General features: G+C 38.4%; 2 protein-coding genes across 2 annotated transcripts; both read right to left on the reverse strand.

Annotated features, from left to right (window-relative positions):
* Positions 1-26,951: 26,951 nt before the first annotated feature.
* LOC102415996 (C-type lectin domain family 7 member A) lies at positions 26,952-81,903 on the reverse strand. Its single transcript, XM_044941139.2, has 9 exons — positions 81,786-81,903; positions 77,876-77,968; positions 49,937-50,029; positions 44,749-44,862; positions 36,688-36,783; positions 34,865-35,014; positions 33,131-33,282; positions 32,181-32,287; positions 26,952-28,070 (listed from the first exon to the last, which is right to left on the reverse strand). The coding sequence occupies exons 2-9, from the start codon at positions 77,964-77,966 to the stop codon at positions 27,926-27,928; spliced, it is 948 nt and encodes a 315-aa protein (XP_044797074.2). The 5' UTR covers positions 77,967-77,968; positions 81,786-81,903; the 3' UTR covers positions 26,952-27,925.
* An 8,882-nt stretch (positions 81,904-90,785) lies between these two features.
* On the reverse strand, positions 90,786-105,896 carry LOC102416320 (killer cell lectin-like receptor 2). Its single transcript, XM_006076414.4, has 8 exons — positions 105,769-105,896; positions 104,217-104,333; positions 101,976-102,065; positions 100,316-100,549; positions 97,472-97,614; positions 95,162-95,268; positions 91,411-91,558; positions 90,786-91,325 (listed from the first exon to the last, which is right to left on the reverse strand). The coding sequence occupies exons 2-7, from the start codon at positions 104,329-104,331 to the stop codon at positions 91,420-91,422; spliced, it is 828 nt and encodes a 275-aa protein (XP_006076476.3). The 5' UTR covers positions 104,332-104,333; positions 105,769-105,896; the 3' UTR covers positions 90,786-91,325; positions 91,411-91,419.
* Between the last annotated feature and the right edge of the window lie 5,886 nt (positions 105,897-111,782).

Consider the following 111,782-nt stretch of genomic DNA (forward strand, 5'->3'; position numbering starts at 1 on the left):
TTCCAAGTCTTTGTTACACCTGTGTCCCCTGCCCTGCAGGTAAGTCTGCACCTATATGGACCAGTGCTTCAAATAAAACTGATGAAATAACAAATAACATTGGAGGAAAAGCCTATACAATTATCCTAACTTAAGACATATGAACTTCTAAAGCACTTATTCAGATGTAGTAAACATACCTGCTCCTCTTGGTCATCAATCTTAATGAGACTAGCGCCCAATTCTTGGCATGACTTCTTACTCTCCATCCAATTTTTCTCTGTTTTTGAAAAATAGTAACAGTCTTTTCCACAGCAGGACCAGCTTCCTTGACATGTACCATAGTCTTTAACTTGAAAATAAAAACCACCATCATCCACAACCTCAAGACCATTTAGAGACCTGCACTTTTCTGTATTTCACTGCTTCAAACTGAATGAACTTTCCTGCATCCCCACAGTTATGTTAGCAATAGTTCTCCTGCCAAAGTCTGTAGGTAAGAATACTGTTGAGCCAGAGACTGTCTCTGACAGACCCAAGGGCATTGTTAAGATTGATAAATCTTGACTTCTTGAATACAAATAGACTACAGAAAAATGGAGCAGTTCTCCCTGAAGGAAGAAATCCATCGGTGTAAGTATATAGAAATAGTATTAATTCCAGGCTTCTCTGTGGTTCAGATGATAAAGAATTTGCCCACAATGCAGGAAACCCAGGTTCAGTCCCTGGGTCAGGAAGACCCCTGGACAAAGGAATGTCTACCCAACCCAGTATTCTTGCTGGGAGAAACCCATGGACAGAGGAGTCTGGTGGAGTCCAGGAGTCACATAGACTCTGACAATGACTGAGACTGAGCATGACATAACCATTAATTCCAAGGAATCTATATAGGTAAAAATTCATCCACAAGCACAAAATAATCAAAACAATATAAAGGGCTAATAGGAGCTTCTTTGGAAAGTCTGTGTTCAATTAACTATAATTGATAAAATTGATTTGATAAGAAAGAATGAACATAATTAAAGGTCCTAACAAAGTTGAGTGTAAAGTTTTACAATACTGAAAAGGCCTTTGAATTATGGTGCTGGAGAAGACTCTTGAGAGTCCCTTGGGCAGCAAGGAGATCAAACCAGTCAATCCTAAAGGAAATCAACCCTGAATAATCATTGAAAGGACTGATGCTGAAGCTGAAGCTCCAATACTTTGGCCTCCTGATGCAAAGAGATGACTCATTGGAAAAGACCCTGATGCTGGGAAAGATTGATGGCAAAATGAGAGGAGGGTGGCAAAGGATGAGATGGTTAGATAGCAACACCAACTCAATGGACATGAATTTGAGCATGCTCCGGAAATGGTGAAAGACAGGGAAGCCTGGTGTGCTGCAGTACATAGGGTCACAAAGAGTAGGACAGGACTTAGCAAGTGAACAACATCACTGAAATGGTACAGTTCAGTTCAGTCGCTCATTCGTGTCCGACTCTTTGCGACCCCATGTATCGCAGCACGCCAGGCCTCCCTATCCATCACCAACACCCAGAGCTCGCTCAAACTCATGTCTATCGAATCGGTGATGCCATCTAGCCATCTCATCCTCTGTTGTCCCCTTTTCCTCATGCCCCCAATCCCTCCCAGCATCAGAGTCTTTTCCAATGAGTCAACTCTTCTCATGAGTTGGCCAAAGTACTAGAGTTTTAGCTTCAGCATCATTCCTTCCAAGAACACCCAGGGCTGATCTCCTTTAGAATGGACTGGTTGGATCTCCTTGCAGTCCAAAGGACTCTCAAGAGTCTTCTCCAACACCACAGGTCAAAAGCATCAATTCTTCCGTGCTTAGCTTTCTTCACAGTCCAACTCTCACATCCATACGTGACCATTGGAAAAACCATAGCCTTGACTAGACGGACCTTTGTTGGCAAAATAATGTCTCTGCTTTTCAATATGCTATCTAGGTTGGTCATAACTTTTCTTCCAAGGAGTAGGGGATAATTCCATGAAAAAAATCTGTCAGCTATCAGCCTCAATATTTAGTACTTACCTGTGCCAAGTGGTAAAACTGAGTAATCCTCAGCTCCTGGTACAGAAACATTCCTTTCTCTTGTGTCTTTCATATCTTGTGTATTGCACTTAGAATTTGTCTGAAAATCTTCAATCCATAGTGTAAAATTAAGATAATGAATGGTTTTAATAGATCATTTTATTACAATCATTTAATTCTGAATTACAAAATAAACAATGTTGACTAAATGAAAGTATGCTCAGAGAAAATGTAACATTAAAATATTTTAAAGTGTCAGAACATAAAATTTATTTTTATATGTAGCTATAAATTATAATACTTATTTTAAGTATGTAAAACAGTAATCAACATTTATAAAACAGAGAATATAAACTGGAAATAAAGGGCTTTTATGTCATCTACTCTTCAAATAAAGATTTTGAAATTTGTGAAATTTAGTATTCACTATTTGATTTAGCATTTAATATTTTCATTTAAGGGTAACCTAAGGGATTTGGCTCTTTTTAGCACAAGTTTATAATGGATTCATTGAATACCTATGAGAAAAGAACTCAGAGGGCGACTTATAATGTGAAAAAAGAGAGTTAAAAAACTCTGAGATAAACAGCCATCTTTTCCAAAAATTCGTGCATAAAAAATGTAAAAGCAAGTGTAGGAACATTTTTCAAAACCCTGGAGAATTTGTTACAAAATTGAGCATCTTTGTTTCAAACTGTGCTAACACTCATCACCATTCAGCCAAATGCAATGTCTACTTGTAAAAAAGCTCTAGAAACATTAATTGCACAGTCTCTTAATGTTCTTGGTTACAATAAATATCACTGTTGCTCTGATTCATTAATCCATTCCAATGTTTATATTTTGGACCTTAATTTAAAAGGCACACCAATACTTCTAGTTTCTAAATACTGACATTTCTTGTGATTAGTAGACACCCACCTCCCTTTCCTTTTTGTCTGTCTAAGGCCACACAGGAAGCAACAGTTAGAACTGGACATGGAACAACAGACTGGTTCCAAATAGGAAAAGGAGTATGTCAAGGCTGTATATTGTCACCCTGCTTATTTAACTTATATGCAGAGTACATCATGAGAAACGCTGGGCTGGAGGAAGCAAAGCTGGAATCAAGATTGCCGGGAGAAATATCAATAACCTCAGATATGCAGATGACACCACCCTTATGGCAGAAAGTGAAGAAGAACTAAAGAGCCTCTTGATGAAAGTGAAAGAGGAGAGTGAAAAAGTTGGCTTAAAGCTCAACATTCAGAAAACTAAGATCATGGCATCCAGTCCCATCACTTCATGGCAGGTAAATGGGGAAACAGTGGAAACATTGTCAGACTTTATTTTTCTGGGTTCCAAAATCACTGCAGATGGTGATTGCAGCCATGAAATTAAAAGACACTTACTCCTTGGAAGGAAAGTCATGACCAACCTAGACAGCATATTAAAAAGCAGAGACACTACTTTGTCAACAAAGGTCCATCTAGTCAGGCAATGGTTTTTCCAATGGTCATGTATGGATGTGAGAGTTGGACTATAAAGAAGGCTGAGCACCGAAGAATTGATGCTTTTGAACTGTGGTGTTGGAGAAGACTGTTGAGAGTCCCTTGCACTGCAAGGAGAACCAACTAGTCCATCCTAAAGGAGATCAGTCCTGGGTGTTCATTGGAAGGACTGATGTTGAAGCTCAAACTTCAATACTTTGGCCACCTGATGCGAAGAGCTGACTCATTGGAAAAGACCCTGATGCTGGGAAAGATTGAGGGCAGGAGAAGGGGATGATGGAGGATAAGATGGTTGGCATCGCCAACTCAATGGACATGGGTTTGGGTGGACTCCTGGAGTTGGTGATGGACAGGGAGGCCTGGTGCGCTGCAGTTCATGGGGTGGCAAAGAGTCGGACACGACTGAGCGATTGAACTGAATTGAAGGCCACACAGTAGAGAACTGATTTGGGCAAGACTTCCAACAATTTGAAGAATAGTCTTTAGGCACATCTTAAAATAGCCAACTCTGATAGACATGTATCACTCATCTCATCACATTGCCTGCCCACAAACTTCTGAAAGTCCAATGACAAAAGGTCACAGAACTGTTCAGATACAGATTAGTGCTGATCGACATTTACAATTCTCGTCATCATTATGCTCGTCAATACTACACAATGTGTTTATTGAGTCACATTCTTTTCCTAATTCAATAGCTATTCAGTCTTTTCCTAAATTATCTATGACCCCTCCTGACTCTCTCTCAAAAGATGGCTTCATCTGCTATCAATACTTCACATAGAAACAATCGCCATCAAGCCTAAGTTCCCCTCACCTTCTTGCTTCCCTTTTTATAAACACACAGGTATCCATCAATCTATTGCAGAAAAAATTTGTGCTTCCCACTGAAAAAGTCTGAAATTCTTACCCCTAGTCTGTGTCAACTAAAAATATATATATATTCACAACTTAAAAGTTGAGAGTTATGTTTTATTCAGTGGGAATTTTTCAGACTTCAAACCCTGGGAAGGAAGCACTTCAAGTAACTCTGAAAGAACAACTCTGAAGAGGTGAGGGTGGAAGGGAGAGATAGATTATATAGGAGTTTGGCAATAAAAGGCAGGTAGTCTAAATTTCAAAAGATTATTGTTATCTAAACAATAAAGGAAACTAGATATTTCAAGTTAAGAAATTCAGCATTTTTCTTTGTACAGGAATATACAAGAGTCTGGGCTCACAGAAATCACTCCTTTGATATGCATCTTAGCTATCTGGGGCCAGTATGCTGTGTTTTCATATACTGAGTGTCCTTGGGGCTCATAGTATGGAGTGGCTACAGTCTGATGGCTGCTAAATCACAGGTATTCTTTTGCTCCCTGAGTTCCCTCTGAGCTCACTAGCTTACCACCCCTGATGCCTACAATCACTGATGATTATGACATCCTTTGTTTACTGACATGGCAGGCAACATTTCATTTCTCATCTGGATATAATCCCCTATCTGATCTTTCCAGTCTACCTTAACTGGACTTTCCAGAATCCAGATCTGCTCATGTAATATGAGTTATGTTTTTCCTTAATGTAAAATACTTCCATTGTTTCCTTTGTTTTTAAGGCAAATTTAAAGTTTCTTAACATGGTACAAGGGCTTCCCAGGTGGTTCAGTGGGTTAAGAATCCGCCTGCAATGCAGGAGATATAAGAGAGGTGGGTTCGATTTCTGGGTCAGAAAGATCCCCTGGAGGATGGTATGGCAACCCACTCCAGTATTCTTGCCTGGAGAATCCCATGGACAGAGGATCCTGGCAGGTTACAGTCAATAGGGTCACAGAGTCTGACATGACTGAAGCGACTTAGCATGCATGCACACAACATGGTACAAAAGATTTCCATGAAGTTACGTACCTAGCCAAACTTCCTTCTAGCCACTTTTTTTTTTTGGTCCAAAACCTGAATGTTTCCAGCATGTACATCTGTCCATTTTTCATGTTATTCTTTACCTGAATGAGCCTTCTCTACCCTGAGCCTCCTAATTATTTCTTACCTTCCCTTTTTATCAATTATTAAATCCTACAGGAGAGCTTTCTTGACCTCAGCATGCTATACACCATTCATCTGATATCTTTATGCCATCGTCCTTATACTAACAATATTTTATTTTAAACACTGGTTCATTTTTTAAAAATATTTTCCTTTAAACTGAGCTCATTGAAAAATGACTTTTCCTTTAATTTTTGTATCTTTGATGCCATACATAGTTCCTGATCCTCAGAGATCCTCAAAATTGTTTGTTGAATGAGTGAAACAAAGAATTAATAATCATGAGGAAAAGATGATGGAAACAAGCATTGTATAAGAATTTTTGAAAATTTATATGAACTATGTAAAATTGATAACATTTAATCATATAGAAAATAAATCATTTATTTTCCTTTGTAATTTAAACATTATTATCTTTAAGTATATAACAGTATGTTTAATGCATATAATAATGAATGTAATATTCAAATAAATATTTTCCCAACTCTGGTCATATGGAAAACCTCATCCTACTTGAAAAATAATTTCCACTGCATATGTAAACAGCATCATTTGTGCTATACACTTATCACACTATTCTGCGTGGCATAAACACTCAGTGACAGCAAAATAATAAAATCATCATCATCAATATTATTATCAACACCATCCATGATTAATGATTTCTATACAACTTTATATCAACAGAAGTTCATTAGTTATAGTATCTCATTTTTCATCCTCTTTTCACTCATAAGAAATGTATATATATGGTACTCACACATATATCCTAAGACTGTGATTGCCAGTAGGAGAAACAAGCATACAATTCCCAGGATTATTGCAATGATATGCCATGGAGATTCTGTACAAAATCAAAAAGCAAAATATATATATAAATATATTAAGCATCAAGAATTTAAAAAAAAACACAGAATTAGAACAAAATGGAAATTTGTTCTGGAGTTTAAAATTAATATCTATAATTACTGTGACCACAAATCTCATTACTATTATGTTTTTATATCCCTCAGTATATAAGCACTGGAAAAAACTGTTGAGAGTCCCTTGGAATGCAAGGAGATCAAATCTACCAATCCTAAAGGAAATCAACCCTGAATATTCATTGGAAGGAATGATTCTGAAGCTGAAACTCCAATACTTTGGACACCTGATGAGAAGAGCTGACTCATTAGGAAAGACCCTGATGCTGGGAAAGATTGAAGGTGGGAGAAGGGGACACCAGAGGATGAGATGGTCGCATGGCATCACCAACTCACTGGACATGAGAAAACTCAAGGAGATAGTGAAGGACAGGGAAGCCTGGCGTACTGCAGCCCATGGAGTCACAAAGAATCAGACATGACTGAGTGACTGAAAAGCAACATAAAAGGGTTTCCCTGGTGGCTCAGTGGTAAAGAATCTACCTGCAATGCAGGAGCTGCAGGAGATGCAGTTTCAATCCCTGGGTGGGAAAGATCCCCTGGAGGAGGGCATGGCAACCCACTTCAGAATTCTTGCTTGGAGAATCCCATGGACAGAGAAGCCCGGCAGGCAACAGTTCATAGTATCTCAAAAAGTCAGACATGACTGAAGCAACTTAGCACGTATGCACACCTCAGTATATAAAGAACTAGGCATGTAATATCAAATATGTGTGGACACAATTATGATTTCATTTTTTCTTCCTTAACATCATAATATTTTCAGAAAACAAGAAAACAAATGAAAAAGAAACTTTACCTTTCCTTTTATGACTCTGATATCTTTTGTCCTTCTTTTTCTTTGAATACAGGATTTTTGGCTCCATGTATATCACTTTCTCCTGGCTCATTTCTGAGGTCTGAAGGCAAAGAACACAGCAAGAATCCTTTGCAGCATTGAATAAGACATTTTAATAGCATTGAAAAATGGCAACATTTATCATGAAATAAGAGAAAGAGCTAAATGAATGATCAGCATGCTAATCTGAAATAAGTGATGTCAAGTAACTATTGATCTCAAAATATCAGAAAAAAAATACTTTTAAAATTTCTCTTTGTGATTACTTACAACAGTCTCTACATGATTAATTAACAGGCCATTACAGTTCATGGGTATGTTATGTTAAGCTTTTACTGTTTTTAAAATAAATGAATTCATTGCAACAATTTAGGAAATGGTATATTTCATTCTCACATAAATATCTAGAATTATAGCTTCTCTTGCAAATTTTATTTGGTCACTTAGTGCCTGTATCATGCCCAAATGGCAACCATAGTCTGAAATTGAATAGAGTAATCCCCCTTTAGGACAGACACACACACTCAAATTTGACAATCTTCTCAGTTTGAGAAAAAGGCAGAAATTGTGGGATTCAAGAAAAGGCATTTTAGGAAGTAACATCAAATAACTGAGGCATAATTTGTAACTCTAACACCACAGTTCAAAAGCATCAATTCTTCAGCACTCAGCTTTCTTTATGGTCCAACTCTCACATCCATACACGACTACTGGAAAAACTGTAGCTTTGACTAGAAGGACCTTTTTCAGCAATGTCTCTGCTTTTTAATATGCTGTCTAGGAGCAAGCATCTTTTAATTTCAGGGCTGCAGTGATTTTGGAAAAGAAAGTATGTCACTATTTCCATGGTTTCCCCATCTACTTGCCATGAAGTGATGGGACCAGAGGCCATGACCTTCATTTTTTGAATGTTGAGTTTTAAACCAGCTTTTTCACTCTCCTTTTTCACCTTCATCAAGACGCTCTTTAGTTCCTCTTTTCTTTCTGCCATAAGGATGCTGTCATCTGCATATCTGAGGTTATTGAGATTTCTCCCCAAAGTCTTGATTCCACTTGTGCTTCACCCAGCCCGGCATTTCACATGGTGTATTCTGCACAGAAGTTAAATAGGTAGGGTGACAATATACAGCCTTGACCTTTCCCAATTTGGAATCAGTCAATTGTTCCATATCCGGTTCTAACTGTTGATTCTTGACCTGTATACAGGTTTCTCAGGAGGCAGGTAAGGTGATCTGGTACTCCCATCTCTTTAATATTCTTCCACAGTTTGTTGTAAACAAAAGTATTTAGTTCAAATGAAAAAATATATATAAGTACAAATTAAAGTATATATTTTATATGTAATATATATTTAGTTCAAATATGTGTGTTATATCAATTGCTTCTAAAATTACAAAAATATGATCCTTTGCCTATACTTAGTTTATATAAACACTTCCACAAAAAAATACATAATGATGTCTCTTCCCTAGAAATATAAATAAATAATGACTAAAGAGGAAAAACATTTTTCAAAAAATAATGTTTTTGGTAACTCGATAGAAAGAACCAGATAACTGGCCTTCCTAAATAGATTTTATTCTTGTTTCTTAAAATATTAATATCATAGTATTTCACCTTTTAATTTCTTTATAATTTGAGGAAACTTGATTTGAACAATCATCAAATGATGATAAGATGTATGAATATACTACCAACCATTTTTCAATAAATATTCTTTCTACCACAGTGGCAAATTACAAAGTAAATACTTTTTCAAGGACATATTTTCCTAGCTCACTGATTTTTATTTAGTTACTTTATAATTCAATAACTGTCTACCCAAATAACAAGAAAATACATTTGTTATATAAACCTGCGTATATTTTAATGGAAAAATAATCATATTATCCAAACACTTGAACTTTTTCTATTACATTTAACTTTAAGACAAGGGAGTTCAAGCTTTGCATAATTTGTTGCTAACCAGTTGGCTGCCACCCCTAGAGGTGAGAGGAAAAAAAAAACCCATAAATGTATATTACCTTAAAAAGAGTTAAATATTCCCCAAAACATTTGAGTATATTTAAAACTCATATTTGGCATATTAAATATTTTGACCCATAGGGTCAAACAGGGTTAACATTAGATATTAATTAACATGGACCCCAAAGTGAATTCTTTCTTGCAATGATAACAAAATCCTTGTAACTTTCTACATGGTCTCCCACTAGCAAATTCTCCTTTACCTGCTTAATTCTTCTTTGTTCAACAGTGTGACCCACAGTGCCTGATAGTACCTGTGTTTATGCCTTGAGATTTCACCAACAGGAGGACAAGCTTGGTCAGGAACACAGCTAGGATGAGCTCACTCTGCTGGCCTTTCACTTCTGCTTTGAGACTAGGAGGTCCTTGCTGAAATGTATGACTGGCCTTAGAGAGACAATGTCAGAGAAAAAGATAGCCAATGATCAAACGGCCTTCAATATTCCCACACAGAAAGTTTCCACTGGTGTCAGTATCTCATTTACTCCACACTCTGTCAGACAAGAGTCACAAAGAACTAAAGCCCAAAATTGTGAGGACATCTGTAGATCAGTTCAAATCTGAACTTTAGCAGTTACCATAAATCTGAAATAAAATGGTCATCTCAGGATCTCATGAGATTAGAAAATGGTTAACAACAAAATAAAAGATTATATTAATAAAAACAAAAAGGGAAATAATATCCATGTTCTACCTGACATGATTCATACATTTTTTTTAAAGAATGAAGGTAAATCCCTAAAATATATATATATATATATGAGGTAAAAACTGTAAAAATAAGTAAAATTTTTGTCAAAATGTGCTTATGTCACATTTTGCTTATTTTATGTCACAAAATGCTTATGTCAAAATGTGCATAAGCAACTTATATCTTTAACAAACATTTTGATAACCACATTGCTTGACAGATTGCAGTAATAAAAATACATACATAACTGGGCTGGCTAATTTGAATAATAATAGATTTCTAGTTATTTCTTGTCTTCTCTTTAAATTACCTAAAGGAGCAGATTTTCTGTTTAAATAATAAATAGAATCAAGAAAAAAACAAAGCAACAGGCTCAAAATGTTGAGTGGGGTTGAATGTAGTCCTTTTAAGGCATCAAAGTAAAAAATCATCTGTTCTAGTTATAGCCAAAATTGTCAGGGCATGTATTTATAAATTATGATTTGTTTAATTCAATGAATAGTTCAATGCCCCATTTAACCCTAGAAGTGTGTGTTAGACAGGAACAAAAGTTTTGTTTTGTTTTTTTTATCAACCACATTGATCTGTGCATCAAAGGACCCTTATGTCCGATGCTTTAAAATTCTTCTTAGAAATGTATAGTAATAACCAAAACCCACTTCTATGTCAGCCATATGGTTTGAAGTCTTTTCAAAAGCACTTTTCCATGGTTTATGTTTCCTTCCCCCATTGCCTCCAAAGCAAAACTGTCTTATCTCCTTTAAATAATGGTAGCACATTTGAAAATTTCTACCTTTTGTCCTTATAGGTTTGTCTCTGACTTATTTTTCTTTGCTAGGATCTAATGGGTTGCTTTCTGGGAGGAGGTTTCTGACATAAAGACAAGGAAAGTGTTCTAGAAATTCTCCATGCATGAGGACTTTCTCATAAAGGCAAAGCTTAGTTTTTAGGCATATTTGTGTGCCATGAACTTCGAGGCTCATAGATGTAATTACTGTACTTGGCTGCAGCAATCTCAATTTGTACCTTCTATGTCAAATTCTCCAATCCTAAAATGTGTCATTGAACAGAAATGCATTTGATAACTATTTGTTTTGCGACTAAACAGCATTCTTATTGGTAAAGTATAATTAAGACAGAAAATTGACTTTGAACATGTATTCTAGGGGTGAATACATATGATTTCTATGCTCTCAGTGCAGTGATATCATCCAGTGGTGTGGGTGGTAAGAGCTGACTGCAGTTCATACTTACGACTTTCTCTGTAGCAACAGTGAGTGAGGCAGCTAACTTTGGAACCCTCATCCTCTTCAGCAGCATCGGGAATACCTTCCACACAAGTGTAGTCTGTTGGGAGGTTTAAGGAATCTACTAGGTGGTATTTAATAACATTTTTATTGCAATATAATTCTTTACAATATTGTGTTAGTTTCTTCTGTACAACGAATCAAATCAGCTATATGTATACATATGTTCCCTCTTTCCTGGGCCTTCCTCCCACCCCACCCCACCCCCACCCAATCTTGATTATCACAGAGCACCGAGCTGAGCAACCTGTGCTTTATAGCAGGTTCCCACTAGCTGTCTTACATGATAGTGTATATATGTCGATTCTGATCTACCAATTCTCCTCACCCTCTCTTTCTCCCACTGTGTCAACACGCCCATTCTCTTCGTCTGTGTCTCTATTCCTGCCCTGGAAATAGGTTCATCTTTACACTTATATGTGAAATCTTAAAAAAAAAAATGGTACAAATGAACTTACTTACAAAGCAGAAACAGACTCACAGACTTAGAGAAAGAATTTATGGTTACCAGGGGGAGAACAAAAGAAGGTGATAGAGTGGGAGTTTAACATGTACTCACTGTATTGTGTATAGCATAAAGGGGTAAATTAAAAGGTACAATCTGCTTGTAGGACAAATATTCAGTTAGCCTTAAAAATGCATTCCAATATACTATGAAAATGAAAGTGAAAATCGCTCAGTCATGTCTGACTCTTTGCAACGCCATGGACTGTAACCTGCCAGGCTCCTCTATCCATGGAACTTTCCAAGCCAGGATACTAGATTGTGTTGCCTTTCCCTCCTACAGGGGATCTTCCCAACCCAGGGATTGAACCCAGGTCTCCTGCATTGTAGGCAGATGCTTTAATGACTGAGCAACCAGGGAAGCCAATTTACATTAGTTCTAAGTTCTAAGTTCAGTCAGTCGTGTCCGACTCTTTGCGACCCCATGAATTACAGCACACCAGGCCTCCCTGTCCATCACCAACTCCCGGAGTTCACTCAAACTCACGTCCATCATGTCGGTGATGCCATCTAGCCATCTCATCCTCTGTCGTCCCCTTCTACTCCCGCCCCCAATCCCTCCCAGCATCAGACTCTTTTCCAATGAGTCAACTCTTTGCATCAGGTGGCCAAAGTACTGGAGTTTCAGCTTCAGCATCATTCCTTCCAAAGAAATCCCAGGGCTGATCTCCTTCAGAATGGACTGGTTGGATCTCCTTGCAGTCCAAGGGACTCTCGAGAGTCTTCTCCAACACCACAGTTCAAAAGCATCACTTCTTCGGCGCTCAGCTTTCTTCACAGTCCAACTCTCACATCCATATATGACCACTGGAAAAACCAGAGCCTTGACTAGATGGACCTTTGTTGGCAAAGTAATGTCTCTGCTTTTGAATATGCTATCTAGGTTGGTCATAACTTTTCTTCCAAGGAGTAAGCATCTTTTAATTTCATGGCTGCAATCACCATCTGCAGTGATTTTGGAGCCCCAAAAAATAAAGTCAGCCACTGTTTCCACTGTTTCCCCATCTATTTCCCTTGAAGTGGTGGGACCAGATGCCATGATCTTCGTTTTCTGAATGTTGAGCTTTAAGCCAACTTTTTCACTCTCTTCTTTCACTTTCATCAAGAGGCTTTTTAGTTCCTCTTCACTTTCTGCCACAAGGGTGGTGTCATCTGCATATCTGAGGTTATTGATATTTCTCCCAGCAATCTTGATTCCAGCTTGTGCTTCTTCCAGCCCAGCCTTTCTCATGATGTACTCTGCATAGAAGTTAAATTAGTAGGGTGACAATATATATAGCCTTGACATCCTCCTTTTCCTATTTGGAACCAGTCTGTTGTTCCATGTCCAGTTCTAACTCTTGCTTCCTGACCTGCATATAGGTTTCTCAAGAGGCAGGTCAGGTGGTCTGGTATTCCCATCTCTTGAAGAATTTTCCACAGTTTCTTGTGATCCACACAGTCAAAGGATTTGACATAGTCAATAAAGCAGAAATAGATGTTTTTCTGGAACTCTCTTCTTTTTTCAATGATCCAGCTGATGTTGGCAATTTGATCTCTGGTTCCTCTGCCTTTTCAAAAACCAGCTTGAACACTGGAAGTTCACAGCTCACGTATTGCTGAAGCCTGGCTTGGAGAATTTACATTAAGTACAGACAAATATTGTTTGATTCCACTTACACAAGGTATCTAGAATAGACAAATTCATACAGTCAGAAAGTACTGATACACTAGTAGATGCCAGGGCTGGAGGATAAGAGATGGAGAGGGGGAATGGAAAGTTAGTATTTAATGGGGACAGTTTCACTTTAGGAAGGTGAAAATCTGGGAGATGAATGATGGAGAGTTGCATGACAATGTAAATATATTTAGTGCCACTGAACTGTACACTTAAATATGGTTAAAATAGTATGTTTTACACTATCTGACTTCAATCACAATAAGAAAAAAAAATTTAATGAGCACACTGCTCATTTGAAATACGTATATTTCAAATATATAAAGGACCAACTGTATAACACAACTTCATTTCAGTTCAGTTCAGTTCAGTCACTCAGTCAAGTCCAACTTTTTGCGACCCCATGAAGTGCAGCATGCCAGGCCTCCCTGTCCATCACCAACTCCCGGAGTTTATCCAAACTCATGTCCATTGAGTCAGTGCTCCAACCATCTCATCCTCTGTCATCCCCTCCTCCTCCTGCCTTCAATCTTTCCCAGCATCAGGGTCTTTTCCAATGAGTCAGCTCTTCGCATCAGGTGGCCAAAGTATTGAAGTTTGAGCTTTGACATCAGTCCTCCCAATGAACACCCAGGACTGATCTCCTTTAGGATGGACTGGTTGGATCTCCTTGCAGTCCAAGGGACTCTCAAGAGTCTTTTCCAACACCACAGTTCAAAAATATCAGTTCTTCTGTGCTCAGCTTTCTTTATAGTCCAACTCTCACATCCATACATGACTACTGGAAAAACTATAGTCTTGACTAGACAGACCTTTGTTGGCAAAGTAATGGTAAAAAAAAAAAAAAGCATATTAAATGCTTTTTGTTATGCTGTCTATGTTGGTCATAACTTTCCTTCCAAGGAGTAAGCATCTTTTAATTTCATGTCTGCAATCACCACCTGCAGTGATTTTGGAGCCAAAAAAATAAATAAATAAAATAAAATAAAGTTACCCACTCTTTCCACTGTTTCCCCATCTATTTGCCATGAAGTGATGGGACCGGATGCCATGATCTTAGTTTTCTGAACGTTGAACTTTAAACCAACTTTTTCCCTCTCCTCTTTCACTTTCACACTGCTCAATAGTCTGCAGAAACATAAATGGGAAAAGAATTTGTAAGAGAATAGATATATGTATATGTATAGCTAAATCATTCGACTGCACGCCTGAAACACAACATTGTAAATCAACTGTACTCCAATAAAAAATAAATTTTTTAAAAAACAGCCAGTTGTAAAATTGAGGGAAAAAATGAGCATATATTTACAGTAATGTGTTGTCTCCACTGATTTTAAAAGTTGTACAGACTTTATGGTTATTATTGTCTAATAATAAGCCCCATGGACTGTAGCCCACCAGGTTCCTCTGTCCATGGAATTTACCAAGCAAGAATACTGGAGTGGGTTGCCATTTCCTTCTCCAGGGGATCTGCCCAACCCAGGGATCAAATCCATGTCTCCCACATTGCAGGTGTGCTGGGGTCTAGCCCCAGTTGGGTCCAGGGATTCTCTCGGGAGGACAGCATTGGTGATTAAAAGGTAAATAATAGATAAAAGGAGAAAGAGACAGGGAAAGAATTTTGCAGTTAAGAAAATATAGGAGAGAAAAGAGGCTGATATTCCTTGGTTTACACAGAAAGCCAATAAAGCCCCAGCACAGGACTTGCTCTGTTCACGTAGACCGCAGGTACCCTCTTGAATCACGGAAGGTGCCCCACCTTAGGCACCTTCTCGAGTGGGTCTTAGAAGCCCAGGCAGGAAAGTGAATGCGGAGGGCCCCTGCACTCCAGGGGATCAGCCTAAAAAGGAAAAGGAAAGAGAAAGAATGACACGGGGAGACCAAGCCTGATAAGCAAGGCCCACACTTTATTTTCCAAAGTAGTTTTTATACCTTAAGTTGTGCATAGAGGATAATGGGGTGGGGGGGTAGAGTCATGCAAGGTCAGCAGTCCTTGATCCTTATCGAAGCCAGGCTTTCTTTCTGCAAACTTATCATATGCAAAAGCTTTAGGTGATTTACATCATCTTCTGGCCAGGAGGCCTGTTAACATTTTATGACCCTTTCTTCAGAAAACTTATTTTTCTCTAAAGGTGATTATTCTAAAGTCAGGTACTACCCTCCGAAAGCATTGGATAAAGTTGCATTCCTATAGGGCAAAAGTGTGGAGGGCTATAACAAGAAAAGAATTAACTCAAGGGTCCAAGGTTACAAGCATTAAAGCTACTACTTACATTTCTATACACCAACTATATTAATCAATACACTCCCAGGGACACAGTAGGTAAGGGATATGGAAACTTGGCAGCAAGCATTAGCTCAACAAAGAAATCCTCTACTAGTTCTAGTCTAACAATTTTAACTCTCTGAGAAGCTCTGCACTGTTAGAATATCTAAAGCTTCCCATGCCTCTCGTGGTTGGCAGGCTGTGAATCTGAACAAACCTGTCAGGCAAGCTAGAAAGTCATCAGAGGGGTTTGAAGAGAAACACTCCTATTATGCCCAGGAGCATTATTAACTAGAGCTCTAAGTTAATTTTCTTCAGAGAAAGGTGATCGGGGATAGCCCCCGTTAATGTCAGGGGAGTTGGTAAAAGTCATAAAATAGTAAAACAGACAGATTCTGGTTTTGGGGTAGACCCTCAGGCAGATCCGGGGCGGGGTGGGGGGGGCCGCGCCCTTGAGCCCTGATTCACCTTGCCCATCAGGGCTCTCCCGCATGACTTTGTCATGGGTGGGAACTCCCATGCTGGCTCCCGGCATCTCCCCCTTTTTTATTTCTTAAGACAGCCAGATGCAATTCAGTCGCGAGCTTCTGAGTGCTCTGTCGAAGAATTCTGACAATACAAGGAAGAATAATTATGAAAAGCAGAATTACAGCAGCTACAGCAGCATAGCTAAAAATAGTAGAAAGCATGTTCTTTCCTGAAATAAAGTTAGAGAATGTATGGAAGAAGTCATCTGCTACTCCTGAGGCATTAAAATCTAATCGGGAGTGTTCCATGGTCATTATTTGATTATAAATTCTCCCTAAATCTAAACCAATGTCGGAGCTGTTCCAGACACCTGAAATATGGTTTTTAAGCTGGCTACCGGCACAGGTGGATTCTTTATCATCTGAGCCACAAGGGAAGCCTCAACCAATACATCTGTATTTCTAAAAAATTGGGGTAAGTCATCAATGACAAGGAGGTCAAACCAGTCAATCCTAAAGGAAATCAACCCTGAATAATCATTGGAAGACTAATGCTGAAGCTGAAGCACCAATACTTTGGTCACCTGATGCAAAGAGTCAACTCATTAGAAAAGATCCTGATGATGGGAAGGAGGAGAAGGGGGTGACAAAGGATGAGATGGATGAATGGCATCCCTGACTCAATGGACATGAGTTCAAGCAAAATCCAGGAGATAATAAAGGATAGCAAACCTGGCATACTGCAGCCCATGGGGTCACAGAGAGTCCGACATAACCTAGTGACTGAACAACAACCAAGGAAAAGCCATTATTGGCAGTATTCGATCCTGAGCCTTTTAAAATCAGCTTCTGGATTTATGGCAATTAAAACATATGTGATAGGTTTTAGAAAATCTTTCTAACTGTATAGATTTGAATATTTTTCAACAGGATCTACAGCAAGTAAAAATATAAAATATTATCAGACTATGAGTATATCACATCTTTGAGGATTTTTTGCTATCTTTTCAACTATTTTGAGTAAAGAATGAAGCCCTTATTAGTTGTTTGATTGTAAACACATTTCCCCCCACTTTCCTGTCCCTAAAACACCCACATACCTTCACACCCAAAATACCAATGCATTTTTAGTGCTTTTTGTAATATTTTCTGTACTTCTTTTTTTTGTCCAGTTTTATTTAGCCTTTCTTGTCCCACTAAACTATAAATCGTGTTTCACTATTTTTACATCCACCAAGTCTAACCAGTATCAAAGAAAAAGGATAAACTATTGCCTTGATTGAAAGGACAATAAATTCACAGAAACCAAGGTGCAACCTCAAGATGAAACAAATTAATAAGTAAATAATATGAGACATAAAGAGAGAAATATTCCTGATAAGGGAGGAAACAGGCAGAGTGCATACAATTTTGAAATAAATTTCCAAAATAAGTTTGTAGTTTTTATTTTTGTATTATGTATTTCTAATAAGCAGTTTTCATCTATTTGTTTGTTTGTTTGTTTTTCATTTTAAAGCTGGTAAAAATTAGGTGAGTATGAAGAAATTGGGTCCAAAATTCTTGGTTATATTAGAATGTAAGGAAAAGAGAAAAATGAGTTAACTAGCAAATAAACAGGAATGTATGTGACAAAAAATAAAAGAGATGAAGGGAGATAATTTGCTTTATTTCAGATCTTTAAAATGTTGCCATATGTCATTTTTGTTTAATAACATGTTTTTGGTCATTATTGTTCGGTCATGTCCAGCTTTTTGCAATCCCGTGAACCACAGCAGGCCAGACTTCTCCATCCTTCACCATCTCCTAAAGTTTACTCAAACTCATGTCCATTGAGTTGATGATGCCATCCAACCATCTCATCCTTTGTCGCCCCCTTCCCCTTTTGCCCTCAATCTTTCCCAGCATCAGGGTCTTTCCCAATCAGCCGGCTCTTTGCATCAGGTGGCCAAAGACACCCCCATGAACAGTATGAAAGGGCAAAGAGATAACTAATATATTGATACATCAAAATTTAAATTATTTGGGAGCATTTCTGCTTACAGTTCTGTCTTTAATAACAAAAGATTGAGGTCTTTATTTGTCTTCTCCAGTTAATGCTTCTGCTGGCAATTTTTCTGCTTTATCTGTTTAAAAAACAAAATATTAATAGTAAGCATTGACAAGGATGTGGAAAAATTGGAATCCTTGTCCACTGTTGGAGGGAATGTAAAATAGTGCTGTCACTTAAGCATCACGTCAATAACCTGAATGCTTCTATGTGAGCCCTGAAGGAGACCCATATCTCCTGCAGAGCTGAGATCACTAAAAACTAAATTTAGAATTTCAACCTGCTTCTAGCTGAATTGCAATACAAATTGAACTGTCAACCTCAAAGGGTGCCTACCTTTAAAGTGAGGGCATGAACAGGGCAAGAATGAAATCTTCTAAGTTGGAACAGAGGCATTAGGAAGACCCTAGTGAAGCTGGAGACACCTTTTTTTTCTTCTTGAAGAACCTCTTTTTTTTTTTTTTTTTTTTTTTTGAAGAACCTCCTTTAGGATTTCTCTTAATGCAAGTCAAGAAATGAAGAATTCCTTCAGATTTTCTTTGTTCAGGAAAGTCTTTATCTCTCCCTCATTTCTGGAGGGCAGTTTTGCCAGGTACAGTATCCTTGACAGTTTTTATTTCAACAGTTTGAATGTCATCCCAATCTCTCATGTTATGCAAAATTTCTTTTGAGAAATCCACCTGTTGTCTTTTGGGGGTTTTCCTTCATGTGACGAGTTGCTTTTCTTTTGATTTCCTTCAAAATTCTTTCTTCGTCTTCAACTTTTGACAATTTATTTATAATGTGTCTTCTTGTTTTTGTTGTTGTTATTCAGTTGCTAAGTACTCTCTGACACTTTTGAGACTCCACGGACTGTAGCCTGCCAGGGTCCTCTGTCCATGGGATTTCCCAGGCAAGAATATTGGAGTGGGTTGCCATTTCCTTCTCCAGGGGATCTTCCTGACCCTGGGGTCAAACTTGTGTCTCCTGCATTGCAAGCGATTCTTTACCACTGAGCCATCTAGGAATCAAAAGTCCCATAGGCTTTCTTTATTCCTTATATTTTATTTTTGCTTCTCTGACTGGATAATTTCAAATGACCTATCTTTCAGTTTACTGATTATTTTCTATTGGTTGTTTTTTCAAGTGAAATTGAAGTTCTTTATTGATTTCTTCAGATTAGTCATTGTGTTATTAAATTCTAGAACTTTTGTTTGGGAATTCTTTTTAATGAGTTCAATTTATCTTTTGAAGTTCTTGGGTTTTTTTGTTTGTTTGTTTGTTTGTTTTTTAATGCATTTTTCCTAATTTTGTTAGTTGTCCATCCATGTGTTATTATAGGCCACAAAATTTCTTCAAGTGGATTATTTTTTAATTCTTTGTCAGATGGTTCATAGATCTTCATTTCTTTGGGGTCAGTTATTGGAGCTATACTAGTTTCCCTTATTGATGTCATGTTTACCTGATTCTTTATCATCCATTATCCTTGGTATCTACACACTTGAGTAAGCCATCTTCTCATCCAGACTTTACATGTTTCATTTGGAAGAGATCATTCTACATCAGTCAGCTCAGCTTGGGGTTCTGGATGGGTCAGCTGAGAGCATTCTTAGTCAGGCAAGGCTTGCCACTGGGGTTTCTATTTGGGCAAGGGCATTCCCTGAGCTCTGAGGTTGCATGATTCCAGTGGCTGAGAGCGGTTGAATAGGACTACTACCTTAATTTTTTGGCCAGGCAATTGTTAAGATGGGCTCTGTGAATGCTCAGACACTGTTCAGACTTCCTAGTTGAGTGGGATTATGTGTTCTACTCAGCTGCTGGACAGGTCTGTAAACTTGCTTGCCTGCCTGGGCAGGGCCCGACTTGAAGACCATAGCATTGCACCTCAATAACTGGGTACCTACATCTGGTAGAGCTTCCCACCAAACTCCTGAGCCAGATGGGGTCACTGACTCAGCTTTGCAGATGGGCAGAAGCACTGCCTAGGCTTTCTGCTTAAGTGTTATCATAAGGTGGGCTATGAGATAAGCTATACTGGTTGCCAGATGTTCTGATTAGGGTTCCGGGTTGGCTGGAGCTAGAGGCTATCTTCAGCCATAGACCATCTTTGAATCTGTTTCCAATCCAGTCAGAGGCATAGAACAACAGTTTCTATGCTGGTACAGCTTCTTGGCTGGGGACCCAAATTGAGAAGGACTGTTGACTGGGCTCCCCTGACAGATGAAGCAAATGGGCAGAGCTGCTCAGCTCAGATGGGCTGTGCTCTATGCTCAGGCGTTTACTTCAAACCAGGCTGTAGGGTGGGCTATGCGGACTCCTGGATGCTTTGGTCAGGCATTGTTGAGTGGAGCTCAAAGCTACTCTTTGAAATACATAGAGCCACAAACCCACTTTCCTGTTCAAGCAGGGTGACAAATCAGGCTCAAAGAAATGGTCAGCTGGTCAGCTGGAGATCCAAACAAACAAGGCAGAATTTTGCACTAATCATCCTGGTCAGACAGGGCCATTTGCTCAGCTCTACTGGCTGGATTGGCTCCTCAATTCCCACTGTAGGCAGAGTAGTGCTTGAACTACACAACTTCCCAGATGCTATGGTTACATTTACTGGTTGGGTGGGCCTGGGGACTGTATTCAACAGTAGGGGGGCTATGCAATCTGAGAGAGACAGCAGATCAGGCCTGCACATCTTGTTTGTTGTTGTTCACTCACTCAGTCATGTCCGACTCTTTGCAATCCCATGGACTGCAGCACGCCAGGCTTCCCTGTCCATCACCAACTCCTGGAGTTCACTCAAACTCATGTCCATTGAGTCAGTGATGCTATCCAACCATCTGATCCTCTGTCATCCCCTTCTCCTCCTGCCCACAATCTTTCCCAGCATCAGGGTCTTTTCCAATGAGTCAGCTCTTTGCATCAGGTGGCCAAAGTATTGGAGATTCAGCTTCAGCATCAGTCCTTCCAATATTTTTGTTGTTTAGACACCCAAATTAGGCAGAACTAAAAAGGGAGTTGATAAGAAAGCCTTCCTCAGTGATCAATGCAAAGAAATAGAGGAAAACAACAGGATGGGAAAGACTAGAGATCTCGTCAAGAAAATCAGAGATACCAAAGGGACATTTCATGCAAAGATGGGTTCGATAAAGGACAGAAATGGTATGGACCTAACAGAAGCAGAAGATATTAAGAAGAGGTGGCAAGAATACACAGAAGAACTGTACAAAAAGATCTTCACGACCCAGATAATCACGATGGTGTGATCACTGACCTAGAGCCAGACATCCTGGAATGTGAAGTCAAATGGGCCTTAGAAATCATCACTACGAACAAAGCTAGTGGAAGTGACGGAATTCCAGTTGAGCTCTTTCAAATCCTAAAAGATAATGCTGTGAAAGTGCTGCACTCAATATGCCAGCAAATTTAGAAAACCCAGCAGTGGCCACAGGACTAGAAAAGGTCAGTTTTCACTCCAATCCCAAAGAAAGGCAATGCCAAAGAATGCTCAAACTACCACACAATTGCACTCATCTCACATGCTAGTAAAGTAATGCTCAAAATTCTCCAAGCCAGGCTTCAGCAATACGTGAACCGTGAACTTCCAGATGTTCAAGCTGGTTTTAGAAAAGGCAGAGGAACCAGAGATCAAATTGCCAACATCCACTGGATTATGGAAAAAGCAAGAGAGTTCCAGAAAAACATCAATTTCTGCTTTATTGACTATGTTAAAGCCTTTGACTGTGTGGATCACAATAAACTGTGGAAAATTCTGAAAGAGATGGGAATACCAGAGCACCTGACCTGCCTCTTGAGAAATCTGTATGCAGGTCAGGAAGCAACAGTTAGAACTGGACATGGAACAACAGACTGGTGTTGTTCAGACTCCAAATAGGAAAAGGAGTACGTCAAGGCTGTATATTGTCACCCTGTTTATTTAACTTATATGCAGAGTACATCATAAGAAACACTGGACTAGAAGAAACACAAGCTGGAATCAAGATTGGCGGGAGAAATATCAATAACCTCAGATATGTAGATGACACCACCCTTATGGCAGAAAGTGAAGAGGAGCTAGAAAGCCTCTTGATGAAAGTGAAAGTGGAGAGTGAAAAAGTTGGCTTAAAGCTCAACATTCAGAAAATGAAGATCATGGCATCTGGCCCCATCACTTCCTGGCAAATAGATGGGGAAACAGTGTCAGACTTTTTTTTTTTGGCGGGGGGGGGCCTCCAAAATCAGTACAGATGGTGACTGCAGCCATGAAATTAAAAGATGCTTACTCCTTGGAAGGAAAGTTATGACCAACCTAGATAGCATATTCAAAAGCAGAGGCATTATTTTGCCAACAAAGGTCCATCTGGTCAAGGCTATGGTTTTTCCTGTGGTCGTGTATGGATGTGAGAGTTGGACAGTGAAGAAGGCTGAGCACCGAAGAATTGATGCTTTTGAACTGTGGTGTTGGAGAAGACTCTTGAGAGTCCCTTGGACTGCAAGGAGATCCAAGCAGTCCATTCTGAAGGAGATCAACCCTGGGATTTCTTTGGAGGGAATGATGCTAAAGCTGAAACTCCAGTACTTTGGCCACCTCATGTGAAGAGTTGACTCATTGGAAAAGACTGTGATGCTGGGAGGGATTGGGGGCAGGAGGAGAAGGGGACGACAGAGGATGAGATGGCAGGATGGCATCGCTGACTCGATAGACATGAGTCTGAGTGAACTCCGGGAGTTGGTGATGGACAGGGAAGCCTGGCGTGCTGAGATTCATGGGGTCGCAAAGAGTCGGACACGACTGAGCGACTGAACTGAACTGAACTGAACTGAAAGACGGAGTTCTCTGGGAGACAAAGCCTCATCTTATATCTGCAAATTACAGTGGCCCCCAACCTTTTTGGCAGCAGGGACATTTCACAAAGACAATTTTTTCATGGACTGGGGTGGAGGGGATGATTTCAAAATGATTCAAGCACATTGCATTTTTTGTGCACCTTATTTCTCTTATTATTACATCAGTTTCACTTCATGTCATCAGGCATTAGATCACGGAGTTTGGAGTGTGTGTGTGTGCTTAGTTGCTCAGTTGTATCTGACTTTTGTGACCTCATGGACTCTAGCCCACCAGGCTCCTTTGTCCACTGGGATTCTCCAGGCAAGAATACTGGATCCTGCATTCCTCCAGGGGATCTTCCCAATCCAGGGATCAAACCCAGGTCTCCTGCATTTCAGGCTGATTTCTACCAAATAAGCCACCAGGGAAGCTCCTGTACAAATGGACTCAGCTGCTGGCTGGGATCTCTACTCAGGCACCACTGTGAGGAGAAATATGGTCTGCAGAGATGTAAGTGCTGCTTGCTCCAGTAAGTACTGGTTGCTCCAGCACTAAGCTCCATGTCCTTTCTCTGTTCCAATCTGATGTCCGTGCTGAAGCCCCACAGATTCTTGCATCTTCTTGATGCAAGACCCACTTGAATCACCCAGGAAGTGATCCACAATGCTGGGAAGCTGGATGTCCACCTTGGGCTCTCTTTTACCTACTGGGAGAAGTTGTAGGCTCAGGAAGACCCTCTGCAGTGCTGACCTGGGGGAGGGACAAGTGATCAGACTGTGACCATTCTTCTCATCCTTCCATGCAATCCTTCTCCATCTCTGTGAACCAGTGGAGTACTTGAGCCTCTGCCCTGTCTTCTGGGATTTTTGTCATAATGTGTTGTCTGTAAGTAGCTGCTAATTGGTCTTATGTGAGAGACTCTGCTTTAAAATATCTGAATTCTACAGGGATAGTTAGAGAGTTTGGGATCGACATATACACACTGCTATATTTAAAATGGATAACCAACGAGGACCTACTATATAGCACAAGGAACACTGCTAAACATTATATGGCAGCCTAAGGCAGAGGGGAGTTTGGGGGAGAATGGATACATGTAACCTCAGATATGCAGATGACACCCCTCTTATGGCAGAAAGTGAAGAAGAACTAAAGACCCTCTTGATGAAAGTGAAAGAAGAAAGTGAAAAAGTTGGCTTAAAGCTCAACATTCAGAAAACTAAGATCATGGCCTCTGGTCCCATCGCTTCATGACAAATAGATGGGGAAACAGTGGAAACAGTGACAGACTTTATTTGGGGGAGCTCCAAAATCTGCAGATGGTGATTGCAGCCATGAAATTAAAAGACACTTGCTCCTGGGAAGGAAAGTTATGACCAACCTAGACAGCATATTAAAAAGCAGAGACATTACCATCTTTCTAAAAAAAAATTAAATAAATAAATAAATAAAATAAAAAGCAGAGACATTACTTTGCCAACAAAGGTCCATCTAGTCAAGGCTATGGCTTTACCAGTAGTCATATATGGATGTGAGAGTTGGACTGTAAAGAAAGCTCAGCACCAAAGAATTGATGCTTTTGAACTGTGGTGTTGGAGAAGGCTCTTGAGAGTCCCTTGGACTGCAAGGAGATCCAACCAATCCATTTTAAGGAGATCAGTCCTGGGTGTTCATTGGAAGGAATGATGTTAAAGCTGGAGCTCCAATACTTTGGCCACCTGATGGGAAGAGCTGACTCATTGGAATAGACCTTGATGCTGGGAAAGATTGAGGGCAGGAGGAGAAGGGGATGACAGAGGATGAGATGGCTGGATTGCATCACCGATTCAATGGAGATGAGTTTGAGTAAACTCCAGGCATTGGTGATTGATAGGGAGGCCTGATGTGCTGCAGTCCATGGGATCACAAAGAGTCGGACATGACTGAGTGACTGAATTGAACTGAACTGGATACACGTATATGTGTGGCTGAGTCCCTTTGCTGTCCACCTGAAATTGTCACATTGTTAATCGGCTACACTTCACTATAAAATAAAAAGTTCAAAAATAAAGAAAAAATGTTTTAGTTCTATACACTAAATTTTCAGTTTGATATATTAGTTTTCCAAGAGACAAGTGCTTCAATAAATTTAATGTTAGTTAAAATTCAAGTAACTGTTTACTTCAGTTCATAGAAACCTTCACCTATTCCAGAAATTAAAAGTTCCCTAAACTAATATAAAGATAAAGATTATTTTAAATTTTAGAGAGAAAAGGCCTCCTGAAGTGAAGCATGAATCCTAAGTGTGATAAAGAAAAATATTCCATTGTGTATATGTACCACAGCTTTCTTATCCATTCATCTGTTGACGGAAATCTTGGTTGCTTCCATGTCCTGGCTATTATAAACAGTGCTGTGATGAACATTGGGGTACATGTGTCTCTTTCGATTCTGGTTTCCTCAATGTGTATGCCCAGCAGTGGGATTGCTGGGTCATATGGCAGGTCTATTTCCAGCTTTTTAAGGAATCTCCACACTGTTCTCCATAGTGGCTATACTAGTTTGCATTCCCACCAATAGTGTAAGAGGGTTCCCTTTTCTCCACACCCTCTCCAGCATTTATTGCTTGTAGACTTTTGGATATCAGCCATTCTGACTGGCATGAAATGGTACCTCATTGTGGTTTTGATTTGCATTTCTCTGATAATGAGTGATGTTGAGCATCTTTCATGTGTTTGTTAGCCTTCTGTATGTCTTCTTTGGAGAAATTTCTGTTTAGCTCTTTGGCCCACTTTTTGATCGGGTCATTTATTTTTCCAGGATTGAGCTGCAGGAGTTTATTGTATATTTTTGAGATAAATTCTTTGTCCTTTGCTTCGTTTTCTATTATTTTCTCCCATTCTGAAGGCTGCCTTTTCACCTTTCTTATAGTTTCCTTTGTTGTGAAGAAGCTTTTAATTTTAATTAGGTCCCATTTGTTTATTTTTGCTTTTATTTCCAATATTCTGGGAGGTGGGCCATAGAGGATCCTGCTGTGGCTTATGTCAGAGAGTGTTTTGCTTATGTTTTCCTCTAGGAGTTTAATAGTTACTGGTCTTACATTTAGATCTTTAATCCATTTTGAGTTTATTTTTGTATATGGTGTTAGAAAGTGTTCTAGATGTCCATCAGCAGATGAATGGATAAGAAAGCTGTGGTACATATACACAATGGAATATTACTCAGCCATTAAAAAGAATACATTTGAATCAGTTCTAATAAGGTGGATGAAACTGGAGCATATTATACAGAGTGAAGCAAGCCAGAAAAAAAAAAAAGCACTAATACAGTATACCAATGTATATATATGGAATTTAGAAAGAAGGTAATGATAACCCTGTATGCGAGACAGCAAAAGAGACACAGATGTACTGAACAGTCTTTTGGACTCTGGGAGAGGGCGAGGGCAGGATGATATGGGAGAATGGCATTGAAACATGTAAAATATCATATGTGAAACAAATCATCAGTCCAGGTTTGATGCATGATACAGGGTGCTCAGGACTGGTGCACTGGGATGACACAGAGGGATGGGATGGGGAGGGGGGTTCAGCATGGGGAACACATGTACATTCATGGTGGATTCAAGTCAATGTATGGCAAAACCAATACAATATTGTAAAGTAAAATAAATTAATTAAATTAATAAAAAAGAAAAATAAAATAATAAAAAAGAAAAATATTGTCTTATATATTATACATAAGATAAAAATCATGAAAAACTAAGTTGAATGGTAATAAAAATATACCAAGTGAAAATACAAAAAGACATAATCAATACTTTCTATAATCAGTAATCTATAATTACTTTCTATAATCAGTAAAGAAAAGGAGGAAGACAAACAAATAGAAAATCAATGAATAAAGAAAATAAAATAGCCACGCATGGAATAATTGACAAATAAGTAACAGAACAGGTGTTCTGTCTCACAGGTAATGTGGAAGTATTAGTTAAAACAATAAAAGAACATTTGTGCCTATTAAAATTGATAATGTAATATATTAGTAAGGGTTTGAAGAAACATATACATGTATTGTATATGTGGCTACTAATTAACAGCTTTTGCAGAAAGTATCTATACTTGAGGATTTATAAGATGCGTACTATTAGACATGGAAGTTTTTCTTCTCTATTTCTACTTTATAGAATATTCAAATACATTCACAGAGACATATATGTAATAAAGTTTCATGCTACAGTATCTACAGCAAAACGTTAGCCAAACTGTCTGGAAAGATACAATCCAAATGTTAACAGTGTAACTGGAAAGACAAAAAATCAGGAGAAAGGATTATGGAATCAGTTTTTATTCAATGTGCTTCTATTTTTTTATATATATTTTTAATTTTTCAACTATGAATTCTTACATTAATTGTGAAAATCTTGAATTTTAAAAGTGATAAAGTGGAAGTGCAGAAATGACTCATCTTCTCTGAAAGTACAAATATACTTCTCAGAAAAATAAAAATGGATGTACATAGTCATATCATGTTTCATCTTGATTTCCTGAACATCAGTTAAAAAATAGCTCAGTGTATGGGCTATTTCTTCACAATATATATGAGGGATACCATATGTTGCAGGAAAATTCAGCCAAAATAGAGGGGAAAAGAATATTACTAATAGTTTCTGAATTAAATCTTCATCTTTCCATCAAAATTAATTCCACTTGAAATCAAGTCAAAGAAGGTGCTTGTCAACCCCCTCCCCATGCAGATGAATCTCCAACATTTAAAGTATCTACATCAAATTTACAAGTTGTCTTACATATGCAATTAACAAACAGACCAGTGTCAGGAACACAACATTTACTTGCATCTTGCAGGTAACAGACGGATGCACCAGAATGTTGACTACTTCATTTATCTTCTGATAGTTTGAGATCAACACTAGCATAATTCTTCTCACAAATAAAGAAAAACTGCCTGGTGCACACTGTGGCAGCTACTTTGGTTGCTGTGACATATGCACAGTTGTTGTTTATTTTTGAATTCAACAGATTTCTGTTAAAGAGGGGAAAATTAAAAATTGAGTCTAATATTCAGACATAAATCATATTTCCAGTAGATATACTACTATGGACAAGAAGGGAGTTATATGTTTAGCTATCTCTCTGTTTATTCACTTAACAAACATTTCTAAAATATTATCATATTACCAAGATTCTGGAATGTAGATACAGAGTAAATCTATTTCTGTCCTCAAGGAGTTTATACAAAGAGAAGGAAAGATGCATTTATTTGGCACAGAAGAGTGGCTTCTAACTCAGACAAGGGGGAAAGAGTTTGCCAGGGAACACAGTTTTGATGTGGGAAGATTTTAGCTGACTCTTAAGTAAGACGTACCACTTAATGCAGAACCCCTACATAGAATGTGATGCATAGCTTATGAATTATTAAATAAATGCATGCACAAATAAATAAATGATATAATTATCTCATAAATTGGTGACCCAGAGAAAACCATAATTCAAAAATATGCATGCACCCAATGTTCATGGCAGCATTATTTACAGTAGGCAGGATGTGGGAATAACCTAAATGTCCATCAAAAGAGGAATGCATAAACAAGATATAGTACATATATACCATAGAATATTACTCAGCTATAAAAAAGAATGAAATCGGGTCATTTGCAGACATGTGAATAGACCTAGAGACTGTCATACAGGATGAAGAAAGTCAGAAAGAAAAAAACACGTATATTGTACATGAAGGTGGAAGAGGACAGTGAAAAAGTTGGCTTAAAACTCAACATTCAGAAAACGAAGATCATGGCATCTGGTTCCATCACTTCATGGGATAGATGGGGAAACACTGTCAGACTTTATTTTGGGGGGCTCCAAAATCACTGCAGATGGTGACTGCAGCCATGAAACTCAAAGACGCTCACTCCTTGGAAGAAAAGTTATGACCAACCTAGATAGCATATTGAAAAGCAGATACATTACTTTGCCAACAAAGGTCCGTCTAGTCAAGGCTATGGTTTTTCCAGTGGTCATGTATGGATGTGAGAGTTGGACTGTGAAGAAAGCTGAATGCCGAAGAATTGATGCTTTTGAACTGTGGTGTTGGAGAAGACTCTTGAGAGTCCCTTGGTATGCAAAGAGATCCAACCAGTCCATTCTAAAGGAGATCAGCCCTGGGTGTTCTTTGGAAGGAATGATGCTAAAGCTGAAACTCCAGTACTTTGGCCACCTGATGCGAAGAATTGACTCATTGGAAAAGTCTCTGATGCTGGAGGGATTGGGGGCAGGAGAAGAAGGGGATGACAGAGGATGAGATGGCTGGATGGCATCACTGACTCAATGGACGTGAGTCTGAGTGAACTCCAGGAGTTGGTGATGGACAGGGAGGCCTGGAGAGCTGCGATTCATGGGGTCACAAAGAGATGGACATGACTGAGCGACTGAACTGAACTGAACTGAACTGAACACACATATATGGAATCTGAAAAAATTGGTAAAGATGATCTTATTTACAAGGTAGAAATAGAGACACAGATGTAGAGAACGAACATATGGACAGCAAAGGGGAAAGGGGGCTGGGTGGGATGAATTGGGAGGTTGGGACTGAAATATATACACTGTTCCTACTATGAAAAGAAGAGAAGCGAAAAGCAAAGGAGAAAAGGAAAGATATAAACATCTGAATGCAGAGTTCCAAAGAATAGCAAGAAGAGATAAGAAAGCCTTCTTCAGCAGTCAATGCAAAGAAATAGAGGACAACAACAAAATGGGAAAGACTAGGAATCTCTTCAAGAAAATCAGAGATACCAAAGGAACATTTCATGCAAAGATGAGCTCGATAAATGACAGAAATGGTATGGACCTCACAGAAGCAGAAGATATTAAGAAGAGGTGGCAAGAATACACAGAAGAACTGTACAAAAAAGATCTTCATGACCCAGATAATCACGATGGCTTGATCACTCACCTAGAGCCAGACATCCTGGAATGTGAAGTCAAGTGGGCCTTAGAAAGCATCACTACGAACAAAGCTAGTGGAGGTGATGGAATTCCAGTTGAGCTCTTTCAAATCCTGAAAGATGATTCTGTGAAAGTGCTGCACTCAATATGCCAGCACATTTGGACAACTCAGCAGTGGCCACAGGACTGGAAAAGGTCAGTTTTCATTCCAACCCCAAAGAAAGGCAATTCGAAAGAATGCTCAAGCTACTGCACAATTGCACTCATCTCACACACTAGTAAAGTAATGCTCAAATTCTCCAAGCCAGGCTTCATCAATATGTGAACCGTGAACTTCCTGATGTTCAAGCTGGTTTTAGAAAAGGCAGAGGAACCAGAGATCAAATTGCCAACATCCACTGGATCATCGAAAAAGCAAGAGAGTTCCAGAAAAACATCTATTTCTGCTTTGTTGACTATGCCAAAGCCTTTGACTGTGTGGATCACAATAAACTGTGGAAAATTCTGAAAGAGATGGGAATGCCAGACCACCTGATCTGCCTCTTGAGAAATTTGTATGCAGGTCAGGAAGCAACAGTTAGAACTGGACATGGAACAACAGACTGGTTCCAAATAGGAAAAGGAGCTCGTCAAGGCTGTATATTGTCACCCTGCTTATTTAACTTCTATGCAGAGTACATCATGAGAAAGGCTGGGCTGGAAGAAGCACAAGCTGGAATCAAGGTTGCTGGGAGAAATATCAATAACCTCAGATATGCAGGGAGAAGGCGACAGCACCCCACTCCAGTACTCTTGCCTAGAAAATCCCATGGATGGAGGAACCTGGTAGGCTGCAGTCCACGGGGTTGCAAAGAGTCAGACACGACTGAGTGACTTCACTTTCACTTTTCACTTTCATGCATTGGAGAAGGAAATGGCAACCCACTCATGTTCTTGCCTGGAGAATCCCAGGGATGGGGGAGCCTGGTGGGCTACCATCTATGGGGTCGCACAGAGTCGGACACGAATGAAGCAACTTAGCAGCAGTAGCAGCAGATATGCAGATGACACCACTCTTACGGCAGAAAGTCAAGAGGAACTAGAAAGCCTCTTGATGAAGGTGAAAGAGGAGAGTGAAAAAGTTGGCTTAAAGCTCAACATTCAGAAAACAAAGATCATGGCATCTGGTCCCATCACTTCATGGGAAATAGATGGGGAAACAGTGTCAGACTTTATTTTTTGAGGTTCCAAAATCACTGCAGATGGTGACTGCAGCCATGAAATTCAAAGACGCTTACTCCTTGGAAGAAAAGTTATGACCAACCTAGATAGCATATTGAAAATCAGAGACATTACTTTGCCAACAAAGGTCCGTCTAGTCAAGGCTATGGTTTTTCCAGTGGTCATGTATGGATGTGAGATTTGGACTGTTAAGAAAGCTGAATGCCGAAGAATTGATGCTTTTGAACTGTGGTGTTGGAGAAGACTCTTGAGAGTCCCTTGGTATGCAAAGAGATCCAACCAGTCCATTCTAAAGGAGATCAGCCCTGGGTGTTCTTTGGAAGGAATGATGCTAAAGCTGAAACTCCAGTACTTTGGCCACCTGATGCGAAGAATTGACTCATTGGAAAAGTCTCTGATGCTGGGAGGGATTGGGGGCAGGAGGAGAAGGGGACGACAGAGGATGAGATGGCTGGATGGCATCACTGACTCCATGGACGTGAGTTTGAGTGAACTCTGGGAGTTGGTGATGGACAGGGAGGCCTGGCGTGCTGCGATTCATGGGGTCACAAAGAGTCGGACACGATTGAGTGACTGAACTGAACTGAGCAACCATCGAGTTGTGTGCTGTGGATTAACAAAACGTCAGAGACAGAATATTTTAGATTGAATGTGAGATGGTAAAGAAAACGAAATGCTAATTAGGAGCATAAAAGGGGAATGAATTTCAAAGCAGAAGATCAAGAATGACTTCAAAGAGAAAACAAATTTTAACTGAAAGTATTACTGGTTGAGGAAACTGCATGAATACAAGTATAGAAACATGGAAATCAGCAGTGTTTTTTGTAATGCCAAGGATATTTTACAAAATTAAAATTAGAATTGCTCTTGAGGTCAGAAAATCTTGCTTAATGAAACTTATCTGTTCAATTCATTTCCATAGTTAACAAGTAAACTGAAGCTTTCAAGTGTTTTGGATACTTACAGTTTATATTGTATCAAAGAACCATCTTCCCACATCCAGGGGCTGACACTTCCTTTTCGAGATAATCCAATCCAATAAAAATAAGACACCAAAGACTGAACAAAGTTCTGCAAAGGAAGAACCCTACATGTAATTTAATCCCTAGTCTTTTTTTTAACAATAAAAAATGAAAATATGTGAATGCACACTGCCATATTTAAAATGGATAACCAAGAAGGACCTAGAACATGGAACTCTGCTCAATGTTATGTGGCAGCCTGAATGAGAGAGAAGTTTGGGGGAGAGTGGATACATGTATATATACGGCTGAGTCCCTTTGCTGTTCACCTGAAACTGCCACAACATTGTGTGTTAATTGGCTATATACCCCGATACAAAATAAAAAGAAAATAATGTGAAGACAAACAATTATGATTTTTACCAAAATCTTTTTTTTTACATTTTCAATTAGGACTATTTATTATTGTCTAATCATTCCTTCTGCTTCCCTGGTGGAAGGAAACACAAGAGACATGGGTTTGATCCCTGGGTTGGGAAGATCCCTTGGAGAAGGGAAGGGCTACCCACTCCAATATGTGCCAAAAGTATCAACATATTAAAAGATCCATTATTATTAAAGGACTTCAAAACATGAAAAAAGGGCAACTCCCATAATGGTTTCATGAGAAATGCCTTTTTGTTCAGAAACCTCAGTTTGCTTCCTAGAGCAGATACAAAGCATCATTACCAGAGCTTAATGTTTTTCTGAGACAAAACTAAAATTGAGACACTGTAATTCCCACCAACAAGGGATTCTTTTTATTTACTACAAAGTTTTCTATTTGACTTGAAAAGACAAGTTATTGTCATTTAACAAGCACATGAGTTTCAGATGTTCTTTAAAAATTTTTAGCAATTTTCTCCTTGCATATAAAAAAATGGGAAAAATTTACAACTTCAGAACTCATTACCTGTTCATCCTCATCTTCTATTTTCAACAGATGAGAGCCCTGGTTGGTGCAGAATTTCTGACTCTCTTCAAAGGTTTTATCTATGTCAGAAAAATAGTAGCATTTCTCTTCACAGCAAGACCATTTGTTTTTGTATTCTTCCCTGTACTTTTCTTTAAAAAAAAAAAGTTTTTAAGTTAGTCTAATTCTCTTCCTGGAAAGTTTTGCTCCAGACATCCTTCCCAGCTCTACAGGTCTTACTACTTTCCATGAGCTCTGAGGACATCACTGCTAACTCAAAATGCAAAATAACGTGTCTGTCGTTCAGAGGGAAAGAGTACTTTTCTTTTTCTGCAAAGTTTTCTCCAAGATGCCATGAGCACCAGGACATGAATGTAAGAGTAGGAAATATTTAAGAGCGCAAAAACTGTATTGCTTTTGATATTTAATTTTTGTATCAATACTAACAATGCTTTCCTCCAGGAACTCTCTAGCTTCATCAAAGTACAGTGACTATTAGTTTGGGCTTCCTTGGTAGGTCAATGGTAAAGAATTCGCATGCCAATGCGGAGACAAAAGAGACACGGGTTCGATCCCTGGGTCAAGAAGATTCCCCTGGATGAGGAAGTGGCAACCCACTCCAGTATTTTTGCCTGGGAAATCCCATGGACAGAGGAACCTGGTGGGCTACACTCCATGAGGTTACAAACAGTTGGACACAAGTTAGCAACTAAACCACAACAACAGCAATTATTAGTTTAAAGAAAGAAAATAATCCATTTCTCCTTTCTCCTACCCATCAAATTGTACCATATGAAAAATGTAAGAACAAAAAATATAGTTACTAAAAAAGCATCTTTAAAGTATTTCCATAGAAGACAAAACAAAAGTAACTAAATTATATTCTAGCAAGAATATTTTAAGCAACTAGTTGCTAGTGGTAAGCAAAACAAACAGAGAGTTAAAGTCCCACCAGAGTGCTTATCAAAACTAGTAGATGGATATAGATAAGAGTCTTATTGAATTGACTGTTGACCTGGAGAAACTTCAGGGAAGCTCTCTGAATTTTCAGTTTATCCATGACTTTGAGAGATAGGATGGGATTGCTTGCAAGGTAAATTTTACCCATATGACCAAGTCAGGAGTTGGGATATATTTCAAGGGACTTGAGTTAGCAAAGTGATACATAGGATACATAGTTGTTGCTATTTGGTCCCTTAAGCCTTACCCGACTATTTTTGCAACCCCATGCAACCCCAAGGAGCCTGCCAGGCTCCTCTGTCCATGGGATTTCCCAGGCAAGAATACTGGAATGGGTGACCATTTCCTTCTCCAGATCTTTCCAACCCAACAATCGAACTCACATCTCCTGCATTGGCAGGTGGATCCTTTACTGCTGAGCCACCTGGGAAGTGACATAAGACAGTACCATTTCACAAGGGATCAGTGGAAAATATTGTCTTATAAAGAAGTAGGAAACTACTAAGCAATTATACTATATCTTATCCATACTAAATTAAATGCACTGAAAGATTTCCTTTGCTGATTGATATGACTCTTAAACTCAAAAATTATTTCACTTCTTATTTGCAAAGTCATTTAACTGACAGACCAATAAACAGAAACTACTAAATTTTGATTATCTACAGTTCAAAGATGCAGGCAAACCATGTGGCAAGAAATTGTATCTTCTTGAATAAAAAATATCTCTACCATACTTCACTTTTGTAGATCATGAGTTATGTTACTACATACCTGAGTTTAACCAATCCTTTGAAAAGCATTTATTTTTCATAGGAGTCCTGGTTTTCTCATATTCCTGCGTGTCATTATCCAACATGTTCTGATCATATTCCTGTGGGTCATTATCCAACATGTTCTGATAATTAAAAGAATTTTGAAAATCTGAAAATCATCAGCAAAAGACAGTTAGTTAGTTAGAGAGTTAGTTTAACAGGTAAAATATAAACTCTTTACACTAAACTTTTCATTTTCAAAATGAAGAAAATATATATATATATAATATTAAAAATCAGAAAAAAATTTTAAATCTTCTCCTGTAATTTCAATTTTGTTTCTCACATTTTAGAAACTGTATGAGAGAGTGAAATCTTCAAATGTCAACATAGTTCATTCTCTTTTTTTTTGTATTTCTCTTTTATTATTCTTATTTAATAATGAACAGACATACATTTAGTTTGTTGAAAAGCTAGAACCCAGGCTTTCTGGCTTCAAGTCTCCCTATTTTCCTTTTTTTTTTAATTTAAATTTATTCATTTTAATTAGAGGCTAATTACTTTAAAATATTGTTTTGGTTTTGCCATACATCAACATGAATCCATTGGGTGTACACGTGTTCCCAATCCTGAACCCCCCTCCCACTCCCTCACCCGTACCATCCCTCTGGGTCATCCCACTGCACCAGCCCCAAGCTTCCTGTATCCTGCATCAAACCTGGACTGGCGATTCGTTTCTTATATGATATTATACATGTTTCAATGCCATTCTCCCAAATCATCCCCCCCTTGACTCTACTTTTAGGAAAAGACAAAATGTTTAGATAAAATTTAACATAAAGAATGAAGTTTCTCAACCCAATCAAAAAGTGGGAAAAAAAATCTGAATAGACATTTCTCCAAAGAAGACATATAGATGGCTAACAAACACATGAAAAGATGCTCAACATCGCTCATTATTAGAGAAATGCAAATCAAACCCACAATGGAATATCACCTCACACTGGTCAGAATGGCTGCCATCAAAACGTTTACGAACAATAAACGCTAGAGAAGGTGTGGAGGAAAGGGAACCCTCTTGCATTGTTGGTGGGAATGTAAATTGATACAAACACTATGGAAGATGGCATGGAGATTCCTTAAAAAAAAAAAAAAAAAAAAAAAAAAACAGGAATAAAACCACCATATGACCCAGCAATCCCACTTCTAAGCATATACCCTGAGGAAACCAAAATTGAAAAACACACATGTATCCCTTTGTTCATTGCAGCACTGTTTACAATAGCTAGAACATGGAAGAAAACTAGATGTCCATTGACAGATGAATGGATAAAGGAGTTATGGTACATATACACAATGGAATATTACTCAGCCATAAAAAGGAATGGAGTTGAGTCAGTCCTGAGGTGGATGAACCTAGAACTTATTACACAGAGTGAAGTAAGTCAGAAAGAGAAAGATAACTATCATATTAACATATTGTAACACATTTATACAGAATCTAGAAAAATGGTACTGAAGAATTTACTTACAGAGCAGCAATGGAGAAACAGACATGGAGAATAGACTTGTGGACATGGGGAGAGGGGAGTGGAGGGTGAGATGTGTGGAAAGAGTAACATGGAAACTTACATTACCATATGTAAAATAGATAGCCAATGGGAATTTGCTGTATTTGGGAGGGAAACGGGAGGGAGGTTCAAAAGGGAGGAGATATATGTATTATACTTATGGCTGATTCATGTTGAGGTTTGACAGAAAACAACAAAATTCTGTAAAGCAATTATCCTCCAATAAAAACATAAATAAAATAAAAGAATGAAGTTTCTGTAGAATACTTACACTTAGTAGCAAAAAATGCTGATATTCCCAAAAGGATGACACATATAATTCCTAGTATTACTGCTGCAATACGTCCAGAAGATGCTGCTTGGAACACTGTCAAAAGAATGTGTAAACTGAAGATAAAGTGCCACAAGGCTACAATCTAGGTAATATTCTCTGAGCTTTTGTCTCACAAAAGCATACAGGTTAAGAATGAATTAGCACTGTCATGAAGTAGCTATTGTAACGCATTCAGTTCACAGGAGTATCATTTCACTTATTAAGGAAAAAAAAAAAACTTTCCATCTATTAGAAGTATTTGCCTCTGTTTTTAAATCATTGGTGCTCCCAATTTAAACATTATTTGGTGATGCAAAGGAAATGAGGGGAAGGGATGTAATTTTTTCTTTTCTTTCCAAGTAACATTTACTTTTTTAAAATCACCAATCTGTTATTTCTTATCTTGCTTACAATATGCATGGTATTTCCCTTATTTGAAGCTGTGCATGTGCGTTCAGTCATGTCTTTGTAACCCCATGAACTGTAGTCCTCCAGGCTCCTCTGTCCATGGGATATTCCAGACAAGAATACTGGAGTAGGTTGCCACTTCCTATTTCCTCTTAAGTCTTATTACTTCTAAGATAGAAAAGAAAAATACCAATAACAAAAATATTGATTTTAAAATTTAGATGACAACTGGAACCCTTCCTAGTTGGTATTCGGAGGAGGGATATAGTAAAAGAGTGTTTCTGAGTAAATAAACATAAAGCTAAGAAATACTAATTACTATAGTCAATTAAGCCCTAGTTAAGATTCAACTGAAAGACTAAGGGAAGAAATCACTTGCATTTCTATATACTAACAATGAAAAATCAGTAAGAGCAATAAAAGAGTCAATCTCATTCACCATTTCAACAAAAAGAATTAAATATCTAGGAATAAACTTACCTAAGGAGACGAAAGAACTGTACACAGAAAATTATAAGGCACTGATGAAAGAAATCAAAGATGACATAAATACATGGAGAGATATTCCATATTCCTGGGTAGGAAGAATCAATATTGTGAAAATGACCATACTACCAAATACAATCTACAGATTCAATGCAATCCCTATCAAATTACCAATGGCATTTTTCACAGAACTAAAACAAAAAATTTCACAATTCATATGGAAACACAAAAGACCCCAAATAGCCAACGCAGTCTTGAGAAAGAAGAATGGAGCTGGAGGAATCAAGCTTCCTGACTTCAGGTTATACTACAAAGCTACAGTCATCAAGACAGTATGATAATGGCACAAACACAGAAATATAAACCAATGGAACAAGATGAAAACTCAGAAATAAACCCATGCACTTATGGGTACCTTATTTTTGACAAAGGAGGAAAGAATATGCAATGGGGCAAAGACAGCCTCTTCAATAAATGGTGCTGGGAAAACTGGACAGCTACAAGCAAAAGAATGAAATTAGAACACTTCCTAACACCCTACACAAAGATAAACTCAAAATGGATTAAAAACCAAAATGTAAGACCAGAAACTATAAAACTCTTAGAGGAAAACATAAGCAGAACACTTGATGACATAAATCAAAGCAAGATCCTCTATGACCCACCTCCTAGAGTAATGGAAATAAAAACAAAAGTGAACAAGTGGGACCTGATTAAACTTACAAGCTTTTGCACAGCAAAGGAAACTATAAGCAAGGTGAAAAGAAAACCCTCAGAATGGGAGAAAATAATAGAAAATGAAATAACTGACAAAGGATTAATTTCCAAAATATACAAGTAGCTCATACAACTCAATACCAGAATAACAAACAACCCAATCAAAAAGTGGGAAAAAACACCTAAACAGACATTTCTCCAAAGAAGACATACAGATGGCTAACAAACATATGAAAAGATGCTCAACATTGCTCATTATTAGAGAAATGCAAATCAAAACTACAATGAGATATCACCTCACACTGCTCAGAATGGCCCTCATCAAAAAGTCTACCAATAGTAAGTGCTGAAGAGGGTGTGGAGAAAAGGGAACACTCTTGTGCTGTTGATGGGAATGTAAATTGATAAAGCCACTATGGAAGACTGTATGGAATTCATTAACAAACTAGGAATGAAACCACCATAAGACCCAGCAATCCCACTCCTAGGAATATACCCTGAAGAAACCAAAATTAAAAGAGACACATGTTCATTGCAGCACTATTTACAGTAGTTAGGACAAGGAAGCTCCCTAGATGTCCATGGACAGATGAATGGACAAAGAAGTTGTGGTATATATACACAATGGAATATTCAGTTCAATTCAGTTCAGTCACTCAGTCACGTCCAACTCTCTGCCACCCCATGAGCCGCAGAACGCCAGGCCTCCCTGTCCATCACCAACTCCCAGAATCCACCTAAACCCATGTCCATCGAGTTGGTGATTCCATCCAACCATCTCATCCTCTGTCGTCCTCTTCTCCTCATGCCCTCAATCTTTTCCAGCATCAGGGTCTTTTCCAATGAGTTAGCTATTCGCATCAGGTGGCCAAAGTATTGGAATTTCAGCTTCAACATCAGTCTTTCCAATGAACACCCAGGACAGACCTCCATTAAGATGAACTGGTTGGCTCTCCTTACAGTCCAAGGGCCTCTCAAAAATTAGGGCAGAAATAAATGCAAAAGAAACAAAAGAGACCATAGCAAAAATCAACAAAGCCAAAAGCTGGTTCTTTGAAAGGATAAATAAAATTGACAAACCATTAGCCAGACTCATCAAGAAACAAAGGGAGAAAAATCAAATCAATAAAATTAGAAATGAAAATGGAGAGATCACAACAGACAACACAGAAATACAATGGATCATAAGAGACTACTATCAACAATTATATGCCAATAAGATGGACAACGTGGAAGAAATGGACAAATTCTTAGAAAAGTACAACTTTCCAAAACTGGACCAGGAAGAAATAGAAAATCTTAACAGACCCATCACAAGCACGGAAATTGAAACTGTAATCAAAAATCTTCCAGCAAACAAAAGCCCAGGTCCAGACAGCTTCACAGCTGAATTCTACCAAAAATTTAGAGAGGAGCTAACACCTATCCTGCTCAAACTCTTCCAGAAAATTGCAGAGGAAGGTAAACTTCCAAACTCATTCTATGAAGCCACCATCACCCTAATACCAAAACCTGACAAAGATCCCACAAAAAAAGAAAACTACAGGCCAATATCACTGATGAACATAGATGCAAAAATCCCTAACAAAATTCTAGCAATCAGAATCCAACAACACATTAAAAAGATCATACACCATGACCAAGTGGGCTTTATTCCAGGGATGCAAGGATTCTTCAATATCCGCAAATCAATCAATGTAATGCACCACATTAACAAATTGAAAAATAAAAACCTTATGATTATCTCAATAAATGCAGAGAAAGCCTTTGACAAAATTCAATATCCATTTATGATAAAAACTCTCCAGAAAGCAGGAATAGAAGGAACATACCTTAACATAATAAAAGCTATATATGACAAACCCACAGCAAACATTATCCTCAATGGTGAAAAACTGAAAGCATTTCCTCTAAAGTCAGGAACAAGACAAGGGTGCCCACTTTCACCATTACTATTCAACATAGTTTTGGAAGTTTTGGCCACAGCAATCAGAGCAGAAAAAGAAATAAAAGGAATCCAAATTGGAAAAGAAGAAGTAAAACTCTCACTATTTGCAGATGACATGATCCTCTACATAGAAAACCCTAAAGACTCCACCAGAAAATTACTAGAACTAATCAATGACTATAGTAAAGTTGCAGGATATAAAATCAACACACAGAAATCCCTTGCATTCCTATACACTAATAATGAGAAAACAGAAAGAGAAATTAAGGAAACAATTCCATTCACCATTGCAACGAAAAGAATAAAATACTTAGGAATATATCTACCTAAAGAAACTAAAGACCTATATATAGAAAACTATAAAACACTGGTGAAAGAAATCGAAGAGCACACTAATAGATGGAGAAATATACCATGTTCATGGATTGGAAGAATCAATATAGTGAAAATGAGTATACTACCCAAAGCAATTTATAAATTCAATGCAATCCTTATCAAGCTACCAACGGTATTCTTCACAGAGCTAGAACAAATAATTTCACAATTTGTATGGAAATACAAAAAACCTCGAATAGCCAAAGCGATCTTGAGAAAGAAGAATGGAACTGGAGGAATCAACCTACCTGACCTCAGGCTCTACTACAAAGCCACAGTTATCAAGACAGTATGGTACTGGCACAAAGACAGAAATATAGATCAATGGAACAAAATAGAAAGCCCAGAGATAAATCCACACACCTATGGACACCTTATCTTTGACAAAGGAGGCAAGAATATACAATGGATTAAAGACAATCTCTTTAACAAGTGGTGCTGGGAAATCTGGTCAACCACTTGTAAAAGAATGAAACTAGAACACTTTCTAACACCATACACAAAAATAAACTCAAAATGGATTAAAGATCTCAACGTAAGACCAGAAACTATAAAACTCCTAGAGGAGAACATAAGCAAAACACTCTCTGACATACATCACAGCAGGATCCTCTATGACCCACCTCCCAGAATATTGGAAATAAAAGCAAAAATAAACAAATGGGACCTAATTAAACTTAAAAGCTTCTGCACAACAAAGGAAACTATTAGCAAGGTGAAAAGGCAGCCTTCAGAATGGGAGAAAATAATAGCAAATGAAGCAACTGACAAACAACTAATCTCAAAAATATACAAGCAACCCCTACAGCTCAACTCCAGAAAAATAAATGACCCAATCAAAAAATGGGCCAAAGAACTAAATAGACATTTCTCCAAAGAAGACAACAGATGGCTAACAAACACATGAAAAGATGCTCAACATCACTCATTATCAGAGAAATGCAAATCAAAACCACTATGAGGTACCATTTCACGCCAGTCAGAATGGCTGCGATCCAAAAGTCTACAAGCAATAAATGCTGGAGAGGGTGTGGAGAAAAGGGAACCCTCTTACACTGTTGGTGGGAATGCAAACTAGTACAGCCACTATGGAGAACAGTGTGGAGATTCCTTAAAAAACTGAAAATAGAACTGCCTTATGATCCAGCAATCCCACTGCTGGGCATACACACTGAGGAAACCAGAAGGGAAAGAGACACGAGTACCCCAATGTTCATCGCAGCACTGTCTATAATAGCCAGGACATGGAAGCAACCTAGATGTCCATCAGCAGATGAATGGATAAGAAAGCAGTGGTACATATACACAATGGAGTACTACTCAGCCATTAAAAAGAACACATTTGAATCAGTTCTAATGAGGTGGATGAAACTGGAGCCTATTATACAGAGTGAAGTAAGCCAGAAAGAAAAACACCAATACAGTATACTAACACATATATATGGAATTTAGAAAGATGGTAACAATAACCCTGTGTACAAGACAGCAAAAGAGACACTGATGTATAGAACAGTCTTATGGACTCTGTTGGAGAGGGAGAGGGTGGGAAGATTTGGGAGAATGGCATTGAAACATGTAAAATATCATGTATGAAACAAGTTGCCAGTCCAGGTTCGATGCACAATACTGGATGCTTGGGGCTGGTGCACTGGGACGACCCAGAGGGATGGTGTGGGGAGGGAGGTGGGAGGAGGGTTCAGGATGGGGAGCGTATGTATACCTGTGGCGGATTCGTTTTGATGTTTGGCAAAACTAATACAGTGTTTCAGGTTTAAAAATAAAAAAAAATAAAAAAGAGTCTTCTCCAACACCACAGGTCAAAAGCATCAGTTCTTCTGCACTCAGCTTTCTTTATAGTCCAACTCTCACATCCATACATGACCACTGGAAAAACCATAGCCTTGACTAGAAGGACCTTTGTTGACAAAGTAATGTCTCTGCTTTTTAAATGTTGTCTAATTTGGTCATAACTTTCCTTCCATGGAGTAAGCATCTTTTAATTTTATGGCTGCAATCACCATCTGCAGTGATTTTGGAACCCAGAAAAATAAAATCAGCCACTGTTTCCCCATCTATTTGCCATGAAGTGATGGGACCAGAGGCCATGATCTTAGTTTTCTGAATGTTGAATTTTAAGCCAACTTTTTCACTCTCTTCTTTCACTTTCATCAAGAGGCTCTTTAGTTCTTCTTCACTTTCTGCCATAAGGGTAGTATCATCTGAATATCTGAGGTTATTGGTCTCCCTTTAGCACAGTAACTCAAAGTAGACACATACTACTGAAAAATATTTTTAATTAGTTGAGTGAATTACTCAGGGACAAACTGAGAAATTGACTGTGTGGAAATTGTCCTGGTAGAAATTTCTTCTTTTCCATACCTCAAGGAAAATGTGTAGTTTGGGGAAGAAAGTATTATTTGGAGTATTCTTTACATATAATTGCATATTTAATTAATAGTAACTCTCAAAAATTGAAAGCTTATCATGTGGTAACCTAGATAGCATATTAAAAAGCAGAGGCATTACTTTGCCAACAAAGGTCCATCTAGTCAAGGCTATGGTTTTTCCAGTGGTCATGTATGGATATGAGAGATGGACTGCGAAGAAAGCTGAGCACCGAAGAATTGATGCTTTTGAACTGTGGTGTTGGAGAAGACTCTTGAGAGTCCGTTGGACTGCAAGGAGATCCAACCAGTCCATCCTAAAGGAGTCCTGGGTGTTCATTGGAAGGACTGATGCTAAAGCTGAAACTCCAATACTTTGGCCACCTCATGCGAAGAGTTGACTCATTGGAAAAGTCTCTGATGCTGGGAGGGATTGGGGGCAGGAGGAGAAGGGGACAACAGAGGACGAGATGGCTGGATGGCATCACTGACTCGATGGACATGAGTTTGAGTAAACTCCAGTAGTTGATGATGGACATGGAGGCCTGGCATGCTGCGATTCATGGGGTCGCAAAGAGTCGGACACAACTGAGTGACTGAACTGAACTGAACTGAATGGCTTTTATAATCTCATTTAGTCCCAACAATCACTCTAAGATTGTTACTATTCTTCTTTTACAGATGAGGAAACCGAGGTGTAGATACTGGTAATTAGGTAACTGGCCTACTGTTAGGTCAGCTACAAATTGGCACTTGTTGGCATCTACCTCTATAAGGATTAAATTTGGTACAGCTGCAGCTGCTGACTTCCAACATTCCCTGAAAGGAGTTCAGGGTGGAGAGCAGAAATGAGGCAGTCTGTGCTCTGGGGTGGCGGGGGCTGGGGAGGGAGATCTGGCAAAACAGGTCTTCAGATAGTCAGATATTTTTAGAAGCTAGTTTTATAAGCCCAATTCTTCTGTCTCCTCCTATCTAGAAAAGCACTAAAATCCTTCATAGTGATGACTGTTCCCCATGACTAGCAAAATCTTCATGAGATTAGCAGAAACCTTCTGGGAAAATATGTGCCTGATTGCACATACTCTCCCTTCACAAAAATCATATATATACTGACTTTCCTCCTGTCTCTTTGGAGAAATTTCTCAGAGTTATCTGAGATGCTGTCTCCTGGGCTACTGTCCTCATTTTGCCTCAAATAAAACTTAACTTGAAACTCTCATATTGTGCATTTTTTAAGTTGACAGTTACATTGTTATTATTGATGGAATATGTTAAAACCCAGTTCTGACTACAAAATGCATTGAGCTTTGCCCCCAACTTCTTATGATGATAACTTGAAGTGAGGTACTATTTTAAAGGAAAATAGGTATTTTTCTAACAGAAATATTCTCAAGTTTAGTCTAGAATACTTATCTGTTGGATTCCTGGAAGTCAGAAAAACCCTGAGCTTTCTGCAAGAAATAAGCCATTCTCTCTTCCACAATGCCTTCAAAATCTCCAATGAGGTGATCCAGATAATTACTTCTACACTGCGTAGTTTAAATAAATAGGATTAAAGAGCATTTTTCTCTAGTAGAAGACACATTAAAATTTAGCTGCAATAATAATTCTGGTGTTCTCTATGGTTTCCTTAAAGATCATGAAAAATTCTCAATGGTCTAACATTCAGAGCATGATGGAAATTTAAAATCTTGCACATACCTTTATTTCTGTCATGTTCAGGAATTCTTTGTATTTGTTGAGTTGTTTGGATCTGAGGCTGGGAATGAAATCCTGCATTCCTGTGAGGCCTTTTTAACCTGTTATTCTGTGTTGCTTCATAGAATAAAAATGTCCTCAGCATTAATTAGCATATTGAGACAATTGCAGGAATAAGCATTATCCCAGAGGAAAAAATACAGAGACCAGGGTGAGATGTGTTGGTATAAGGAAGACACATTGTTCACCAGACAATCAGGAGCACAGATTGACCCCCACAGCCCCACCCACTCTCAGGTTTGCTTACCCAGATTTTAGAATCTGGCAACATCTCTGGTCAAGATACAAAGAGACTCAGCATGCATTTTAGAGCATAAGTTCCAGAACCAAGATTTCCAGGTTTAACCCTGGTTGTATCACTTATTTATGTGACTTAGGTTAGGCAAGTTATTTAAATTCTTTCTGTCTTTTTTCTTTGTTTTTGTAAAATGAAGATAATGACAGGCTCTAATTCATTGATTAGCTATGAGAACTTAATGGGTTAATATGTATAATGTGCTGAGGATCTTGCCTGTAGTAAGTTTCTATTAAATAGAGGAGGAGTAAAGGGCTATAATGAGAATTCCAAGATGACTGTAACTATGTTTTGCCCAGAAAATGTCTGAGACCTAGTCAAGAGGGATATCATTGTACTGCTCCAAAAATATATAATCATCAGTTCCACATCTCAGTAAGCACTTAATCTTTACTTTTAAATAAAACACAACTAACTGTTTTTGGTTTTGCTTTTAATTTTTTACTGTCCTCTTCTTTCATTCTCCAAAGTCCAGGGCATTTCTCCAATTGACCACATGAAGAAAGGAAATAGTCTAGCATTGTAATGTGTACTTAGTTAAGTTCTTCGAATTTTTTAAGTGTAAAAGGACCCCGAAACTATGACATTCCTTTAAAAATAACTTGAAATATTTATATATTTAGTTACATCATTGAAGGACACTTTTTTTTTTTTTTTTTTTTTTTCCCTGCTCCACATTTATTGGGGCCAGAGAGGCCAGGTGTTTTCCTTTCAAATACTTGGAAAAATATAACACAACAGCAATTTCTTAAATACAGAACAAAACTTTCTGGATCATGAATCAACAGAGATGTAATAGCCTATAGAAGGACACTTTTAAATGACTATGTGTATAGATCTCTAGTCACAATATCACTATACATACAGTGTAGAAGCTCTACACTAGTCCAAAGTTAATAATGCAGAAATTTGTATTGAGATCACATTTTAAGTAAAAAAAAAAAAAAAAAAATCCACCCTCTAGATTGTATACAGAACTATTTTTAATCAAGCAAAGGGAAAAAATGTGCAAAAGAAAAATATGCCAAAGTAACAAAGGTGATTTACCTCAGATATTGGAATTGAGAGTACGTTTTTTCTAAAATGGGCATATATCTGTTTCCAAGTGGAAAAATACATGGTAAATTAAGATTAAAATATTTGCATTTAAAAATAAAGGGTATATGTTAATAAAGGGTATATATAAATGAGTTCAATTTAAGAAACTAGGAGAAAAAAAGAAAATACATGATAAGCAAAAATCATTAAATAGAAAGTTTAAAACAGGATCTACACATTCAAAACTGGTTCTTTTAAAAGATTAATGAAATTCCTGACTATATGGATAAAAAGAAGGTAGAAATTAATCATATAATGAATGGAAAAAAGACCAAAAATAGAAGAGAATTCAAAGATAATAAAAACCTTATTCATTTAAGCAAATATTTATGAGCACACAATGTGGCCCAGCTACTATTCTAAGCATCAGGAATAAAGCAGGTAAAAAAAAAAGACAAAAATCCCTATTCTTATGGAACTAATATTACCAGCGTGGGGGGAGGGGCGGTGTAACGGAAAGGTGGGTAATAATTAAATAAGTTTTTTAAAATTATAGTTTGGTAGAAAATGGTAAGAAATAATTCAGGAAAGAAGGATACAGAGTGCTGAAGCATTACAATTTATTTGAAAATTTAGATGAAATGAGCAAATTCAATGAAATATTTAATTTACCAAAACTTATTCCTGAAGAAAAATTCTTTGTGTTTAACAGATACTAGGATACAACAGATGTTTACAGACTGCTGTATTTTCAGGTTGGTTGAGCTTGTGCCATGCTAGTTGTGAATATTTGAATCTCATACCTGCCCATAACCATTAATGAAAATGAGTCTAAAATATTCTCACAAAGAAAGCAATAGCTTCATACTATTTTAAAAGCAAGTCCTAAAAGTTAGAAGAACAGATTATCCTAATATTACATAAACTCTTATAAACAATAAAAAACACAAAAGTAGCATGGAGTCAGAGTGAGACACAATCCACCATTTGTTTTGTGAAGCTAGAAAATCCTGCATCTGAGATAAGAGAAAAAAGGATATCCCCCCTTTCCTTTCCTGTTAACACTCATAGTTTTCTTGATGTCACTTCTTAGTTGTTTTTGTGTTTGTGTGTGCAATCTTTTTTTCTTTAATTTTTTTTTTTTTTTTTTTTTTTTGGCAGTGTTTGGTCTTCATTGCTGCATGGGTTTTTCTCCAGTTGCAGCGAGCAGGGGTGCACAGGATTCTCTAGTTGCAATGCACAGGGTTGTCATTGCAGTGACTTCTCTCGTGGAGCAGGGGCTCTAGGTACACGGGCTTCAGTAGTTGTGGCTCGTGGGCTTGAGAGCACAGGCTCAGTAGTTGTGATGCACAGGCTTAATTGCTATGTGGAATCTTCCACATCAAGGATCGAAACTGTGTCTCCTCCATTGGCAGGCAGATTCTTCAATGCTGAGCCATCAGGGAAACCCTGTGTGTGCAATCTTCAAATGATTTGTATTTAGTATCTGTCCTTGGCCCCTTCTCTTCATCTGCATAATCTTTTTTAATTTTTATTTTATATTGGAATGTAGTTGATTAATAAAATTGTGTTAGTTTCAAGTGTACAGCAAAGTGATTCAGCTATGCATATACATGTATCTATCCTTTCTCAAATTCTTTCCCCATTTAGGTTATTATAGAATATTGAGCAGTGTACCCTGCACTATGCTGATGAGTGATGTCACCTGCTGTCATGGTTTCATCTGTCACTTACATCCCTTTTGTTGTTTAGTTGCCAAGTCATGTCCAGCTCTTCACAACCCCATGGACTGCAGCACACTAGGCTCCCTGTCCCTCACCATCTCCCAGAGTTTGCTCAAGTTCACATCAATTGAATCAGTGATGCCAGCCAACCATCTCATCCTCTGTTGCCCTCTTCTCATTTTGCCTTCAATCTTTCCCAGCATCAGGGTCTTTTTCAATGAGTCAGTTCTTCGCATTAGGTGGCCAGAGTATTGGAGTTTCAGCTTCGGCATCAGTCCTTCCAAAGAATATTCAAGACTGATTTCTTTAAGGATTGACTGGTTTGATCTCCTTGCTGTCCAAGGGATTCTCAAGAGTCTTCTTCAAACACCACAGTTTGAAAGAATCAGTTCTTTGGCATTCAGCCTTCTTTATGGTCCAATTCTCACATCCATACATGACTACTGGAAAGTCTATAGCCTTCACTGTATGAACCTTTGTCAGCAATGTCTTTACTTTTTAACACACTGTTTAGGCTTGTCATAGCTTTCCTGCCAAGAAGCAATCATCTTCTAATTTCATGGCTGCAGTCACCATCTGCAGTGATTTTAGAGCCCAAGAAGAGGAAATCTTACATCAAGTGTGTGTGTGTGTGAGTCACTCAGTCGTGTCAGACTCTTTCATGACTTCCAAATTTATACACTCAGACACTATCAGTTTTCTAATCTGCAGGCTCACCCATTCTTTACAAGTATTGAAAACATTTTGTCCAAAGCTATCCTCCTCACCTTGGGGCCCCTCCAGCTGCCTTTCATATCCTGTTGAATGGCACCATAATTGACCAAGTCTCCCATGTCAAACACCTAGAAATCATCTTGATTTCTGTGTCTTTTTACTCCCTTCATCCTACAATTTAAGAAACCTGATGATTCTACCCCCTTAAGTCTCTCTGCTAAGTTCTTCCATTCCCATCCCTAATGCCACAGCTGTATTCTGAACACTGATTTCTTTCCCAGATCCCTTGCAAGAGGTTGGCCTACCTGCCTTCAGTCTCCTCAGTCCATCTAAATCCTGCTGGTTACTGTTCCATCACCCCACACATGTCTATGCCTTATCTTCACCTGGAACGTTCCTCCACTTCCTTCTCCATCAGACTTATCCCAATCAAGGAGTCTTTTCTATTTAATCCACTTTTATTCTTAACCCAACTCAAAATGGTATCCTTCTTTGATCTCTCATCATCTCATTTATAGTCTTATATAGCATTTGTTCAAAACAGTATACTTGCCATTTCTCTTGCTGCAAAGTAAGATCCTTGAAGGCATAATTTCTCTCTTTTATCTATGCAGCATGAATACCTATCATAATGCTTAACACATGATTCCATGCAAAAAAAATTCATTGAATGAAGAAATTAATGATTATATTAATGAATGAAAATTCATTTGAAAAATATTTGTTGAGCATATATTATATACCAGACACTATTCTAAGTATTGATGATATATTAGTAAACCTGGTCTTGTGGAGTCTTTTTTTGAAATGGGCATGTGATTAATTAAAATATGAATCAGATAAAAATGAGTCTGAGGAAGACAGGCTTCAAAACAGATATTGATTAATTCTGCTGCTGCTGCTAAGTCGCTTCAGTCATGTCCAACTCTGTGCAACCCCATAGACAGCAGCCCACTAGGCTCCTCTGTCCCTGGGATTCTCCAGGCAAGAATACTGGAGTGGGTTGCCATTTCCTTCTCCAATTCATGAAAGTGAAAAGTGAAAGTGAAGTTGCTCAGTCATGTCTGACTCCTAGCGACCTCATGGACTGCAGCCTACGAGGCTCCTCCGTCCATGGGATTTTCCAAGCAAGAGTACTGGAGTGGCGTGCCATTGCCTTCTCCGTTGATTAATTCTAACACTATCAATTTCACACTTAACTTTCCTCTCTTCATATCCTCCAGAATTAAATTTTGGAGGATAATAAGACTTTTCCATTTAAATAATAAGAATACACACACACACACCCCTGACAGTTTCTGTAAACAGAAACGCCAAGGTAAAGATCTTATGAAGTCTAAGTATATATGCAAATATTTACCTTCTTTTTGAGATATTTCAGGTCTCTCACCTGTCTGCCGATCAGGAGCAACAAGTGAGAGCGTCATATAGTCAATCTTCTTGTCATTGTTTTCTGGGAAGTGGAACAAAATCCATTCTCATCATAATAATTGGATAAAATAACAGTCTGTATTATAACTGAAATGAAGGTTAATAACTTTTTAAAGGTATCAATAATTCTAAAATGATATCTTAATAAAAGACTATAACAGTTAATAACCATATAATGTCATGCTTTATGGACAAGAATTTACTAAGTACTTACTACTATATGTGTACTGAAAATGAACATTTTTAATGCTTCTTTATAAATGTAACATTCTGCAACTTCAATTTACCAATTAAATAAAGGTGTTGAAAAAAGAAAGCTGGGCATATCGCTAAGAAATTAAGGCAATAATAGTATCTTCTGAGTTGTCATATTTTAAGTTAATTCTAGGCATCTATACTGTTTATTATCATTGTTTATAACCAAAGAGTTGATCACATTGAACTGACATTTTTATAAATCAAGTCAAATGTCCTGTCCAAAACATGTTGATCTGTATATATTTAGAGCTAAACAATAATAACAATGAAAAAGAATTTCTCAAAAAATAATATTAAAATGTTCTCCGTATGGAAATCTGATATCCAGCTCTCCGAATGTGTTCTAGTCTTTGCATCATCCATTTCATTAAATTTCTGGGAATTGACTATGTCATTTTTAGGCATAGTCAATGACTGTAATTTTTAGGTTAATGTAATAATAATAACAATAATAACAACTCACTATGTCCCAGGTACTATTTCAGGTATTTATATGCATTCATTTATTCAATCCTCACAACAATTCAGTATAATGGAAACTGCAAAGTTATACATCCCCATTTTATAGATGTGTAAACAGAGGCACAGAAAAATCTAACAAGCTTTACATACACATATGGAAAAAAATATTCAAGTAATAATTATAAGTGCACAAGTTATAGTTATACATGACTGTAGTCATATGTTTCTGGTAGAAAATCTAATGATAAGAATATGCAGACTTATTCCAAAAGTTTCCTAGGCACCATTTGTCTCTTGCTTGTGTTTGTATATGTATCTATGTACCTTGTAGACCAAATTTCATTAAACGACAAAAGAAAAAGAAAACTCAAATATCCTCCCATTATCATCAATGTAATCACTGTTCAAGATGTATACTTTACAGAAAACTATATCTACTACAAAACAAGCTTAATTCCCAAGAGCATAGGCTAAATTATTAAATTGTACTTATGGCCAGTTATCCTAAGATCATCTCACCTCTGTGTGGTTTATGCCTCATGGTTTGGTATTCCAAGTTCTGGCAAGGAGTCTGTCTCATGAACCAAAAAGTTAGCAAAGTGACAATATGAGCAGAGTAAGAAGAGTCTAACTGCTCTGTGATGCGTCCCACACAGGAAGCCTCCCCTTAGAGTCACATTCATGCTGTTCTTCCTTCACACAAGAGGTTAAAGGATGAGGATATTTAAAGTCTGCTCAATATCAGATAATAAGGTCCTGTGTTCAACTAGCACATTTGCATCTGAGACCCACTATTGCCGAGCTATGATAATAGATACATCAGAAGGTAGAAAATTTGACTTTTTTTTTCCAGAATTCTGGCCAATTTTATTTTAAGGTTTGGATGCATCTTTTAAGGGATCTCCAACTTAAAAGGTATAATTTGTACAGAAGATCTTAAAATTATTTGTGTTTTTCCATGAAAGCAACACATTCATTAATTAACTCATTTAATGTGCATTTTACTGATCACATAATTTTATGCCAGGCTATGTTCTAAATGCTGAAGATAGAGCAGTCAACAAATATAGCAAGTAAATTACCTCTTGGCTCATGGGGTTTATATTATAGTGAGGTGGAGGACAGTAAAGCAGTAAGTCAAGTGCATACTATACTAAACTGTGATTTTTAAAAACTAAGAAAAACATATTGGAAAAGAGGTGATAGTTTGGGGATAATAATGGAAAACCTCACTTGAGAAGGAAACACTTCAATAAAGTTTTAAAAGATACTACGGGAGATCATGAGTCTAAATATATAATAGATTGTTAACTCCATGAGAATAGAAAGCATGTCTTATTATTCACAATATCAATAATTGAATAAATACATTTAGAGAAACTTCTGTGTGCTTACCATTTTGTTAATGATATTATTTGATATTCATAAACAAATGATAAACTATGGAATAAAGATAAAATATATATGAATTGGTCTTCCCTGATGGCTCAGGGGATAAGAACCCACCTGCCAAGGCAGGAGACAAGAGTCTGACACTTCAGTTGGGAAGATCCCCTGGAGAAGGAAATAGCAACCCACCCCAGTATTCTTTCCTTGGGAAATCCCATGGACAGAGGAGCCTGGCAGGCTACAGTCCATGGAGTCTCAAAGGAGTCAGAGAGTACTTAGCAACTGAACAACAAAGAGATAAATCAAAATTATGGAGAAAGAGCTAAAAATACATATGAATAGTTTAAGGCATTTCAAATATGTGAGTTAAGAAATAACTATTTCTTAAGTTATTTTTTAGGCACCTTCCTACAACTCTAGCTATCCTCTCCTTTTATTCTCTAATTTTATACTCTAATGAATTCACTCGACTGAAGCCACCATTTGACTTAAGCCAATCCCTTGTCCTGTGTGCCCAGTTCTATCACTCTCACCTTCTGTCTTTCCAAATTATAGCGGGCTAAATGTTATGTATCTGTCACGTTTCACATGAAAAATTAAATGGCTTATTTAAGAAAGCTTTTGTTGATTCCTAAAAGATGCTGCTGCTAAAGTGCTAAACTCAATATGTCATCAAATTGGAAAAGTCAGTTTTCATTCCAATCCCAAAGAATGGCAATGCTGAAGAATGTTCAAATTACCGCACAATTGCATTCATTTCACATATAAGCAAAGTAATGCTCAAAATTCTCCAAACTAGGCTTCAACAGATGTGAACAGAGAATTTCCAGATGTTCAAGCTGGATTTAGAAAAGTCAGAGAAACTAGAGATCAAATCGCTGACATCCGCTGAATCATAGAAAGAGCAAGAGAATTCCAGGAAAACATCTACTTGCTTTATTGACTATGCTAAAGCTTTTGACTGTGTGGATCACAACAAACTGGAAAATTCTTAGAGATGGGAGTGCCAGACCACCTCACCTGCCTCTTGAGAAATCTATAGGCAGGTCAAGAAGCAACAGTTAGAACAAGATATGGAACAAAAGACTGGTTCCAAATTGAGAGAGGAGTACATCAAGGCTGTATATTGTCACCCTGCTTATTTAACTTGTACTAGAGAACATCCTGCAAAATGTTGGGCTGGATGAAACACAAGCTGGAATCAAGACTGCCGGGAAAAATATCAATAACCTCAGACATGCAGATGACACCACCCTTATGGCAGGAAGCGAAGAGGAACTAAAGAACCTCTTAATGAAGGTGAAAGAGGAGAGTGAAAAAGTTGGCTTAAAACTCAACATTTAAAAAACTATGATCATGGCATCTGGTCCCATCACATCATGGCAAATAGATGGGGAAACAATGGAAATAGTGACAGACTTTATTTTCTTGGGTTCCAAAATCATTGTAGGTGGTGAGTGCAGCCATGAAATTAAGACGTTTGCTCCTTGGAAGAAAAGCTATGACCAACCTAGATAGCATATTAAAAAGCAGAGACATTACCTTGCTGACAAAGTCCATCTAGTCAAAGCTATGGTTTTACATCCATACAGTAGTCATGTATGGATGTAAGAGCTGGACCATAAAGAAGTCTGAGCACTGAAGAATTGATGCTTTTGAACAGTGATGTTGGAGAAGATTCTTGAGAGTCCCTTGGACTGCAAGGAGATCAAACCAGTCAGTCCTAAAGGAAACCAACCCTGAATATTCATTGAAAGGACTGATGCTGAAGCTGAAGCTCCAATACTTTGGCCACCTGATGGGAAGAGCCAACTCATTTGAAAAGACCCTGATGCTGGGAAAGACTGAGGGCAAAAGGAGAACAGAGTGACAGAGGATGAGATGGTTGGATGGCATCACCAACTCAATGGACATGAGCTTGAGCAAGCTCCAGGAGATGGAGAAGGACGGGGAGGCCCGGCGGGCTACAGTTCACGGGGTTGCAAAGAATCAGACACGACTGAGCAACTGAACAACAAAAAAGCTAGGTTATAATCTTTTTACATTTTCCCATTCCTCCAAATATTTCCCATAATAAAAATAGAATACAGGGGACTTCCTTGGTAGTCCAGTGGTTAAGACCTCACACTTGCAGTTCAGGATGTGTGAGTTCAGTGCCTGGTTGGGGAACTAAGATCCCATATACTGCACACTATGGCTAAAAATATTTTTTAAATGTATGCATTAGAGTTCTTGCTAAATAGTCTCATTAGATTATATCACCAAAGAGGTGTGAGTCTTACCTGACTTTCTCATTAATATATTCTTGCAATTCAAAGGATAATGCACATTATAAACACTGAATACATGTGTGTGGCATTATCTAATAGACAAATAATCTTTGACTCTTTCTACCAAAATAGGGTCTCTTATCAACTTAGATTTTTATTTATTTGAGATCAAAGTTAAACCTAGGAATTTCATAAAGCTTTTAATATAAAGTTTCAAGCATCTCCCTAAATAAAATATCATATTCATTTAAAATTTACATGCATTAATTGTCATCCTTTTCAAGAGTATAATTTGATGAGTTTTAACACATATGTAGTTTGTACCCGCATGCATAACAGAGATAGAGGACATTTCTATCTCCCAAAAAGTTGCCTCATGCCCCTTTGTAAACAATCCCCTCACATTAGCCTTGTCCCTGACAACTACTAATCTGATTTTTTTCTCTATAAGCTTGCCTTTTCTGCAATATGAGTGAATTCATAATGATGTTTAGGTTTTTTATTATGACTTCTTTCTCTTTTCACCGTGCTATTGAGATTTATGAATATTGTTGTATACATCAGTATTTCATTCCTTCTTATGGCTGAAAGTATTCCACTGTATAAATTGTTATTCATTCAACAATTGTTCTATTGTCATTTCTTCACAAGGTGGTGAACATATGGGCTGTTTCTGGTGATAATGATAAAGTCATAACATTAATGTTATAGGGCTTTGTGTGGATGTCTGTTTTCATTTCTCCAGTGTGAATTTGTTGTTGTTTAGTCACTCAGTTGTGTCTGACCCACCAGGCTCCTCTGTCCATGAGATTTCCCAGGCAAGAATACTGGAGCAGGTTGCCATTTCCTTCTCCAGGGCATCTTCCCAACCAGGGGAAGCCACATCTCCTGCATAGGCAGGTGGGTTCTTTACCACTGAGCCACCTGGGAAGCCCCTAGTGTGAATACCTAGGTATTCATTTCTGGGTCATATGGTAAGTGTGTATTTAGCTTCATTAGAAATTCCTAATTGTTTTCTAAAGTGGCTGTACCATTTCACATCTGTATGAGGATTTTCAGATATCTCACACCTTCACCAGCACTTGGCATTGTTCATATTGTAAATTTTAGCCATTATGATAGGTGCATGTACCTTGTTGTGGCTTTAATTTGCATTTACTAACAACCAATCATTTTTTTTTTTTTAATTTTATTTTATTTTTAAACTTTACATATTTTTTAACCATCTTTTTGTCATCTGCATATCTTCTTTGGTGAAGTATCTATTCAAATCACTTAACCATTGTTAATTGAGATTCATATAAACATACCATCAGTTGCTTGTCAGGTGAGCCTCTCCACTGGGCAGCTCCCAACATGGCAACTGGCTTCCCTCAAAGTGAGTGAGTGAGAGAGAGAGCGCCCAAGATGGAAGCCTATTGCAGCACTACTTTCAATAGCCAGGACATAGGAAAAAAACTAAATGTCCATCAACAGAGGAATGGATGAAGAAGACACGGTGTGTGTATATATATAATGGAATATTACTCAGCCATAGAAAGGAATGACATGTATATTGTCACCCTGTTTATTTAACTTATATGCAGAGTACATCATGAGAAACGCTGGACTGGAAGAAACACAAGCTGGAATCAAGATTTCCGGGAGAAATATCAATAACCTCAGATATGCAGATGACACCACCCTTATGGCAGAAAGTGAAGAGGAACTAAAAAGCCTTTTGATGAAAGTGAAAGTGGAGAGTGAAAAAGTGGGCTTAAAGCTCAACATTCAGAAAACGAAGATCATGGCATCCGGTCCCACTACTTCATGGGAAATAGATGGGGAACAGTGGAAACAGTGCCAGACTTTATTTTTCGGGGCTCCAAAATCACTACAGATGGTGACTGCAGCCATGAAATTAAAAGACGCTTACTCCTTGGAAGGAAAGTTATGACCAACCTAGATAGCATATTGAAAAGCAGAGACATTACTTTGCCAACAAAGGTCTGTCTAGTCAAGGCTATGGTTTTTCCTGTGGTCATGTATGGATGTGAGAGTTGGACTGTGAAGAAGGCTGAGCACCGAAGAATTGATGCTTTTGAACTGTGGTGTTGGAGAAGACTCTTGAGAGTCCCTTGGACTGCAAGGAGATCCAACCAGTCCATTCTGAAGGAGATCAGCCCTGGGATTTCTTTGGAAGGACTGATGCTGAAGCTGAAACTCCAGTACTTTGGCCACCTCATGCAAAGAGTTGACTCATTGGAAAAGACTGATGCTGGGAGGGATTGGGGGCAAGAGGAGAAGGGGATGACAGAGGATGAGATGGCTGGATGGCATCACTGACTCAATGGACGTGAGTCTGAGTGAACTCCAGGAGTTGATGATGGACAGGGAGGCCTGGCGTGCTGCAATTCATGGGATCGCAAAGAGTCAGACACGACTGAGCGACTGATCTGATCTGAATGGACCTAGAGACTATCATACAGAGTGCAGTAAGTCAGAAAGAGAAAAACAAATACCATCTACTAAGGCATATATGTGGAATCTCGAAAATGGTACTGATAAATTTATTTGTAAAGCAGAAATAGAGACACAGAAGTAGAGAACAAACGTATGGACACTGAGGCAGAGAAAGGGGGAGGGAGGATGAATTGGGAGATTGGGATTGACATATATACACTATTGATATTATGTACAAAATAGATAACTAATGAGAATCTAATGTTTAGCACAGAAAACTCTACTCAGTGCACTGTGGTGATGTAAATGAAACCCCCAAAAAAGAAAGGATATGTACACATATGGATGACTCATTTTGCTGTACAGAAAAAAACTGACACAGAAGTGTAAAGCAGCTATACTCCAATTAAAAAAGAAGCAAACACTTCTTGGCTGAGCAAGCAGAATAAGAAAACAGGCTAAATTGTTTAACTGAAGATGAACTAGCTGACTTTTACCATTCAAGCTTTGTTCTTCAGGATCCTACCAGCATGTATTTACCATATCCTGTGGCTGGAGATGTCTGAACTCTGTGATCAAACTGCTAGCCTGAGATCTGGAGACTGGTGCTTCACCTAAGCATCAGAAGTACATGTTCTTCTCTCCTTAACTTCTGCATTAAAGGAAAAAATAAATTTCTCTAAAGAGAAATGGACACATATTTTAAAATATATGGAAGTCTAACCAAAGAAGTGATATATTGTTATTTTTACCGTGTTTCCCAGGTGAGGCTTCCCTGGTGGCTCAGACGGTAAAGAATCTGCATGGGAGACCCAGGTTTGATCCCTGGGTCGGGAAGATCCCTTGAAGAAGGGCATGGCAACCCACTCCAGTATTCTTTCCTGGAGAATCCCATGGACAGAGGAGCCTAGTGGGCTACAGTCTGTGGGGTCAGAATAAGTAGGACACGTCTGAGTGAATCTCTGTCTGTGTCCCAGGTGGCTCAATGCTAAAGAATCTGCCTGCCAATGTAGGAAACAGCAGCAACAGCATACTTAGAAGAGAACCACAAATAACACCTGTGTAGTTACAGAAGGGCAAAAATAGAAGACAGGAATCACGAAAGGCCACTTTAGAGGCTGCCTACCACACTCATATAGAAATACAATTATACATGGACTATATATCCTGTAAATTTCATACAATTACTGATTAGTTGTCATATCTCTTTTGTAGATTCTTTGAGTAAACTATGTACAATTAGAACCTCAGCAAATAAATTTGTCTTTCATTTTTTCTAGTCTATGCATTGTATTTCTTATTCTTGATCAACTACATGGTCTGGAGTCAATACAACATTTAAAAAAGGTAGGGAGAGTGTATATCCTGGCTTTGTTTTCAATCTTAGGAGTAAAGCATTCAGTCTTTCACCTTCAATTATGATTTGAGATACAGTTTTGTTTTGTTTTATTTTCTTTAGGTGTGCTTGCTAGCAGGTTATCTTTTGTTCACAACTTTCTAAGACCTTTTATCAAGAATAAAAGTTGGATTTTCTCATGTATTTTTCTGTGTGTGGGCTTCCCTGGTGGCTCAGCAATAAAGAATCCACCTGCAATGCAGAAGTCAAGGGTTTGATCCCTGGGTTGGAAAGATACCCTGAGAAGGAAATAGCAACCCACTCCTGTATTCTTACCTGGAGAAGCCCATGGACAGTGGAGCCTGGTATGCTACAGTCCATGGGGTCAGAAAGAGTTGGACACAGCTTAGCGACTAAATAACAGCAACATGGTTATTCTTTTATACTGTGCTGAAATAGAGAATTACATTAATTGTTTTCAAATGTTGAAACAAAATTGAATTCCTGGGACAAATCCCACTAGGTCATGATGTGTTAGTAATTTTTATATTGCTGAATTGGATTTGCTAATATTTTGTTAAGAAATTTTGATCTATCCAGGACAGATATGGGTCTATAACTTTTTTTCTTAAAAATTTTTTTTTTTTTTTTGCATGTAGTGAATGTTCCATGCTCCATGTGCACATGAAAAGAATATGCTTTTTCTATTGTTGAGTAGAGGGCTCTATATACATCTGATATGCAGTTTGGTTGCAAAGTGCTCTTTCAAATTTTCTAAATCCTTATTGCGTTTTTGTTTTGTTTTTGTTTTTTTTTTTTTGCCTAAATATCCTGAATAATTGCTGATAGAAGCATGTCAAAGTGTCCAAATGAAATCAAGGATTTGTCTATTTCCCCTTTCAATTATATTAGTTTTTACTTTATGTATTTTCAAATTCTTTTATTGGGTATATATGCACTTTGAATTTTTAGGCATCTTATTATGCTGATTCCTTTAACATTATGTGATATGTGTCTTTATCCCTATAGTAGTTAATGAAATTTTCTTTCAGTACTACAAAGAATGTCACTTTATCACCTTCCAGTTTGCATACTTTCAGATGGGAAATCTATGATTCTTACTGTCTCAAAGCTCTTGGATGATCTGTCAAGTTTCACTCTTTTTTTATTCTTTGTGACTCACTTGGGATATTTCTGTTGATCTATCTTCGGGTTTACTAGGATCTTTTTCCTCTCTCTCTCAGGTGTCCAGTTTTCTGACAAGCCCATGGAAGGAATGATTTATTTCTGATATCATAGTTTTTCCCATCTGATATTTCCATTTGACTCTTTTTTTATATAATCTTCATCTCTCAAATAAAATTTCCCCATATACTCATGTATGTTTTCCTAAGTTTCCACTAGTATTTTGACAAGTTAAAAGTTATTCTCAAAAAGTTTGATGATGCTAATTCCAACGTCTTGAACATACCTGAGTTTATTTCAGCTGTGTGCTTCCCTTGCAGCTCAGTCAGTAAAGAACCTGCCTGCAGTGTAGGAGAACTGAGATCGATTCCTGGATTGGGAAGATCCCCTGGAGAAGAAATGGCAACCCACTCCAGTATTCTTGCCTGGAAATCCCCGTGGACAGAGGAGCCTGGCAGACTACACAGCATCACAAGAGTCAGACATGACTTACCAACTAAACCACCAGCACACCATTTTAACTTTTGGCAATGGGTCATTGTCTCCCTTTTTAGCACATGTGTGTCAAATAATTTTTACTGAATGGCAAACATTGTATGTTTGGCTAGAAAAAAGATACCTCTTCTTCTGTAAGACTAATAGTGTGGGACCTTGGGCTGGTTTATAGTTCATTGTTTCTGAGGTCGTCTTTGTTATATGCAGACTTCAAATTTTCAGCAATATGGTGCTACAACCTAATGCTTACTGTGGGGTCTTGGTAACTGAAGGTTTTTTCTGAGTTGTTTTTTTTTTTTAGTTTTTTTTTTAATTTATTTATTTTAATTGGAGGCTAATTACAATATTGTAGTGGGTTTTGCCATACATTGACATGAATCAACCATAAGTGTACATGTGTTCTGAGTGTTTTTGATTCAAGTCTACAATTTCAGCAGATCTGAAGGGAGTCTCTCTCCAAACTCTTGCCCTCCCACAGTGGTAAGCTTCTATAGCTTGTAACATCAAGTATGACAGTGTGGGAGACAGTAGAAATTCGAAGTTCTCTTGATCTAATCTCAGTCTCAGACAGGTACTGTCTGCCTCAGCCTTAGGAGTGTGGCTTTCTCAGCATTCCTGCCTCTCCTCCTCAGTAGCCAAGCTCTTTCTTGTATCTGTTGGGGTCTTAGTCAGGAAAGAATTTCCCTCTCTGCTGTAGGTGTGGCAGAACCGGGTTTTATATACAGTATGTGGAATCCTTGGCCCCAGAGAGTTCCTTGCTTTTCTCTCAGGATTAAAGATAATTTTATTCTAGTCTTTCCTTGGCAGCATCACCTTTTTGTCTAGGACCAGTGATGAAAGAGTTGCCTGCTCCACCTTGAGCAGTAGAATCTGCTGTTTGTGACGGTGCAAGGCTTGTGGTGGGAGCAATTGTGGTTTCCTTTCTTTTCAGTTCAGTTCAGTTCAGTCGCTCAGTTGTGTCTGACTCTTTGCAACCTCATGAACTGCAGCACAACAGGCCTCCTGTCCATCACCAACTACCGGAGACCACCCAAACCCATGTCCATTGAGTCTATGATGCCATCCAATCATCTCATCCTCTGTCCTCCCCTTCTCCTCCTGCCCTCAATCTTTCCCAGCATCAGGGTCTTTTCCAATGAGTCAGCTCTTTGCATCAGGTGGCCAAAGTATTGGAGTTTCAGCTTCAACATCAGTCCTTCCAGTGAACACCCAGGACTGATCTCCTTTAGGATGGACTGATTGGATCTCCTCACAGTCCAAGGGAATCTCAAGAGTCTTCTCCAACACCACAGTTCAAAAGCATCAATTCTTCGGTGCTCAGCTTTCTTTATAGTCCAACTCTCACATCCATACATGACCACAGGAAAAACCATAGCCTTGACTAGACGGACCTTTGTTGGCAAAGTAATGTCTCTGCTTTTTAAATGCTGTCTAGGTTGGTCATAACTTTCCTTCCAAGGAGTAAGTGTCTTTTAATTTCATGGCTGCAGTCACCATCTGCAGTGATTTTGGAGCCCCGAAAAATAAAGTCTAACACTGTTTCCACTATTTCCCCATCTATTTGCCATGAAGTGATGGGACAGGATGCCATGATCTTCGTTTTCTGAATGTTGAGCTTTAAGTTAACTTTTTAAGTCATCGCTTTCACTTTCATCAAGAGGCTTTTTAGTTCCTCTTCACTTTCTGCCATAAGGGTGGTGTCATCTGCATATCTGAGGTTATTGGTATTTCTCCCGGCAATCTTGATTCCAGCTTGTGCTTCCTCCAGCCCAGAATTTCTCATGATGTACTCTGCATATAAGTTAAATAAGTAGGGTGACATATAGCCTTGACATACTCCTTTTCCTATTTGGAACCAGTCTGTTGTTCCATGTCCAGTTCTAACTGTTGCTTCCTGACCTGCATACAGATTTCTCAGGAGGCAGGTCAGGTGGTCTGGTATCCCTATCTCTTTAAGAATTTTCCACAATTTATTGTGATCCACACAGTCAAAGGCTTTCCTTTGATCAGCTACAAAGAGACTTTGCTTTTAGCCATCTCCTAGCATCACTTTATTTTCTGAGACCAGGAGGGAAACAGGGAGGTTTATCTTACTTCTTCTAAAATGGAGGAAATTTTTTGCTTCTATTCTTTCCCCAATAGCCATTCCTGGGAGTAGGAGAGTTTCCTGGCCCTCCCTCAGTGTCTCAAAGTTTTTGCTACATGTGAGAACAAGATCTGGGAAATGATGATGTTTCATGCCTCTCCATCACTAAGGGGCTTGCCTGCATCTCCTACTCTGCCCCAGTCTGTCTCATGAGCTCCCACTGGAGGTCTGTTGAAAAGACCTGGTGAGAGAGAGTGGACTCCCTTTATGTTTAGGGCTCTTGGGATTCTAAACTGTCAAGATAGCCCACATTCAACCTTTTAGAGTTTGTTAAAGGCTAAGACTCCATGCTTTCTATTCAGGGAGCCTGGGTTCAATCCCTGGTCAGAGAACTAGATCCCACATGACTTGACCTAGAGTTTGCATGCCAAAACAAAGATCCCGTGCAGCTAAATTTAAAAAATAAATAAATAAATAAGGGTTTGTTAAAATATCTGCTACTTTTATCTTATGCACTTTTATGGCAGCCACTGTTTCTCCCCTGCCTCAGATAAAGCTCTTTGTGAGTTCTATCTTTCCTCAGGGTGGAGTTGTGGGGGGAAAGGGAGCTTGTCCCTCTTTGGCACCATTTACTTTGTGACTTTGTCACTCCGACACGCTCAAATAAAGTTGAAATTTTGTAGATGATATAGATTTTCCTTGTCAGAGGAAATGACTTTTTGATGTGGCCTTCTATGTTCTAAGCAGAAGAGTATGTAAGATGATTTTTTTAAAGTCAACTGGCTCAGTTTCTTTAAAAATGTATTTCTGAATTAGCATTATTGGATTGCTCTGCTAAGATTAAAAAACACTTTGTGAAAATAATTGAATTTTGGATGGCTTTTCAATGATGGCATTCTAGTAAGTGAATTGTAGGCTGTACGTATATCCTTTATATAGAGATATTTCGGATTCATTTTGATATTTGGCAAAACTAATACAATTTTGTAAAGTTTAAAAATAAAATAAAATTTAAAAAAAAAACAATAAAAAAATTAGTGGCAACTTTGCTGAGTCACTGTGGCTCCCTTAACAAAAATTTGAATCAAATTGAGGAAATCATGCATAGAAAATTAATGTGAAATAATTGATGGTGATCTTAAATTGACATAAATAAATAATGGATACCACACAAATCTGGAAATTATTATTATAGAACTCAATATTAATTTCCTTTATCTATTGACAATCAGCCATGTGGAATGTACCTACAGTCATATGTTTATAGTTGTGTATTCATAATGATTATTTCTAATATTTTGTATTTTTAAAGCTTTATTCTTTGCATTTATCTGAAATGTTAAGTTTTTTGTAAAGAATCTATATATTTTTTTTTAATTGTCAGTTTAATTAAACAGGAAAATAAGTAACAGCTAGAAGGGAGTTTAAAAGAATCTTTAGGTGATTATGGATAATGAATTTTTTCTTCTTTGTAATTTTATGCACTGTATTAATTTCTAATAATTTTAATTATAATCCAGATGTTTTAACTATATACTGTCATGCATTTAAGAATGTTGAACAAACTTTTTTAAGAAATTCAAGTGTTATGTTTGTGATCAAGTAGACTCTTGAGAAGAGTACATACAATAACTGCTGAATGTTGTTAAGAAACTCCAGAAATATGTTCAATAAAATGTAGAATTTTAAAGCAAAAAAAATGTAATTCTTGGTGATTACAAAATAAAACTGCATTTGTACCATGAATCATCAATTCTCTATCATCTTTGATTAGAGAGTAAAAGAAAAATCTATGACATATATAGGGCTTCCCTGGTGGCTCAGACAGTTAATAATCTGCCTCCAATACAGGAGACCTGGGTTCAATCCCCAGGTGAGGAAGATGCTCTGGAGAAGGGACTGGCAACCCATTCCAGTATTCTTGCCTGGAGAATTCCATAGAAAGAGAAGCCTGGTGGGCTATAGTTCATGGGGTCACAAGAGTTGGACATGACTGAGCCAGTAAAATTAACATAACATACATATGTTAAACACACTTGACACATATATTAAAATAGTATACATTTAAATATTTAATTTGCAATATACACATTTAATATATGGTTAAATACACACCTTTCTAATTTAAATAGAAAATAGTACAAGAGAGGGGAGCTAATCTCTTTTAAAATGGTGGTTAGTACTGATGATAAATGGAAATTATAATGGAGTAATCACAATTCAGGCATAAAAAATAGACTCAGCAGCCATTGACGATGTGGTTTCAGACACGACTCTGCACTTCTGAGAACTTGTATTTTCTCCAAACTGAATCAAGCCCAAGGCCACTCTCAGGCATATTTAGAACAACATCCACCAGCTGCAGCATTAAAATCTCAAGGTCCCCCTGGTAACTATGCCACCATTTCAGGCCCCAACCATTCCTTGCTTAGCAAGCACCCTTACTCCTTGCCAGCTCCAATTATAATTCTTGACAAACAGCTTATGTAACTAACTGTGGCCTTGGAGTTTTGCTTTTATTGGCTTCCTGCATTAGGTAGTCCATCAGAACACGATTCAAGTACCTCTTGAATCTGTGTCTCCCAGACTGCAGTTCTAACAAACCCCAAACAAACGCTTCTTTTATTTCAATCAGGTCTCCATTTCTAAAATGTTGGTGAACAGTGTTAATTAAAGGCACTAAGAACTCAATAAATGTCTGTTGCATAAAAAAAGAATATATGAACGTATTAATATATATATGAGGGAACCTATAAATATAGAAACAGAGTTATAGGGCTATTATTTGGGTTGTTTTCTAGTCCTCCAAGTTTTCCCTCCCTTTTCACTCACCCTGAAAATCACTCGTTCTTGTCCAGCCTGGAACAAAGCTGACACTACTTTGCAAAGTCCCCTAGGAGGCTGAAGTGGAGGTACTTGTTGAGCTTGGTATTTTTCCCTAAGTACTGTGGAAGGGAAAAGCAGGAGAGCAGAGCACAAAATGAAATGGGAATGGAACTAATAAGAGACCCTTTCAACATAATGGAACAGAAAGTAAGAAATGACCCAATTGTCCGAGATCATCCATTTCCTACCACCTATCTAATTTCTCTGGGCAACTTACAGTTCTGAACACTTTTAAGCTCTCCTCAAGAGAAGGTGGAAAACTTGGATACCTTGTGTGGGGTTGGAATCACAAAAGGATAATTCTGACACCTGACCAAGATGGAAGTGAACTGAATTTCTTGTTTACAAGTTTCCTGGTAGCTCAGACAGTAAAGAATCTGCCTGCTAATGCAGAAAATCTGGATTCAATCCCTGGGTTGGGAAGATCCCCTGGAGAAGAGAATGGCTACTCACACTAATATTCTTGTCTGGAGAATTCAATGGACAAAGGAGCCTGGCCAGCTGCAGTCCATGGGTCGCAAAGAGTCAGACAAAACTGAGCAACTAACAATAGTTCTAACAATAATTCCCATGTGAACAAGAGAAGAAGGAAAATTCTACTACAGAATAAAAGAATGACCCTTAATAAGAGAAAAGATATAGAAACTTTCATTCTGAGAGCAGACTCTATCAGGGAAATAACAATCAGAAAACATAGCTTTGAAATGGAAATGCTAGTTGGAACCTTGTCTGAAGAAATATACAGCAATTTCTCTTGTCTAAGAATGCAGTTCCAAGAAAGGAATTCTCAGACTGATGCACTCAGAGGGCATTGGTTAACACAATTAATGGGTTGCAAATGAGTAGGACAGGACTTAGCAACTATGCAACAATGAAAGCATAATTAATACTTTCACTGTGAAATAATTAAAAATAAACAAGAGCAGAGGTCCTTTAGCACGGTCCCTGGGACCAGAAGCATTGTATCACCTGAGAACTGTTAAAAATGCAAATTCCATAGCCACACCCCAGAATCACTGAATCAGAAACTCTTGAGATGGAGCTAAACATTCTGTATTTTCACAAATTCTCCAGATGATTCTGATGCAAGCTAAAGTTTGAAATCCACTGATACTAACATTGGAAGCAAATGAGTCACAGCTATTAACAGTCCCTCCCTTTAAGCCCATGTGTAGGAGAAACAAAAAAATGAAAAACCAAAAGGTTGAATAACCCAGAGGTTAATCATAGTTCAGAAGTAAGGATGTACCTAAAGGTAAAAGTCTTTCTTAACCTAGATACCAAATGGGAGGGAATATGTTGAATCATTTATGCCACTTCCCATTATGTTTTTAAAGAATAACAACCAGGCTGAATTGCAACTCTATGTTTTTGCCTTCATCTCAAATTTTGATACCTGAAAAAGGTAAATTCCAGGTCCAGACTAATAGAGTATTATTGCTCACTTGATAGCAATACACCAAGATCAAGCATGATGCTAGAGAGATTCAATTCAGCCTAAATAAAGATGAAGCCCTGAACTCACCGTTCGGGGATATATCCTAGTGACTTCTCCTCTTAGTGAACTTACATTTGCAATTTTTCATGCTCACCTACTTTCCTACCGGCACCTCACCCTTCTTAGCCCACTTTCTTTGGTTATGAATTAGTTAAAGCTCAGGGAATGTCATCGTTGGACATTGCTTTATCAAAGTATATTTGAACCAATAGTAAAATTCAAATGGCAATTAAATAACACATGTGAGGGGGTTTTTTTGTTGTTTTTTTTTTTTGCATTCCAGTCCCCTATGATGAAAAGGACATCTTTGGGGGGTGTTAGTTCTAAAAGGTCTTGTAGGTCTTCATAGAACTGTTCAGCTTCTTCAGTGTTACTGGTTGGGGCATAGACTTGGATTACTGTGATACTGAATGGTTTGCCTTGGAAACGAACAGAGATCATTTTGTCGTTTTTGAGATTGCATCCAAGTACTGCATTTCGGACTCTTTTGTTGGCCATGATGGCTACTCCATTTCTTCTAAGGGATTCCTGCCCTCAGTAGTAGATATAATGGTCATCAGAGTTAAATTCACCCATTAAGTTATGACCAACCTAGATAGCATATTGAAAAGCAGAGACATTTCTTTGCCAACAAAGGTCCGTCTAGTCAAGGCTATGGTTTTTCCTGTGTTCATGTATGGATGTGAGAGTTGGACTGTGAAGAAAGCTGAGCACCAAAGAATTGATGGTTTTGAACAGTGGTGTTGGAGAAGACTCTTGAGAGTCCCTTGGACTGCAAGGAGATCCAACCAGTCCATTCTGAAGGAGATCAGCCCTGGGATTTCTTTGGAAGGACTGATGCTGAAGCTGAAACTCCAGTACTTTGGCCACCTCATGCGAAGAGTTGACTTATTGGAAAAGTCTCTGATGCTGGGAGGGATTGGGGGCAGGAGGAGAAGGGGACGACAGAGGATGAGATGGCTGGATGGCATCACTGACTCAATGGACATGAGTCTGAGTGAACTCCGGGAGTTGGTGATGGACAGGGAGGCCTGGCATGCTGCGATTCATGGGGTCGCGAAGAGTCGGACACGACTGAGCGACTGAACTGAACTGAACTGAACTGAAGTGAGTTTTAGATCACCTGCTGTTTGTCTGTCTCAATCTGACCCTCCACCATAATGAGGACAATTAAAAGCACATTCTAAAAAACATAGCAAAATGCTCTATGAAAATGAAATATAAAAATAGACCTAGACTTCCTGAGAGGTTGTCAACATATCTAGCAGAGGAAGAAAAGTAGCTGGAGGTACCTCACTATCTGAGCTAAAACCACACAGGAAGTCTCAAACTCAAGGAGCTCACAGTACTGCAAGGCTCAGGGTAATGTACATTTCACTGTGCAAGGCAGGGTGACCCTGACAAGTACTTCCTCTCTTTCCTCACTTTCATGCAAGGTCTAGAAACAATGAAAAAAAGATAAAACTTTTAAATATTACTGATTTGAGATCTACCTTTAAATCTCTGGCTCATTTTAAATTTGGCCTCTTGAGAATGGATTCCAGTACAGTAACAGTAAGAAACATACACATGAGAATCTGATACTATATTAAAGCGTCTGATGATTGCAAATGGAGTGTTTGATCCCGGAAGTTGTTGTTTTATGTGTACGTGCTCAGTCCTGTCCGACTCTTTGTGACCCTATGGACTGTAGACCACTAGGCTTCTCTCTCCATGGAATTCTCCAGGCAAGAATACTGCAGTGGGTAGCCATTTCCTTCTCCAGAGGATCTTCCCAACCCAGGGATCCAACCTGTGTCTCCTGCATTGGCAGGTGAATTCTTTAACACTGAGCCACCTGGGAAGCCCCTGTTGTGTTTTTAGAGTAGTTTTCTTTCTTTGCTCAGAGATGAGTGTGAGACAATTCTTTTTTCTGTCATCTAGTGTCTATTGTTTACTAAGTGAACCAAACTAGCATTTAGAAAACCCATGTGTCAAGCATAGTCTGGGGGAGTTGGGGGGTATTTTTGTTATTGTTGCTGTTCCACTTAAGCCACTTCATCTGTTCCTCAACAAACTTGATAACAGATTGTTTTCGTCATTTTATTGATGAAGACACTCAGATGTAGGAGCATTAAGTGACTCACAAAAGGGCACACAAATCCATATATGTGACTTTATGTAGAATATTTGTATTTACCTTTAAAGAGCTCCCTTGTGGCTCAGATGGTAAAAGAATCTGCCTGAAATGCAGAGGACCCAGGTTCCATCCCTGAAAAATGGCAAACCACTTCAGTATTCCTGTCTGAGAAATCCCATGGACAGAGGAGCCTGGTGGGCTACAGTCCATGGGGTCACAAAGAGTCGGTCATGACTAAGTGACCTACACTTTCACTTCACTTTTGCTTTTACAGATAAAGAATAATGTGTACATTAATGTAATGAGAATTATTATATACACATTCTCATCCCACTTTTCTGTTAAGTGAAATTCCAAAAACCAAAACAAAAATATTGGACTTTCCACAGAATCATTTTGCTTTTTACATTCAAGAGCTATCATGCACAAAATTTAATTGTGAGAGATAGGAACAAACTGGGCAGACTAGATTTTTGCCTCCAGATGACCAGTATGAACTCACAATATCAGGAAATGAGTGAAGAGAGGAAGTGGCTAGTTCAGGGGTCTAAAAGTAGGCAGGCAGGGCGTTTCTGAGAACCATGTGGGGTGAGGAGAGAACCACCAAGCTCCAGCACCGTTTGCAGCCTAAATTAGTGCCAGCTAAAAACTGTCGTTCACCATCTGGTTCTGACAAGGATGAAGTCACTGGCCCCTGCGGTCCTGACCTTGAACAGACTCTGAAAGGAGTCCAAGGTGGAGATCAGGAATGAGCCCTCTGTGCTCTGAGAAAAACTGGCAGAACAGGCCTTCACATAATTAGATATTTTTAGGAGAAGAGTTTATGAGCCCAATGTTTTGCATCTTCTGATGTCTAGAGAAGCACTAAAATCATTAAAAGAGAGATTGTTCCTCATGACTAGCAGCAACCTTCTTGTGACTAGTAGCAAACCTCTGCCAAAATGTGTGCTTAACTACACAAACCCCCCCTTCACTAATATATAAATATATATGTGTATGTGTGTATGTATATATATATATATATATATATGTATGTATATACTGATCTCACTCTGTACTTCTTTGGAGCAGTTTCTCAGAACCATCTGACATGCTGTCTCCTGGGCTGTAGTGCTCATTTGGCCCAAAAAAACTCAACTCACAACACTCATGTTGTGCATTTTTTTCCATTGGACATAAGGAAAGTTGTGCTTTGTTGAGAGCATTTCCATTCACTATTCTGCCTTCAAAACAATTGTCTAATATCTCCCTCATCAGTACTGCATCTTAAATGTTTAGCAAGTGAAAGGCCATGGATCAGACCTTCTGTCAGTCTTAGGGAGAAAGATCCACCTCTCACCCTCACCCCCACCCCCTCCCACCACCCCAATCTCCCTAACACATCCTCAGGCCCACAGTCCAGCAATACCTTAGTGGCCTGTGGGGCTCAGAACTTCACACCCCAGTGCTAGTCCATACTCATTCAGTCACATCCCTCTAGAGAGAAGAAAAGCAACCCAAAATACAGGGCTTTTTTTAAAAGGGTAATGCCTCTCCAAAAAGAGCTGCCCACGTGTTTTCCTTCTTCACACATACACTCTGTTGTGCTAAACCAGAGAAGAGAGAAAACCTTTTGAAAATCTGTTACTAAAACTCATCTCAGCCTCACAATCGAAATGCAGTTAACCTCAGACAAGCAAGTTTTTCATAGCAGTTGTTTTATATCATCCTCCACCTTAATCACAGCAGCAACAATCCATTTCTCACAGGTAGATAATACCTTTGCCAACAGAATGGTACTCATAACCACTGGATAGATAATGTAAATATTATTTACTTGTGTGTCATGGCTGTTCTTGGAAATTCTTAATGAAAAATATGTGTAAAATTCAGTAAATCACAGTCACAAATCAAATATTGGAGACCAAAATGGAGAACTGAGGGAATTTCCTGGTCCAGGGTTTAGGACTCTGCACTTTCACTGAGAGGGTCCGGGTTCAATCCATCTCTGGTCTGGGAACTAGGATCCTGCAAGCCCCGTGCAATGTGGAAAAAAAAACCTGGGAGAGTTGAGACTAACGAATGAGAGAAAGAAAATGTATCAGACCATTAATAGTCTTATTCATTGCACCTGTCATATTACTTTATATAGTATCTGTTTATACGTCTCTCTCTCCAAGTTGACCATATGTTCAGTAAAGACAAAAACTGTGTCTTATTTTCTTTTGTATAACCATCACCCAGTGTGATGTCTGACATATGAAAAACACTAATCATTAGATAAATGAATATTTTTATGGTTTAACATAGCAAAGGACAGAATTTTTAATTATGATTAGCACAAAATTTTTTATTCCCTTCTTCTTTGTTCTCACACTTGATTTCTGCTTATTAAAAAATACGATGCTATTTCCATCTACTCATTACTGAAAATTGGAACAACAAAGAAAATATGAAGAAAAATACCTTAAAATCTTGTTATAAAATTATGCTATAAATTTATGCTATAAACATATAAAATATGTTTCCTTTCCATATTTTCTGTGTATATTTTGTGCATAGGAGGAGTTACACATTATTTTATGATTTTTCAACTAGCATTATATCAGGAGCATTTCTTACATTTTGAATACTTCATAAATATAATTTTTAAATTTTTGTATTTTTCAATTGTAGGGTAATATCATATATATTCAGCCTTTCTCCTATTGTTGGATATAAGATTTTCCTAGTATTTGGAAAGTCAAATAATACTGACATAAAAAAATCAAATTGTGTAGTATCTTGTTCATATGTATTATTTTTTGAAGACAGAGCTCTAAAGTGGAATCATTAGTTCAAAAAGTGATAGCATTTTTAATACTACAGATATATTTTGCCAAATCTATTTGCAATTCTAGTCTACTAACATTACGAGTAGCAGCTTATGAGAATGTATTTATTTCTTTAATCTTATGAGTAAGATATTTTCAAATTGAAGCAGCTTAATTTCAGAACTTGATTAGTACGACGATGCCATCTGCTGGCCATAGTACAAAATTACAAAAGCAGAAGTGGAGGAGCCCCTTTGGAAACGGCAAAATTATTGTGACTATTATCGGTCTTACAGGTTTTCAGAAAGTGCTCTTGCTATTTGGGTTTCTAATTATCCTCAGCAACCATATAAAATTTATTTATATATTTATTTTATTTATATTTATTTATAAATACAATATATTTATTGTAAGCTTTAGCTTGCAATCTTTCAAATGATACTTATTAATGCATCTTGTTCGACCTGAATTTCTGGAGAACTTCACATGGTGACAAGTCTATCGCCTGCTGAAGACAGATATGAGTCACAAAGCATGAGCTCAAGGTCATAGTTTACCAGGGATACACAAAGGCTTTTGCAAATGGAAAATAAAATTACTAATATTTGTGATTTGAATCATCCTTATTTTATAAAATGCACAAATGCATATCTCATAGTACAGGCAACCTCTACAGTGGCCCCCAAGTACAATTCCCCACCCCTTAGTATCCATACCATTTTGGAATCCTCTTCCCAAGAGAGCCAATGCATTTCCATCTCTCTCTCTTTCTTTCTCCAGTCTCTCCCCCACCCCCATAGGAAGCAAACTGCTGTGATGTGAATGGTGGTGGTGGTTTAGTCGCTCAGTGGTGTCCTACTCTTGCAATTCCATGGACTGTAGCCTGTCAGGCTCCTCTGTCCATGGAATTCTCCAGGCAAGAATGGAGTGGGTTGCCATTTCCTTCTCCAAGGGATCTTTCTGAATCAAGAATCAAACCCAGGTCTCCTGCGTTGCAGGCAGACTCTTTACCAACTGAGCTATGAGAGAAGCCCCTGTGATGTGAATAGCCCTATGAAAAGGCCGACATGGCAAAGAATTTGGGTCTCCAGTCAATAGCCAGTGATGACCTGAGACCAGCCAACACCCATGTGAGTGAGCTTGGAGGTGGGAGCTCCCTAGTCAAGCCTTGACCTGAGACCCCACCCCTGACCCGCACCTTGAAGGCAGCTTCCTAAGAAACTGAGTCAATCACCCAGCTTATCTGTGATTCACTGTTCACTAATAAAGACAATTTGAAACCTACTGAAACATTTCAACATTAATTTCTACTTAAGTACTCAAATTAAGTCCTATAAAATTTTTAAATTTCAGTTAAAGTATCTAACTCTTTGGAACACCTCAAGAAGCAAATACAAGTAAAATTATTACAAAACCTATTGCTATTCTTGTACTTACATTTATTTTAAAATAAAGCAGTAGCTTTTAAAGTTCATTTCATGTGTTACCCCTATAATTTTTATACTTCTCTAAGGTTATAATTGCACTTAAACTGTCCAATAGTTGTTACATTATTAGATCCTTGAATACTTTTCTAGTTTTCAGTAATCTCTATGGACCAAAAAAGCAAAATACTTCAGGAAATAGTTTGTCAAACAACTGATTTTTAGATTGTTTCTCATCATGACTGAACTCAAGCTGCAGACCATTAAGTTGGCTCTTGTTTTAAACTTAATTTATTACAAAAATGAAACATTTGGAATTCTCACCTTTCATATCGATTTTGTATTTCTTAACCTAATAATCTCCATTACAAATGACACATGTTTTAAGTCTCATTTTAGCTAACATTTAATTATGCATTATGCTATCCTTTTTATATATTGCTATTATCTGTTAGCACTATTAAAAATTATGTATGCGTTCTTGTACCATTTAAATTTTCGGGCCATTTATAAAGTCTAAGACCTAGGAAAAGAGGAATCAAACTCTTGAAGTTAGTCCCTTTTTAAAACGTGTGGTTAAATCATAATTTTAAAGCACGAAATTGAACTCTCTTTTCCTCTTTCTGCTTTCTTATTGTGTATGATCATCCTCCTTTGGATTCTGCTTTTTCTGGGCTGACATAATTTCCAATATTTTCCCATCTTTACTTACACAGTTAAAACAAATACCTCTCTATACTTCACAAACATATATTAATATAAGCTTATACAAAATCATTTAGCTATATTAACACATTTAATGAAATTATTAACTTCTTGAAATACATTTCTGAAATATAATCTGTTAGCGTTCTCACTTCAGATTACACCTATCTATGCTGACAAGCTTTTCTTTTAATTATCATTATGAACACATGACCTTGTAAAACAATTTTATTGATTTATATATTTGTCTATTATAATATTACTAACATTAATGCTCAAAGTGTCACAAACTGCCCCCAAATAGTTCCTTCAAGCTGACCTCTATGTATATTATCTTTAAAAGAAGTTTTTTAAGACTTTATTCTTTTAGACTTCTTGGATCACAGCAATCTTCTTATGCTAAAACTTTTTTAAATTTTAAAATTTATTTTTAATTGGAGGATAATTGCTTTACAATGTTGTATTGGTTTCTGCTATACAAGGTGAATCAGCCATAAGTATACATATATGCCCTCCCTCTTAATCCTCCCTCCTGCTCCCCCCACCGCTAGGTCATCGCAGCACCAAGCTGAGCTCCCTGCGTTATACAGCAGCTTCCCACTAGTCATCTGTTTTACACACGATAGTGTAGATATGCCAGTCCTCCTCTCTCAGTTCGTCCCACCTTCTTGTTGCCTGGCTGTGGATCACAGCAATCTTGATGGGGCAGTTACAGAGATTTCTCAAGGAATCCCTATCCTGACACATGCATAGACAGCCTCCCCTATTATCAACATCTCCTCCCAGAGTGGTACACTTGCTGTCACTTGTTACGATCAATTAACCTGCCTTGACTCAGTCCATAGTTTACCTAAGAGTTCACTTTTGGCGTTATATTAATACATTCTATGGGTTTGGACAAATGTAAAATAACATATATCCATCATAAAATCATAGAACATGTTTTCAGTCCCCTAAAAATCTTATGTGTTCTGTCTGTTCATCTCTCCACTCCACATCCCTGATCTTTTTACCATCATCGTACTTTTGCCTTTTCCAGAATATTGATGAACTTTGTCTTAAACGATTCCTTATTCACAGATGACAATTAGATATATCCCATCTCCAAACTTAATTTTTCCCTCTTCAAGCCATGAAATCAGCTAAATCCCAAAGAGCCCGGGTTCTTTCTCTTCTCCATTAAAAGTTTCTAATACTTCCTTTTGAACTTAGGATGAGCATTCAAGCTTACCTCATTATCTGATCACTTCCTCATTTTCATTTTCTGTCATTTTCCCCACTACTTGTAGTCTCCTTCCACACTGACCTCCTCTGAGGTTCCAAATGCTCTGCAATAGGTATTTGATCATAATTTCCATTCCTGAGGATGTATTTTAGTCTAGAGGGAGAAGGCTTTGTGATAAACAGCAACAAAGACACAGTATCTCCTCGGTATCACTGGCACACAGCACAGCACCCAGAACGTGGCCAAGCTGCAGTAAGCAGCTGTGATTAAATGAAAGTAAGGGGATTGGAACCATAAACCTGATGAAAGCAATCAACCTATAAGTTAAAGGTATTATTGCAACAGTGTTCAAACAAAACTAATATTATGTATCTAGGCCAAAGCAAGATTACAGAAGCATAAAATTATTGGAGAAAACTGCAGCACAATGGGGCATGCTGCCCGATAAAGACATTTAAAAAAAAAGATAAGTTTAAGAAAATCTTCCAAGATGGGACTGTTCTGGCAGTCCAGTGGTGGGACTCTGGACTTCCACTACAGGGGGCATAGGTTCAGTCCCTGTTTGGGGAACTAAGATTCCACAGGCTGCAATGCTGCCAATAAATATATAAATATCCATTCTTAAAAAAAGGAAAAGAAAAAATCCTTCATGGAAGCCTGCCATGCATGTGCTTCTGTCTCTGCCTCAAGTTGCTTAATGGGCATGTCTGCCCTTAATTTTTTTTTTTAATTGGGTAACTGATCTTTTTATTGTTAACGTGTAAGAGTTCATTATTATGAATCCACATCACTTCAGATATATGACTTGCAAACATTTCCTCCCATTCTGTAGGATGTCTTTTCACTTTTTCAAAAGAAAATTTTTTGGCCACGTGGGATCTTAGTTCCCCAAGCAGGGATCAAACTTATGTCCCCTATATTGGCAGAGCACAGTCTTAACCACTGGACTGCCAGGGAGATCTCCCTTGATTCTTATATATGTAAATATATGTCAACACATAATGACTTCCGACAACATCTATGAATAAATGGCTAAAGTGTAGAAATTTAACATTTAATAAAGCATTACAGTAGAATGATAGAATTCACGTTTGTCCTAAGTCCTAAGCCCCCTTTCCTAAAGTTATAACAAATTACAGGATATTATTTTCTTTTATTTTTATATTTTTGCAACTGCTATAACTACAAGAGCAAAATAATTTAAAATTACAGATTTTTTTTTTTTTTACTTTACAATATTGTATTGGTTTTGCCATACATCAACATGAACCTGCCATGGGTGTACACGTGTTTCCAATCCTGAATCCCCCCTAACCCCTCTCCCTCCCCATACCATCCCTCTGGGTCATCCCAGTGCACCAGCCCCAAGCATCCTGTATCCTGCATCGAACCTGGACTGGTGATTCATTTCTTATATGATATTACACGTTTCAACGCCATTCTCCCAAATCATGCCCACCCACCCCCCACCGACAGAGTCCAAAAGACTGTTCTATACATCTGCCATACGACCCAGCAGTCCCATGCTGGGCATACACACCAAGGAAACCAGAATTGAAAGAGACACGTGTACCCCAGTGTTCATCGCAGCACTGTTTATAATAGCCAGGACATGGAAGCAACCTAGATGTCCATCAGCAGATGAATGGATAAGAAAGCTGTGATACATATACACAATGGAGTATTACTCGGCCATTAAAAAGAATACATTTCAATCAGTTCTAATGAGGTGGCTGAAACTGGAGCCTATTATACAAAGTGAAGTAAGCCAGAAAGAAAAACACGAATACAATATGCTGCTGCTGCTGCTGCTGCTAAGTTGCTTCAGTCGTGTCTGACTCTGTGCGACCCCATAGACAGCCAGCAGCCCATCAGGCTCCCCCATCCCTGGGATTCTCCAGGCAAGAACACTGGAGTGGGTTGCCATTTCCTTCTCCAATGCATGAAAAAGAAAAGTGAAAGTGAAGTCGCTCAGTCGTGTCTGACTCTTAGTGACCTCATGGACTGCAGCCTACCAGGCTTCTCCGTCCATGGGATTCTCCAGGCAAGAGTACTGGAGTGGGGTGCCATTGCCTTCTCCGCCAATACAGTATACTAACGAATATATATGGAATTTAGAAAGATGGTAACGATAACCCTGTATGCAAAAAATTACAGGTTTTTAAATAAGGAGTTTGAAGAAGCTATTTAAAGACATAAGGACCAAGACATTTTCTTTCAGTCCTTCCACTGGTCTGGCCACCTGTGGAAAACAGCCCAGCACAGAGTAGTCACTTGGATTATTGAGAAGGACAGTCAGAAAAGAACCATTAAAAAATGATGATAAGGAGACTTCCCTGGTGGTCCAAAATCTGCCTACCAGTGCAGTGGACATTCCTGGTCCAGGAACTAAGATCCCACATGCCGTGGGGCAACTAAGCCCATGGAGAGCTACAACTGCTGAATGAAGTCTGTGTGCAGCAAATGAAGCCTGCAAGCCTAGAGCCACACTCTGCAACAAGAGAAGCCACCACGATGAGAAGTCCTTACAAGGCAACTAGCGAGTAGCCTCCACTTGCTGCAACTAGAAAAAGGCTTTGTGCAGCAACAAAGACCCAGTGCAACCAAAAATTAGTTAGTTGATTTTTAAAAAATAAAATTTAAAATGGTGATAAAGACCCAATCATTACAGTATAATGCCTATGCTGCTGCTGCTGCTGCTGCTAAGTCGCTTCAGTCGCATCCGACTCTGTGTGACCCCATAGACGGCAGCCCACCAGGCTCCGCCACCCCTGGGGTTCTCCAGGCACACATTGCTAATTCCCTAGCATTAGCATTTATCATCTTTAAAAACAAAAAACTCTTAAACAGCAAATACACCTTGACTCTACATCTATTACTAATAAAACAAGATGATCTGCCATGCTTTTTGCACTGTAATTAATTCATGGACCCACAGGAAGAAATAATACCCTGTTGCATTGAAATCCTGGACTCAACATAAGAAGTCATCAAGCTTTTATGATAATCACTTCTTTTCCATGAAAAGGCTTCTAAGTAGTGTTTGTGCATGCCAGATTCAAGAAGAAATATTCTGATTCAGAGTAAAGCAAAAATATTCTAGGAGCAGTTACAATTTGTGGTTGACTACTACCCTGGGGGAAAAAATGAGTTTCATTTCCAAGCAGGTGTTCAAACACAGTTTAAACACTTAACAGGTAAGTTATAGGGAGACATTTACAAATTTAGTGGATTTTTAAATATATAAGATCATATTCAAACCTGTGATGTATGATTCTGTAAATATAGATGCTTACCACCCTCATATTTCCTGTCAGCAGTTCTGGACTGCATTTTCTTCCTTTTGCCAAGAGATTTCACATCAGTATAAACATGCTTCTCCGTCATGTCTGAAGGGTAGAGAAACGAGATGAGATGTGGTTGAAAGTGAACTTTCTCATACATTCAAGAAAAAAATTATTGCAATTCACACTTCTCATACAACATATGAGAAATTGTTCTTTATAAAAATTATATTTGAGGGGATCTTCCTCCTCTTTTATGAGAATTCCTTTGAATGCCTAAAATAAGTAAAGTGTGTGTTGGAATTTCACACCATTGGTGGTCTTTTGTAGGCTTGAGGGAGGCTGCTGTGCCCATGATGAATGGAGAATTGGGGTGGGGTTGGGGGGCAAAAGTATAAGGTGTTCAGACCAAAGTATATATATACATCATTTTGAAGAGACTTTCCTACTGTGTTCAGAAACAGATTAAAGCAATAGATCATAATACATAAAAGCAGAGCTGCCAGAAGAAAGGCTGAGAAGTTGCAGCTTTGGCTGCCTGAGATCCTTTTATTTTTAAACCACAAATCACAAGGGTTTCCTGTTTTGTTTTGTCTTGGTTTGTTTTCATGCTCAGCTATCTTGTTCTGTAGCACAGCACATCCTCTGTATACTGTAATGCTAGATTATAAGAATACATTTTATAGATATAGTGATAATAAATCCAGAACTATTCTGATTTCTCCATCTGGTTTTTCCTAAGTCCATCCTCACTTGTCAAACAATCTGCTTATATTTTTAATTCAGTGTGAGTTCCTTCTTCTGTAATGAGGAACCCATTGAAACTGACAATAAGAGCCACGAGTAGGTGGCTCTTAGACAAGTATCTGGACGTATATGATAAAATATCCAGAGATCAAGACAGGTCAACAACATCATCAATGCCACTGACTCTAAAGCTTTTGAAGCTGCTCTTGGTCATGTTGACAACCTCATGGCTACAATAGACTTGTCACAGCTCCAGGTAACTTATTCAGTATTCAAGACAAACAAAGAGTAGAGGGAATGAAAGCCATTCCAGAAAGCTAGACAACTTTGTCTTAAGTCTTAGTAGCCAAAGGTGGGCTACATAGCCATTCTAGCTACAAGGGGAGCTGGGAAAGTAACTTGTGTGAAGAAAAAGAGAAAAGGTGATTCAGAAGGGCTCGTGGACTGGTCAATAGTCTTTGGTCCCCTAGGCTAGGGCTAACACAAGACTTAATGGACATCAACACATTTTTGAAGTCTCTTTATACCCTCAAATTAATGTAAAAGTAATGTCCAGGTGGTTCAATGGTAAAGAATACACCTGCATGCAAGAGACACAAGTTCAATCACTGGGTCAAGAAGATTCCTGGAAGGAAATGGTAAACCACTCCAGTATTCTCGCCTGGGAAATCCCATGGACAGAGGAGCCTGGCAGGCGACAGTCCATGGGGTTGCAAAAGAGTCGAACATGACTTAGTGGCTACACAACAACAACAATGAATCCAAAAAGGCATTTTAATTTTCAGAAAAAGAGCTAAGAGCTATACATATCACAGTATAAAATGAATTTAGAAGATCTTTTACTATATTACTTGTCTCTGCTAGTTTACTTACTGCAATTATCAGTATAAAAAATTAGCTTAAGGGACTTCCCTGGAAATCCAGTGGTTAAGACTTTACCTTCCAAAGCAGAGGATGCAAGTTTGACCCCTGGTCAGGAAGCTAAGATCCCAAGTGCCTTTCAGCCAAAAAACCAAAACAAAAAAACAGAAACAATATTGTAACAAATTCAATAAAAGCCTTTTTTAAATATAAACTTAAAAGCAGAGAACTCTGAATAATTTTTGCCTTTAGGAAAAACAAAAGTTTGAATTAGAAGGATTTCACCTGAAGGATATGTCTGGGTTAATGATACTAAGGGATTCCATAGATTATAACAACTTTATATTGAAAAGAAAAGATGGGTGAGTCCCAGAAAGGACTGGTAATCAAAAAAAGAAGAGAAAAACAGTTTGGGACTGAACAGAAATCTTAGGGTATTTTTTGATCTCTGTATAATATTCAGTCTCTTACTGATTCTTTAAAAACTGCTCTTAGGGACTTCCCTGGTGGGTCTAGTGGTTACAAATTTGCCTGCCAATGCAGGAGACACAGGCTCAATCCCTGTTCTGGAAAGATTACATGTGCTGCAGGACAACTAAGCCCTGTGCCTTAGCTATGAAGCCTGTGTGCTCTAGAGCCTGTGCTCTGCAACAATAGAAGCCACAGCACTGAGAAGCCTGTGCATGGCAACTAGAGAAAAGCCCACTGACAGCACTGAAGACCCAGCACAGGTAAAAAAATAAAAACCAGACTGCTCTTTGTTTGCCAACTCTGGCTAAATTGGATGCTGATAGCCCCTATTCACAGCTTCTCCAGCAATGCCCAATATCCTATCTTCCAGCAGCACTAACAGTCTGTGGAAATAATGTATCTGGGCTATAATCACTTTGAATGCATTGCCATGCTCCTTCTCCTCCACCTGGCAAAATACATAGTCTTCCTCCAAACTTGACTGAATGCATTTCTTTGAAAAGTCTTTCCTGTGCCTGAGCAGAGTTAACGCCATCCTTCCTGTGAGTTCTCAGATATCCTTAATTATGATCCAATTACTTCTGTTTTCACATTGCACTTTAATTATTTATAGCTATTTCTGTCCCCTGAAGTCTGATTTTCAAGGCAAAGAGTCTGTGACTTAATTACCTTTAAATTTTCAGCACCAAGTATAATGTGTGCCTTGCACACAGTAAGTGTTAAGTAAGCATTGGTGAACAGAGGGATAAAGGAACAAATGAATAATCTAAGGCAGGAGGCAATTATAAACTAGGAAAACCAAAAAGAAAGAGCAATTAATTATTTGTAAAGGTGTTTATGACACAATAATTTGATCTCCTTGAATGACTTTGTTTCTAAACTTAAATACAAAGTGTTTATCTTCAAAAATTTTTCAACTTATAAGGGAAAAAGATTTCACACAGTCATTTATTTGTATACTACTAGAAACAAACAGAGAAGGCAATGGCACCCCACTCTAGTACTCTTGCCTGGAAAATCCCATGGACGGAGGAGCCTGGTAGGCTGCAGTCCATGCTAAAGGTCGGACGTGACTGAGCGACTTAACTTTCACTTTTCACTTTCATGCATTGGAGAAGGAAATGGCAACCCACTCCAGTGTTCTTGCTTGGAGAATCCCAGGGACGGGGGAGCCTGGTGGGCTGCCATCTATGGGGTTGCACAGAGTCGGACACAACTGAAGTGACTTAGCAGCAACAGAAGCAGCAGCAGAAAACAAAATATTCCCTATCTAGATTATTATAGTTTATAACTAAGAGTAAAAGCTAACTAAAATGATGATACAAAACATTCACAAAAAAATTATTCTTAAAAAAAAATGAAAGGTAAACATACCTTTTCTATACCTTTTCTTAGTCTTTACAATTCACTTTATTCAGTTTCTTAACAAGGAAATTTGGAGGGTTCAGCATTATTTCATTACCAGAATAAAAATTCTTTCATTCAATGACCTCCTTTTAATTCAATATAGTTCTACGTGAAAATGCTATAATTCAGGGGGGTTTGCTCTCCTTTCCTAAAGTCTCATTACTCTGAGTCGTGTTCGACTCTGCAACCCCATGGAGTGTAGCCCACCAGGCTCCTCTGTCTATGGAATTCTCCAGGCTAGAATACTGGAGTGGGTAGCCATTCCCTTCTCCAGGGGATCTTCCAGACCCAGGGATCCAACACATGTCTCCTGCATTGCAGGCAGATTCTCCACCATCTCAGACTTTCACATATCAAGCCCCATCAGATAGGATTAAGGATGTTAAGAATCTTTCCAGAATCAGTAGCTGATGACTCACAGTAGCTTTGATCTTACCTGTAAGTTCCACAGTTTGTTCAGAAATAGAGTTGGGAGGCGTTCCTCTCCCTTCTAAAGGCTGAACGGGAGGAAAAGATCTGATGTCCAGAACAACTGAAAATATTCTCAGCAGTAGAATAGGAAATCTTGACATTTGAGACATTCTGAAAGTTTCTGTTCTTGTCAGAACTCTTACATATGTCCACATTATTTAAAGTACCCTTGCCTCTCCATGGTGTGATCACTTACCTAGAACCAGACTTTCTGGAATGTGTCAAGTGGGCCTTAGGAAGCATCATTATGAACAAAGCTAGTGGAGGTGATGGAATTCCAGTTGAACTGTTTCAAATCCTGAAAGATGATGCTGTGAAAGTGTTGCACTCAATATGCAAGCAAATCTGGAAAACTCAGCAGTGGCCACAGGACTGGAAAAGGTCAGTTTTCATTCCAATCCCAGAGAAAGGCATGCCAAAGAATGCTCAAACTACCGCACAATGGCACTAATCTCACATGCTAGCAAAGTAATGCTCAAAATTCTCCAAGCCAGGCTTCAACAGTATGTGAACCAAGAACTTGCAGGTATTCAAGCTGGATTTAGAAAAGGCAGAGGAACCAGAGATCAAATTGCCAACATCCATTGGATCATTGAAAAAGCAAGAGAGTTCCAGAAAAACATCTACTTCTGCTTTATTGGCTATGCCAAAGTTTTTGACTGTGTGGATCACAACACACTGTGGAAAATTCTTCAAGAGATGGGAATACCAGACCACCTGATGTTCCTCACGAGCAATCTGTATGTAGGTCAAGAAGCAACAGTTGGAACTGGACATGGAACAACAGACTGGTTCCAAATCAGGAAAGAAGTAGGTCAAGGCTGTATATTATCACCCTGCTTATTTAACTTAAATGCAGAAGACATCATGTGAAATGCCAGGCTGGATGAAGCACAAGCTGGAATCAAGATTGCTGGGAGAAATATCAATAACCTCAGATATGCAGATGACACCACCCTCATGGCAGAAAGTGAAGAAGAACTAAAGAGCCCCTTGATGAAATTGAAAGAGGAGAGTGAAAAAGTTGGCTTAAAACTCAACATTCAGAAAACTAAGATCATGGCATCCGGTCCCATCACTTCATGGGAAATAGATGAGGAAACAGTGGAAACAGTGAGAGACTTTATTTTGTGGGGCTCCAAAATCACTGTAGATGGTGACTGAAGCCATGAAATTAAAAGACACTTGTTCCTTGGAAGAAAAGCTATGACTAACCTAGACAGCATATTAAAAAGCAGAAACACTACTTTGCCAACAAAGGTCCATCTAGTCAAAGCTATGGCTTTGCCAGTAGTCATGTATGGATGTGAGAGTTGGACTATAAAGAAAGCTGAGCACAGAAGAATTGATGCTTTTGAACTGTGGTGTTGGAGAAGACTCTTGAGAGTCCCATGGACTGCAAGGAGATCCAAGAAGTCCATCCTAAAGGAGATCAATCCTGAATATTCATTGAAAGGAATGATGCTGAAGCTGAAGCTCCAATACTTTGGCCACCTGATGTGAAGAACAGACTCATTGGAAAAGACCCTGATGTTGGGAAAGATTTAAGGTGGGAGGAGAAGGGGACGACAGAGAATGGGATGGGTTGGATGGCATCACCAACTCAATGGACATGATTTTGAGTAATCTCTGGGAGTTGGTGATGGACAGGGAAGCCTGGTGTGCTCCAATCCATGGGTTCACAAAGAGTTGGACATGACTGAGTGACTGCGCTGAACTGAACTGGCCTCTCTCATCACCTAGAGCAAGCAAGCCAAAATATAGTACCTGTGAAGTAAATAATTTTGATTGAAAAATGGAGGGGGGGACATCATACCATATATGAGTAGATAATGAAAGGAAGGCAGGAAGAGAAGAAAGGAGAGAGGGGAAAATCTTCACCATCCTAAATGCCATTAAGAATATCTATGATTCACAAGAAGAGGTCAAAGTATCAACATAAATGGGTATTTGGAAGAAGTGGTCTCAGCCCTCATGGATGACTTTGAGAAGTTCAAGATTTTAGTGGAGGAAGTAATGGCAGATGTGGTGGAAATAGCAAGAGAAGTGGAGCCTGACAATATGGTTGAATCGTTGCAATCTCTCATGATAAAACTTTAAAGGATGAGGAGTTGCTTCTTTAAGATGAGCAAAGAAAGTGGTTTCCTGAAATGGAATCCAATCCTGGTGAAGTTTTGGTGAAAATTATTGAAATGACAATAGAGGATTTAGAATATTACATAAACTTAGTTGATAAAACAGCAGCAGTATTTGAGAGGATTGACTCCAATTTTGAAAAAAAGTTCTACTGTGGGTAAAATGCTTTCTGAAAATATGGCATGCTACAGAGAAATTGTTCCTGAAACGAAGAGTCAGTTGATGTGGCAAACTTCACTTCTGCATCCCTGATGACTCAGCGGTCATCTGCCTGCAATGCAGGACATGAAGGAGATGCGAATTTGATCCCTGATTTAAGAAGATCCCCTGGAGTAGGAAATGGTAACCCACTCCAGTATTCTTGCCTGGAAAATTCCATGGACAGAGGAGCCTGGCAGGCTACAGTCCATGGCATCCCAAAGAGTTGGACTTGACTGAGTACATGTATGTAACACAAGTCTTAGTTTAAGAAATTGTCACAATCACCCCCAAACTTCAGCAACCACCACCCTGGTCAGAAAGCCATAATCAAATATCAAGGCAAGACCCTCCAACAGCAAAAAGATTACAGCTCATTGGAGGCTCATATGATGGCTAGCATATTTTAGCAATGAAGCATTTTCTAAATAAGATATGCACATTGGTTTTAGTTTTTAAACTTTTTTTAATTAATTTTTTTCTGGTATGCACATTGTGTTTGTTTTTTTTAAGACATAATACTATTGCTCACTTAATAGATTACAGGATAATGTAAATGTAACTGTTGTATACACTGGGAAACAAAAAAACAAAAACTGTGTGACTTACTTTATGGCAACATTCACTTTATTGCAATACTGATTTGATTATAGTCGTTGGAACAAACCTGCAACACCTCCAAGGTGTTATTATCCCACAGGATGGTTATAATAAGAAAGTAAGAAAATATATTGTACCAATCAAAGCCCAGCAAGGAAAACAAATCTCTCTGTTTTAAAACAGAGGAAATTTTATTCAAGGTACTGGGCTTCCCTTGTAGCTCAGCTCGTAAAGAATCCACCTGCAATGTGGGAGACCTGGGCTCGATCGCTGGGTTGGGAAGATCCCCAGAGGAGGGAAAGTCTACCCACTCTAGTATTCTGGCCTGGAGAATTCCCTGGACTGTGTAGTCCATAGTCCATGGGATCGCAAAGAGTCGGACACGACTGAGCAACTTTCACTTGCTTACTTACTGATCAAGAAGGTGACAAAGATGCTTAGAACTCAATAAGGACACTCAGAGTTTAGCCATATCCAGAAGCTTCTACTCCCCCCTAAACAAGGGTTACACTTCCAGTGTTTCTTTAGAGCTGAGTTCCCCAAGGTCACATGACCTTGTTTTGTTCATTTGTGAAGCAGTGGGAAGCTCAGTTATGTATCATTTTGTATTTATTTCCCATCCTCCTTCACCTCACTTCCTCTTTCCCTCAGTTTCATTGCCCTATAAAACATTTTTTTTGAGGGGGGTATACTTGCTTTATAATGTTGTGTTAGTTTCTGCTGTACAACAAAGTGAATTAGCCATACGTATACATATGTCCCCTCCCTCCTGAACCTCCTTCTCACGGCCCCACCCCACCTGTCTAGGTCATCCCAGAGCCCCAAGCCGAGCCCTATGCTGTACAGCAGCATTGACTGTTGTTGCTTTTCAGTGGCTAACTCCTGTCAGACTCTTTGTGACCCCATAGACTACAGTACACCAGACTTTCCTGTCCTTCACTATCTCCCAGTTTGCTCAAACTCATGTCCAATGAGTCAGTGATGCCATCCAACCATCCCATCTGATCACTCCCTTCTCCTCCTGCCCTCCATCTTTCCCAGCATTGGGGGATCTTTTCCAGTGAGTCAGCTCTTTGCATTAGGTGGCCAAAGTATTGGACCTTCAGCATCAGCATTGATAGCACTTAAGTTTTGTCTCAGGGTTTGTCTGGTTAAAGACACTGGGAAATGCTGCTTGGCGGTGTTCATTTCCCCACAATAAGAAGCTGAGGAGGGAAGAGCAAAGGATAGGTCTGAACACAAATAGGCCCAAAGGTGTGTATTCTAACCTTGTTGTTCATTGCCATCCTTACATTCATATTTAAATTTTATGTAACAATGTCATGCTTCCATCTAATAAGAGGTTCCTCATTTTTGTAATAGGTCAGGAAGCACAAGATGGAGAAATTATGCAGAGCCTAAACACTTGTAATAAGGGGATGTCCTTCAGGGCAGTCAAGTCCTAGCTCCCTTCTATGCCTAGTTTGGCAGTGGCAGGATTCCTTCATGGGTAGTTGCTGCTGTTGTTCAGTCGCCCAGTCATGTCCGATTCTTTGTGACCCCGTGGACTGCAGCTTGTCAGGCCTCCCAGTCCCTCACCATCTCCTGGAGTTTGCCCAAGTTCATGTTCATTGCATTGGTGATGCCATCCAGCCATCTAATCCTCTGATGCCCTCTTCTCCTTCTGCCCTCAATCTTTCCCAGCATCAGGGATTTTTCAAATGAGTTGGCTCTTCGCATCAGTTGACCAAAACACTGGCGCTTCAGCTTCAGCATCAGTCCTTCCAGTGAATATTCAGGGTTGATCTCCCTTAAGATTGACTTGTTTGATCTTCTTGCAGTCATGGGTAGTTATATAAATACAATAGCCCAGAGATCCTGAGGTAATGGAAGACATAACAAAGATAGTCTAATTAAATAAAGCCTGGCTGTCCAGTAGGACAGGAACAGTTGGGAGGGGTCGTTACACTAGATAAGGGATCCCAACTGATAGGGACAGAATAAAGCAAGAAAGTAAGTGATCAAGCTGTTAATGCCACTCAGGGACTGTCAGTAGAAAAAATATGTGAGACCTCTGTAAGTTAATGATTACTCAAGAAAGCAGGTTTTTGTTATTGTTTAGTCACTAAGTTGTGTGCAATTCTTTTGAGACCCCATGAGCTGTTAGCCCTCGAGGCTCCTCTGTCCATGACATTTCCAAGGCAGTAATACTGGAGTGGGTTGCCATTTTCTTTTCCAGGGCATCTTCCTGACCCAGGGACTGAACTCTGTCTCCTGCATTGGAAGGTGAATTCTTTACCACTGAGTCACCAGACTGGGCAAATTGTGTTTCATTTCAGTTAAGTTTAGTCACTCAGTCATATCCGACTCCTTGTGACACCATAGACTGCAGCACGCCAGGCCTCCCTGTCCATCACCAACTCCCAGAGTTTACTCAAACTCATGTCCATTGAGTCGGTGATGCCATCCAACCATCTCATCCTCTGTCGTCCCCTTCTCCTCCAGCCTTCAATCTTTCCCAGCATGATGTCCTCTGAATTTAAGTTAATATACAGCATTTATCTACTCCTTTCCTGGTTTGGAACCAGTTTGTTGTTCCATCTCCAGTTCTAACTGTTGCTTCTTGACCTACATACAGATTGCTCAGGAGGAAGGTCAGGTGGTCTGGTATTCCCATCTCTTGAAGAATTTTTCACAGTTTGTTGTAATCCATACAGTCAAAGGTTTTGGTGTAGTCAGTAAAGCAGAAGTAGATGTTTTTCTAGAACTTTCTTGCTTTTTCAATGATCCAACGGATGTTGGCAGTTTGATCTCTGGTTCCTCTGCCTTTTCTAAATCCAGCTTGAACATCTGCAAGTTCACGGTTCACATACTGTTGAAGCCTGGCTTGGAGAATTTTGAGCATTACTTTGCTAGCATGTGAGATTAGTGCCATTGTGTGGTAGTTTTAGCATTCTTTGGCATGCCTTTCTCTGGGATTGGAATGAAAACTGACCTTTTCCAGTCCTATGGCCACTGCTGAGTTTTCCAGATTTGCTTGCATATTGAGTGCAACACTTTCACAGCATCATCTTTCAGTATTTGAAATAGCTCAACTGGAATTCCATCACCTCCACCAGCTTTGTTAGTAGTGATGCTTCCTAAGGCCCACTTGACTTCACATTCCAGGAAGTCTGGCTCTAGGTGAGTGAATACATCATCATGGTTATCTGGATCATGAAGATCTTTTTGTAAGCAAAATCATGTTTGCTTAACTACTAAACCAAGCAAGTTTGCTTAGCAACAAAGCCATGCAACAAAAGCACAAGACATGCCCCCAGACTATAAAACAATGGTGGTATGAGACCCAAATCCTGCCCAGCTCAGAAAGCTAATGATCCCTAGGGCATGCTCTGTGCACACATGAACAACAATAATTTATGAACTATCTTGACCATGTAGGGACAAGAAAACTCCCTTGCCCAACGTGGAGGAGGAGCCGATGATGGAAGCCTAAGGACTACTCAAGAAAGACAAGAAAGTTCCTCTCCCCACACCCACTTTGCCTTTTATTATTAAACTGTACCCCACTAAGTTCTCCAGGAATGGCATTTCTCACCCACCCACTTGTAAACCTGACAAGAGTCCTATTCTAATAAATAATTCCTATCTACCACTTTCCTCTCACTGAATTCCTCTCTGTGCTGAGACATAAAGGACTGTGGTACTGACAGGGTAGTAGGCGGGAAGGCCAGGGGTCTCCAAACGGTGCAAATAGGCTGCAAGTGTCAGACATTTTTTATCTCTCCCGTAAGTGGCAGGAAGAAACAAACTAGTGTTACATTTTTTTCCCCTTCTCTGCTGCTGCCGCTGCTAGTCGCTTCAGTCATGTCTGACTCTGTGCGATCCCATAGATGGCAGCCCACCAGGCTCCCATCCCTGGGATTCTCCAGGCAAGAATACTGGAGTGGGTTGCCATTTCCTTCTCCAATGCATGAAAGTGAAAAGTGAAAGTGAAGTCACTCAGTCGTGTCTGACTCTTCGCGACCCCATGGACTACAGCCTACCAGGCTCCTCCATCCATGGGATTTCCCCGGCAAGAGTACTGGAGTGGGTTGCCATTGCCCTCTCTATAGAAATTTAAAAAGAAGTTTCTCTTAAAATGCTGTGTTGCCATAATGACACCTGGTTCCACCTGAGCTTAACTTTTCTCAAACCTTGAGCTAACCAATGCATTTTTCTTACGGAAATGTTTGTCTTAAGCTCTGTTAATGTGCTATGTATTTACCCGAGACTCTGTCTTCAAGTCAGTTCCACCTATAGGCTCAGAACCCTCAGAATCGACTTGACAAACCAGCATGTTATACTGTTGTAGCCACGCGTTCTGGGAAACAAACTCAGGACAGTGCAGATAGTGGAGTGCAATTTATGACACCAGTGGGCCCGAGGCAGAGTCTCCTCTTAACCAAGGACCCCGACCAGTTTTTGTGAAAACCTTATATACCCTAAGTGTACATGCCCAAACCCACTTCCCGAAATTCCCTGAAACTAGTCTGAACAAAAGAAAGATACAATCAAAGTTAATCCATGATTCATATGCCTTAAGCCTAGGTAGTTAACAGTGGACAATTATCAATAGGCCTGTGGTCATACCCCAATAAGCACAATAGAATGTATGATTCTATTCGGTTACACAGATAATTAGGGTATTCTTTTAGGCGACTGAGAGTGCTGGGGCTCTTCCTTCCAGGGGCCTGGTTTTCTTGTTGGTATATCATTTCCATAAATACTGGGCATATAGCTCCAAGTCCACAGTCTGGCCCAAGATGGAGTCCTGGTTTCAAAATAGAGCCTGTTTTGTTTCCTCCTTCAATACATTGTTCTCCTAATCTATGTTAATGAAACTATATATTTGTATTGAAATCTGCCTTTCTTCAAGATTCATGTCAATTGTTTTATGGTCCAAGATGACTCATCCTGGTGCCAATGTTATATCAAAAATGCATGCTGTGGGTGAGGGGCCTGGTGTCATTCTCTGAGTTTTGAGACATTTCCTTTCTTTAATTAGCAGAAGGCAATGGCACCCCACTCCAGTACTCTTGCCTGGAAAATCCCACAGACGGAGGAGCCTGATGGGCTGCAGTCCATGGGGTCGCTAAGAGTCGGACACGACTGAGCGACTTCACTTTCACTTTTCACTTTTATGCATTGGAGAAGGAAATGGCAACCCACTCCAGTGTTCTTGCCTGGAGAATCCCAGGGATGGGGGAGCCTGGTGGGCTGCCATCTATGGGGTCGCACAGAGTCAGACACGACTGAAGGGACTTAGCAGCAGTAGCAGCAGCAGTAGCTATATAACACCCGGCTAAAGACTAGCAGTGAGGCATTCTTTCTGTCCTCTTCTGATGTCTATGTCAGAAGTTTTCTCTATGTCTTTTATACCTTAATAAAACTTTATTACACAAAAGCTCTGAGTGATCAAGCCTTGTCTCTGGCTCTGGATTGAATTCTCCTCCAGAGGCCAAGAATCCCGGCATCTTTCGCGGTTCAGCAACAATCTTTCAGTACCAGAGCTCTTCTAGCCACCATCACGACACCAGTCAGCTGCACAACTAGTTGAGGCATTAGCTTCATGAGAAAAATGAGTGGGAGGAATAGAAAGTGATAAATTCAACTATGGCTTCATAACCTATTACAGAGACAAGGGTATTGGTAGCTATTTTTTACAGCTCTCTTTATAGCTATATTTCTATAGTTATATGATAAGAAATTATGTCTTTTTTCTTCTTCCTTTTCCACTACCACTTTGTATAAAAAGTGATGGCAGAATTCATCATTGTAACACTGTGTTTCGAATTATGAAGGGCCACATCTAGAGCTGATGAAAAAGACAATGTATCAACTGGAAGTCTGCTATTGGCTGTTCAATCACTCAGTCATGTCCAACTCTTTGCTACCCCATGGACTGCAGCACACCAGACTTCTCTCCTAGTACTGTAGCAGCGCTAAATTTCCTGATTTTGACAATTGTTCTATGGTTATAGAGGACAAAATCCTTGTTCTCGTGAAATATTTAGACAAAAGGGCATAACGTCCTAAATTTATTATCAAATGAATCAGCAAGGAAAGAGACAGAGAGGAAGAAACTATAAAAATGCATATACAGTAAAATTTAAACAAATGGTAACCATGGGTAAAGGTTACATGATAGTTCCTTGTACTACTGTTTCAACTATTCAGTAAGTTTGAAATTACAGCAAAATTATTTTTAATGAGAGGTAAGTACTAGATGGGGTGGGAAGGAGGATAAGTACTTTTCAGTTATTAATTATGATCTCTCAAAGCCAGAGTCTATTGAAATGATTTATCCTATTAATAAGGAAAAAACTCAAGCTATTTATCAAAGTTGTCTAATTGATTCTAGGGGTGTTTCAGGAAAAGAGAGAGCAATTCCTCAAGGCCATTCAAAGAAAAGGGGTAATTGCTTTCCAAAGACAAAATGATTCTCTCTTCCCCAAAAAGACACATGGCATCTGATGTCTTCGATCACAGTCCAAAAGAGCATTTTCTCTTCCTCTTCCATCTCATCTCTGTTTCTACAGTGAACTAAGTCCTGCAGTCAAAAACATTAATTTATAGTTAACCACAAATTACTATAGAAAACCAACAACAAAAAAATTTACAAAATTCCATTTCACCTTTTCTTCTTAGTGTTTATTGAAGCAATCAATTCTCTTCTTGCAGATACAATTATAGGTTTTATCGCAATCAATAGTTTCTATTCTTGTTGAGGTTAAAAATGCACATTCATATTTCCCAAAATGATGATCCATTATTGTCAAATTACTGTAAGACAGAAAACATACATGGTCAACTGTTTAATTCTGCAGCTTACAACAATATAAATCATATTTTTAAATCTATTTTCTAAATATCTGGCCTATGGAAATATTAATAATAAGTTCATCACTAAAAGATTTTTGGGACTTCCATAATGGTCCAGTGACTAAGATTCCATACTCCCAATGCAATGGGGCTGGGTTTGATCCTTGGTCAGGAAACTAGATCCCACATGCCAACAAGCCACAACTAAGAATTTACATGCAACAATGAAAGATCCTGTATATTTGAAACTAAGCATCGGCTCAGCCAAATAAATAAATAAACTAAAAGATTTTCTATTGCTCTTTTCCCATTAAATAGAATAACATCTTCTTGATCACATCTATAACCTCACATGTTTCACACTGGGAATTTTTGATCAGAGAGCAATATTGCTAGTTGGGATCATGACATAGTAACCTGCTTTCTTGTGTTAATTTTTTCAATTAAAATGAGATATTTAAAAGTAGAGGAACTGAATTTCTATGATACAGGTAACAAGGGTGCATGCAAATATAATTTAAGAAGAAAAAGTAGAATCAGAATATAGGCAGAGATGAAGTTGTTGAATGGATGTTTTATATCTTTTCTTTCCCTCTCTCCCAGTTAGCTATGGGGCTGTTACCCCCAGAGCTAATAGTTACTAACTAAAACATTAAAATTTCACTGAAAAAATATCTAAAACAAGATCTGTATTTCAGCAAAGTGGTAGATTAGGGGAGAACTATCTTCCTGTTGAAAAGAGTTTAAAATACTGAAAAAAAATTTTTAAACCTCTTGAGTAAGTTCATGGACTGGCAATAGGCAGATTCATGCTCAGACTATGAGGGTTAAGCAACGATGGAAACCCAGAAGGGTAAGTGAAGCACTGAAACCAGTCTTTCCCTTAGATGTAGCAGACTAAAGAACGAATTCTGCCCAAGATGAAAATTCTATTGGGTTGGTCAAAAAAGTTCATAACATCTTACAGAATAACCCAAACTTTGTGGCCAACTCAATGCATAGAAAACAAGCTACCAAAAGGGTTGAGACAAAAGTGATATATTTCCAATACAAACTACCTTAGAACTGTCTCGAACCTTGAATTTAAGCAGAAAAGAAAAGGAATAATCCCACCTAACAATCCAAAATCACAAACCACACCTCATGCAATCTGCATTTGCTATATTACCTAGGTGAAACTCCAGTACTTTGGCCACCTCATGCGAAGAGTTGACTCATTGGAAGACTCTGATGCTGGGAAGGATTGGGGGCAAGAGGAGAAGGGGACGACAGAGGATGAGATGGCTGGATGGCATCACTGACTCGATGGACATGAGTCTCAGTGAACTCCGGGAGTTGGTGATGGACAGGGAGGCCTGGCATGCTACAATTCATGGGGTCGCAAAGAGTCGGACACGACTGAGTGACTGATCTGATCTGATCTGATATTACCTAGGAATACTTGAATATGCTATAGGTAAAAAGAGAAACAACTAAGGAAGATAAATAAAACTAAATAGCTTGTGAAGCACAAGCAGAAAGTACCAGATGTGTTAAGTAAGTTAGTAACTTATGTGATTTGTTAGATATAGTAAGCAGAGGGCTTCTCTTAGCAGTAAAGAACCCACCTGCCAATGGAGATATAGGTTCAATCACTGGGTTGGGAAGATCCCCTGGAGAAGGAAATGGCAACCCACTCCAGTATTCTGACCTGGAAACTTCCATAGACAGAGAAATCTGGTGGGCTACAGTCCAAGGGTTGGACACAACTGAGCAACTGAGCACAAAGACAAAGAGTAAGTAGAACTTATGTGTGCTGAACACAGGAAAGGAAGAAAGAATCAAGCAGACATAAACTATCATACATAAAATATACATGATGAAATAGACACTCTACATTCAGTTTTAAGTTTGTCACCCATGGGTGACACTCATTCAGGCCCCCTGCCTGAGGAACTCCAATAGAATCCATAGCTGCCCCTCAGGTTAATTGCAAAGCTGCAGCTCTTACCAGGCATGCTTGCTCCTGTATCCACCCAGTAGAAAAAAGGTATGTGCTGGCCACAAGAACCTTCTGTCTGTTGGCCCCTTACTAAAAATCTCAAGTCTGGCCCTTCCATCATTATCAGGGAAGTGTGATACCACAGAGCTAGGTCAGATGACGAGTGTGTAACTTAGGATCCAGGTCATCTTTTCACACACTTGCCCCTTCTCCTAACTGTGACAACCTATCCCATTCCATCCAAGTGTGATAGGCTATCCCATCTCTTTCCCCTTGCATAGTGCTATGTGTTTAACATGGATTTGATTAATTATGCAATGTGAACATCTTATTTTGGCCCTGAAAGTGTTCACCTGAAACTGTACTCACAGACTATGATTACATTAAGGTTGTTTCCTGAATGACATCTCTTGTAGGTTTGCAGCCCAGAATCACACTACTTGCAGAGCCCAAATTTAGAATTAAAAACTGCTCAGATTCACAATGCCCCAAGACAGCCAACAAAGGCAAATTTTTTCCTTGAGGAAGCCACATTCATCTCAATCCTCAAATAATTTCCAGAGGCTCAAAAAAAAAAAAAAATCACTAACCACTACAAAGAAAATGACATCATGAACAAAAGACATGATAGGTTGGACCCACAAAACTTCAAATATTAAAACGATCAGATACCAAATATAAATTGAGGATGATAAATATCTTTCAAGAAATCAATAAATTCAAGACAGTTTGAAATCATGAGTAACTAGCAAGCAGATTTGAAGATATAAGAGAACTCTTAGACATAAAAAATGTAACAGTTCAGATTTTTTTTAAAAAATCATTGAATAGCAGATTATAACTAAATGTAAACGCAAGAGTTCACAAAGTACTGCACTTAATAGAAGGACTACAGAGAGGATGTGGGTGTGTATATGTGTATACGCATGCATGTGTGTATGTTTATATTCACATTTATGTTTGTTTCTAATTAATGTAAACTACTAATACAAAGGCTTCCCCATGGCTCAATGGTAAAGAATCTGCATGCAAAGCAGGAGATGCAGGAGACACGGATTCAATCCCTGGGTTGGGAAGATCCCCTGGAGAAAGGAATGGCAACCCACTCCAGTATTCTTGCTTGGGAAATCCCATGGACAGAGGAGCTAGGTGGGCTACAGTCCCTGGGGCCGCAAAAGTCAGACAGGACTTAGTGACTAAACCATTGCACCACCACTAATACAAAGGAGTTTCAAGTGAATTTTGAGGATACTCAAAATACTTATTTGCGGTTGTGGAAGGGATCACTATGGCTAATTCAGAATGGTTCAATCACCTTACCTAATGATTCTGTCTTAGTCTGGGGTCCTCATAACACATGCTTCTGAACATCTGTTTAGCATCATAATTTTATATTAATAACTCTGTATGATGCTTCTCTTCCTTTTTAACTATACTTCCTGAAACACTTTTTAAATCATTCTCCTTCTTCTTACTAATGACTTCTACCTGAAAATGAGTTGAGCTACATGAAGATTCTTTTTAGAAACAGTCATTCCAACCCAACGCCAATATTAGAGTTTGAATGCATCCTGGAAACTTACAGTCTAGAAGGTATGCCATTGTCAATCCATTTCCACCTATTTTCCATTTTGCTAAATGATAATCCAATCCAGTAGGAATTTTGACAAGTCTGGGGTTGAAGGAGGTTCTATAAAGGAAGCAAAACATATCATGGGACTACATTACCATCTGGTAAATGAATGAAAATAAAGTCAGGTAAAAGATCCAGCTGTTTCTACTACCAGTGGTCTGATAATTTCTACATGATCCTTCATTCCTCCTTCCTCAAAGACCCTCTCTTCCTTCAACCCCTGTATTTTCATTTTCCAAATTAATTTTCATCTAATAGTTTATTTCTGTTACAAATGGCTGCCAGTCTAATAGGTTATTTAAAATGTGGAAAAGTTTAAATCTAAATATCTAACAATAGAAGAGTTGTTAAATAATACATGACATTTTATGAAACCATTCAAAGTCATGCTCCAGAGAAAACTTAAGGGTTAAGAAAAATAATCATTACATATTTCAAGTGAAAGAAGAAATCTTTTAAACAAATTATTAAAATAACAAATGTTTGTGGGGATGTGGGCATTAGAGCCTTCAACTTCATAAAAAAAAAAAAAGACTTGCTGTAATTCAGTAGTTGGAAGGGGTAGAGGGAAACAGGACCATATTTGGAAATATTTACTATGAACCCAAATGTAATATATCAAAGTGATATAGTACATAATGTATGGTCAAATGACTGAATATATTTCTAAACATAATTTTAATTATTTTAGTGCAACAAACATAAAAAATTATTTTATGACTTGACATCATAATTCTTTCATGTTATGATTTAAAATATCTGCTAGATTTGCATAGAAATTTTGTTTTATTTTTCTAGATAAAAGTAGAGATTTCAGACTGATAGTTGCAACCGTTTCTTTATAAAAACACATTTTGTGTGTGTGGATAGTTTTTATTTGCAATAAATTTAAAAGATAAATGCAATATTATTGTCACTGTATTTTCTCTTTTTACAATTCTTTTGAGAGATACACATATTGATATAATATATACAAATATTGATCAAGTAAATGCTACCTACATGTGTGCATGCTCAGTTACTCAGTTGTGTCTGACTCTTGAGACCCCAGACTGTAGCCTGCCAGACTCCTCTGTCCATGGGATTATCCTGGCAAGAATACTGGAGTGGGTTGCCATTACCTCCTCCAGAACGTTGCCTACAGATGCAATGAAAATTACCATAAAGCTAATTTGTAAAACTACCACCACTTTTATGTTTCTCATTCTTATCTATATTTTGCAGGTGGGAAAACTGAGGCCCAGAGCAGTTAAGTACTTTGCCTAGGGTCACCCAGCTCCTAAGCAGCAGAACTGAATTCAGTACCAGGCGGTCTGGCTCCTGGATTCCTAATAGTAACTACTAAACTACACTGCCTTTGGGTTTTCGGTTACCACCTTATATGAAAAAAATAACTGTTGGCTCCAGGCTGCCATTTACCAAAGGGTTAAGACTTCCCTGGTGGCTCAGATGGTAAAGCATCTGCCTACAATGCGGGAGACCCAGCTTCGAGTCCTGGGTTGGGAAGATACCCTGGAGAAGGAAATGGCAATCCACTCCAGTACTATTGCCTGGAAAATCCCATGGACAGAGAAGCCTGGTAGGCTACAGTCTGTGGGGTCGCAAAGAGTCGGACATGACTGAGCAACTACACTTCACTAAGAACTTCATCAAAGGAAAGGTATGCTTTTTTTTCAGAGTCCTAAGTAAAGGAGATGATTGCAAAGACCCAAATTGCATCTTAAGGGGGTTTCCATTTTGGAAATAATCGTGCTCATCTTGATAGATAATATGTATTGAATGCTTATAAAATAGCAAGATCATATTCTTATTAGTAGGCAAGTTCTTCTGCTCACTAAATTTTTGTCTTTTTTATGGAAAACAAGAAGGTATTTCAGAATAGCATTCACCAAGAGGGGAATATTTACTAGGGATTGTGATGAATGCCACACTTAGCTCATCAGTTTGGATCTCCAAGAAGCAACTGCCACTCCTATCCTCAAGGAGGCTCTCTGTGATACAGTCTTCATGTTCTTCAGTTCTTAATTTTAAGTAATTAGTTTAACAGAAGGAAAGACCAAAGATATTTCACTAGGAAAATCTGTTTGATTTTTTTTTTTTGAGACTCTTAACTATACAATTTTTGTTCACTTGACAGTCATGACACAAGGAATAACTGAAGGTTCCTCTTTCTAAACTCCCCCATTTTCTCAGTATCTTGGGCCCAAAGGTGAGAGACAGAGGCCTAGAGGATAAAAGTACATATAACAATCCATGATACCAGTTCTTTTGCATCATCTATCTTCAAAAGACATGAATTGTGACTTTGGCAAGTCTGGTAACATCCCATCCAGTTATTAGTTTCAGCAGTAAAGTAGTAACAGTTTACTCCCCAGCACCACCAGGAGACTTCCTTGAGTTTGCCTATAATACATAAGGTGAAGCATTAAACATCTTTTCATCCGGTATTTTGTTAAGCAGAGGAAGATATTTATTATGAAAAATCTTAACAGCTATCAATAATGATAATGTGAATTTCATCAGAAGTCTGGAATGCCAAGAGAACTCTGCATTCCCATAGTCTTTGCAGCACTATTCACAATAGTCTAGAAATGGAATGTCCATTGATGGATGAAGAAAATGTGATCTAGTCTAAAGGGAATATTAATTTTCCAGCACTGGGCTTCTGAGATATGAAAACAGAGATAGAGAACAATTGAGAAGCACATTCTTGATTAACCAAAGGTGACTACTTTTACAGAATCAACATTGTTTTTATTGCCCTGTATCAAGAAACATAACAATTAACAATGCCATGTTTACTTTTTTGTCTATTGCCAAAACTAAATATAGAGTTCATACATATAAAAAATAAAGGGAATATTACTCAGCCTTAAGAATGAAATCTTGCCATCAGTAACTGCATGGATGAAACCAGGATAATTATGCTAAGTGAAATAAGCCAATGACAAAGGGCAAATATTGCATGATTCCACTCGTATGAGATATAAAAAGTAGTCAGACAGAAAGTAGAAAAGGGGTAGCTGGGGGAGGGGAAAGGGCTGTTGTTTCATGGGTACACAGTTTCAGTTACTCAAGGTGAACAAATTCTAGAGATCTGCTGTACAACAGGGTGCCTGCAGCTAATAATGAACCAAACACTTAAAAACTTGTTAAAAGGGCAGACCTCATGCTAAGTGTTCTTACCACAGAGCAGAAAGGGACATAAGAAAACTTTTGAAGGTGATAGATACGCCTATTACCCTAACTGTGGATGTTTTTACCCATATATACATATGTCCCAACTCATCAAGTTGCATACATTAGTTATATGTAGCTTTTTGCATATTAATAATACCTCAGAAAAGCTGTTTTTATAATAATAAAATTAACTTTATAAATGTTTAGAGATTCTGAAATGCCTTCTAAAGAAAATTAAAATTATTCTTTGGAAATTTTTCTTGTCCTCATTGCTTAAAATATACCAAATCAAAATATTATTCATCCCTCAAAGTACGTTTATGATTATTTATAGAAGATAAAACTAACAGTCTAATAAAGAAAACATTTAAATTGTTACAAATGCAATGCAATAATATACAACATTAAAAAACATGTTTGTGAGGAGTATTTAAAACTATGGAAGAGGCTTCCCTGGTGGCTCAGGGGTAAAGAATTTGCCTGGAAATGCGGGAGATCCAGGCTCAAGCCCTAATCTGGGAAGATCCCACATTCCATGGAGCAACTAAGCCCATGTGCCATGACTATCAAGCCTGTGCTCCAGAGCCTGGGAGCCGCAACTATTGAGCCCCTGTGCCGTGACTACTGAAGCCAGTGTGCCCTAGAGCACATGCTCCACACCAAGAGAAGGCTCCACAATGAGAAGTCTACATACTGCAACTAGAGAGTAGCCCCGACTCGTCACAACTAGTGAAAAGCCCGTGCAGCAACAAAACCCAGCACAGCCAAAAGTAAACAATTTAAAAAAAAAAAGGCTACGGAAAAATGGCCACAGAAGGGGAAAAAAACAAGATGTGAACTTTTCTACAGCATGAAATCTAAATTTTTTATAGGTAGTAAAAAAATAAAACAAAAGAAACAAAAAAATAAAATATTATTAATTCTTCAGCAATAGAAACAGTACATTTCTACTAACAACCATACCTAAATAATATGAAATATGCAAAATCTCTTTGTATAATAAACACTAAACAAAATATTTAGAAGTTCATTAATCGGGCCGATTCATTCCATCATTATGCATAACAGAGTTTATTATTGTATGAGATTTAATATTATTTCTTAGATGTTTTGAATAGTATCATCACACAGTGTTACACAAACATCAACACTCTGGCAAGTTTTGTAGACGTATTAGAAGGAATACGCGTGTGCATCCTCAGTCACTTCAGTCTTGTCTGACTCTCTGCGATCCTACGGACTGTAGCCTGCCAAGATCCTCAGTCCATGGGATTCTCTAGGCAAGAATACTGGAGTGTGTTGTCATGCCCTCCTCCAGGGAATCTTCCCTACCCAGGGATTGAACCCATGTCTCCTGCATCACCTGCATTGCAGGCAGGTTCTTTACCGCTGAGCCGCCAGGGAAGCCCCCTGGAGGGAGTACATATTGATCATAAAATAGATCAAATATCTGAAGTCAGTGCAGAATGGAAACACAAACACACAGTTATCTTTATGACAGCATACAAATAAAATGACTTGCATTTATTTTAGCCTAAATGTATTTTTACTGATAGTTTCCATATTTCATGTCAGCAACAAAGTTGAAGCGTCTACTTTGCCTGCAGGTCCAAATCAATCCAAATTTTCAGGGGCCCTGATATAATACTATTTCACCTTCTGGGAGCATAAGAAGGCAAGAACCGAAATTGAGTTTGAGAAGTATAAGACTATTCATCCAAACATGATTCCTGGCATCTCAATCCTGTATTTGAGATAAGCAAACTCAAATAACCACTCTACATCTAAGAAGCACAAATTAAAAGTTGTCTATCAGACCTGGATCCTAACACATAACATAAGCCTGTATTAAGCCTCAAAACTTTTGGAGGAGAAATAAGTAATGGAAAATTGTGCAATCTTAAATTCAAGATTTCCTCAATACCTGTATTTGGCAAAGATTCTGAAGACTTTTCGTGATAGCACCCCTTCTTTTCTGTAAAGACCAAGTCCAATCCTTTTATTTGCTGAAGAGTTTCATTTAGTCTATCACATTCTGAAGTCTTCTTTGTCAAAAGCTGCTTCTTTAAGTAGTTGTCGTTTTGCATAACATCATACTTCTTACTGAGGTTCCGTAGAGTTTCCTCCTGTTGATGTTTTTCTTGAATATACTGGAAAACTAAAATTAACAGCATAGATATAATTTTTAAAGTACTGATAAAGCTTCACTGTTGAAATTAGGACAGGAGAAAAGAAATCCCACTTTGACAACCAACCTATTTCATTCCTTTAATTATTAATTTTACATTTAGAAAGTAACACCTCTACAATGTGACGATATAAATTGAAACACCAGATTTCTCACTATGGGCCACCTAAGTGTAGAATAAATAAGTCATGATTTCTAAATAAAATTATGATGGTACCATCTAAGCATTCAGTTCAATTTCTTTGTAAGTTAGTGTGTCGTCTACAAATAGGTACCAAAGGAGAAACTGACCAACACTTAGCAACACATAAAAGTCTACACTAAACAGCATGAAGAAATTGCACTAATATCATTGGAATATACAGAATATCCATAAGAAAAAAGAGAGGAAGACCCAAATACATAGTTTTATCTGAGTGTAAGATATTAGTACTTTTCCCCAAAGATGTCAAGGAACTCAAATGAAAGCTAAAGGGCACATTCAATATCATCTAACATCCATGCATAGACTCACTCATTTTACTAAATCATTTCCTTATTATAGATTTTTAAAAAATTAAGAGAAAGTCATAATTCACTTTCAAACAGTTGTTTCTCAAAGAATTTGTATCTGAGATTCAAAGTGGTATAAATTTAGAAGGCGGAATATTACAATAGTTCCCCCTTAACCTTGGTTTTGCTTTCTGCAGTTTGAGTTACCCCATCAACCACAACCTGAAAATATTAAATGGAAAATTCTATAAATAAGTAATTCATAAGTTTTAAATTGCACGCAGTTCCGCATAGTGTGATGGAAACTCGCGCCATCCCTCTTGTGTTCCCCAGGAGGGGGAATCATTCCTTTGTCGAGCGTATCCCACTCTCATCAGTCACTTGGTAGCCTTCATCAGATGGCTGTCGGGGTATGCAGTGCTTGTATTCAACCCTTATTTCACTTAATAATGGTCTGAAATCACAACAGTAGTGATGCTCGCAATTCAGATATTCTCTTACTGTGCTTAAACTATAAATTAAACTTTATCGTAGGTGTGTATGAATAGGAAAAAACCATAGTATGTACAGGGTTCAGTGCTATCTGTGATTTCAGGCACCACTGGGGGTCTGAGATGGTATCCCCCATGGAAAAGGGGGTCTTCTGTGCTAAGTCCTATATCAGAAAGAATGTTAACATGCCTTATACAGAACGAGACAGCTCATTACAGCTTCAGAGATACAGGAATAGATAAACAAAATGAAAATCACACTGTGATTTTATCTGGGGAAAAAATCACTAAGAAAGAACTCCCTGGAACATTCTCTGATTATAGCCATGGAACAATGGATAGAGCATGGTTGGTACCTACACAATGAGTGGTTATTTCTAGCACTCAGACTTGGATGTATTTCAGTTACTTACTCTTTATACCCAGCACGGTGACTGTCATCAAGAGAAGTAAACAGAGGATCCCAAGAGTCACTGCAATGCCATGCCAGGGCACTGAAGACTCTAAATAAGGAAGAAAGTGATCATTGAGGACAGAGCCCGACCCACTACTCATCTCAACCTGGACACCATTTGAAACATAGAAACAATCTTCTCTAAAAATTTTCAGAAACTACCCTGGTTGGTCCAGTGCTTTAGAATCTGCCTTGCAATGCAGGCGATACCAGTTCAATCCCTGGTCCAGGAAGATTCCACATGCTGCGGGGCAATTAATCCCATGCACCACAACTACGGAGCCTGTGTGCTACAACTTCTGAAGCCCTTGCGCCCTAGAACCTCTGTGTGTATGTGTGTGTGTGTGTGTGTGTGTGTGTGTGTGTGTGCGTGTCAGTAGTCTGACTCTTTGCAATCCCAGGGACTGTAGCCCACCAGGCTCCTCTGTCCATGGGATTTCTCAGACAAGAGTTCTGGAGTGGGTTGCCATTTCCTGGTCCAGGGGATTTTCCCAACTCAAGGATCAAACCCTGCATTGGTAGGAGAATTCTTTACCACTGTGCCACCTGGTAAGCCCCTGTGCTCTTCAGCAAAAGAAGCTTCCACAATGAAAAGCCAGCGCACGGCAACAGAGAGTAGCCCCTGCTCACTGCAACTAGAGAAAGTCCAAAAGCAGCAACCCAAGACCAGCACAGGCAAAAATAAGATACATAAAATTTAAAAAAATGTTTTACAGAAATCCATGATACAAACTGTTTTTAATTTGCCATCTAGTAATTATAGTTTTAAAGTCTCAGGGTTTTTTTACTTACATTCACCCATTGCAGAAATTGTACACCACAAAAAGAATATTGGAGGATTTTTAAAATGCTTCTGTTAGAAAAGCACAGAAGCACAGAAAGGTATGTGTGTGTGTGCATCCCTTAGAAAAGCACAGAGAGGTGTGTGTATGTCGGGGCGGGGGTGGGGGGCTGCTGTTCAATCATGTATGACTCTTTGCAACCCTATGGACTGTAGCCTGCCAGGCTCCTCTGTCCACAAAAGCACAGATGGCAATAAACACAATACTCATTTATGAGAATCCACAATGACAGGCATATTTCTGTGATCACAACTAATCATGAAGAAGAAGGAAAAAGCAGGCAATATTCATGAGAAATTGGTAGCCAAGAGTGAGTATTCTGAAGCTGCAAATGTTACTGGGCTCCATCTCTTAAAGAACTTTCTAGAAATCAATTTTTCTCCATTTATCTTCAAAATTTTTTTTCTCTAGCAATGCTCTATTTATTCTCCTACTTTCAAGATCCTCTCTCTCTCTCTCTCTCTGTGTATATATATATATATATATATATATATATATATATCCAAAATTTGTATCTCTGATGGATACTACATTAAATCAGTAAGTCATTTTCAGTTTAGAGTTTGTGACACTGTTCGAAGGTACAGAGAGAGAATGGAAAAGTTAGAATGCCCTTTTGAACATTTTTGTTTCTTCATTGCCATTAAGGTTTGGTAAATATTTAAGACACCAAAATACCTTTTGTCTGAATAAAAACACTGCTTCTAATACGTATTTCTCATGTCTTCACATTCTGTAAGACATTTGTCTAGGAATTGCAATGTTTTCTTGAGACTCCAGTCTGTCTCTTACTTTGGAAGCCCTCACAAGGGACTTCCCTGGCCCACCAGTGGTTAGGACTCCGTACTTCCAATGCAGGGGGTGCAGATTCGATTAGTTGGGGAACTAAAAAAGAGTCCTTGTGAATTTCTCTTGACCAAATTTGAATAAAAACACACTATTACCTTCTCAAGCTTAAAAGAATGCATTAATTTCTACATTCTCACAACTTTTTTTAAAAGATCATTAAAGACCATTATGGTTTCTTATTATCAACTAAACACCTAGAATATGGATAGAACTTTTTATTTCTAACGTCAAAAGTCTGACAGTCTGTAAGAGGGCTTCCCCTGGTGGCTCAGCGGTAAAGAATCCGCCGGCAGTGCAGGAGCCACAGGAGATACAGGTTCAATCCCTGGTTTGGGAAGATCCCCTGGAGGAGAAAATGGCAACTCACTCTGGTATTCTTCCCTGGGAAATGCCATGGACAGAGGAGCCTGATGGGCTACAGTCCATGGGGTCACAGAGAGTTGGACACGACTGAAGTGACTTAGCAAGCACACAAGAGTCAGGTGAGTCTAGATGTCTGAAATGTGTACCTTTTTCCTCAGTCTCGTCAGGTCTTTGAGTACCATCAGGTCTTAATCTGTTTTGTGACTCTGAAGGTGATTGAAGAAATCTCAGGGTGGAATAAGTCACTTCTTGATCACTCATCTCTAGAGTAAACAAATATATGTTTTGCATTAAAACTTTCAACTGAATGATTTCATTCCAAAGAAAAATTAAAATGTCAGTTTGTAAAATATACTAGGATTAAGAAGATTATGCGTGTGCACGCATGTGGATGTGTGCTCAGTAATTCCTTCAAGGGCCTAAAGTATGTAGACTGAGCCTGATTTATATAAGAAATGAGAAACTTTCAATATTTTTGCTAAAGTCATTTATACTCTTAGTAACTATAGACATATTATTAGAAAATATGGGAAGAATTTTTTTTAATTTACTGATAGATTAAATAGGCTGGGTCCTATTCCATTTAGCTCAAAATGTTCATATACAAAAACATACATATACAAGTGTTAGGCAAAGTGATACCATCACAAATTACTGAGATACTTTTAAAACTATTAATTCAAAAAACAAAAATTTTTTTTTGAGATTTTGAAAAACATAAATATCTTGGCTTGAAAAGTATATGTATATACATATACATATATATTATGTATTCAGATCTACATTATTGATAGTAAAATGTTCTTAGAAGGATTGGAATATCAGTTTGTGATAATTATTTCTTGACCTGAGTAGATAAATATACTGTGTTGTTCTTTTCAATGATAACATGACTCTACCAAAGTATGTCCCATATACTATCTGCAAAAGAAAATTATTGGGGGTTAACACTGCACATTGGTTAACATTTCAGATTCCAGTGCCTCGGGGGAAATGTGCCAAATAAAAATCTCTTACATTAGACCCCAGACACGTGGATTTTTAATCCCAAACGATTCTGTGCATATTAAACTTAAAGAAATAATCTTCTAGCTGCCAGAGAAGCCTATGTGAAAATAAAATTTGTTAACAGGCAGTCTTTAGTTAATACCCATAAAGGACTCTATCAGTTGATATCAATATAAAAAGAAACTTTAAACTGTAGATATTTATGACGTACCTTGTTTTAAATCAGTGTGAAAAGATGCTAATAAACAGTAAAAATGGAAAACAAATAGCACATGTAACTATATTCTTTAATTCTTTTCCTTAGTATCTAAACTTGATTACTCACATGAACACTTCAAGATTGATAAGACAATATGTAAATCATTAGACCTAAATAAAAAGTTATTGACCCCCCAAATCCCTTTTTATTTTGATAATACAAAGCAAAAAATCATAACCAATTTTTTTAAAAGAAAATAATTTTCCATAAATGCTGAACTACAGTTTTCATCTCCATAGAGTGAATGCAGTTCTAATCCAATCGATTTTTTAAAAACATGCTTTCCTATCCCTCCTATATTCATGCCAAGTCATTTATAATAAACTATCATATTCCAAGAATCTTTTTTCTCTAAACTCTTTTGTTTTAAATAAGTAGGACTAATAGATACTCAGCTACAAAGATCTGAGACAATAAAAAGCGAACGTTACCTGTGTCTGTGCCGTTCAGTGATGCAGATGGAAAAAACTGACCAGAACAAGGTGAGAGAAGTTGGCCTTTACAATCCCCGATTCCTCGGGTGCAAGAGAGGCTGTAAAATGGAGGCGGACATGAATTGTCTTTGAATCATGCTCTAACTCAAAACTTTCTGCCCCTCCTCTTGACCAAAGTGATGAAAGGAAATTGTATGACAAAAGCTGATGTTGACGAGAAAGGAAAATGGTCATGAATATATCTTCTTCCATTTCAACTAACCAACCACTTTGGTGCATTCAAAATCTACATTGAAGGACAGAAAAAAACAAACGAACATAGCTTTGGCGGAAATAAAAAGTAAATCTTTTAACAAAAACTTGCATCCTTAGAAACTACTAGCAAAAACAACTGATTACAATGTATGTGCATAAATATAGATACATGTACACAAGAAATATTATGACTAAATAAATAACTTGTCTCTTAGGAACTTTCTCTTACAGATTGCTATTTGAAAATAAAAGATTTCAGCATTGAAACATATACACTACTACATGTAAAGTAGATAGCCAGTGGGAGTTTGATGTATAACCCAGGGAACCCAAAGCCGGTGCTCTGTGACAACCTGGGGGGATGGGTTAGGGAGGGATTCAGGAGAGGGATTCAGGAGAGAGGCGTCACATGTAGGCCTATGTCTGATTCATGCTGATGTATGGCAGAGGCCATACATCACAATATTGTAAAGTAATTATCCTCCAATTAAAATGAATAAATAATTATTTAAAAAAACAGTAAAAGATTTCTTTTTCCATTTATGTTTATTGCAGATAAACGTATTTTAGAAAGTATTTTAAAACATAATTCCATTATAAAATTCAGGTGTATATGCTTCTAGTTTTTTATCTGTATGTTTTGTTTGCTATCAGAGTTGGTTTCATTCCACACACAGTACTTTTGATCTCTTGTTTTCTACTGTTTCCTCATTTAAAAATATTCATCTAAAGTGTGATCTTAAAAACAATTGTATAGTTATTATCCATATAGATTATACCATAATTTATTCAGGAAATCCTGTATTGCTGGACATTTACGTTGTTTTCAACTTTTTGTGACTATAAAAAATGTTTGGCCTGTACTTTTGAATATTTTCTTAGGAAAACATTTTAAACAAAATATGGGGTCAAGGGGTATGTAAATTAAAGAGCTTTGATACATATTACCAAATGCCCCCCCAGAAAAGTTATTTCTGTTTATACAATACCAATTGTATGAAAATGATAACATTTGATATGCTTAAAAGATACTGATGAACTATTCTCCTATTTGAGTTTCATCTATGAGTCTTACTTCATGAAGACATGATCTTTCAGCAAAAAGAAATCAGTTTCTGTAAGTCTGTTTCTCTGAGTCAGATCTTCCCAGAATACCCCCAAATCTCTCAGTGACATTCACTTTCATTTGATGCAGATACTGTCAGTCTTCAGGTGTACAGTTCTATGAAATCAATTTACATTGCTCTCCAAATCAGGTGATAATGGTGAATATGGAGTGTGGGGAAAGAGGAGTGATGTGGAAAACATACAGTGAAATTGATTATGCAGAGACAAACCCAGCCTACTTCACCAGGCTCTAACCACATTCCTTGCTTACCTTTCTCTTCCAGCCACAACCAAACCATCACCCTTTCTTTAGAAGGCATCCCCATTCTTCACCTCCCAGGTCTTCCCCAGACTACTTGATAAACAGTCAACTGAATGTTCTGACCACTACCACCCCCTAGGTTATGCTGCCTGTTGTCTGGTCCTCAGCTGGCTCTCTCCTGTTCTCCGATGCAACCCTTAATCTTGGAATCACCACTGAGTCTGCCATTTATCATGGTGGACAAGTGGTCAACAGAATTACCTCCCAGAACCTAATTTAATCCAATCACACAAGCAAAATTTCATGGGTAGAGTCTGGACACTTCAGGAATATTTACTGCTAGGCATTTTCTTCTCTTTACCCTCACCCCGCATTGGCTTTGTCGATCTCAAAACAGAAAGATTCTGAGCCCTCGATCCCAATGCCAGAAATGAATGAACGAATGAAGTCTGATGAGAGAACGTAGGGAGTAGGCTGGGCGAAATAGTAATGTTGTCAAAATGTGGCAGTTTAGTTCACTTCAGTCACTCAGTCGTGTCTGACTCTTTGTAACCCCATGGACTGTGGCACGTCAGGCCCCCCTGTCCATCACCAACTCCTGGAGTTTACTCAAACTCATGTCCATTGAGTTGGTGATGCCATCCAACCATCTCATCCTCTGTCATCCCCTTCTCCTCCCACCTTCAATGTTTCCCAGCATCAGGGTCTTTTCAAATGAGTCAGTTCTTTGCATCAGGTGGCCAAAGTATTGGAGTTTCAGCTTCAACATCAGTCCTTTCAATGAATATTCAGTACTGATTTCCTTTAGGATGGACTGGTTGGATCTCCTTGCAGGCCAAAGGACTCTCAAGAGTCTTCTCCAACACCACAGTGCAAAAGCATCAATTCTTCAGCGCTCAGCTTTCTTTATAGTGCAACTCTCACATCCATACATGACTACTGGAAAAACCATAGCTTTGACTAGATGGACCTTTGTTGGCAAAGTAATGTCTCTGCTTTTTAATATGTTGCCTAGGTTGGTCATAATTTTTCTTCCAAGGAGTAAGCATCTTTTAATTGCATGGCTGCAGTCACCATCTGCAGTGATTTTGGAGCCCAAGAAAATAAAGTCCGTCACTGTTTCCATTGTTTCCCCATCTATTTGCCATGCTAATTCTTGACCCATGTTTAAAATCAGGCCTGACTGAATACATAGAGCACAGATGGACTTTGAATTCAGAAGGGCCTGGATTTTCAACAAATCTCTTGCCACTGGAATTAAGTAGATCTGGCTTGAAATATCAGCCCCTCTCTTCCATGGGTGACTTGAGGCAAGTCACTTCACTTCTTTAAACCTCAGACTCACCAAAATTAAAGTAGTGATATTTGCCTCCCAAGACTGTAGGGTATATAAAGTGCTAACCAGATCTAATGCTAATGAACATTAAATATTAAATGTTATCATTTGAAGTCCAAGATTCAAATTCTTTCTAGCTGTAAAAATTTGAACATGAGACTCTTCCAAGCCTGTTTCCTCACAGGTTCAACATGAATGTCACTTACTTCATAGACCCGGAAAAAATCAGATTAGCTCTACAGGTAGGATTTCTTAGGTTTCAAAAATAAGTGAATGTTCTTTTTCTTCTCTCTGTTCAAGAAGTCTATAAATAGTGAAAGAGCCAGGACTGCAATCCAGAAATGCTGACACACTTAGCCAGGTTCTCTTTCTCAACATGTCAAGTTTGGAATGCAGATGCTTAGAAAAAAGTATGTGGAGCGGTGGGCAAGTACATATTAACACAGTGGAGGAGCTGGGAAACTTGGCAGCATTCCACTGCCTCTCTAGAAAAAAAGCATTGTGACTTAAGATCTGGTTATTTTATATCTTACCACCCCATGGAGATATTGGTGATGTTGAGCTTTTTTGTTTTGTTTTATATGCTTAGAGCTGGTAAGAGGGGGGGCAGCTCTCCTGGAGACTAGATGAGGATAGAACATTTTTTTTACTTACATACCATACTTACATTTCCTCTATATAAACTCCATACCTTGAGTACCACATTGGTCCCATTTGTTATTTTAACTGTAGCACACAGAGGACATATGATGCCTACATGTGCCATTTATGAACAAGGTGGTTAAAGAAAGGAGGAACTGACTATAAAACCTAGATTTTTCATAGTTTTGTAGAGAGACAGAATGAGGTTAATGACTAGAAAGACAAATTGTGTAGCTGTTCCCTCTAAGCTCCAGTTCATTTTTATTACTAAGCTCTGATTTCTGAGAAAGGCAAATTTCTTCCTAAATAAGAAGAGAACCAGCATCACAAAATAACAGCAGTAACTTCAGGTGGGACTCATTGAAACTCCTAGCATTGTCTTTCAATCAAAGAAGCCCAAGATGGACGCACTAAACTTCATTACACCCACTCCTTAAGAAAACAGAACAATAAAAAAAAAAAAAAAAAATTAAAGAACATTTTGAATGTTCTTGTACACCGTCTTCTAATTTCGCTTTTGTGCAAAACACACATGACACATACACAGCATGAATACATAAAGCGTTTATTTATTTACTTCCTGGCTGCTTAAAGGTGTTATTTAGGAAACCACACATTTTACCCATCCGTTCCTGACCATATTAATTTCGTCAGCTAGAGGCTTAGCACACAGCTGCTAGTCACACCTTCAAACCTCAATGGCTTATCTTTTCACAGCAGCAGGCTGTTCTTCCTGTCCCAGCCTGAAGTGAAGGTTTCAGGAATAACCACCAGCTTCCAGGGAAATATGTTCTGCATCACTCTGTTGGGAGTAACTTCACCTGGCCATGTTCCCCCTCCCATGGTTATTTGTCCTAATGACTAAACTTTACGCCAGAGCCATATGAAATTTCCTGGCTCTTACAGTAAAAACTCCAAACAACATCTTGTTTGAAGTTTCCTGTTTCCCTAACTACCTACTTTATTAGTCCTTCTTATCTTTACAGTAAAAGCTATTCTGAGTTAAAATCTTCTATTGTCCCAACTAGGCTCCAGCCATGAACTGAACAGAAATTTTCCTTCCTCCAACTGCTAACAAAATGAGAGGAACACCTCACGAAATTAAGTAAGCATGAAAAAATCACGGCCAAAAAAAAAAAAAAAAGGATTTTGGATAACTATTCAGATTCTGTGCCACTAAGAGATAAAGTCTATTCACAAGTTGAAAGGGAAAATAATTTCATGAAGCAGTGCCATAATAAAGAATTTTAATTCTTCAGAGTTCTTGCTTCTCTATGACATGGTTTGGACTATAGGCTCACCCTCAAGTCATTCGTTTATTAATTTTTAAAAATTTTTAATCTCATTGTCATATAATGCTTCATGTGTGGTAAGTCGCCTCAGTTGTGTCCGATTCTTTGTGATCCTATGGCTAGTAGTCCGCCAGGCTCCTCTGTCCATGGGAATTTCCAGGCAAGAATACTGGAGTGGGTTGCCATTTCTTTCTCCAGGGGATCTTCCCAACCCAGGGGTCAAACCCACACCTCCTGTACTGACAGGCGGATTCTTTACCACTGAGCAACCAGGGAAGCCTGGGGGAAGTTATGAATGCGGACAGAGTTAACACATTAAAGACTTTCTCATCCAAGGACTAATTCTCCGCAGTCTTGCTCAGTCCTGAGTGGATTATCTTTTTCAACAGGACCCACAGAATGAATATTTTGAGGAGCAACGAAAAATTGTGGGCCCACAGGAGTTTTCTCCTTTTCTCCTTGAGGTTGACATCCAGTGTAACATGGTTTTATACTACACATTCATCAGGGTCTACAGCTTGAATAGAAATGCTTGTTTTCATACAAGCAACCTGAAGGGGATTACACCATAGTTTTTCACAGCAGTGGTTTGGAGACCAGGTGACTTTCCATGGCAAACCAGAAGAGGATACGCATTTTAAGGCACTCCACAGTAAACAAGCGACCAAGCCATGCTCCAGAGCTACACTATCCAAAGGGTAGCCACCAGCCTCATTTGGCTATCACAACCTATTAAAGATTAAACAGCACTAAAAAAAAGTCTATTGGCACCAATTATGCCTGTTATTTCATCTGTAAATGAAAAATCCAATAAGAGGACATGACTTAGACTTCTTATAGTAAAGGAAAAATGTTATAGAATCTAAATTGACATATATGGGTCTTTTAAGTTTTCTATGTTTGAAATTTTTCATAATAAAACATTGGAAAACATTACTTTTAATTAAAATGACTCTAAATTCAGTTATGTTAGCCACATCTCAACTTACAGTAGCCACATGCAGTATCCAGTGGCTATCCTACTGGACTGCTCATACAGAGAGCATCTCTATTATTGCACAGAAGTTTACCAGAGTTGCTCTAGTCTAGCTGCTCCAGAGCCCTGGCTAGCTGTCAG

The sequence above is a fragment of the Bubalus bubalis genome, chromosome 4 (assembly GCF_019923935.1).
Source record: "Bubalus bubalis isolate 160015118507 breed Murrah chromosome 4, NDDB_SH_1, whole genome shotgun sequence".
Classification (NCBI taxonomy): domain Eukaryota; kingdom Metazoa; phylum Chordata; class Mammalia; order Artiodactyla; family Bovidae; genus Bubalus; species Bubalus bubalis.

Bases quoted from the DNA above. Each gene is read 5' to 3' on its own strand.
- LOC102415996 (XM_044941139.2), bottom strand. From the start codon at position 77,966: ATGACGGAGAAGCATGTTTATACTGATGTGAAATCTCTTGGCAAAAGG. The intron at 36,784-44,748 runs GTATGTGCAAGA...TTCTTTTGACAG, and splicing joins TGAACATGACAGAAATAAAG to TGTTCCAAGCAGCATCTTCT. The intron at 35,015-36,687 runs GTAAGTATTCTA...GATGATTTTCAG, and splicing joins AGCATTTTTTGCTACTAAGT to ATTTTCAAAATTCTTTTAAT.
- LOC102416320 (XM_006076414.4), bottom strand. From the start codon at position 104,331: ATGAGTGATCAAGAAGTGACTTATTCCACCCTGAGATTTCTTCAATCA. The intron at 102,066-104,216 runs GTACACATTTCA...TTCCTTATTTAG, and splicing joins TGACGAGACTGAGGAAAAAG to AGTCTTCAGTGCCCTGGCAT. The intron at 97,615-100,315 runs GTATTGAGGAAA...TATGTATTATAG, and splicing joins AGAATCTTTGCCAAATACAG to GCAAACTCAAGGAAGTCTCC.